This window comes from Anastrepha obliqua, chromosome 4 (genome assembly GCF_027943255.1).
Source record: "Anastrepha obliqua isolate idAnaObli1 chromosome 4, idAnaObli1_1.0, whole genome shotgun sequence".
NCBI lineage: Eukaryota > Metazoa > Arthropoda > Insecta > Diptera > Tephritidae > Anastrepha > Anastrepha obliqua.
This window is the reverse complement of record NC_072895.1, coordinates 90,343,630-90,487,808: the sequence shown is the minus strand read 5'-3', so window position 1 is coordinate 90,487,808 and position 144,179 is coordinate 90,343,630. Positions and strand designations below refer to the sequence as shown.

Here is a 144,179-nt window from a genome sequence, read left to right as displayed (position 1 = left end):
AAAAGCTTTTTGCACTGACTTAACTATTGAATGCAGAAACCACCAGTGCGTATGAGGAACTTTGAGCGCAGGCAGTAGACGCTGAATGGATATTAACAGAGTGGCTTTGTTATTTAGCAACTCAATAAAAGGTAATAAAAATAATCATAAAATAAAATTAAACACCAGAAGAAGTAAAAAGAAAAAATTATAAAAAATAAATAAGAAAAGATTAAAAACAAGCATAAAAATAAAAAACGATTTGGCAAAATAAGTAAATCTTAATCGCACCTGCAATCAAGCGAAAACGTGTGCCAATTACACGCAGAGTATGGAAAATGTGAAAGGGCTGGAGGAAACAATGTTAGGATATGACCCAAAAATGAAATCTGACTTGCACTCACGGCAGCTACATATTAGTTTTTGTGTATGTATGCAGACCGCGTCCGATAACTTTGTAAAGGGTATTTCAAAAGTGGCGCAGAGATGTCCGTAGTAAATATTTCGTGGACAATACTTTTTTGTATGCCATCTTTGACATTTATAAAGTAGGCAGATGTTAAATTCTACGCGATAAAACAACGCGTTGAAATTACTGAGTCTTATTATGAAAATGGACGATCTTTAAGAGCAAAATATCGTAAAATTACACCCAATTTTTTTTGTGCAAATAATCATCCGAATGAGTCAAAAAATTCAAGGCTGGTGAATAAATTAAAAAAAAAAAACCTGGTTCTGTCGAGGATAGAGAAAGAACTGGCACACCAAAAGCTGGACGTTCTGTTGAGAAGATTGCTGCTGTGGCGCAAAGTTTTGCTTAACAAACTTCAGCATCGATAGCTCGACGTTCTCAACAATTAGGTATTTATGAATCAACTGTTGGGCGGATTTTATCTGTAGACGTGCTGTGGAACTGGTGGGCATTTGAATGATGTTATTTTTCATATATAATTGTGAGGAGCCGCATGTTGAATAAAAATTCTGAAACTTGAATAAATTTAAAATTCAAAATGTTTTATTTTGCAGGAACTAAAAACTGACTGCTAAAAACTGAAATTAAACTGGAACTTGGGGAAAGCAGAATCCAAATATGATATCGAGAAATTAATATTTCTAGAAAAGTTGAAAATATAATAATTTTAGTGCAACGTAATATTTGTATAGAAAAGAAACTTTGCCATAGCAAAATCTGGGTTGTGTAGTCTATAGATACTATGTAACTCAGTAAGAGTCCTCGTAATAAGGGTACAATTTTAGTAGTATGATTTAACATGATATTCAAGAACTTTGAGACAATCAACACAACCACGAATAACATCAAAAATAAACGTCAAAGACTGAAGTGTACGTCTTATTAGCATGCACCGAGTCCTGCCGGGTGATAGTGAATCAGAGAAAGGAAGAGGTTGCAGAGTAAATCTAATAAAGTTTCGTTGTACTCTTTCAATTCTATTTGAATTATTGGATAAATTGGATTCCAAACCAAATACAGAAATATTTACCTACAAATTATGAAACCTTTTCGCAAGTACACTGAACAAAAATCACTACTAATTAAAGTGAAGTGAGTATGCAAACGTCAAACCTCAGCGATCGCCAGCTGCTTAGCGTATGGCGTTCTATTTCGAATGCAGTACCTCTCGCTTCTATAAACAAATCATTATAACTATAGCCGTTGTTCATATCTGATACCGAAATCAAGGATATCAAATCTCGGGACTGCTATGCCTCATTTCTCGTACTGATATTTCTGGCTTAAACCTCCTAAAATCTTATTAGACCCACTTTGCAAAGATTATTCGAGTATCCCACTTCAACAAGCATACGCAGTAAGCATCCACGAAAGTTTGAATTTTTTGGTGAGTAAAGGAACATTTGAGACCCCGAAAAATCTAGGCTTCCATCCAGACAATGCCATCCAATCCAATCCAATCTACCAAGGCAATCCAAATTTTGAAGTAGGACGAAGTGTCCCGAAATTTATGTTTAAGGAGAAAATATTTAATAACCTAAAAATTCCTTAAAAATCGAATAAATTCCGAAAAATTTCGAATATGATATTTAAACAGTTTTGCGCATTAAGCATCTATGACAACCCAAATGTTCAGGTAGGACGAAGTGAATCACAAATTCCGAAAATTTTTGGTACTTCGGGATTGTCATTTTTTAGACCCGAAATTTATGTTTCAGGGAAAATATTTAGGTTTTAATGCCATGGTTTATAAGTACTTTGCATTTGGTTTGGTAACTTAGAAATTTTTAGAACTTTGGGACTGTCATTTTTGAATCCCGAAATGTCTAGATCTTCAATAATTTTAAGGATTTAATGCCTGGAAATTCTTAACAAATTGTTATACATATTAAGCCTCTACGAGAACCCACATTTTCAGGTAGGACGAAGTAAATCACAAATTCCGAACATTTCGGGATTGTCATTTTTAAGTCCCGAAATTAATGTTTCAGGGAAAATATTTAGGATTTAATGCCATGGTCTATAAGCACTATGTATTTGGTTTGATAACTTAGAAAGTTTTAGAACTTTGGGACTTTGGAACTGTCATTTTTGAATCCCGAAATGTCTAGATCTTCAATAATTTTAAGGATTTAATGCCTGGAAATTCTTAAAAAATTGTTATACATATTAAGCCTCTATGAGAACCCAAATTTTCAGGTAGGACGAAGTGAATTACAAAATTTCCAAAAACTTTCGGCACTTCGGGATTGTTATTTTTCAGGCCCGAAATTTATGTTTCAGGAAAAAATATTTAGGGTTTAATGTTTTAGTCTATACGTATAATAGTATATATTGGGTTTGTTAACCATAAAATTTTTAGAAAATAGAATAAATCCCGAAAAATTTTGGATATGATATTTTATGTTATTACAGTTATGTACAACAAGCATCCAAAACAATCCAAATTTTCAGGTAAGACGAAGTGAACTGCAAATCCTGAAATTTTTCGGTACTTCGGGATTGTCATTTTTGAATCCCGAAATTTATTCATCTTTAAAATTCTTAAGGATTTAATGCCTTAGTCTAAAGGCAGTATTTATTTGGTTTGGTAACCCAGAACTCTTACAAAATAGAATCTGTCGATAAAGACTTCAAATGCGATAGAGTTGCGAAGACAGCTATGGACTTCACTGAAGTAATTAGTTGACCACTAATTTTATAATGGCCACATTCGATTACTCAAAAAGCAAACGTGGCTACAAATCCATAAAACTTCATTCAACCCAGCTGAATGACATGGCTTTGATTTAGAGTTGAGGACAAGAAAAACTTCATTAAGTGGCAGCAATCAATAGAATTCACTACAAAAGACAGCAAAATGAAAATTATTTAATGTAAAATTATTTCCATATCCACCGCAATTTACTTCAAATGCGGCATTTTATAATTCCTGTAGTTATTAATTTTAAGGCAGATGTATTTAAATAAATGCCAATTTGCGTTTGAAATATTTTCAATTTTTGGCTTTGATTTTGGGTCTCATTTCGCCCTATCAGCATTTTAAATCAAATTCGATTATATAATATAACTGGTAACTTACGCTTTGTGTTACAACAACACATCCTAATTAGATCCGCCAAATGCCACAACGTTTGGTTGTCTTCTAGTTATGCTGGCCTTTGCATTTGATAATCGTGCGTTTTTACGCTTAATTAAATTATTTGCATATGAAAAGTGAGTAATTAATCACAAATAAATCAGTGGTGAATACGAACAATGCCACAGATGGTTGCAATTAGTTAGATTAGCATATAAAATGGTTTTAATTATTGATGGAAAATATTTAGTTTGCTGCATTCTAGCTGATGGAGGATGGGATGCCCTAATGTGAGTGAAATAGTGCTGGTAAAAGTGCTGAAAGTTTAAATTTCCTAAATTGCAATGAATCAATTTATAAATTTAAAGACCATTAATTGCGCTTCCATTTTGCAATAAACGCATTTTTCACAAAAGGTGAAAGACGCACGGTGCCACTTCAGCAGATACGGAGAGTGATCGACATTTGTATGTGAAATTCGATTCTGATGCCAAGACAGGTCATAATCGTGCTTTAAAGGTTTGGTAGCGCGGTAAGTCACATGTTTCCTACACGTTTAGCTTTTTTTGGCAGTTTAGCGCTTGGTTTCTGCATCTTATTGAAAACAGTGAATTTGATCACTAGTGGCAAATTTTTTAAGCATTTTTTTCCTGTTTCGGCTCCTTCGAATAATGTATTCGGAGTATTTTTAGATACAAAGCTTCAAAGTGAGCTTTATGCAATGGTAGAGTTGAAGATATGGCAGCTGCTTCTTTTTCTTCTTCCTCTTATTTTTTTTGTCGGGGCCAACTAGCAAGTACAGCAAGCAGACAACATTCAGTGCATTGTACAGCACTTGGGTTCCCTTTTTTAGTAATTGTCTCTAAATCTACTCGTTCTCCGAAGAAATTTAAGTAGATCTTGTAGTGCCAAGGAGCCAAGGTAGTCGTTTCTTAGCCCATCAGTATCAAAAATTTCAAGCCTCATTTGAGCTAAGACGGGGCAGATGCACAGAAAGTGGTCCGTCATCTCATACTCCTCTCCATATGCTGGGCAGAGTGCACTCTCTGAGATGCCTACCTTTTCCACGTGCTTTGCCAATAGAAAGTGGCCCGTCATCAGCCCCTTCTGCTTAATGGCAGGAGGATCTGCGACATTCGGTTGGACATGACAGGTAACATCAGTTTTGTCCATTTGCAGCCGCTACCAGCCTGCAAAGCTCGCTTGTGAGTTGAAGTAACCTGTTTACTAACCGTCTCTTTTATGACTGCAGAAGAGAGTGGCAGAACGGGCTCCGGACTGAAGAAGAGCCCAGAGCTTCAGAGCCCATCCTAGATAAAGGGTCGGAGGTCTCATTGCCCGCGATATCCACGTGCCCCGAGACTCATGTTAGCATCAAAGATCAGGAGATCTCTCTGTTTAACCGCATTTCTGAGTGAGTATGGCAAGGTAGGATTAATAACTGAGTGGTACAGTGAAATCTTCCTTCCCCTTTCTAGAAAGCAGCTCTTCAGGTAATTGGCCCAATAAAAATAACAGCGGTTGCTCATATGGATTCTGTGAGCAATATCTGCAAAAATTTTGTTGTCTTGTCTTGTCATGTCAAAAAGTCACTGTTTGGTGTGCTCTATGGGCAGAGGGAATCATTGGTCCATATTTCTTTAAAAATGAAGCCGGCCATAATGTTACAGTCAATGGAGAGCGCTATAGAGCCATGATTAATGACTTTTTCGTGCCTGAATTGGACGATGTTGATGTGGACGACCTTTGGTTCCAACAAGACGGCGCTACATGCCATACAGCCAACGCAACAATCGATTTATTGAAGGAAACTTTTGGTGAGCGCATTATCTCGCGCCGTGGACCTGTGGCGTGGCCTCCAAGATCGTGCGATATAACACCGCTGGACTATTTCTTGTGGGGCTATGTGAAGTCGCTTGTCTACGCAGATAAGCCCGAGACGATTGACGTCTTGGAAGATAATATTCGGCGCGTTATTGCTGACATACGGCCCCAATTGCTGCAAAAAGTGGTCGAAAATTGGGCCTCTCGGCTGGAATTTATTCGAGCCAGCCGCGGCGGCCACTTGCCCGAAATCATTTTTAAAACATAATGGCAAACCCTTATCTTTATAATAAAGCTAAATTCTTGGCCATAACATTAAATTATATATTTTGTTTATTTCATCTTGAAAACCTAACCTCTTAAAAAAACACCCTTTACTTAAATTCTTTCACTATTTCAAAACCATAGAGATCTACAAAAATTGTGATAAAAAGTTGGAAATTTTGATGAGCATTTTATGAATTTTTCTGAATTTGGTACAAACTATGAAACCTTGTCTTATATGGCTCTTGTTACTGGATGAAGTATATTTTTATTGGTAATTAATCAAAATTAAGTTAAAAATTGAATGAAATAAGTAAAGGAAAGCTAAATTTGGGCATGCGACACCTCAAACCTTCAGCTTCTTTCCTTTTATCCAAGACAATATATCCACGTCTGGTACTTTCCAAGCAGTAAGGAAAAGTAAAAAAAATGTAAAAAATTAGAACAACAAAAATTTTCGCTTCAAATAAAACAATATATTGCAAGTATTTTGTAAAATATACTCCCACGCCTGCGTTCACAAGTCGAGTTAGAGTGCATCTGATGTCAATGCGCTTAATTCTGGTCAACAGTTTCAGTTATTACTTATGACCAGTTCAACTCTGCAGTGAGTCAAACTTCAAACTTCAACAGAAGAAATAATTTCTCAAGAGTCTCCTCAATTCTGCTTTTGCACGCAGTGCCAGTTAGTCCATTGTCAAAGCTCGCAGCTATTGTAAAGTAAATACCGTTTAATGTTGGATTTAGTGAAACGTAAATAAGCCGCTTTGCCGCAACAACAATACACAATTGAATCACAAACTTACAAATTCCAGCGCATTGGTCCATTAACCTAGACGAGACTTTGGCAGGTGCATAGCAGGGATATAAGTTCTCGATTACATTGCGTTGAAAGCAGCTGAACTCAAGTCAGACTAGTAATAACTAAAAAACTAAGAAAATAAAAATAAAAGGCAAGAGTTAAAAGGTGAAAAATGTGCGAAGAAAATATAATAACGAATATTGAAAATAAGATGCGTTGAAAAATATCAGCACGTAGTATATCTAACAAGATATAAAAGCGTGTAAAACGGAAACATTTTCTTTTTGTATCCAGTATTTTATTTTTTGATCCGTTGTTAAAAAATAAAAACTTTTTTTTGGCCGTACGAGGTTTGTTCAAAAAGTTGTGAGCCTTCAAAAAATGGTCTTCTTATGGACAATGGAAACAGATATAGCCGGTTTTACTGAACCGTATTTGATGAAATAAAATTTAAATGACGTAGAATTGATGTCGTGATCGTGTGAGCTACGATCATTCGGGAAAAAAGTTTTTAAGTATGATATTTTCTTTGGACCCTTAAAGTCAACAGAAAGGGTCTGAAGACGGTTTTTCATCTGTGAACGTCCGCCATTTTGTCAAATTTTCTTTTTTTTTTAAGATCGTAGCTCACACGATTTTTATCTTTGATTTCAGATACCTGTCACTCCCGGAATCCGTGTCGCCAGCATCATACCATTTTAGAATGACCATTTTTTGAAGGCTGACAACTTTTTGAACGAACCTCGTATGGCCAAAAAAAAAAATTTTAACAATGGATCAAAAATAAAATACTGAAAACAAAAATAAAAAAATCTTTTTCCGTCTCCGTTTTGCACGCTTTTAATGAAATACCCCAAAAAAACACCCTTTCAAATGAGGCGAAAGCCTTAACTACTATTGAAGCAAAGAAGCAACAAGTTAGAGGATACTCTCTTATTAGAATTTACTACCCTACAGGTGTCGCTGACATCAACATATTTTTAAAACTTCTCTTAGTAGTCCGTTTCAATTAATATTCAAAGCATTTATGGACCAAGTGAAAACAAAAACTTTTTCATAAAACAAAAAATGAATTTCTAGGTGGCGCTCGGAGCGGAAGATGAGGAATAAGCGAAAACAAGCTAAGCACAAAGAAGCATTATCATTCATACTTTTTTCTAAGAAAGTAGAAGAATAATAAATTCGATGAACCCTGGCAAAGTTCTATCGGCCAGCGACAAGCGAAACAATTCCAAACGCCTTACCGAAGAACTTCTGATAAGCTACTTTCACTCAGCAGGGTAGGAAAGTAGGTGAAATGGTAGAAGTGTCAGTCTGGCACTCCCCAAGTAGCACTGAAGCGCCGTTTTGATACCATTATGAGACCTCCAACAGGCAGATATCTACAGCCGACCAGAGCTGTTGATGTAATGGAGAAGGTTGATGAAATTTAGGTTGGTGCACTGTGACTTAACACCCAGCGACCTTAGTCATCCAGCTGCCAATCCCGGGCATTTAGAGGAATAGTGCTCCACAGTCTCCTTTTCTGAAAGTTTAGGGACTTCTTCAATGGGAATTAAAATGTAAATCTAGATTTTCTGCGTTTCTTTATTTATGCTCAAGATCTCGTCACAGATCAGGTTCCTGAGATCGAGGCCGAGAGAAGATCTTTGGGCTGCGCCAGACGCTACCGCTTTTATTTCCTGGCCATCTGGTGTATCGTACATCAATTCACGCTCACTCAGGTAGCTCTGGAGAATCCTTTGCAGATATTCGAAACCTATCTGGTAGTGCCTTTATATCTATCCGTCGTAAGCTGTTAAAGTGAAGCTGTGAAGTGTTGTGAATGCTGTGTGACGGCGATCGCACTGTAACTTGATAACCAGAGTGGGGCTGTTCCTGTTTCATCCTCGAACCCGGTTCCCTTGGCGATACGTCCATATTGCTCGCTGATGATGACGGCATCGAGCTAAATCGTTTGTTATACTTCTATGAATATTTGCCTGGAGTGCTCTCACCACTTCATAGCTAGAGGGCATCTCCTCGACTCTGGCAGGTGATCATTGCGGTCTCGTTTCGCGTCTACGCAGTGAATGCAATTGGTTACATTTGGTTTCCCGCACCTGATGCACGTATCCCTTCTATCAGTGCCCATGCAGTTTGCTTGTGTGTGCCCTATCCCTAGGCGGCGATAACATCTCTTAATCTGTTCGCATGCTCGCAACTTGACTCGGATCCAGCCGATTTCGAAATATTGATATTAAATGAAGAAAGAACATGAAGTCAAATTTAGTATCCCCATCCCATACTGACTGATCAGCGCACATCCTCGCTGGATTCATTTTCCATCTATATTCCCTCAATCGAAATGAGGAAGGCGTGCAGCATTTGAGACAAGTCAACGGATTGCTCATAGTTCACGGATTTCTCGTAGTTGAAGGGAAAGATTGGTGGAGGAGTATTTTGCGGGGAGCTCGCCATCAAGCTAACGAATCACTGTGCTGTTTTCCAAGCGGAAATAGCCACAATTCAAGAAGCAGTTATTTGGTTATTTACAGTCTGCGTCAGAAAAACGGAACCGCGATTATTCATGAAGTAATATTTAAATTTTTTTTTTGCAAAACTACGAGTCGCAATTACTCAATAAGCCGTGTAGTCTCTATCGTTGTCGAGTATAGCCTGGCATCTTCTCGGCACTCTTGGAACCAGCCTTTCTGCATAGCTCGTCGACAAAGAGGACCAGATTTTGCCCACTTAACGTACGAGTTGCTTTAAATCGTGGACTGGCTTTTCGGCAGGATGCGTTTTCATAATTCCCCACGCATTTTTAATGGGGTTGGCGTCTGGGAACTAGGAAGGCCAAGCCACTACTGTGACGCCATTTTCTTGTTTCCAAGACGCCTTACAGAGTCGACTTTGGTGATTTGGGTCATTATCCTCTTGCAAGACTCAATCACGGTTTCTTCCTGGATATAACTTTTTCGCCGGCTTCAAAAGTCCTCGATTGTAAATTTCGACCATATTTTCGGCATTCAAATTTTGGGTGAATAGTTCCAAACATCCGAAACCGCGCTCGGAAAAGCAACCCGAAGCATTCACATTCACCGGGTGTTTAACAGTGCGCTGTATGATTTTAGCATGGCTCGTGGGCCAAGCTCGCTTTAATGGAACCTTAGCCCAGAAAGTTGCTTCATCCGAGAAAACATCCTTACTCCAATCGCGTTCCCTGTTTTCGGTAACCCAAGCCTTGCTTTTCTCTAGGTTTTTTTCTGAGAGCAGTGGTTTTGATGATGTGGGACGGTAGGATATGTTCACCTCCTTCAGTCGGCGTTCGATAGTGTTGATACTCACATATATTCTCTTTTTAGCAAGAACTGTGCGTGCTTGACGAATTCGCAAAAAAGGGTCCCGCTTAAAAAGTTGGACGATCACGTAATTCTGCTTTTTTGTCGTCACTCGCTTCAAGCCGCGCTCGTAGAAGTCATCAACATTTATGTACACTTTATACCTCTGATTCCACATCACAACAAACTTTTTTGATTTTTTAATCTCTTTCGGAGCTGAAAGTACCGCCTCAAAAGGCTTCGCGTATTTCTCATTCATTTTTGTTTGGTTGCGTTTACGGGAAAAGTTTCGAACGACACTAACCTGAGTTAGCACTGTCGTCGTAGCCCTTGAGTAAGACTATTACGCAGCAAAAAACAGAACGAAATATATCTTGAAGTAACAAGAAAAGAACCGCTTATTTTCTTCTGGCACAGACTGTACTTGTTTAACTACTGTCAGAGAGGTAAACATTTACTCCAACAGCCCTCCGAGCTTCACTGTCTATGGCTCAGATGTTCAGAAAAATGTTCAAAACCTGAATAAATGTTGGGCGCACAACTGCAGAAGACACTGTACTTTTGTAGTAGCAATTAACCATTCTTAGTTTCTTATTTATGATGAACCAGCACAACGCTACGCCGCACCTGAGCATAAGTCTGGCCGCCACATCCTACAAAACTAACTAAAAAGTATTAAATTCTATTTTTTACTTTTTTTTTAGTTCGAAAAATGCACACAATTCTTTAAATCTCAGATGGAGGTTTGTAAAAATTGCGTATGAAGCAATAAACTCACAAGTTGCATCACTAAAACATGTGCGCCAAAATGCTTGTAGTAACTGCTGCTCGCTGTCAACACGCCACTCAGACATAAATAACCTGCCGACGTCTATTGCATCTTTTAGGCGCTTACTTTCTATACTGCGATTTTTGCGTATGATCAACTTTCAAATGCCTCTTTTTCAATTTCCTAGCTTTGTTTATATTTGCTAGCCGGTGTTTTATCAAATTTCTTTTGGCTCCACGCTTCGATGGAAGGGTAAAGGTAAATAAATAAACACGCCACGTTTCGCGCTTGGAATTTGCCGGCTTCAATGGAATTATTTTACATCAACTCAACACACTTTTTCAAAATTCACTATTCCACGCTTTCTGGCTTCCAGCAGAAGCGATTATTTTTCAATTCCAAAGAAAGAAAAGAATTTCTATGTTTTCACTAGTGATTTTTTGTTGCAAAAATTAGATTCTCTTTCAGTTGCGGTGTGTCTTCTGATGGCTTAGAACGTAAGTCTGGTGAAAGCGCGGAAAATTGCATGTGTGGAAAATAAAAAAAGAGAAAAACAGTTTAGAATTGAAAGTTTAAATTGTAAGGCACTAAAACGAGGATTGACGGAGAGTTAACGGAATTTAAGAAAACCACAAAAGTGCCTGAACGTTAAAGAAATTTAGAAGTTTATGAGTGAAAACTATTTAAGCTACATAAAATAACAATCAATAATGAAGACTACCACCGCCTTTACGAAATATGTTTAAAAACTATTTTTAGCTTTCGCAAGTAAAAATACAAAAATTTGCAAAAAAATTCAAGAAATAGAAAAACAAAGTACTTATTTGAAAATAAAAAATAATTCGTTGAAAATAGCAAAAAATTCATAGAAATATTTCTACATTTGCTAAATCGATTTTATTTCTTTGCTGACGCTTGCGTTACATAAGCCGCTGAAAATCTGTGAAAATGACCTGACCGATACGTCAATACATTGAGCAACACGTACTGCTATCGTGACAACTGCCATAAAGTGAGATAGCTAGTGAATGTGCAGAGAAAACTAAAAATAAATCTCAACAGTGAGTGAATTGATTGAAAGCTGTACTTATAAATATTTCAAATAGCAAAAGCAAACTATAGAGCAGGAAAATTAACGAGCAGAAAACTGCGCATGAAGCTGAGTAAATTCGCAAAGGTGCAAAAATAATAAAAAAAATAAAAATATTATGTTTTTATGAAAAAATTATAATGACACTTTATTGAAAAATAGTAAACAAAAAGTGTCGAAAATATGAAAAAAAAAATATTTAAGCAGACATCTCATACCACCCCAAAGGAGGCCTTTACGGATGAGGAATTTAGTTCGAAATGGTGTTTCACCAATCTAATGTGGAATCGACGTGTCTCGACATGGAAATGTTTTCTAAAAAAAAAAATATTGATGATGATGTAGGGAGCAAAGAAGAATGTAATAAGTTGTTTGTTTGTCTACTTGTAAGCGCTAATCACAGAAATGGTTGAGCAGACTTTGAAAAAACTTTGTCTTAGAAGTGGAGATACTTTTTAAGCCGGTTATAGGCTAACCCTTGTTCTTAAAATATTAATTTGGGGAAAATAATTCCATTATTTTTGCGTCAAATTTTTACGCAAGCGATTTAAGGTTACTTTATGGTCGATCTTTAGCTCCCGGGCGATGCTACGACTATTTAAATGCCGGTCAACTTCAATTATTTCTGTGATTTTATCGGCATTTCCGACGACGGGCCTGTCTGTGCACCTCGGCATCTTTAACATCAAAAATGCCCAACCGGAATCGAAGAAACTAAAATTGTTACAGTATAGGCACCATTAACTCCATTCACAATTTCAGCGGCCTGACTTGCATTTTCGCCTTTATCAAAGAAAAACTGTGAAAGGCACCGAGTTCTCTCTTAGTTGACTTTCATTCTTCTGTAACTCCTGTAACTCATAACTGAGTGGAACGAACAGAAAATAACAAAAGAATTTTTTTAGTGTGAAATGTCACCTTGGCAACGAGATCGATACTGTACGAGATATTGATCACTACAGCTGATATTAATAATAATAATTATTAATAATATTAATAATATTATTATTCTTTAGATGTCGCTGGCCTCTACATATTTCTAAAAATCCGCTTTATGATCACATTCGGCTCATATTCAAAAGAAATATTGTTTAGTGAAAAAAATACTTTACTTACATAAAGAAAATTGGCCTACTTTGTAGCGCCCGTTTCGAAATATTTTGAAAAATGCATTATAATGTATTTTGGTTCAAATTCAGGATGATATATAGAGTGCAACGTAACTTGAAACCATTGCTAAAAAATGTATGTCCCTTTGTAAACGTTAACCTCCGGAACGGTGAAACCGACTTCGACAAGACTTTCACCCATAGGTAGAGATATTTTCTCTGCAGGTTATAGGCTACTTTTCGTTCTAAAAATATTACCCGCTAGATGTCGCTGTCTCCTACATATAACTAAAAATCCTATATCTAGTCCGCTTCAGTTCATATTCAAAAATAAATTTTGGAAAGGTGAAAGGAAATATGTACTTTTAAGAAAAAATCCTATAGAGATATTTTCTCAACAGGATATAGGCTACTAATTGTTCCAAAAATAATGCTCTCCAGGTGACGCTGGTGTTAATTGATTTCCAAAAATCCCATCTATGGTCTCATTTAGGTTATATTCGAAGCAGTCGGTTAATATTCAATCCAGTTGAAGTCGATTAATTTTTGAAAGAAAAAATTGGCTCGCTAGGTGGCGCTTGCTTTAAGATATTCTAAAAAAATTTTGCTTAGTTAAAATCATTGTACTTTTGGTTTGGATTGGTTCAAGTACGAATGTATATTAAAGACCAAGACTTGATCACGGCATTCATTCCGATGACGCTCTGACCTCAGTAGTGGTCCTCATCGCATGATAGCTATTCCAAATTTGATTACATTTCGGACAAACAATCCCTCAAAATGGCTTTCCAGCATGATAATCAGCATAAATGGTCAGAACAATAATATAGAATTTGTAGAAGAAATAAGTTCTAGTCCAGTAGAACTTGCGGAGAACTTAAGAAAATGACGTTCAGAATCGTATAGAAAAAGCGTCCCTAGTCAGTGTGAATGCCTTTGCAAGAGTATCTACAATACTATGGGAAATTTTGATAATATGGGAACCAGGTGTAATAGGAAAAACTGTACACACTTTATTGCATGTCTGGCCGAATTCGTCTTCGAATTTTTAGTTATCTCTTGATGTTGTCTTTCACGTAGAGGCAGTTTTATCCTACTTCTGATCGGCAAATAGTTTTTATGCAAAAATTTTCATATCAGAAATATACTCAGAAGTTTGACAGGGCCTGCATAAGGTCGGCCCCTTAACAAAACGAAATTTGTTGTCTTTCCCGTAGAGGCACTTGCAGTTTTATCCTAGTTCTGATCGGCAGATAGTTTTTATGAGAAAATTCAAAAAACAAAAATCAGAAATACACTAAGAAGTTTGCCGAGGCCATAAGCATTTATCTAAACGATTGAACTGAGCATAATCGCGGAAATCAATGAAAGATGATCTCGGACTACTACCCTGCAGTTGGTCTTCAAAACGTTCTGTCCAAAACTGAATCTAAAAAGGACAAAATGTCTGCTTGGATTCAACATATCAACTTCCAGCGTCCTCGCAGGTGTTATAAAGGGTCACTGCACTATTGGCTCCTTAGCCAGTAGAATGGGTGTACCTCACAATGACTTCTGCAAGAGCTGCAGAGATGAAGAAGATATTAAGTCGGAACAAAACCTGCTCTGTGAATGTTGTGCACTTCAAAGAAGTAGTGCCAAATATCTTGGCGATTATTTCTTTGAGGACCTGGGAAGTTTGTAAAATGTCTCACTGGAGGGATTAGTTACCTTCTTAAAAAGGTCTAACTGGTTAAGGCAACTTACTTAGGCGAAGAAAAACCAATGCAGGTATCGCAATGGACCTTAGAGCCACCGAGTATTTTGTGTCAAACAAGCAAACTGTCTTACCTAACTTAACTTTGCCGACGCCTACAGAAAGCCGGTCGCTTGGCAAATAAATTTTTTTCTAGCAAGTATTTTTTCATACTATTGGTAGTCGGAATTAGTATTTGTCCAAAAAATTAGAAATATTATACGTCTTCCAAAGAGTGGTTTATTTAATTAAACAAAAATTAATTGATAAAAATTACTAAATATACAAATTTTCTTTTTAAAACATTACTTTTTGTATTTCCTTTAATAGTTAATACTATTATGGTCCTACTCATTATCTACTAACTAATAAAGTGAGTTTAACTAAGAGAACCGATAAATTATTCCTCACCTTCAAGTGCCAATAGTTGGTAATTTAATTGTCTCAGTTGCCTTGGAACGTTCAAAATTATTACAGTGTTTTCTGAGTAAGATATGCTCGACTACCTGCGCATTCGTAAGAAAAATTGCACATAAAAATTCATGATTTAGGTACTAATTTCTGTACATTTCAAATCATTTGCCTAGAAGTGTTAAAACAAATGTTACTTATACGCAGTGGGGAGCTAGACAAATTAGTCATTTATAATAGATAATGCAATGCTCTATAGTTGTCTGCCAGAGATGCACTTTTGTTTTTAATTTTTACGGTTCCCGAATTTTCGGGACTATTTTGCCACAATTTTTTCCCCATTATAAATTACAATCTGTTAATAACGGGTGATCAATCATGAGGTGCTTTTTTCAATAGTTAAAAAAAAACAAAAATGTAAATTATGCTCAAAACCTTTATTTATCATTTGAAAGGACATTCTTTGACATTTACTTTTTGAATATGACTTCATTCAAATGTTGGCCGCAACTACGCTTAAGGTGGTCCATTCTGAAGGTCCAATTTTCAATCACTCGTTCGAGCATTTCGACTGGTATGTCGTGAATAACACGCGTAATGTTGGCTTCCAGAGCTTCAATCGTAACTGGTTTATCAGCATAGACCTTGGATTTCACGAATCCCCAAAGAAAAAAGTCCAAAGGTGTGATATCACAAGATCTTGGTGGCCAACTCACAGGTCCTAAACGTGAAATCAGCTGCTCTCCGAAATGACTTCTCAATAAAGTCATTGTTTCACGAGCTGTATGGCAAGTGGCTCCGTCTTGTTGAAACCAAATGTCGTAGAGATCATTAGATTCAATTTCAGGTAGCAAAAAGTCCGATATCATGGTACGGTAGCGAGCACCATTCACAGTTTCGTTGCGGCCATCATCATTTTTGAAAAAATATGGACCGATGATTCCACCAGCCCTTAACCCACACCAGACCGTTGTTTTCTCTGGGTGTAAAGGTAGCTCTTGAACCTGTTCTGGTTGCTCTTCATCCCAAATACGGCAATTTTGCTTATTGACGTAACCATTGAGCCAGAAATGCGCCTCATCGCTGAACAAAATTTTGCTCGAAAACAGCGGATCTTCTTCAATCTTTTCAAGAGCCCAATCAGCAAAACGGTGACGTGCAGGAAGGTCATTTGGCTTTAGTTCTTGTACGAGCTGTATTTTGTATGCTTTTAAATGAAGATCCTTCCGTAAAATAGACAAAGTTGTTCCATACGACAGTCCAAGTTGCTGAGAACGGTGCCGAATCGATTCATCGCGGTTTTCACGTACACTCTCTGCCACTGCCGCTATATTCTCAATGCTTCTTGCTGGACGTGGTCTATTCGGTCGAGAATTATCCACCAATGAATATTCGGATTCAAATTTGTTGATGGTATGTCGAATAGTGTTTAAGGCAGGCCGATTATGTTGACCATAATGCGGTCTAAGCGCACGAAAAACATTTGTCACAGAACGCTGATTTTCATAATACAGTTGAACAATTTGTAGACGTTGTTGCGGTGTGAGTCTTTCCATGATGAAATGCCAAACGCTGTTCAACAAATCCACAATGACAGTTTGCCACAACTCGCGCGCGATCTGTAAAAAAAACACAAATGAAAAAAACTCCTCTTAATTGATCACCCGTTAATAACAATAAGTAATTGGTGTTAGGGTTTGGAATTAAAATGTCCCTTCCCTTTTATATTACATTACGAACAAGATCTGTGGGTGTTTTGCGCTCTAGCCTTCTGGTTGAAGTTCCATTTTCGGTATCAGAGTCATTTCATAGTTTTTGTGCTCTAATAGTCGCAAGATATGCCTACTGCTGCTTCTTTTTACTGTTTCAGTGAAAGTGTCTATGCCGATGACGCGATAAATATCATTATTTCTTATGTATCAATTTGCGTTGGTGATTGTCCTTAGCATCTTAGATGGACTTCTTTGTATGATTTGTAGGTATGATTTACTGGCAGTCCGCCAAGTTTCTAGTCCATGTCGTTCTAATTCTTGATTTGTATATCATTTATTTATTAAATAAGCTTAGGGTTGATTGTTTTCCTAGTAGTCAGTAGAGTTGTCGTAGTTTGTTTTTGATCTCGTCTCTCTGTTCAGTATGTGTTTTTTAACATGTGAGTTTTAACTCAATCGTTATGCCTAAATATTTTACACTTTAGTGTATTTTTATGTCTTCTCCAGTAATTTGGATTGGATGTCATGCAGATTTTCTCTACGCCCAATTTTTCAAACCATTGTGTTGTAGCTGATGGCGTATCTTTCAGTGTTTTTGTTCCTGCTTCTTCATTGTTATCAGCTGACATTAAAACTGCGTCGTCTGCAAATGTAGCTATCATTGATCCTCGAGTAGGTATCGCTGGTATATCTGATGTGTATGCTAAGTATAGTATGGAGCCCAGTACGCTTCCTTGAGGTACTCCAGCTGTCACCGTCAAGATTTCAGAGCACTCATCGTCGTATTTTATGAAGTGTCAGTCATCAGTCATGTAGCTTTTAAGGATATTAAATATGTTAAGTGGTATAATGTTTTTTAGCTTATATACAGGGTGGCCATATAGCGTTTGCTTTTTGAACCACCTATTTTTTTGAGAAAGGTAACACAAATGACATGTCAAATATGTTCATAATTTACTTAAAGGTTTAACATTTACGAAATGGGACGCTATACGCTTGAACAAAATTGGGAAATTTTGAAAAAGTATTTCCAAAGTGGTGAGTCTTCTTCTTCTTTTCTGATTTTCACATCGGTGGCTACGTCAATAAGCAAAATTGTCGGATTTGGGGCTCAGAAAATCCACGCGTTACTGTAAAGAAGCAAATACATCCACAACGAGTCACTGTTTGTTGCGGTTTTTGGTCTGGCGGCATCATCGGGCCATATTTTTTCGAAAATGAGCGAGAAGCCGCAGTTACAGTAAATGGTAAGCGTTACCGTGACATGCTAAACGAGTTGTTTCCAAAAATTGAAGAGGATGACATGGACGACATTTGATTTCAACAGGACGGTGCAACTTGTCACACTGCCAAAGTTACACTCGTACTTTTGGCTACCGTTTTTGAAAACCGAATAATCAGCCGAAATTCCGATATCAATTGGCCGCCTCGGAGCTGTGATTTAAACCCGTTGGACTATTTGTTGTGGGGAGCCGTTAAGGAAAAATGCTATGCGAACCATTCAGAGACGATTGATGCTTTAAAACACGAAATTGAAGTTGCCATTCATGAAATTGGACCCCAAACAATCGAAAATGTGCTTAAAAATTGGGTTTATCGAATGGCCTACTGTAAAGCCAGTCGTGGCAGTCATTTGAACGACATAATTTTTCATTCATAAATGACAATGTTCAATGTTCAAAATAAAAAAAAAAGTTTGAAAAAATATTGATTAGTTTTTTTTTTATAGCCGATTCAAAAAGCAAATTTTACATGGCCTACCCTGTAGAATTCCTTTGTGCCATACTCGGTCAAAAGCTTTCTCGATGTCCAAATACACTGCAATGCAATATTTGTTCTTGTCGAAGTCCTCTGTAATTTTGTTTACTACTCTATGAATCTGTTGCACGGTTGAATATTGTTTTCGGAAACCGAACTGGTGTGAGCGGATAGCAACAACTTAACTCACAAAAATAGCATCAATATTGATTAAGATGCTCTTCTACCATATAATTAATAATAAATAAATGGATGTTAGGTTAGGTTGAGTGGCTGTCATCCGACACACTTAGGCTTGAATAGTCATACCACCGAAACTCGTCCTTTACCCTCCTGGGTCTTCTTTGAACCAACTTGGGAATTTAATGAATTTCGTTTATTTCGGCAACTCTATTTGAGAGACCTCTTCAATGCAGTCAAGAAAGGGGAATCCGAGCGTGGAAAGTCTTTTTCTGTATAGAACAATGCATGTACTCTCGTGGGTTTCACGGTTTAGTCATTATGTGGTACCCCCAGTCTATTTGTATGCCTGTTAGTCCCCCATTGTACTTCTCATATCCTGTCTCCTTAGGCTCAGTAGCGGAATTGTACGGCCGTGGTTGTATTCTGGCCAAGTTTACCTGCTTATTTGGCAAAAAGGTGATTGCTCCAACGGGCATTAGCAGCGTTGATATAGAGTAGATGGATGTTAAATACACTTTTTTATTTAAAGGGATAATTCTTTCATTCGTAACTAAATAAGACAGCAGCTAAATTTACACGCACTGAAGAACACTTTATCGTGTACATATTGGATAAATAAATGTACGGTATGTCGAAAAAGATCGATGCAAGAAAACTTAAAATGTAAGGAAAAGTAAAAGAATATTCATAATCTGTGCAAATGGCATTGTATGCTAATCATATTTGATGAAGTAAAAGGGCTCGAGGGCTTTATTTTGACTTAATTTTATGCCATCCTCTGTTTCGTCAAATCTGCTGCGGTTTTTGTCATAACGGTATATGAAAATGTCGATTGAGGCCGCTGAGAGCTCCTTTAGAAACAATCTTAGATCTGAAACTTTAAAGTCGAAAACCATTTAAATCTGTATTTATTTGCAAAGTGCATTTCAAAACCGGAATTTGCAATAATTTAAGAGAGTATTTAATTTTTTTTTAATTTTTTTAACAGATTTGATTAACTTTAAACTTTTTTATATATAAAAAGAGACTTTCAAGTCTTACAGATGCAGCCTTATTTCTTAAATAAATAAAAGAAAAAATACGTCTAAGTTCTAAAGCTCTTCCTGCAACATTTTTATTTTATAACCTGTTTCTTCAAGCTAAGCACATTTTTAGAAAATAAAAAAATCTATCAATTGTTTAATGGCTGAATTCTACAGTGGTCACACCATCCATTTTTTTTTTCAATTGAATAACAGGCAAAGATTACACAAAATATTAAATTTATTCAAAACTTCCAAACTGTCACTAAACCTAAGTTTATTGTGCAGATAAGAACAAGGCATATTTTCTTTAAACAAAAAAATCAACGAGAATCTGAATCACTCACATCACATTACCCATTTATTTTACTTAATTCCTTATTCTTTTGGTTTCCGAAGGAAAATCTAAATGACTGCACTTAGCTTACAAATTGCATCCTTCCAAGGCACTTAGACTTCTTTAATGGCTCCATTTGGCATGTACGAGAATCTCCTTGAACAAAACAAAAAAAAAACAGAGCAACTACAACAAAAAACTAAAATCAAAAATTTAACCACTGAGCATACACAGCAGTCTTCAGCGCCTTGAAATATGCACTCGTGCATTGCGATTTTGTTAGGCGCAGTGAACACACAGTGAGGCGAAAATGCACACACATGCGCACGAATATGGCTAAACCAGTAAGTGTGTGGGATTGTGTGCGCGCACCATTTCAATGAAATTTTAATGACCCACTTACGAGCGTAAAAATACTATTTATTGGTTTGTGCTATTTTTTTATTTTATTTTTTATTTTATTTTATTTTTTTTTTGGTTTTAGTCTTTGTTGCCCAAAGACACAGACACTAGAACGTAAAGGAAAGAGTGAAAAACTCGAACGAAAAAGTAAGCACACTAAAGTACGTAAATGTATACATTTGTGTAAACTTGAGTAGTGTATGTGTGTATGTAAATGCTTAGTGTGTGCTTAAGACTGCAAACAGCGTGGCTGGCTTGGCGCACTACATTCGACGCTCATATGGCTTCCCAGCGGCGGCGCTGGAAATTAGCTAGAAAAATAAGACAAGGAAAAAGTGGCTATGCCACAAACAAACGCACATTTGCCTTTACACTTGCACGCATGTATAAGTGTGCAGCTATGTATGCACATACACATACATAAGCATGCAAATATTTGCATATAAGAGGCAACATTCAAGTTTGTATGCAGGCGAAAGTGAAAGTCGTTACCTTCTGCAAGGCAAAAGCAAACGAACACTGAGTGCAAGAGAAACAAGCGGGTAAATTTGATAGGAGGGCAATGTGTGTGAAATTACGATTTCCACTTCAGTAGCCGAAAAAATTGCATTGCAAGACAAGCAAGCCAAAGCACCAAACTTGAAAGTAAAAGTGGTAGCTAAAGACGCCAAAAACAATGTACGAGTAATGAAATTAGTAGAAGAAATGAGCAGAAACTAATTCAAGGCGAATTTCAAGGATGATGGCAGCAATAGCAGTGTGCGCCAAAACGAAGAATAGGCGGCGCACATCAATTGCTACAATTAGTGCAGTAGATGAAATACAAGATTTTGTTTGAACAAAATATTGATAAAATGTACACAATTAGAAAACAAACAAAAAATAAAAACAAAAAATATTTCAGTAATAACACGGTGCTACAGTGAATCAGAACTTTTGAAGTGACATGATGAGCACTGCAGATCTTGGGAACCGTGTTCAAAAAAATGTTAACACCCTCAATTTTTTTATTTAGCGATAAAACCCCAATTTTGGGTGTTTTCCGACACTTAAAAAATCGTAGCTCGTCTGCATTTTATCCGATTTCCAGTCTTGAAACAGTTTTGTTGAGGTAAATGTTAGTCCTTCTAACGTATGTCTGCTATTTTTCACGCTAACCAAAAATAAACACTGATTTTTCCACACAAAGCTTAAATTGTAGTCAATTTTTCCAATTTTTGCGAGATTAACGAGATGTTGTCGATAATATTGAAATGAAAGGTTTATATATTAGTAGAAAGTCTTATAGCTGTCTATTCCGAATGTAAAAAGCATTTAATTTCAAAAATCGATCAAAATGTGTCGAAGTAACGAATTTTTTTGTAAAATACAAAAATCAGTAAACTGAAAGTTTTGTTCACTACTTTCATATTTGCAAATTTAATGCGGTTCTCCGTTATTATTCGCGAAATACGTGTAAGTAAGTATATTTACTCATACTTGTGTCCATGCCGAATCTAGCAGGCATTATTTCATCAAAATTGATAAGAACTTTTTCGTGGTGAAGAATGTTTTTGTAGAAATAAAATAAAAGCAGAACATTCTCGAGTTGAACAGAGAGCGTAGAAGAATATTATAACGTCAAAAAAAAAAATAATGCAAAAAGTAACGCAATTTGCTAACTCTCTTCGGCAATTTTCTGACTTACCCGGAGGGGTGCCTTTTATATGTCGGGATTAGAGAACAAAAACAAATTTTAATCATAGAAAATCACTTTAATGTTTTTCAAAATATTCTCCATGAAGATCTATACACTTTTGCATGCGTTTGAACCAATTGTCGAAGCACTTTTGCCACTCTGAATGAGGTACCTCCAAAACATGCATTCTGAATGCCGCAACCGCTTCTTCAGGTGTCGAAAAACCTTGAGCTCTCAGTTTGTTTTTTACGTAGCGGAATAAAAAGAAGTCATTCGGTGTCAAGTCAGGACTATATGGCGGATGACCCATTAATTCGATGTTTTGGGTGCTCAAAAATGCAGTTGTTTGAGCCGATGTGTGAGAGCTCGTATTGTCCTGGTGAAGAGTGATCCGTCTTTGGCGATTGGTTTTCCTAATTTCTTGGAAGACAACTGGCAAACAAATGGTTGTGTACCCCTCAAAATTTACTGTTCTGCGTTGTTCTAGTGGTACTCGTACGGTTGCGACATGTCTAGTTATTCCGAAAAAACAGGCGACCATTTGCTTGGAAGTGCTTCGTGCGCGAACAACTTTTGTTGGATTTGGCTCATCTTGAAACACCCATACAGTCGACTGCTGTTTAGTTTCGGGCTCATACGCGTAAGTCCATGATTCATCACCTGTCACGATGTCATAGACGTGTTTTGAGCATTTCCTTCGACTAATAGACACGAGCCTTTTTTTGAGCGATTGTCAAATTGTGTGGGATCCAACGCGAACAAATTTTTTTGACAGTCAAATGTTTATGCAATATTGAATGTATGCTGGTCCCACTAATGCCTAAGATTGTCTTAATCTCACGATAGGTCACATGACGATCTTGCAATATCAGTTCGCGCACAGCATCAATGGTTTTCGGAACAACAACTGATTTTGCACGACCTTCACGAAATTCGTCTTGGAGTGAACTACGACCACGATTGAAATCACCATACCATCGATAAACACTGGTACTTGATGGAGCTTCATCGCCAAAAAATGAATTAAGTTCATCCATGCAATGTTGCTGAGTTAATCCACGTCGAAAGATGTAAAAAATAATCGCACGAAAATGTTCACGATTTAATTCCATTTTTCGACCGAGATGAATCTTTTAAGTTACTGTAAACAACACAAATAGCGCTGGTATTTCAAAACGTTCTGAGTACGTAAAAGCCAAAATATGTCAAACTTTGCGATACAGCTGTCAGTTGCCAGATTGCAACACCAGGGTTGCCAAATCCCGACATATAAAAGGCACCCCTCGTATTACCTAATTAAACCTCACCTAACCTAATGTTATCCAAATCAATCCAACAGTACACAATGTGAGACAATCGAACCCATCGTGCTGCTTTTCTGCATTGCAAAGGGAAGTCATTTTGATTAGTTTGCAATGCCAACCTATCCAAACTCGAAGTAACCTTGAATAACTTGTCCTAATCTCACTTCACTAAATAGAACCCTAAGTAACACAATTGAACCGATTGAATTGTACTTCTATGTGCACTCGATTCAGAACGTCTACAAATAAACGTAACGTATCTTTACCTAGCATAACACAAAATAACATAATCTTACAGGAAATTCGTAACTAAAACCAACCTAACCAAACTTCATTAACCTGAACGAATCAAACGCAACCTGAGCGGAGTTTTTTCCATGTACTACAAGAGTGGCTAATTTGAACATGAAATACTGTTAAAAAATTCTGATTTATGTTTACTTAATACACTTAGGTAAGGTTAGGTTAGGTTAGATGTACTTATGCTAAGATTTAATAGGTATTGATCATTCAAGAGGGATGATTTTTCACACTCTTTAAATTGTACAGCAAATTGCAAATGGCTCTGCTGTGTCATGCAAGCTTCCGTTGGTCAGCTTGGATTAGGTAAGCTTGGGTTCTAATGAGTTTTGATATGTTAGATGTATTCATAGTTATGTAAACTTATTGCTGTTTTTCAAAATTAGCCACAATGAGCAGGAAAGCACTATCGGTCATGCGGTATTCTCTTGCAGTCTCGGTTCAGCTGGATTTTGAAAAATGTGGAAAAAAAACTTTTTTTTTAATCGTAACTTTTACAGTTTTCAATGTATGAAGATCAAAAATAGCTTATTTCGAGCACATTTTATTGGAGTTTAAAAATATGTATATATTTGTAGTGCCCGTTGGAGAGTAGTGGCTAAAAAATTGCATCGCATTGAAAAAAAACGTGGAAAAATTCCACAAATCAGAGCTCATTATTGAAAATTTCTTTTGAACGTCAATCGTTCAATCATAGAATTATATACATTCATAAGGCACATACACTCCCCTTCCCAGGACCAAATTAAAATAAAAAATCGGTTGAAAAATGGGTTAGTTATGTATTTTTACTTCATTAAAAGCACCATAAATCGTTTTTTAACAATAAATAAAAAATTTGAGGGTGTTTTGAATTTTCTAAACACAGTTTTGTGTTGTACTGGTCTTGACCTAAAACGTGCACTATATCACTTGAAGAGTTCTTTCGATTTTTTTATTTTGTAGCACCGTGTAATTTGAGGAAAATGTTTTCAAATGAAACGGTAAGCTAAGAAAAACTTTAAAATAATATTTGTTTGGGGAAAAAGAAATCCATTATTTTTGCGTAAATTTTTTGCGCAAATGATTAAAACTCTTTGATGGTCGATCTTTAGCTCCTGGGTGATGCTACGACTACTAAAATGTTGGTCAACATCGATTATTTCTGTGATTTTATCGACATTATTGACCGTGATCCTACTTGGACGAGGTGCATCTTCAACATCATCCTATCAAAAGTTTTATAACTTTTTTGCAAATGGGAACTAATAACGAATCTATCTGAGTTGTACTTTAGTTGATGAATACATAATAAATAATTAATATAAAATAAATAGGCAGCTGCAGTATACAAGGAGACCAGCAATGCAGGGCGTAACGAGCAAATGAAAAGTTTCCATCACTCAGGATCCTTAATTTTTTTTATTTAGTAATCAAGGAAAACAAAACTGGATGATTAATTTGGGCCACTTTGTATGTAGATTTAAAAAATAAGAGAGTAAAATAAAAATCAAAAATTGAATAAAAAGAGAGCAAAATAAAAAAAAAATACCAGTCTAACGGTTAGACGCGATAAAAGGGAAACCTTCCGTAAAACAAACTGAGAGAGAATGAGACGAAAGCAGCATTAGGAGCGGGAAAATTATAGGTTCATTATAATATTGCTATAAAGTTCATATTTCATTTTATTATTATTCATCCTCAATGTTTTCAATTTCAACAAATGATACGAGTGGCTCATAATACTAAAATATGATACAAATGCTTTGGTTTCGATGTTGTCAACATATCTTTGAAATACCGCGTCAATTGTTGTTTTTGATCGTGTTGTCGATTCAGTGCGATTGTTACACATTTTTAAATTGAATGTTGTATTGAGAAAGTCAATTAAAGGAACCGCTGTGTCCAATGAAAAATTTACGTTAAAATCGCCACTTAAAATCTTTGGAACTTTATCGTAATCTTTTCTAAGTATCCGCGATACTTCTGGTGTATACTTTATTAAATTTTCGTGAATGAATTCCGTGATGCTATTTATTGATTGATTCGGTGAAATATAAATTGCCACAATTAAAACTGTTTTTCCATTGTTCAGCGTCATTTTTTAAATTATTAAAATTAATAAAAACAGTTCCCAATTTTGTTTTTTAATTTTTGTATGTAAAAGAAGTTAAATAAAAGGCCTAAAAAATTTAAATATCGTTTTTCATATTTTTTTATTGTAAAAAAGTCCTGAAAATACCATAAATGTTCGAGCTCAGATCACCGTGAAATATTTTATATGTACCACCTTGATCAAAAAGCTCCCGGAATATATTCAGAAAGTTCAAAATGCAAGTTTAATCCTCAAAAGTGATATTATCTGCGTAAAAGTACTCCCCATCAACTGCAACGTACCATCGTTTGATGCAGCTCTCGAAAAATTTCTACTCTATTTGCGGTATAGCCATCAGTGGCGTCTTCCATTTTTCCATTACTTCCGCTGGGCTGTTAAAACGCGTTCCCGGTAGTGGTTTTTTCACTCGATGAAAGAGAAAAAAATCGCAGGGAATTATTATTATTATGAATTCGATGGCTGCTGCGTGGTATTCGTTTTATTATTGGTAAAAAATTTACGAATACAAATGACCCGGTGCGACGGTGTGTGATTATGGTGCAAAACCCACGAGTTTTTTTCCCACAAATCCTTTATTTCTTGGCGAATTGCTTCACCCATATAATAGTCTTATTAACTGTCTGACCTTCTGACAAAACCTTGTGGTATGCAATATCGTTGTGGGCCATATAAACCATGAGCATCGCTTTCTTTTTTGACTGAAAAGGAAATGAAATTCATTTTTAAAACTCTAAAAAATCAAAAACACGTACAGTGAGTAAATCTTCAAGATGGCGTAACTTTTACAAATGTGAAGCAGTGACAATAAAATTTTGGCAGGAATGTTAATTATAGATGTGGCAACCTAACGAAAAAAAAACACAGAACTCAAATCAGTTCACTTATAGTGCCACCTGGCGGTTGCTCCGGAATATTTTTGCTCAAGGTGGCATATAAAATTTTGTTCTAGTCATATAAATATCATCTTTTTTTCAATTAATGCACAGCTTTAAGCGCTCAGCTAATAATTTAAATTTTTTAAGTCAAATTTGTAATGTTATTGATTTCCACGCTGCCACTATACAATTTTTTTTTTTTACTACTGGGTCCGTCACTCGAAGTGTAACCTATTAAAAAGGTCATTACTTTAGTTTGGAAAATTATTTTTATTCAATTCAAAGTAAAAAATGTGTGAAAATAATACAAAATCAAGAATCCATTTACTTTTGCTTTATATGACCACCTGACTATGGCCTTGAGACGGTCTAGAAACGAATCGTAAGCTGCCCGAATATGACTTGCAGGTAGTTTGGCCTACTCGCAAACAATGGCTTTTTTCAACGCCTCGAGAGTGGTGAATCTTTTAGTTCGGACTTTGCTCTCCAAAATGGCTCCTCAAGGGAAATAATTCATTGTGTGGACGTTATTAAGTTTGGAACGTTGTTGTTTATTTAGCCATTCTCGAGTTCACTCGAGCTTTGTGATACTGTGCCAAGACCTGTTGAAACGTCCATGGTCTGCCAACGATATGTTTACCTGCCCACGACTTCAAAGCAACTTCCAAACTACTTTCCTGATAATATTTCGCATTTACCTTGACGCCAGGCTCGATGAAAACGATTGGAGAGCGCCCATCGGCGGTTACAGCAACCTGTGGCGGTTGTCGCCTCCTGGTGGCCACTCGTGAGAACGGTCGCTTAAATAAACCCAGCTGATACCCGTGCATCAGCTACGCGTGCGGCTTGAAGTTGGTTACACTTCGAGTGCCGGACCCTGTAAATGATTGCTCACATTTTCTCGCTTATAATATTCAGTTTTAATAGTTGATGTGTACTGTATAAGTATATATGTATGCATGTGTGTACATATTTGGGTGCGACCCTAATTCATTTGAATATTTTTGCCTGTATCGAATAAAGAGTAGTGAATTTACCAAGTCCCCCCGACTATACGGAAATCAATTTTACGTGTGATTGCATTTGCACACAAAACATTTGTGAAATATTTACAAATAAACGTCTGCTATAAATATGCACAACAACAATAAATAAAAAAAAATACTAATCAGCAAGCCTACGTGCATACAAACAAATGTTTTTAACATGAATGTACGAGCTGCTCAGTGAACTGGCCTCATGAACAGTCATAAACGCTGGCTACATAATAGCTCACTTGGTATCACATTTCAAGGCTTCCACACATTCGTTCAATCATTTTCCGGGTCATTTGAAATGTGAGTATTCATATGCATTTTTATAAAATAAATAATATAAAATAGCATAAATTTCATAAATTTGTCGGCCATCATTGTCGCTAATTTATGGCAGCACAGTAAATCCGAGAATTGTATGAATTTGATGCAAATTTGACAAAATCCTTACAATAAAAATGGGAATAAATTGAGATATAACTAAATTATGCATTTTTATCATCGAATATATTTCTATTATTTTGCTGAAAAAATACTCTGTGAAATGTGCGTCAATTTGATAGTATGCAGCCATTTTTTGGGCGAACAAAATTATCAGGAATACGCGTTTTCAGAAATATGCCATATGCTAATATGTTAATTAAGTTCTGTATTAAACGCAATGCAGAAATTCACAAAATTTTCACCTCAAAAATTGTGCCAAAAAACGCCTAAAATATGCAATATGAGTTTGGCAATTTTCTATCAGCTGAAAGTATGCTAGTGCCTTACTGCAGATGTTGCATATTTTTAGGTACTTTGTTCGTGGCCAACGCAACTGGGTTTAAGGGTGCATAGCGTATTAGCTCTTGACTTGAAAATTCGATTCTAAAGAAAGTGTTTCATTTCATTCAATACTAGTCGCCCTTCGAAGAATAATTTTGTGAGCAGATAGTCACTCACTTTCTTTTTTAATTCTCATTCAGAAGGGATTAAGGAAAGTCGATTATTTTGTAGCTCACAACTACCAACCTGTATTCTCTGGAAGATAGCAACCAAACGAACCGGAGTGAGTGCACTCCGATATAATCGATTTATTCTACTAAAGCTCTAAAGCCCGGTTGTCTAAACTTTGCCCGACGAGAGCAAAGCAGCTGAGAAGAAGGTATTGACATGATTCCACCTGGTCCTTCAAGCAGCTTCCTCAGAGAGCACTTGAAGCAATCCCAAGTCTCACCGCATGGACACCTAACGGAAAATGTCCAGTAAGGATACCTACCAAATTCGAGAGGTGCGGCTTTGTTAGCCTTAGAAGTTGCATCAGGTATCAGCTGTCTGTTAGTTGACTATATGACAGTCCAGAGTATTGTTTAAACGCGAAAAAAGAAAATCAGTAATGGATTTCAAACGCAAGTGATTGCATTATATTTGGATGGAAAATCACAACCAGCGATTGTTCGTGAGCTCGAGTATTTTAAAGTAAAAAAAAATTTTGTTTATCGCACCATTACTCGTTACAATGATACTGGTAGCATCGCCAAACATCATGGAGGTGGTCATCAAAGGACTGCAACGTCACATGAAATGGTTCAAAAATAAAGAAACGACTTGAGCGAAATCCCCGACCCTCGACGAAGTGCCAATCAAATGGCGAAAGAACTGAAAATATCTGCTGATAGCATCCGCCGCATAATGAAAATGATCTCTAAGTCAAGCCTTACAAGATCCGAAACGCGTATGATCTCACACCAAAACAGCAAAAGCAGCAACAAGTCACACTTGAGAGAGCGAAGGAGTTGCTTTGGTTGGCCACAGGCGGTCAATTTCCGAACATTGTGTTTTCTGACGAGACAATTTTTCAAACTAAGCCATTCGTAAACTCCCAAAACGATATGGTTTATTTGACCGATCGTTCATACGAGAATTTGAGTCATCGATAGGCCACCAGAAGGCGCAACCGCCACAGGTAATGGCTTGGGCCGCTGTAATCGCCGATGGGCGCTCTCCAATCGTTTTCATCGAGCCTTGCGTCAAGGTAAATGCGAAATATTATCGGCAAAGTATTTTGGAGTTTGTTTTGAAACCGTGGGCCGACAAACATTTCGGTGGCAGACCATGAACGTTTTGAGCAGGACTCGGCACTATCTCACAAAGCTCGAGTGAACCAAGAATGGATAAACAACAACGCTCCAAACTTCATAACGTCCACACAATGGTTCTCCAATTCACCAGACGCGAATTCGATGGATTATTCTTTTTGGGCCATTTTGGAGAGCAAAGTTCCAACTAAAAGATTCACCAGTCTTGAGGCGCTGAAAAAAGCCATTCTTTGCGAGTGGGCCAAAATACCTGCAAGTCACATTCGGGCAGCTTGCGATTCGTTTCTGGACCGTTTCAAGGCCATAGTCTAGGCAAAAAAGGGTAATATCGTGCAAAAGGAAATTTATTCTTAATTTTGTATTATTTTCACACATTTTTTACTTTGAATTGAATAAAAGTAATTTTCCAACCTAAATTTATGGCCTTTTTAATTGATTACACTTCGAGTGCCGGGTCCTGTATATAATAAACTATGTTTTTATAAAAAATGAATGAAAAATATTGTGAAAATATAAAGCGGCTATAATTATATGGGTGCAAGTGTATAATAGAACGAATCAACTTAAGTACTTAAGTCTTCAGTTATTCAACGAAAATACTCAGCTTAGTAGCAACACTTCCCAAGTCACTCAAGCATCTAAACATTCATGAACATTGAAGCATTACTGTACAAAATCGCACCTTTCATAATCATATCCAATAAAATTTCCTCTTTTTTCTTGCTTACTCAATCATCCACCCAGCACGACAGCAGCCATCCTAACCTGACTCACGAGACCTGACTGTACACACTCATACACACACACACGCACTCACTCTCCTCCTCATGCATAATTCTTCATACGAGCTTCACTTAACGTTTATTTTATTCACAACGTGTCCAGTCAAATTCAATTTACTTTATCCTTTCGTCCATACAGATCGTCATACGAGCACTTAAGCGACATTCACGCATACAAATAAATTCATAAAGACGTGGTGAGAAACAGCCATCGGTGGAGGAGATAGTACAGCATGAGACGACATGAATGAGGCAGTGGAAAATAAACTCGTAAGCATATATTAATAACAGTTAAAAATACATACATACATTCGTATGTATGCCTATGCATTGTCGGAAAAAATAACAATTCATGCTACAAATACAACAATTGCCAAAAATAAAACATACAATTTTAACAACTCGGTCACTTGAATAATTCCAACGGTATCGAGTGGAGCACAAGAACTCAAAGTGTGCTCCAACAAAATTTCACTACCCACCACACTCTCCTGCCGCATTGCTGCCATCGCAGCTTTCCAGCCAACATGGATCTTCATAACTTTAACAATAACATACACAGCAACTTAACACTGCCATCTGCAACAACAACAACACCAGCAACATCTACATATTTTACATATAGCATACCGGGCATGGATATAACGCCGGGTCCTGTCGCCTTCACCTATGTCAGTGAATTTTTGTCGCTTATCACACCAGCGGAACTGCCACTAGGTAAGTGTGTGGGCGCATGGGTATACGCATGTGTGTGTGTGAGAGAGAAATAACAGAGGTACGAGTATATTGATGGTGAGAAAATGCGTGTAAAGGTGTTGGATGGGAAGTGAATAAGCACTATTATGTTGGGTTTAATGTGCGTGTAAATATGTATGTGCGTCTGTTTTTAAGTGAATGTAAATATATATGCAAAAATATTAAAAATATCAGTGAATGCGGAACCGTGAAATATATATTTTATGGCATGATGAATCCATTAGTGCTGAATAAAATTGATACAAATTCTTTGTGAGCATTAAGAATTTGTATAGCGTCGTCTAAATATAAAATTATTTCTTAATCAAAGATCGTTTTAATCCTGGAATTTTGCTCTTGCTGGAAAAATTAACTGTTAATCAATATTACACTTCAGTGGAGTGATGGGAGTTTTGAATGAAAAAATGAAGTAACCACTGATTTCGCTGTAAGCAAATCTCTTCGAAAATCTCACGAGACTGGTTTGCTTGCGAGTATTGTTCGCGGTCCCGTTTTTGTGTGCTGTATATTGGCGAGGATGTACCTGAAGTCAATCTTCGTCTTCAATAACTCAAAATCGATCCTAACTTGCTGAGAACTTTGCGCAAAAGCTTAGAGTTATTCGCTTGCAAGGCCCCATAAGAGACTAGACCGTCATCCAACGTTCGCCCACCAATTTTGCTTACATAATTCTTGCCAGAGTTAAGTCCTAAATACCTAATACCATTATTTGAGAAATAAAAGTAGTAAAACTGTGTTGAAAAAAAAACTCTACATAAAATAAATCAAAATTTTTAAGTGACAGGTCCCAAACGCCGCGCACAACCAGCTATCCTGAGATGATTCGCCTTCTCGCGTTGGCTCACTCCCGAAGGGGTGTTCGGAAGCTACCCAGAAGCCACTTGGGCTAATCCCGAAAGTTGTGAGCTGCTTGAACCATATGTAGAAGAATCATCCTGGCCACTTCCGGCGATCAGTAACTTTCCCCTCTTGCGTGTACTTCTACATATGAAACCATCCTCCTAACACTATCATACCGTCTAACGTATGACGCAGAAGCGTGGACGGTGACAACATCCGATGAAGCGACGCTTGAAGTGTTTGAGAGAAAGATTCTGCGCAAGATTTTTGGACCTTTGCACGTTGGCAATGGCGAATATCGCAAGCGATGGAACGATGAGCTGTATGAGCTTAACGGCGACATAGACATAGCGCAGCGAATAAAGATCCAGCGGTTACGTTGGCTGGGTCATGTCGTCTGAATGAATACAAACGCGCCGGCTCTGAAAGCATTCGATGCGGTACAAGCCGGTAGTAGCAGAGGAGAGGAAGGCCTCCTCTGCGTTGGAAAGATCAGGTGGAGAAGGACTTGGCTTCACTTGGTGTGTCCAATTGGCGCCGGTTAGCACGAGAAAGAAACGACTGGCACGCTTAAACTCGCTTAAACTCGGCCAAAATAACCCGTAAGCGGTTATCGCGCCAATTAAGAAGAAGAGAGAGCTAAAATAGAAACGACAGGAGCTTTGTTGTGATACCTTCAAGTTTATTTATTCAAATTACTCCTCTCTGGCCTCAATACGTTGTTTTGCGTGATGTAAAAGCTTTTCGAAAGAGTGTTTCAGATCATCCTTCAGGAAGTCGGTACAAGCCTTTTGGATGGCCTCTACCGGCGCGGACAAGAGAGAAAATTGCATTGCCCGTCGGCACGAACTCCTTGTGGACAATCCCCTTGGAATCGTAAAAACAAATAAGCATCGACTTGATTTGTGGATTTGGAAGGCTCGTCTGGGGCCTTCCATTCTGGACTTTGACGCTTAGTCAAAGTCCGAAATATTCAACTCCGATTTCGTGAATTTCAACTATGTTTTCGATTATTACTGATTTTGAATAAAATTCATTGACTTTATGACTAATCACAAAATCCATTTTTTTTATATATTCAAGGTTTTTTAGGTAAAAGTGGATATTTTTAGCAAATCTTTCATGTTTCTACTACATCTGTTGTCCTCTACTGTGAATATGACTTGATCAGTTCCTTTATTTTGCGATATCTATCTCAGTGATCGAGGAGCATCGTCGATGCCAACATTACCAGAATGGAATTTTTTCCACAGGATTATCAGAATAAACAGAATTTGCAAGAACAATAGAGATTGAAAGGTGCGATTTTTCAGATCCTCTAAAAATATCCCGCTTTGAGTAAAAGCAGGTTTCAGTATATGTAGGCAAACCAGTCAAAATTAAGAAACAAAGACAGATGAAAAGCGCGGGATGAAGTCAGGAACAGAAATACTGGATGTTTCGAAGAGGAAGCTCATGGTGGCACAATGGATCTAAACTTTTCACCACCTTAAAGCCCCTGCAGTTTTGTCCCTAAACGTCTTAATTTTTTTATAATGTATTGAAGTTTTCTAATTTGGTCCTCATTTAGGGTTACATACATCCAGCAGCGCCAAAAATGCGCTAAAAGAAAAACTCTTTGTAGAAGGGATAACAATAGAAATAAATATAAAAAAAATATATTATACATTGTTTATTAGTACTTAAACTTTATAAAAAAATTATTTCAATTTTTTCTTTACAAAAATTAGTATATAAAAAATCAAAGTACAATGAAAAAAGGGAGTCCACGGTCTGCATCGTTTCTGCTTGATCTGCAAAAAGTAAAAAAATTGTTGTAAAATAAAGTTGCAGTTATACTCTGTCGAACCTGATTTTTGAACTTCGAAAAATTTTGCAATTTACGACATTTAAAAAAAAGTATGCGTTTTACGTCATAAATGTCAAACTAAAACTTGAGACCAAATTGGCAAAGCTTCAATCTACCTTAAAAACAAAATTATGTCGTTTAGAAGCAAAACTGCAGGTACTCTACTATTCTGCAGTTTTACCACATTCATAGATGTTATATCGCAATCATATATATTATATACATATATATTTTTTTTGTTTTGTATTTTATCAAGCAGTGTTATAACTGTGAGTTGCCTATTTTAAGTCAATACAAAACATAAAACGAATTCGTGGCAAGAACTGGATTCGATTTCAGAAAATGCAGTTTTCACTATTCGCCTCTATGGGACCTCCTTTATCGTCATCTGCCATGCAATAATCCTGTAAGTTTTCCCATTCTTGGTAATCATCGGAAAAATATTGAAAATTATTATAAACCTCCTCACATTGCCAATTGCTAGCCCATTTCTTCTGGCGGAAGTTAAGCACAATGTACTCTCCCGAATTTTGCGACACTTTAGACATTTGAAATAAACAATATAAGTCAATATGAAGTCAAATCTTTGATCTCTTGATTTTCAAGTTATTTAATGAAACCACTTTTTTGAACTCACATTTGTTAAAATTTTAAAAATTTTAGTTCCCCGCAAAAATTTACTGAATTTTATTTGAAAAACCTCAAAGCTTAGTTACTTTTTTCCCGACCTGTTTTTCGAGTTGTGTTTTCGCTTTCCTTAGAAGAGAATTGATTTTGCGCGTACACCCTTTTTGGGTGTTTGGCCGAGCTCCTCCTCCTATTTGTGGCGTGCCCGTATTGATGTTGTTCCACAAATGGAGGGGCCTACAGTTTCAAGCCCACTCCGAATGGCAAATAGTTTTTATGATGAGGTTTTTCATGGCAGAAATGCACTCAAAGGTTTGTCATTGCCTGCTGAAGGGCAACCGCTATTAGAAAAATGTTTTTCTTAATTTTGGTGTTTCACCAAATTCGAGATTTGAACCAACGTTCACTCTTGACTCCGAATGGTAGTAACGCATCAACCCATTCGGCTACGGCGGCCGCCAAAATATGACCTTTTGTAAAACAAAAATGGTGCATTTCGATTCTTATACCAAGGTTTTGTTTAACCTTCATTCCACTATTTTTGATGTATGGGACTTGCTTTTCTACTATTAAGAAAACCAGACTATCTTCTCCCAATAAATGATTGACTATCGTATGCATGTCTCTAACATTTTATTCAGCTACTGAATTCTTTCTGTAGTTTAACCGCTTCACACTTCGGCGCAGTATATGAATTTCTTCTAGTGGAATCGTTCGCCATTAAATAAACGAAATCTAAGTAGTTCAAATAATAATCCAGCTTTGGAATCATAATATATTTTCATTTCAATTTCCTTGTGCAAACTGAAAGCCCAGTATTTTCAACATCAAATATTTTCCAAAACCACCTATAAACTAACACAAACAAAAAACTATTTGACACGAAAAGCGAATCATCAAATGTAGGTATACACGTTGCGTTTTACAAAACCGGTCAGTCAGCTGCCTGTAAATCACCCATCAGGCCATCAAAAACTTAAGTACACATACTGACATATAAATAGACATGCATAGTACTGATACTCGTATTCATGTTTCATGTTCAGCACCAACCGACAATGGCCACCCGCTAACGAGCTCACTGCCCAACAGACAATATTGCAAACACTCACACACAAACACGGCGCATACCTAGTCCACTTACATACACATATAAGTGCATACAAAGTGAATTAAGCCGCGTCTAAAATATATTATCCTAGACAGTCAATTGGACATTTTAACGGCACAGTCGTGTCTAATTTCAGAATTTAGTGACGCCAGTTAAGTGCACTCATACGCGGCTGCCATGTGTTAGGTGCTGAAACTTACTCGTATGTACATACATACACACTTATACATACATACGCTGGCTATCAATGATTCAATGGAAAGGAGGTGAGGCAGCATATAGAGCGAAAACGAGCTGTTGAATTTTCGACACGCAAGCCCAAATGGTGTGCAGTCGTGAATAGGTGATAGTAAAATATTTGCGGTAGTTAAGCGGCTAACTCTTACGTGTGTACGTCAATTTGTTTATTTATTTACGTATTTATATTTTCGATTTCCATGTCCACTTATATCCATTTGCTCACCCATTTGTGCTAGCCAATAAATTTTCGATGTACAGTTACGGCATTTTATTACCAAATTATGGACTTTGGGGAAGACCATTTATTGTTTCTGGGGCATGTGGTTGTGGCTATGTACGAAGAATATTACATACAGACCGCCATCAAAGTGTAACTGAAACGTATTGGTCATTGCACCCTTGAAGTAGAATTTAGTGCACTTTAAGGAATTTCCTGTGTTCATTTTTCATCAATCCCGCAACCGATCCCGATTATTCCGATATGATTTTTTCTTTTGGCGGGACAACTAGCAAGTACAGCACTCAGACAACATTAAGTCCAGTGTACAGCACTTGAGTTCCCTGAATAGATCTTGTGGTGCCAAGGAGCCAAGGTGATCGCTTCTTAACACATCAGTGCCAAAGACACTCTCTAAGATGTCTACTTTTCCCATGTACTTCGCCCACAGAAAGTGGCCCGTCATCAGTCCAACCAGCTGCATGCAGTTCTCTCTGCTTAATGACAAAAGGATCTGCGACAGTCGGTTGGACATGACAGGTAACATCAGTATTGACCATCTGCAGCCTCTCTCAGCCTACCAAGCTCACTTGTGGGATGAAGTAATGCGTTTGCTAACCGCTTTAATGGCTACAGAAAGGAGTGGCAGAACTGGCTCCGGACCAAAGAAGTTGGCGTCAGAGCCCTATCTAGCTAAAGAGTAAGAGGTGTCATTACAGCGATACCCACGTGTCCTGAGACCCATATTAGCATCAATATATTATGTCTACCCACATAGTTCAGCCTGGATTTAGAGGACTCAACTAGCCTTGAAGTTGTTGGAATGCTGTCTAAGGGCATGAGGACAGCTTTGCTGTCGCTGCAGACATATACAGATCTGCCTCTCCACCTTCTTTTCCACAACAGAGTTCATTGCTTCTTGAATAGCTTACACCTCTGCTTGAAACACAGATGCGTGCACTCCAAGAGCGAAGTGTAGTTTTGTCCCGATGGATGCCACGTAGACACCAGAGCTGGAGTCGTGCTCGGTCCTGGAGCCATCCGAGAAAATGTGAAAACTGTGTTTGCTGGGTACATTTTCAGATGTGAATTTCTTTGATCTCGTATATGGTACATATCTTCCGTAAAAGTCAAACCAAAAGCTCTTTCATAAAATCCGATCTTTTCGATTTTCTCGATTTCAATATGGCAACAATTTTGGTTTGTTGATACACACTTTCTGGGCTCGGTTTGCAGAAATTTCCTATGCTAATTTTTTATCAATTCCGAACCCACCCCGATACCGTTTTGATCGCTATCATTTGATGGGAATTTCTTATAGAATCCAATTTTATCGATTCATTCGATTTCAATGTGGCAACATTTTCGATTTGTTTGTCAGTTTTCCTATTCCCAGAGAGATATTTTGGATTTTAATGATAGTTTTCGATTTTATCCGTGTAATTATCGGATATAAATACTTATGCATATGTAAGCCTTAAAGCACTGATAGAAACATGAAATTTGATTAAATTGCAACCCAAAACTCGGCGTCATTAGTAGTACATATCACCTGTTTTTTTGTCGTTAAGCAATCATAAATATTTTTTGTCAAGAGAAGCACACATTCCAAATTTATTGTATACCCAACATAGCATAGGTATGGAGAAGACCACACTGCAGGAATGATTCGTTCACATTTTCTAAACTGAATTCTTTCACTATCATCCACTCCCATTAGGTTGGCCTTGGCTTCCTTTAAAAACAGAATCGAATGGTGTCTAACTTGATCCATTTTCGCACCATCTAATCTTTCAAAGCACATTCTCGATGTGAACAAGCCTTTTTCTTGCTAACCGATATGACATGGGGTTAGTCCTAAGGTCGCCATCGAATCAAATTGGGTACTGCAAAGCTTTTTAATTAATGGGCTGGGCTTCTCTTTCAATTTCGAAGTTAACGTAAATCTTTCGCTAAGGCATAAACGCGACATCGGCCTTAACAGCCACACTTTCTGCCTTTTCCAAACTGAATAAAGAAACAAAGCAAATGGGTCTGGTGGTGAACGAGGACAAAAGGAAGTATTATACCTCCTGCCTTCAAACAAACAGTCAGCGCACTCGCGTATCGGCACCCACGTGACTGTTGACAGTTATAATTTTGAGGTTGTAAAAGACTTCGTGTATTTGCGAACCAGCATTAAATCCAATAAAGAATCTCTCTTGCCAACAAGTGCTACTTTGGACTAAGTAGGCAACTGAGTAGTAAAGTCCTCTCTCGACGAACAAAACTAAGACTCTACAAGGTCGTCATCATGCCCGTCCCAACGTAAGTAGGTATACACCTTCCTTTCGGCAAGCAAAAAACACTTTTTACCAAAATGCACAGTTCCAAACTACCTGAAGCGCAGTAAACTTAGTTGTACTGAAAATATCGCGCTCTTGTCTTGTCTCCGAGTGCAGGTTGCAGGAAAGACCACCTCTGCGTCACATTCGCTCCACTTTCGCTATGCTTGGTCGCGCCGCTTGCTTGTTGCAGGCTCACAAGTTATGGACCAATTTGAGACTAAAATGAAGTGAGAAGAACGCTCAAGATTCCCAAAAAGATAAAGAATTGATGCATCTGCTATAGAGATATAGAATCTTTTTCCAAGACTTGTCATAAATAATAATAAATGATCAAAAGGAATAAAATCACATGGCATAGACGACCACCAGTTCCATGAGATTATTCGGACACCAAAAGTTTTCCCCAGTAAAGCAATAAAGTGATGAGTTTATGGGATGTATAATACTACTTATATAGGTTTTACCTTGCCATGCTATAGTCATTTAGCGGGCTTACTATTGGCAATTAAGTTGCAATAAAACATACAATCTTTATATAAAGATTTAGTGTTTCGCTGGCATGATATGATGACATGACATGATCTTGTGATATATTGCCATATGGAGAAGCGTGATGCTGATGTTGTAATAAAACTTGTGTTCCGAGATGCAATGTAATATGATAATATTAATGTAATAAGATGTATTAAATATCACTTGATACGAAATTATGTGATGTTCATGTAATTTTAAGGCAGTTGTAAGACATGACTAGTTGCGATTTGATACCTATTACGAAAGTATAGGATTGATGATATGCGATGTAACACAATTTGATAATGTGTTATATCATGTGATGTGATATGATATCACGTGATAACTTCTCATACGATATGATATCATATTAAAAGGTGTGATGACTATATGATGATGAAGCGTCTAGGTTGCGATGTGATTTGAGTAATTTAATAAATGTAGTCAGAAGATGTGTAATGTCTACACTTTTATGACTGATTTGTTATGTAAGTAATGTAGTTAAATGTATTAGTAAGACCCGATTTGTTGCGGTTTGATTCCTGCCATGAAAATAGAGGATTGATGTTTTTCGAGGTAACACAAATTGATATTGTTATAATATGTTATGTGATATGATATCACGTGATAACATGTCATGTAACATGATGTCATATTAAAAGGTGTGATGACTGATTAAATGTAGTCAGAGGATGTGTAATGTTCATCACTTTAGATGTACTTATATTGGTATTAGATAATACCTGATAGGATGATGTGTGATGATCATGCGATTTGATAATTGCTAAGTGATATGATTTGTTGTGACGTGATACCTAGCAAAAAACCACCTCTAGTTTGAGGTGATATGATTCTATATGATGTTGAGTATTGAGATGTCATGTGCTATACAACAATATGATGTGATAACATATCATGCGATAAGGTGTCGTATGAAATGGTCAGAGAGTAACGCAATTAGATGTGATAGATATTCTCTGAGAGGATGTCATATGATGATCGTTTGGTTTTATGAATGTAGTGTGATATGGTTTAATGTGGTGTAATATTAAGGCAAGCTCATTTAGTCACTCCTACCACAAAGTTTGTGTGATGTGATGATGAGTGAGCTATTCTTTGAATATCGTATCGGTAAATAGAGAGACTGCAATGAGTAATGAAAAGTAATATGATAAAATGTTTCATATATATATATAGAACATTAATATGTATATTATAAGTATACGAGCATGTGCACAAATGTTGAAAATTTAGAAGTTTTCATAGAAGACGTAGCTAGACTTAAGAGCTTGAAAAACATTATCGAAGATGTTGTACGATATGATTTTCTCGAACTTGCACTGGGTGAGACACTAATTATTTTGGTGATGTTTATTACGTGTGATGAGCCTAGTTTGCATATATATTTATATATGTTTTATTGATTAGACTATTTAAAGTACTTTGCACTTTTTCGCTGCTGATTAGCATTTATCTTTATATCTGTTCTCAGATTTGGTGCGTCAGTTTTTGCATTCGAACCTTACGCTTGTCGATTTTACAAAAGATGTAAGTACTAAAAATCACAAAATATTAAATCCATGTAAATAAGTGAGCACTGCATCGAAGAAAATTTAAGTTGAAAAATATTTTAAGTGTAAAAAAGTTATCCCTACACTCCATAGTAAGTAAATTTATCGCAAAAAATAGTATCCCCATTTGAAAAAAAATGCTTGCCTCTCTTATTGAAAACCTTTCCCAAAACATTTTTCATTGCGTCACATACATCTCAGTAGTTTCCAATAAATCAACCTTTTTTTCGCACACAACACTTTTCATTGCTCCACTCCTTTTGTTCGTTTGTCCCTTCTCAACTTCTGCCTACTACTCTATCTACCCTCTCCTCTTGCAGGCGATCAAAATCGAGTCCGGTTTCATAGTCATCATGAGCATCTTTGCCATACTGGCGCTTGTGCCGCTCATCTCTACCTGCGCTTGGTGTTGCGGACGACGCGCCGACCAGGATGAGGCCGAATTCATACGTAATGCACCTGTCAACATACACGACGAATCGCTGCAACAGGCGTTGAATTGTCGAAAGAGTGCGTCTGTAGTGTCACTTTGGATAACATTTATTCTCTTGGCGTGAGTATGCAGCGGTCATGGACTGTCAAATTGTTGTGACATTTTGAAACATATTCCAATTTTCTACTCACATTTCTTTTCCTTCTCGTTCTCATTGTTCAGGTTGAGTGATTTTTGCATATTTTATGCGAACAGCCGTCTAGCCACCAACGTTGAAATGACACCCGAAATGGTCAAGTCGACTGTGCACGACATGGAAGTATTTCTCAAAGACACACACCTACAAATCAAACATAAGTTGGATAATGGCTTTCATGTAGCTGTTGAAAAAGTTGTCAAAGATTTGGAAGGTCAGTATGCGTACGCGAGTAAGTGAGTCTGTGATTTCATTTGCCTACAAATGTGTGTATGTATGTAGGATGTACACACGTGTATTACATGCAATTTTTTTTTTTCTAACTTTACAGTCAAAGTTATAATTCATATTTTACCCATCCCGCTACGGTTTTTCCACTGCCTCTCTGTTCACTCATATAATTTATTTGATTTTTGTCCATTATGCTGCTGGCGGCCATTCGTCCGACCAAACCCACTAACTGTCTGGCCCATTGGACTTGATTGTACTTGGACAATCCTGCATTGCTGGCTTGCATGTTTTCTACTGTTCAGACGTCGATGTTCTCCTTGGGGAGCCAATCCAAGCGGAAATTTCAGCACACACTGGCATTGAGCTGGCATATGATTCATTGGCGACCATCAGCCTGGGTAAGGTGAAATTGTTGGAAAATCATGTTGGAAAGAATAATTTGTATATGTACAGTGGGGATGGTAAAGCACAACGCACAAGCAGTTAGTGTGGCATATAGTAGATGCTAGGATACGGAGTAGGCGGTGGATTTACAAAAATAGTCCTGTAGGGTAGTGAAAGTAAAGTAACCGAAACACATTAAAAACGCCTCGCTATATATATATTTTATACTCATTTTTACGAAAAACCTCCGAAGGTCATCAATCATCAGAAACCAAAGAAGCTCATGAGATGTTTATCAAATCCCTGGCACACAAAATTTTTTGTTTAAATGGGGCTTTTAAACTCTTATTGGGATTAATTTACTTTAAGAATAGATGATCTACACTTATAGAGTTCACTTGGCTGCCACAGAGTGATATTTTGATGCTCAAGAAAGTTTCCCAAATTAAGCCACTTTTTTTTTTGGTGAATTTGGTGGACCCTGCCACCGAGCTTGTACCTTCATTGTCTACATATTATGGAGTGCAAATTCTGGCCACAGAGAGAGTTGAAAAGATTTTACATCTTACTCGACTCTATAGAATAACGAGGAACTCCGCACAATGACTTGTGTAGAAGCTGTTCCGACGAATAAAAGCCAAAAACTGTCATGCATCTAGTAAGTGTGATCGCCGTTCACTAGGTGTGAAGTCCAAGCTGTGAGGTTTTTTAATGAACTTAGCAGGGAGGAAGAGTTGAAGATACGCTATCAATGGGATGGATTCAAAAGAGATATACAGGTGAGCCTGGGTGGCTCCCGAGGTCAACGAAAAAACAAAAATTATTGAGCAACACGCGATCATAGACAGTGTTTTTTGTACCGAATTGCCACGCAAGATGAGAAATGGTGCCTATACATCAATATGTAGCAAAGAAAGGAGTGGATGGCTCCAGGAGATACGCCAAAGCTGACAGTCAAATCGGATCTTCATCCAAAGAAGATCATGATATGTTTTTGTGGGACTGGGAGAGCATGGTGCACTGGGAAATGCTCGAAAAAAATGCCACAGTTAACAAGGAGCTCTACATTGCACAGCTACACCGCGTGAATGATCGTGAATAAAATGAAATGGTCAAGCCATACTCCTTCACGACAACGCCAGGCCCAATGTTACACAAATCGTCAAAGCCGCACTCCAAGAGTTCGAATGGAAGGTCCTTCAGCATCCGCTGCATTCTCCGGACCTTGCGCAAACCATTTACTATCTTTTCTGCGCCCTGTCAAAGCATATGAAGGGCGTTACCTTCGATAGCAAAGAGGTCCCCAAAAACTGGCTCAACAACTTCTTTGCAGACCAGGCGCTTTTTGACAGAACGGCATCAACAAATTGGTCGAGAGGTGGGAAGAGGTTGTAAACAAAAACCAGCAGCAACATTGATTAACTTATTGATATAATTATTGTTTTTTGTTTAAATGAAAGTCTTTGGTAAAAACGCTACGAACCTATTCCCCAACCGAATAGCTTTAAAAATATTACAGCCAAGCATTTATTATAAAAAGAAATCGTTTCATACCTGCTCTTAATTTACACACTTAGCCACTGAAATTATAATGATAAGCTGCCTAACGTCATCCACAACCACCAAAACATTTTCGCCAATTAATAAGCAGTTGTCACTCATTTCGCTTTTATTTCGATATAAACTTAACTGCTTGAATTGTTTATATCAAAAGCTTTCACTATTTCCACTTTAAAACGTCTATAAAACAATTTGTATGCAATTTCTAAAATTCTTTGCACGCACGAACATGATTGCTAACTGCTGTTAAACTGCATGTAATTTGAGCACGAGAAATGTTAACTGTGTTAAGGAACATGGGAATGTTAAAGAACATGGCAATGTTAACATAACAGTGAAATCTCTTGTTTTGAATATTTTCAATGTTAATACCACATTTTTGGCGAAATGTAACATTGATAATGCAGAAATGTTTATTTTATATATATAAAAGTTTTCTTTCTGTGTACGAATATTCGCTTTTTACACCACACAGCACCACATCAGTGACATCAACTACACATCTCTGCGAACTACGTAAATCTGTGCTACTTGTACTATTATAAATTTACAAGCACTCGAGAACACATTCCTATTATGTATTAAATTCTAAACTGGACATGATTTGTCATAATAAAAGGGATACTCCCAGTACAATAATGTGTGTACTACAAGTAACATAAACTAGAAAAATATTTATTTTAAAATCTTATCTGTATTTTTTGTGGCATTTTATTGCGCGCATTATAAGCTCGAACAAGTTATGACTTGTTCGAATACATTTTTTCAAACTAGCATTACCAGGGTATACTTGTATATGTGCAGTATTAATACTTACATATTATATATATGGGGCTTATTTTAACTTTTATTGTGACTCTCAGAAGTTTTCAGAGGCTAACTTTTTTCTTTTCTTCGTTCACAGCGAAAATTGTTCATTGCTTCTTCCTGTTTCTTGCTACTTTTATTCATACTTTTTCTTTCTACTTTTCTCTCTAGCCAACGCCGAATTGATATACCGTGTACTTATGCTGCAGGAGACAGTGGGGCGGGCGCTGAAAATCTCACAAGAAGCCGCCGCACGCATGGAGGAGCTACAAATACAATTGTCCGTGTTGCAGCGCCAGTGTACTTACCGCGACCGGCCGCTCTGCGACACGTTGCGGATACGAAGTTTTGAAGAGAATGGCATTATTGATGCACTCAAGACGGTTGGTTAGCCGAATGTTTTTGATTGTAGTTAGATATGTTGTTGCTTTTGTTGAATTTTTATTTGTATTTTTGTAGCATTACAAGCAGCAGCGACGTTTGACGTTTATTTGTGCGTTTTTTTTTTTACTTTAATATACATATGTACATACATATGTACAATATTTTTTTCTTTTGCTGCCTGGTTTAGTCTGCCGCGCAGCTGTGCAATGCTTTGAGTAGTGGCTCCGCTGGCATTTGGCATTTGACAAATGAAATTTTCATTTCACGTTTGCGCTTCACACTTTTGTATTTTTTTTCTTTTTATTTCACTTTATTTTGTAAAGTTATGAAAGCTATTTTGAGCTATGCTCTTGTATTTCACTTTCTTTACTTGTGTATGTATTTTCCTGATAACTCCTTTGCTTTATTCCCCGGTAATATGTCAGCTGCAAGAGGACCAGACAATCTTTCGTATGCGCTATTTGGGCGAAATTGAATTTGGTGCGACTGTCAAGAATTTGACATCTGAAGTTGGTGTGTCACGTTCAATTTTCAGTAATTTCCCGCAACAAGTTAAGCACGACACAGCTTATGAACGGAATTGTGAGTAGTGAATCATTTTTTTGCTCCATTTGATTGGTAAGTGCAGCTGTAGGCTTAAGAAACGATTACGCCGATACACGGGGGATAAACATTAATCGTTTATACAGGGATATATTTATATATATATATGTACATATGTATGTAAGTACATCAGCATGTCTGAATAAGAAAGCCGTACGTATGCGTATACAGGTACACTCCTTTTGCCTTCCGCTCAAAGCTCGCTTGCGTAGTGAGCAGCATAATAACAGATAAGCAAATTTAGAAAACAGAGAGCACACGTGAAGCATGCATGGAAATAGCTATTTTTCGAAAAAATATTTGTTTTATTTTATAGTAGAAAAATAGAATTGATGGATTTTATTAAGGAGGGACGCCACTGTGGGGGGTCAAAAAATAGTCGATTTTTGGGAATTTTTTTTGTAAGTAGGAATGATTATTCGAGGGTCGCACAAAAGGCAATTTATTATATATGTACTAAACTATGTTGATGTAAATTTTTATTACAAAATATTGAAAATTGACAAATTTATGTAAATAAACGTAACGAGTAAAAACAACACTGACGTATCTGGTGGCAGCGATACAGCAATGAATAATCATCTGGAATCAAAAATCCAAAAATTGTATTAATCTACACAATAGTGGCTATCGTTGTACGTAGCCGTTTTTTTTTTTTTTTTTTTTTGAAAAAATGGTGGTGATTTGAATTTCGATGCCTGTTTTTCACCATTTTTTTGATTTTCAACAGGCAAAAAAAAATAGTTATTTTCAAAATTTTGAAAGTCGGCCACGTCCCACGATAGCCAAGGCAAAAAAAATGTTTACCACATTTTCTTAAGTAAATAGTTATACTAACAATTTATGCAAAAAAAAACATCGATTTTTTTGAATGTTCACAGTGGCGTTCCCCCGTAATGCAGAGTGGTAGTGAAAACTTCAAAATCGTAAAGGAAGAAAATAATACTCAAACTCTTGAGTATTTTTGATTTATTGGAGTTTGAAAATTAATTTTATGATTTTTTATCCCTTTTACCCTCATAAAGACGCCCTTTTTGTAAACTTATGCAATTTATGTAAAGAAAAACATTACACGAGCGGCTAGTTTCGATATAAAGAGATCTTTACAAATCGAAGAATTCTGCGCAAAGTTATTATTATTATTATTATTATCAGAAACATATCGACTGATGCCGTCGCGCCAATGATATTATGGGTATGCTCCCACTAAAATAGGCCTCCCCTCTTCGGCTGAATTCCTCCCAATTTGGACTACATCGAGGGTGGTTATCAACTACAAAAGAAATCTGCGTCCAAGCTCTCTACCTATGACGTGTGGAGGTTATACGTCGCTGATAGTCTCGATTACTTTCGTTATGAAGCAGATGGAACTTCGAAAGTGTGCATTCCGTCGTCTTATCTGCGTACGCCTGAGTCGACCTCCTCTGGAAAACTGTGTTTCATGTTCAATTCAGCACTTGTCGCGGGTAGTTCGGTGTGATCAGATGCGGCCCTGGGCATTGATATTATTTTGCTCTGGCTGCCGCTACTGAAACAGCTCTATTGTTCGCCTTTCTTCGCCCTGCTTGCGTAGCGTACGCAATACTTGTTTGACAAACTTGCATGTAGCATCCCAGCAATGGCGCCAGTTAAATATGTCTCACTTGGCTGTCTTCCAAGGATCGTGGCTAATACCCCACGTTCTTTTGCGAATCTTGGACAGTAGAAGAGTACGTGTCGCGCATCATCGAACTTCTCTGTGCTGGTTGGACAGTAGTGAAGCCGAGAGACCAAACCTATGCAGATAATCCAAGAAGCAGCCGTGTCCGCTCAGCATGTGAGAGAGGAAGTAATCCTTTTCTCCGTGTCTTTGTCGTAACCACGTAGCAAAATTAGGGATAAGTTCGTATGTTCAACGGTCACTTTCGCTGCCATTCGTTAAGTGACGCAATTCGCTTTTCAAACTTTTGGTCCCTTGTTGGTTTTGCACCCTGGCTACGATAGAGACGGTTTAATTCACGAGCTCGGATATCCAGTGGGATTTTTCCGCAACCACGCAAATTGCGTGCTCCGAAAGTGTCCGCTAAGCATTGTCTACTCGCAAAGCACTCACCCTATAAACCTGCCTGGCCTCCCGTAGATGTGTTTCTCGGGCTTAGAACCAAATGGAAGCGGCATATATAAGAGGATGGACTCTGTCAGTAAAGCTTGTGACTTTATTTTAAAAGATATAGAGATATGTATATGAGTTTTTCAAGTTCGGCATAATCGATGGGTTATGGTCTAGGAGATTTGTATACCCGAGTACACTAGTTCAGAAAGGTATTATAACTTAGGAAGGTTTGCAAATTCGGAAGTTTGCTTAATTCTACTTAATGTGTCTGTGGTGGAAATATTTTGAACAACCATATTTATAGTGCGATTAGATTCATATTCGGAGCATATCCTAACTACTTAAAAGAAAATGCTTTGGACCTGCTTTATAGCGGTGGGGTTCAAATATTCCGGAAATTCGCGATAACACAAACGTTCTTCCCTTTCTGCGATTTTCCATTTACATCCAGCTTTATTATCGCATCTTCTGGAACCATAAAAGCTAACTCTTACCGTTGCTGGAAGTCCTTTGTCTGATAAGTTCTTCTCTGCTTCTTCTTAACGCAAGCGTAAGTGATTTACTACAAACGGAGATTTCCGCCTGTAGACTTTTTTCTTCCGCTTCCTCCATCAGATTTTAGTCTTTCTGCTAAGGCGGTAGATATTTCAGTGGGTATTCTTTATATTGTACTGATACATTTTTTCCAAGATGAAATAAATGCCATTCAGATCATTTCGGGCCAAAGACTATCCACTTTTTGATCGGTTATCGTGAGGTTAAATCAAAAGCTTTATTATATTAAATTAAGAATCTTCTGGCTCAGAGACTAGAGTAATGGCCTTTGAACTTTCAATAGCAATATTTTCTATAAACTCCATAAAGTCTTACAAACAATCTTACAAATTACCAGGCAGTGTACACAGCGTCACTGCCCAACAGGTCTTTCATTTAATGTAATTCATGAGCCTGTTGCGAATTTTAGCAGTAAGCGCATGAACCCCAAGCAACTATATTACCTAACATTTAATAGGGGTCTAGAGATCTTTCAGCTGATGAGCCTGCCGAGAAGTTGTTGGCTGATGTTAAGAACCAATTTAAAGCTTATAAGCACACTTTGTCTAGGCAGGGCCGTCGAGGTGATTACGGAAAGCATTTAAGATGCCTTTCGCAGTGGAGGTAGGCTCAAACTAATGATAGAGGGAAGTACATATATTTAAATTTACTATGTTCTGATTGAGAGTAGAGGGCGCTAATAGGCGCTAGTGCAACGATGAGTCGAGAGTGGAATATGAGAGCTGTGATGCTGAGATAGGCTCGCGGCGAAATAGCCCGAAAAAGATAACAGAGTGGCTTCGCTACAAAAAAAGAATATGTGTAAACGAATATGTATCAGGCGGGCAACTCATCTGCTTCGAGAACAAGGAAGACTCAGGCTTGTCTTCAAAACAAACTTACATATCACTGGTCACCTGATATCTTGCCACCTTCAAGTCCACACAGCAGTACACTTGATTATTACTTGTGGCGCATAATTGAAGCAAAGGTTAGCGCAAACGGTTCTAGACGGCATCACCACAAAAGTGGTGACTGTAATGGTCACAGAAGCGGCACAGATCCCAGCTAAAAAAAGTGATTACAGCTGACGGTGGTTTTATTAAATAATTTTCTTGTGAATGTCCATTATATTTACCAAGAAACGTGTAAAAAAATATATTAATTGAATTCTTAAATTCAATATTCGGAGTTTATTTCTACCCCCCTGTACATTATTTCGTATGATCACTGAGAATTTCACAATTTAATCGAAGTTACACAGCAGCTAGCGCTGGCGTAAGGCAAGGTTGTCCCCTGTCGCTCCTTCTCTTCACCATCGTCCTTGTTGACGTCATTAGCCAACTGACCCTGCACAAAAAAGGCATCATATGGAGTTTCACCAGACATCTTGAGGGACTTGGACGATGACATCTGCCTCCTCTCTCACAAACTCTCTGACATGCAAACGAAGGCAGACAAACTAGTCGCGCTGGCACGCACTGTCGGACTGGAGGTCAACATCGCCAAGACCAAGGCTATGAGAGTTAACCACAGTAACACAAGGCAGATATTAATTGACGGATGCCCAGTGGAATTCGTCGAAAGCTTCTGCTACCTAGGCTGCACTATCACGACGGTTGGTGGAGCAGATGAAGATGTCAACTGTAGGCGAAACAAAGCAAGGGCGGCGTTCGGGCTAAGGCATACAGTATGGGCGAGTTCGCAAATCTCCAGGCGCACTAAGCTACGAATATTCGGCTCATGCGTGAAGTCCGTATTGTTGTACGGAAGTGAAATATGGCTGGTCTCTAACACCATCACACAGAGGCTATAATCCTTCATCAACAAATGCCTCCGCATCATCTGCAGAATATTCTGGCCAAACAGCATCTGGCACGACGCACTGTAGACATTAAAGAGGAACCACCAGATAGCATCACAAGAATGGCACTGGATTGGAACCCACAAGGGAGCAGAGATCGCGGTCGACCTAAAAACACTTTGAGACGATCGATGCTCCGGGAACTAGCAGATGCCGACATCTCATGAGTCGGTGCAAAAACAACAGCTCAGAACAGTGTACGATGGAAGAGTCTTGTCGAGGCCCTAAGCTCCCGAGAGGAGTGAACAAGGAAAGAAAAAGCATCAGCCCTAAACTTGCTTATATTTTCTTCATTTGGTCTGAAGTGGTGGTATCGGTAGACCGATTTTTTTTTTTTTTTTGCTGCCTTTTCTTACCGCCGTGTACATCCGGATATCAGCATAAAATGGAATACCGAAAAGCCCTCGGCTTGCACTCGCACCATCGTCGTATGCTTCTAGCTCCAACTTTATATCGGTTACTTAGTTCGTCTTTTCCTTTTCTACTTTCTTTCGTCATGCCATTTCTAATGTACAAAACGTTGTTGTTGGTATAGTGCCATCACTTTTAATGAACGCGGCTTGGCCTGAAGCATAGCGAATTTTAGCTGTATTTGGTTTCAAGAAATAAAAAAAAATCTCAATAATTCAATATTTACTGATATTACGAAAATTCCACATTCCATGAACTCTCCACTTCTCATGACAGAGCATACATACAATTTAACCTCACTTAATTGGCAGCTGCAAGCGAATTTTATGCTTAATTTACGCTGACCAAGCAGTAAACAGCTGCCGAAATGGCTGATTAGGTACCTCGCATGTTTGTAAGCAATTTACGTTATCCAATAATTTACTATTCCGAGATATTCAGTCTCCAGCGACTTATGCAATCTACAAACACACATACACTACTACACGCATACTAACAACCATTTTCACTTTTTTTTACCTCCACAGACACCCTCGAACAGCTAGAAAGCATACGTCATCGCACCAAAGCCAACGCGCAAATGCTCACCTCAACTATAAATGCGCTGCTCGAACGCCTACAAGGCGTTTGGCCTGCACTCGAACCCAGCTATGCCGAATTGCAGAGTTGGTCAAACTCCTACTGGACAGCAGGTTGGGTGGCTGCTCTAGTCATCGTTTGGGTGCTGCTTTTCGGTCTCATGTCCTACTGTTGCTTCCTCTGCGAGTCGAACGTCAAGGCTGGTGTTGTGCTGCTAATGTCCGTACTGATTATCTGTTTGGGCAGTATTGGTATAACCTTCTATGGTGTCCTAACACTGGCCATTGGCGGGAATACGGAAGTTTTTCTTTGTCGTTCGCTATTTGATGAGGTGGCTGCTGGAAATGGCGGCACTATTGGTACTGCTGGTAATTGGGGTAACAGTGCAACGGATGTGACAGATACAGCCACCTATCATTTGCTGGGTAAGTTATTCGATAAACCTGGTTATGTGTACGCGCATGAACCGCAGACGGGCATCATCGGCGAACTGCTACGACCAGAGGGTGTGAATCGTTCCATTGTAAACGTTAGCCTCGCAACGGCGCTCAGGTATGAATAAGCGACAGACACTACTGAATATTGAAAAAATTTGGTGCTACTTTTTTCCGTACTCTAATGAAGCCATATCCGCTTACATAATATATACTTATATAAGTAGTTTTGTAGCGCCAGTGAACAATACTGCCTAGTTACTTCTTAACCTCCTACCCACCTTATTCCATTCCTTCCCTTATATTATCAGGTTTAGTTGTTATGCATACAACGTACACTTATCGCAGCTCGCCCAAACATGGCTCTAACTCGCCATTCGTATTGGTAAAGCTGGGAAAATACTGTTACGCAGCAATGCCATAAATCCAATTAGCTTGATACTGTACGTGCTTCTTTTTTATTCACCGATCTGCTGGCCTCACTCGTTTATATGTATGTAAATGTGTACCTATTCGATGCCAGCGTTCCACTTCGCACAGTAAAACGACGTAAATTTCAGCTCCTTCGTATGGAGGCTATTTTTTAATATTGCTATAAGAACCTGTGAAAGTATACTTATTTATTGATGAACGTAGTCTACTCCTTCTCCACTATGAGGCTCCGTATAACGCTGTAGCGGCTTGCGTAAGCGTTATGTTAATACCTGATTAGGCAAAATGAACTACTCGTAAACTAAGTTAGAAAATTATGTTATTCCCTGTGCACACCTATAGCGCTGCCCAGAAGCAAATTTGTTAAGGCCTCTTTAAGGTGTTACAGAACAGCTCCTAAGTAAATGCAATACACACTTCAACATCACTACACACAGAAAGCTCTCAGTGCTCCTTCACGAGAATTGAGTGGGCAATGGTTTAAGCAGAGAACGCAAGCTACATATAAAAAATAACTCTTTCTATGAGCTGTCCCCGTTTAAGAACATTATGCAGATGATGAGACCCTTCACATCCCAGAGAAGTGCTTCTGCGAATTCTTTTTACTGCTTCTTTTCCCACGGGGTCTTTGAGGAAAACTAGATCGACAAGGAGGAAAGAGGAAAAATATCAGAGAAAGAGATAGGAAAGAATAAAGAATAATAGTTAGTCCTGTGAGAATTTTCCACATTCTTTGGTGAATCTATAAATGCAGGGTTTGATTGAAAAGTAATGAGCCTTATTTTTTTTAAGCAGTTTTATTAAACCTTTTGGCTTATACAACTAACATTCTTCAAAATAGGGCACTTGAGCGTCAATACACCGCTGGTAGCGGTCCTTCCACTGCAGGAAACATTTTTTAAACTCATTTGCCGGAATCGCGTTCAATTCGGCTGTCACAACTTTTTGGATCGCCTCGACGGAGTCGAAACGCCTCCCCTTCAGCTTTCTTTTCAGACGCGGGAACAAGAAGAAGTCCGGAGGGGACAGGTCTAGGCTGTAGGGAGGGTGGGGAAGCACCAGAGCCCCCATCTTTGCCCCCGATTCACATCTTCGTCTGTTTGCGTCGTCGAAGGCCTTCCAGATCGCTGTTCGTCTTCGACGTCCTCCCGGTCTTCCTTGAACGACTTGTGTCACCGTTTTACCTGGGCACTGGACAGAGAGTGGTCCCCGTAAGCCTCCTTGAGTAGCCCAATGGTTTCGGTACTCGTTTTGTTTAGCTTTACACAAAATTTGATCGAGTAACGTTACTCCAAAAGTCGCTGCATTTTCGCCACTGCAAAATCCTAACACACTTTTAAAACACCTTTCACGCGCGGAGCGATATTGACTGAACCGCTGTTGCCAGCGAACTGGGACCGATTTTTAGAGAAAGGGGAAGGTCCAACGATCATTTTCACCCACTTGCCGATTCAGTTGAACGCTTGGCAGACGCTCCGCGCGGAAGGGCTCATTACTTTTCAATCAAACCCTGTATCCTCCAGTTTTAGAGAACGAATATTACTTATTCTCACGACATCGTAACCCAAAACTCGCAGTCTTGCTCTAGCAAAGACAGGACACTCACAGAGCAAGTGCTCAGTGCTATCCGCCTCCTCCAAGCAAGACAGGCACATTGGGTCCTCAATGATTCCAATGGTGGTCATATGCTGGCCCCATGGGTTGTGTCCTGTAATAATACCGACCATCAACCGAACGTCTTTCCTTCTACGTTTTAGTAAAAAGTTTGACACTTTTCTGTTCGGACTTGTCACAAAACACTTTGCAGTTCTGCAGCGTACGAGACCGGGCCATCGCTCTTTATGTAGATTGCCTGCATAATCGCTGATCCAATTCATGATTCGTGTGGAACTGATTCCGATTATAGGCTCTGGCCCTTGTGGGAGAACCGCTGATCCACGGTTGGCCAATTCATCGGCAATTTCGTTTCCTTAAACACTGGGGTGTCCTGGAATCCATATAAGTACAAGCCTGTTCTGTCTTGCAATATAATTAGGCTTCCTCTTTCATTCTTGAACAATCTTTGAGGTTTGCTTCGCGTTCTCCAGGGCCTTCAGTGCAGCCTGACTGTCGCTGTAAGCTCCAATCCATTTTCCGCTCCATCTCCTCTCGATTATCCATTCGGCTATTTTGAGAAGAGCAACATTTTCTGTTTGGAAAACAATTGCCATTTCCCCCACAGAATAATGATACTTATTACTATCCTTTAATGACCATCCGGCTTCAGACCCTTTTTCATTCTTGGACCCATCGGTAAAGAAAATATCGGTCTAATCTCCCTAAATGCATTTTAAAACCCTTAGGCAAAAGTGCGCGTGAGTATAAATATGTATAAGAAATCTACAACTATCAAACACGAACTTTAATTAGTTTAGCTAAACAAATATAGAAAGAACCTTTGTATAACCAAAGCATTGACTTTCTTCTCAACTTAAACTATTTTACCTATCCGACAGAAGTTTTTTATAATAACCTCAAGTCTAAGATGCCTACTTTGGCTGATATATAGCTGATGCAATGAGTTCTTCTGCAACAGATTGCTCTCAATTTGTCTCAAGTCTTGTCGGAGTTTCAAAATGTCTTTAATAGATTCCCATTTTGGAAAAGTTGTATCTCTTTTGCATATCAAATGACGACTTTGCACCTGAACCTACAAATACCGTTAATTCCTTTGTACTTCGTCATTCTATTGTCTTCCCATGCGCCTTCGCTTTCCTTGTCCATTCGTGCCAAAATTGGCCAAGCATCTCAGTTGTTGCAAGGTTTTCGAGTAGAACCCGAGCATCTCCCAATTGCCCACAGCTTCTAATTTTTATTCTTCTCGAAAAATTTTGCAAAAAACAAAAAATTAGCATCTTGCGACCCGTTTATATGGACAGATTTTAATATGGAGTACAGCGAAATGTTCCTGGGTGCTTCGAAGAAAAATAAGTCGCTGGAGTATTTCGAAAATATAACGACCTAGGACAGTAACAAAATCGACACATATCTGTTAAGTACAGAAATCTTTAAAATATTTTGAATGGTTTCAAGTAGAAAACTGAGAGATTTCGAAGATAAATCTGTAATGCTGTGACGTGGCTCATAACGAACTTCAACTTCCCAATAAAAATTGTTTTGGTTGCAAAAAAATTTGCACTTATTTTCTGCAAATAAACTCTTGGAGGCCTTTAAAATAAGAAACCAGAAACTACTGGATAATGTTGTAGAACCCTGCACGGAAAATAGAATGGACTCAGTATAAGAAATAACAGGAAGACCTTCCTTTCCCACATGCACAAATACAATTTATATCTGTAGACCTTTACACCAATTGCTAAGTTAATGTATTTTATTGCCTGCTGAGGAAGAGTAAGTTGGTCTGTACCAACCATTAATTTGGAGTTACAAAACTATAACCTTAATATGTTAAAACCAAAACTTGTTCATGAATTATACTGGCCCTTTCTTTTTTAATATCATTTAAGCGCTCAGTACGCCCCTTATCCAATGAAACTGTACATGCTCAAAATTTCGAAAACGGTTCTAATAGTTGATCTGACTTAATTCGGACCTTCTAAATTCAATGACGTTCCCCGTTTTGCCAGATCGGCTCCAATTTTCGAACTAATGGTACTTGATAAATTGCTCAAATTTGCCTAAGAGAATGGCCGAATATGAAAATTAAATGGTGCGATCTGATAATACAAAACAAAAATATTGTTGGAATAATTTTTTTTTTTATTATTGTATAATCTGGTGGATAAGTTCATGGCAATTTCGGCGATCTGGTGACTGGCATTCAGAGCGTACTTAAATTATGGGAGGGAATACTTTTCGAACCTGTTAAATAATGACAGCAGCGCATGTCACAGAGAATGTGAAGATTCCGATACCCCAATCGTTGACGACGGAACTAACATTCCGCTTTCCGACCACGACGAGATGAGAAAGCCACCGGAGGCAACGGACTGCCGCCTGAATTATTCAAACAGCGCGGCGAGGAGCTGGTAAGGTGCGAGTATCAGTTTCTAGTCAAAATGCGGTCGGATGAAAGCATACCTGCCGACTGGAAATTAGACGCGCTCTGTCCACTCCATAGAAAAGGTGATCCTGCAATCTGTGCCAATTATTGCAGGATTAGCCTGCTAAATATCGCCTATAAGGTTCTAGCGAGCGTACTGTGTGAAAGGTCGAAGCCCATCATCAACCAAAGTGGAAAATCTACAATCGATCAGATATTCACAACACGCCCCAAGTCTCTCTTATTTTAAACTCGGCCAAAATCGCGTAAGCGGGCATTGCGCCAATTAAGAAGAAGAAGAAGATTATTGCATGGCATTTATTTTTTGAGTATGATATCCGGCATATATCCGCCGTAGATAGGGGTTACATTGTCCATTCAATCAATCCAATTTTTGACTATTTTTCCAATAAATCTGGTCGTATGGCATCAATGGTGTCTTGAATATTGCAATAAATCGGTTTTTAAGCGCGTTATATGGCAAATTGCGCCATCTTGTTGAAACCTCCTTCCTCAATTCGAAAGAAATAAGGACCGATGATGCCGCTAGCGTGTAAACCACACGTCTGCCAATCTTTTGCCACGCTCTTGCAGAATCGGTGTGCACACCACTAGGTGCAGTCAATAATATAATTTCCTTAAAATACCTCTGAATCGCGGATTGTAGATGTGGAGACTAGACGAAATGCAAAATTAGCAGGACGTTTTGGCCCATCTACAGCCTCACGCAATCGTCAACATTGACAAAGATGAAACGATGGGACGCCTGGAGACTCACGGCGGTCATAACGGGCTTTTTTGGCCTGTCGGGGAACAAGCAACCAAACTAGGCATCCCCCACAACACATACTGTCACAGTTGTAAACAACCGCAGAAAAAGGAAACAATCTTCCATTTTCTCTGTGAATGTGCTGCCCTATGGAAAGATAGAATGTCAACCCTGGGCAAAGTGCGGTTCGAGAGTCTCGAACAACTGTCTGGCTTAGATGTCAACAACCTAATAAGGTTCCTGATCCGCACAGACTAGATATAGGCAAGCTGTAAATAACCACTTTAACCAACCTGCCATTCTCAGCTCTAAACCATAGTCATCGGCATCGGCAGTGCTATAAAGCAACTAAAACAACACACGGTTCTTTTTCGTTCTCGTCTAATTTCAGATATTAAAAAAATATTACCAGGCGTAAACTTCAGATCTGAAATAATCAAACAAATAATCAACAAAAAAGTCAAAATTTAAGCAAATTTTCAAGTACCATTATTTCGAAAACTGGAGCAAGGCTGATAAAACGGATGACGCCGTTGAATTTGGAAGGCCCGAATTAAGTCGGATCAACTATTAGCACCTGTGCCCAAGAAAAACATAGTTGAAAATCCGAGCACAGTTTAGAAGTAGTATGTGAACATGCATAAACAAAACATTCCACGTAGCCCCTTAATAACTTTAAGAGCTTCAATTGAAGTGTCCGACTACTTCTGGGCTTATGCGAAGCTCAATTGTCCCCTCTGCACGTTTTTCGTCAATAAATATTCACTTTTACCCTACTCCACCGCATAACCGCTGTTTAACCAGCCGCACAACACTCAAACCAAACTAGTGTACCCAGCCCTTGCTCAACACCCCATCCTCTGAATTGAAAAACTATGTACTCGATCATACAAGAGCAACAAAACGTTATACTATCAAATTTCTTTACCACTTATTGTCTATCTACGACCCTCCAATCACCTCCTTACGTCTCGCTTTACGACGGCAATACTCGAAATAATCTTTAAATCAACACGCCTCTATAACACACGCACTCACACAAACTCATCTTGGCCTTTCAATGCTGAGCCTAACACCATTCATTGGCTGTTTAACCTCAAATCACGTTCTTCATGGCAACGCATTCTTTTTGTGTAATGTGTGTTCGTCCTTCGGCGTTGTGGATGTGTGTGTGTTGTTAATTTATATGTGTGGCTACAATATATACACCCATACCCACACACACGCGCACAAAACCAACACTCGGGAGCAGAGGTTGTGAACAAAACCAAGCATCGTACAATGTCTTCCAACTGGATGCATTCGTTAATACCACACAAATTGCCGATTTAAAGCAATTCCCAAAAGTGACCACAGCTATTGATGCAATCACCGTATCCGAACGTACTATGCTCTCGCTGACGCAGACCATACAGAATATACTGGAGAATATGCTACACACTTCATCCTTCAATCTGACCACATACCGGGTGAGCATTGGTGCACCGACGCCCGAGAAGGATTTGGCTACGTTCATCGATCAAATGCAAAGGGTGGCACTGCAGGTAAGCAAAGTGGGCGGATGGAACTCCGGGCAATTCCGAGTATTCCGAGTGCATATTTGTACTGCATAGATTTTTTAATGCAATTCGAAAAGATTTAGGGAGTAGATGAACGTATTTACCGAAAAGTTCAAGCAATAAAAGTAGTTAGCTGTTGTATGTAGTTAATTAAGCTAACGAATAATTGAGTTTGGCTCTAAAGTGAGAGGGAGATGAAGAAGTGATCAAATTCGCCTTAACCCAATTTCTTGTAATCTATTATATAAATGTGATGACGTATGAGTTAAAGGAAAAAAAATTGGAATACATAACCTGGCGGCTGTAGTGTTTACTTTTTTTTTTTTTTTTTTTTTTTGAACTCGGTCCCACAACATAATAAAAGTGTTACACACATAAATACATACTTATAGAAATTATACGATATAAACTTTTTCGCAATCAGCTAATGTAAGAATTATCTAATGCAAGAATACGAAATGTAGACATTGCAGCACATAAAAGGGGCTTCAATTGGGACATAACAATTTTTAATCTATATGAAAGCGAGAATAAATGAGATACCGAGCTAAGATCCCTGCGCACCCATAATTAGCGCGTACATCCTTCTTGAGTATTTAGCTGAGCTCCTCCTCCATTTTGTGATGTGTGTCTTTATGTTGGGACTGGAGGGACTTACAGTTTTACACCGCCTCCGAACAGCGGATGGTTTTTTATGAGGAGATTTGGCAAAAATACACTCGGCCGCCTGCCATTACCAGCCGTTAGGCAACCACCATTAGAATAAATGTTATTGTGTTTCAAACACACAGTGTGCTTCGAACCCGGGCCCTATCAAATAGTAGCTACTCTTAAACCCTTTCGCATTCAGCGATCGACAGCGAGGTACCCATATACGTATAGAGTTCGTGCCGCTCAAACGGCGGTCACGAGCACGCGGTTAACAATGGCTTATTTGAAACCAAATTCTTATCACATTTCCACACATACAGGCCCAAATTATTATTTTTGAGTGCTTCTCGCGCTGTTGGCTGTCTAGCGTAAATCAATGATTAAATAGAACTCCACAAAAAAACTCACTTACTTACTCATGTGGCGCTACAACCGCGTGTCGGTTCGGCCGAATCCAAAATGGCGCGCCAGCTGTTTCTGTCCTGCGCTCATTGGTGCCAGTTGGAAATCTCGAGTGAAGACAGGTCCTGCAGCACTTGACCTTTACAACGGATATGTGGTCTTCCTCTTCCACGTCTTCCTTTTTGGGGTACCGTATGGTAAATTCGCCTTGCTGGAGCATCTTCTTTCATACGCGTGTCATGGCTAAGCCAAAGTAGCCGCCGTATTTTTACACGCTTAACTATGTCCATGTCCCTATATAGCTCATACAACTCGCTGTTTCACCGTACGCGGTACTTCTGACTAACGCGGAGGGGGCCAAAGATCTTACGTAGAATTTTTCTTTCGAAGGCTCATAAAACTTTTTCTTCCGCTGTTGACATCGTCCATGTTTCTGCGCCATATATTAGGACGGGAGTGATGAGCGTTTTGTAGAGTGTCAGTTTAGTCCTTCGAGAGAGAGCTCTATTTGTCAATTGCCTACTGAGTCCAAAGTAACATCTGTCGGCAAGAGTTATTCTCCGTTTGATCTCCAGGCTGACGTCATTTCTGTTGTTAATACTGGTCCCAAGATAGACAAAGACGTTCACAACTTCGAATTGTTGGTTTTCAACACTGACATATTGTCCCAGACGCGAAGACTCCCTGTGTGTTGACAGCAGGTTCTTTGTTTTACCCCCAATCACCGCAAGACCCACATTGCTTGCCCCTCTCTTTAAACTGGAGTATGCCAAGCATACAAAGCGCCAAAGATAGTACCAGTGCGGTTCAGCCCGGCAGCGCGAAAGATTTTTTCCAGCAAGAGGTTGAAAAAGTCACAAGATAGAGAGTCACCTTGTATGAAACCTCACTTGGTATCGAACATCTGGGAGAGGTTACTTCCAACTCTGACTACGCTTGTGGTAGCGCGCATCGACATCTTGCACCAGCCATATTAGTTTTGTGGGTATACCAAACTCAGATATAGCGGCATAGAGGTGATTTCTATCCGTGCTTTGAAATCGACGAAGAGGTGGTACATGTCAAGTTGTTTTAACGTCACCGACGTTAAATCTCACGAGCCAGGCGATCGTTCAAGCGGACTGTTTTTCGAGATTACATGATTCGCCCTCAATATATCCGTTGTTTGACTAGCTGTCTGGCATGTGGCTCCTTCTTGACCGTACAAAAAAGAGTACACCAATAAGGTCCATTAGCGCATTCCGTTCACCATAACACGACAATCTTTTCATCACATTGGAAATACAGAACAATTACACATTCAGCATCAAATCAACTCAACACGGTAACGTTTCATGGATGCGATGGACTATTTTAGAGCAAATGTGGGCGCTGTGTTATCTGCTCATTGACTAAGCGATTCCGCCAAAAATGAGCCACATAGCTGAAGATTAAATTTAGTTCACTTCAGTGTTTTCTTGGAACTTTCGCAGAACCCATTCACAGATTTTTCGGCGCTGCAAATAATCAAAATGTCCTTTACTTCTTGAGTTACTTTGATTTGATTTCGTAAAGGTATAAACCAAATTAATTCGCTAAATTCGCCACAAAATGGACTGAGAAACGTTAAATTCCTGTCAATGGCCCGAAACTGGCTTATTGACTCAGTGAAACACTTGCCGCTACGAGGCTAAAAAAATGTAGCAGCACTACTGCCATTTTACTTCATCGCTTGCGGCATGTAAAAATATGGAACCGAAATCCTACTCGATTGGTGGCATTCGGTAAACTCCGAGGGGAATTAAAGTCCTAACTATGAATTTCGCGCTGAGGTATTCTCTAACTCATGTAAATAACACCAGCATCATGAGCATCATTAGTAATTCTTCAACTTACCTCAAAAAATTTCTCTAATGCTGAAATCTGCTACTGCCATATGATACAATGTACTTATATATGTAGTAGTGAGTAATTCGAGTAATTCCAAGCTGATCCGACATTGAGAAGCGAAAATTTTTTTTTCCGCGGCTTTGTCCGAGGATCTCTTCCTCATATATAGAATGCATACTTTTCAAGTGGCTTCGATCTTCCTTTCATTGTGGTGTTGAAGCAAATAAACCAGCTATATAAAGGGTGATCAATTTAGAAGTATCAGATTTTAAATTGAAACAAAACAACGAAAATTCAAACTGATTGGCCATTCTTTATTATTTTTGTGTAGAACCATTCATGAGACTTAATTTTAAAAATAGTCCCTTTCAAGTGTTGGCCGTAACTCGGCCATCCGTAAACACTAGTCTTGAAGGACTCGCTGGAGGGCTTCGGTCGGTATCTCGTGAATAACTTTAGTAATGTTGGTTTCCAATTCCTCAATCGATCCACAAAGCATTTAGACTTTACATGTCTCCACAAATAAAAGTCCAAAGGTGTGATATCACACGATATGGATGGCCAATCTACTGGTACGAGACAAAAGATAAAGTGCTCACTGAAACGACGAGGCAGTAAATCCATTTTTTATGGGCTGTATTGCAAGTGGCGCGGTCTTGTTGGAACCTTGGAACCAAATATTGTAGAGATAACGGATCTCAATTTCCGGCATCAAAAAGTTGTTTATCATGGCACGATAGCGTTCGCCATTCACTGTTACATTGGTGCCAGCCTCGTCTTTGAAGAAATATGGGCCGATGATTCCTTCAGCCCATAGGCCGCGTGCATGCGATGAACACTTTTCACAGAGCGTCGATTTTCGTAATACAATTGTAAGATTTGTAAACGTTTTAAAGGCGCAAGACTTTCCATGATGAAATATCAATGAATACTGAAAAAAGTAATGTATTTGATTTGACAGTAGTAACGCGTGATCTGTCAAAAAGCCCCTATTGAAGAAGTACCTCCAATTTGATCATCTAAGTTGAAGTTTGATACCGATTACCTAAGGCGCTCGTCCACTGAACTGAATGACAGTACTTGGCGATGAAGCCTTTCTATCACCACAAATAATAAATTGAAAACGCGTTTTCTTTAGAGCATAAAATGAAAGTTCCAATGGGTTATTTCTTCTTATCCATCTCGTCACTCTTGAGGAGGTGATGTCTGCCTTAAAGTTGGAATAGTCTTAAAGGAGGATCCTTCATTAAAGATTCGGCAAGTTTAGGTGACGGGACTCAAATCACAATTATTTAATACTTTTTTATGGTATTCTAAGTGACCCAACTTAAGGTTCATCTCTGTAGAATCGCACATTACATAGCGAGCAACTCGTCCCAAAGCAAACACCTACTACAGCCTCAATTAGTAAAAGGTAGACTGCAAACTTGAGTGAGCCTTTGAAACGAAGAGCGCTGAAATAAATATTACTAAAAGCCTCAGCATTAACCCCACGAGCTCGTGAGTTTTGAAAAGCTTAAATAAAGTTTTTCTAATATAAGTTCACTCGTCGTCTTTTAGACTAAAACATTTAATAATATCAAGTTGTCATTGGTACTGTCTCTATCAAAAATATGTAAAAATTTCTTTGGAAAAAGTCTTGAACTAACTTTATGCAGAGCCCATAGGTCACCAATTTATATACTACTGCATCCGTCGTACACTCATTTCACTATTCTCCCAGATTCAAGATGTAGCCACTTCGTCGCGCATGACCACGCTCGGCAGTCGTTCGAAACGTTTACAGGCATCCATTCTACAGCCACTCGAACAGCTACAAAATGAAATACTCTACCATCTAACCGCTTTAGAATTGCAACGAGATCCCTGGGCCAAGCAGGTAAATCAGACACTCAATCACTTACGCAACGTGCAGGGTTATCTCGAGAAGACAGCGGGCGAAATTTGTAGCAATCAAACACGCGTCTATACGGAAAGGTCTGTGCAACATTGTAGCCTGTGTATAATAATTTTTAATCGAAACATGGATTCAATTGCAGATTGAAAGCCTACCTGACAAACAGCAAAGCCACAATGTCCTCGCAACTAGGCGACACCACTGCCAAATGCCGTCCATTCTTCGACATCTTCGACGCGAATCGTATTTTCCTCTGTCGAAACATTGTGGACTATATAAACGCGCTATGGTTCTTCATCTTCATTACGCTATTGCTCTGGTCGATTGGTACACCCATTGGACTTAATCTCATCACCATACAGCGTCGCTTGAATCGTTTGCGTCGTGCGCAAGTACGCGCTGCGGAGCGCTCGGACAGCCGCAGTCGGCGCAGAGAACGTACCACCAGTTCGGCTGCACGTGAGCAGCGTAGTACCAGTGGCGCTAGTCGACCGCCACTGTGAGTCTTCTTGAAAAAAAAGAGTTTAGTAAAAGGAATACTGTAAATCTTTTGTGCATATCTTCTTACAGCCGTCGCACAGCCACTGAGGAGACGTTGGACATAGCCACTGAAGAGTCACCACCACCGAGACGAGAGCAACGTGATATGCGCAGCCGCGATCGTGAGCGCGAAATAAGCAGACCACGTGATAGTGCAGCGACTAGCACACCTGCCCGTAGTCGGCAATTGTGAGTAATGATCTTATGCATTTGAATTGAATAAGAACCTCTATTGATCAATTATCCGTGAATGAAATTGTGTCAATGTCTGGAACCTCCCATATTTTTAGAGTTTTTATTACATTTAAAGAAAAGAAAGAGGCCAGTCTACAATCCAAACATACCGCTCCGTGCGCTAAGACCCTTTACTGGTCTGCGGCTTGGCCATTCAATTATAACCCATGAGGCCAATCTACGATCCAAACATACCGCTCCGTGCGCTAATACCCTTAACTCGTCTGCGGCTTGGGCATACAATTATAACACATGCCCACCCATCTATTAAAACGATCCTTTAGCAACACTTGTCCGTTCTGGGCGGAAACTGCAACGCCTAGACACATCCTATCTGCCCATCAATAGGGACACATCGACAAGAGATTTAGGAATACGTCAATCCCAATGAGATGCTAAGAAATCCCACCGTTTTTGTAAGAGATTGATCTGCTCAGACGAATTCGACACAATCGCTTAAAGCAATTCATAAATTTCTTCACATAAGTTGCAAAGCACAGTCGAAGGCCTCCACCGCCAGCGCTGCGAGTTGTATTGTATTTGTAGAATATTTCATTTATTGTATAAATAGATTTAAATAAATAATTAAATAATTCATTTTAGGCGCCGCACAGGCACAGATGCTGAAGATAACTGGGGTTCGTCTAGCGCAAGTCGAGCCACTTCCATGGAACGTGAAGCCAGTCAGCCTAGAATGTACACGGGGAGCAGTAGTGCACAGCAGCAACAACAACAACAACAGCGAGGAGCTAAGACGAGGCCCCAACTGTGAGTATGAATTTAGAAATGTAATGGAGACTAACCTTAGAATGGGAATACCGATAGCCTATGGGCAAATAGTCCAGTAGTTCATTACTATTCGCCTAAAAAGCAGCATATCCAGTGAGAGCCTATCAGTGAGTTCTCATTTCTCCGTTCATCAAGCGCTGCCCAAAGCAAACCCAAAAATATGCAGGTGTCCAACTTGCGAAAACAGGAAGCCTAGCGGGTATTATTTACCCGAACTTGATTCCACAGTCAAACACTTGATGGAAGAATTATGGAACGTAATGTCTTTTACCACCAACAAACAAGACACTGTATGCCAAGACAGTCATAAGGGTGATAATTAGATCTTCCACTATTTCCTGTTTTTTTTTTATTACTCTAGGATAGATAGTATAGAATACGAAAGATGGCGGTATCCGCTATCCTACTCTCAGTAAATTCGACATTAGTAGATATTTTGCTGATACCCTATGATCAAAAAGTACCGGGCTGACCGGGAAGACCGTTTCTTCGATTTCCAAGGCGTAGTGCACCATTAGTACCTTTCCATCGGGCCAGGTAGTCAATAAATAATATTATTTATCCGTTCTGAAGCGTTTGATAGATGTTGCACGTTGCAAATGACCGGAAATGTGGGCAAACAATTCTTGGATTTTGCATGATGATAACGCGCCATTGCACCGAGCCCAAATTGTGCTGTGACCAAACACCAAGTAAATACCATTGTGCAAGCACCGTATTCACCTGATATGGCTCCGTGCGACTTCTTTTTGTTTCCCAAGCTGAAGTTACCACTTTGTGAAAGGAGACTTCAGTCGATAGAGGAGATCAAAGGTAATACGACGAATGAACTGGAGGCCATCCCTTCGTCGGCCTACCAGGGGTGCATGGAGGACTGGGTTAAACGTTGGCACATGTGTGTTGCTTCAGACGGGTCATATTTTGAAGGAGATAAAATAAATTTGCCTGAAATTTAACTCTGTTTTGTTTTATTTAAACAGTCCCGGTACTTTCCGATCATAGGGTATATTAATTGAATATTTGTATTCATTTTATTGTTGTATTATTTTTCATTTTAATTGTTATTCTTGAGCGAATTTTCGCAATACCATTCTCCTTCTTGTCTATTAAATTGTTACGTCACAGCTTTCTCTACTCTCTCACGGATGTCGAGATCTTATAATTTATCATTCTCGAGGTCCTTCTAGTATAATCTAACTACGTCACAGCCAGGAATACTCTCACAGATGTCGTGATTTGTAATTTATCATTCTCGATTCCTTCTAGTATAAGCTAATTGTCTCTTTCTCTCTCCCTTCCTCTCTCTCTCGATACATTTGTGCTCTTCATGCACAGTCGCAAACAAGGCACAGAAGAATTTGATTTGGAAGCAGAGGACAATTGGCAACCAGCGCCGACAGCCAGCAGTAGTGTCGCTACACGTTCCGAGTCACGCGCTGGCGTACGACGCGAGCAGCGAGAGCAACCGGCGTACACACACAGTACCGGACGCAATAAACCGAAATTGTAAGTCGGTGAACTAAGTTGAACGTAAATTGGCAAAATATGTATCAGAAAAAATGATTGGACTACTTAAAAATAATAAAAATAACGGCTCATAAACATAATAGAAATAAAGTGCACTTGAGAATTGAGTGAAGACATAACTAAAGTCGACCTTATTTTCTCTATGATTATAAGCCAATTTATTTTAATTACCAACCACTAACTACTTACAACCTCTCTCGCTCTCCGAACGTGTAAGACGTCGCTCCGACCGTGAGAAATATGAACGCTCCTCTCGTCGCTCCATGACGCCCGTCTTGCAGGCCCATCCCGATGCACAGCAAGCCAGACCAATGCCACGTACACCGACGCGTCTGCGCCATCGCGTGACATTGACAACTCGCGCCGTCGCCAATTTAATGCGTGCCGGTAATTCGCGCCATAAGAGGCTGTGAGTAGCTGTTGTTGGTAATTTTAAAACTGCACGAAACAAGCAAACATGTTAGCCAGAAACAAACCTGTCAGCCTAAGAATGTCCAAATATATCAATTCCAAGTATATAATCGTATTTCTTATTTAGTAAAAAACTATTGGAGGACTACATGGAAAGAATGGTGGAAGCCACAAGCTCATCGAAATTACATTCTTAACCTTGTCGGTAGAAGAATATTATTATTTACGAGTATATGTACATGCATTTATTCTAGTGACTATTCGATTATGGCAAAAAAATTAGTGTTCCTGTTAATATTCACTAGAAAAAATAAGCCATACAACTTTCAGTTTTCTCAAAATTATTTCAAATGGACTTGTGCCATTCTTCTCCCGTGGTCTTCACTTGCGAACCTGCCCACCTTTGTCAATGCAATTTTTTACACACACACAGCACCGACAACACATCTCTCTCTCTCTCTCTCTCTTTCTACCTGCCCGCTGTTGACTCCCTTGATCGCTAAACAATTAGTGGGTTGCTATGAATTTTGTTAATAATTCTTTTTCTCAACGTTTTTTTATAGCCAACGCAGCGGTACCGAAGATTTTGAGATCGAAGAGAGCGAGACTTATGGTGCGCCGGCGCAAGACTCTGCCGCTGTGGCTGCGTAAGTATTAATTTTAGTTCATTTCTGACATTTACTAGAGATAAAATTTAAGAGTTTGACCTTCAGTTGACACATCCTCTTTACTTCAAATGTACTTTGGTGAAAGTTCCGGAGGTGAGTTTTAGGGTCAAGTTTTCGGTAAAAGCGAATTACGAATATTTCGGAGCTTTAAAGCAGTAGAGCACGAGTTTAACTCCCTCGTCTTATGGTAATAGTAATGAATGAATGTATCAATCAAAGCGGAGGCTTGCACTTCGACCTCAAGATCTTTTGAGTGCTCTACTTAGCACGATACCTCATCCAAGCCCAATTCCCTCAATAAAACTAGGAAGGAGCTCAGCTGGGTTGAGCTTAAGTGCCTCTTTTCTAACCATATCAGGCTAAGAAGTCTTCTGCTCCTCCTCGTTGTGGCACCGCGTTCAAAAAGCACGCGTATTGGAATTGCTAGAAATTGGTCGCCGACCTGTAAGAATGTGAATGCATTAATTCTCAGTTTGTTCTTAGGGAGGCTTTTAAAATGTTTAAATCTCTTTTGCTCATACCCTTCCAATAAAGACTTAGACTGGCATAGCCCATTAATTTGGTACCAGCTTGCATTTCGTAGCCTAAGATCTTCGCTTCTAAGCACTTCCTTGATGGTATGTTGGGCTCATGTCGAGACTGCAACCTCACTAGCCAATGCATCCACTGCTTCGTCGCCTGGGACCTGGAACCTATGTCAGCCGGATACGGATTATGCGCTCCTAAAAGGCTTTCTCTATGTATCATATTTCGTTCAAGGACCAGTAAGGACTCCACCTCAACGGATGACAAGTCTTTGAGTATAGCCTGACTGCCGTTCATTATATATTAGCATTTCGCTCTTCCCGGAGTTTCTTGCTAACTCTTCCAACATTGCTCTCACAATTCCTCAAGCGACTAATATTCAAGTCTTACAGCTTTTAAAGCGTAGTTAAAATATAAGGTTGGCCAAAAAGTCTTGCGGTATTTCCGCAAGCTTGTCTTTGCAAGCGCGTAGTTCTAGTTGTATTAGTCGCATCGGTTCAAGCTAGAGCTTTTTGGAAAGCTCTTTTCACGTACTAACACGTGTTTGATTAATTGTTGTTTGCTTTTAGTCGTTCGTGAGTTATAGCGTCGGAAAAATGAAGCAAAATAAAGAGAAAATACGGCATATTTTACAGTACTACTACGATAAAGGCAAAAATGCATCTCATGCTGCCAATAAAATGTGTGCAGTTTATGGACCCGATACAGTTTCCATTTCCACCGCACAACAATGGTTTCAACGTTTTCGTTCTGGTGCAGAGGTGATCGAAGATGCGCCACGGTCCGGAAGGCCTGTCGTCGAAAATTGCGATAAAATCGCTGAATTGATCGAAAGAGACCGGCATAGTAGCAGCCGTAGCATCGGCCAAGAGCTGGGCATGAGTCATCAAACCGTTATAAGCCATTTGAAGAAGCTTGGATTCAAAAAGAAGCTCGATGTATGGGTGCCACACGACTTGACGCAAAAAAACATTTTTGCCCGTATGGATGCATGCGAATCGCTTCTGAATCGCAACAAAATCGACCCGTTTTTGAAGCGGATGGTGACTGCGAGGAAAAGTGGGTCACTTACGACAACGTGAAGCGCAAACGGTCGTGGTCGAAAAGCGGTGAAGCTGCCCAGACGGTGGCCAAGCCTGGATTGACGGCCAGGAAGGTTCTTCTGTGTGTTTGGTGGGATTGGCAGGGAATCATCCACTATGAGCTGCTCCCCTATGGCCAAACGCTCAATTCGGACCTGTACTGCCAACAACTGGACCGCTTGAATGCAGCACTCATGCAGAAGAGGCCATCTTTGATCAACAGAGGCCGAATTGTCTTCCATCAGGACACCGCCAGGCCACACACATCTTTGGTGACGCGCCAGAAGCTCCGGGAGCTCGGATGGGAGGTTCTTTTGCATCCACCGTATAGTCCGGATCTCGCACCAAGTGATTACCACCTATTTCTGTCCATGGCGAACGAGCTTGGTAGTCGGAAGCTGTCCACAAGAGAGTCCTGTGAAAATTGGCTCTCCGAGTTTTTTGACAATAGGGAAGCGAGCTTCTATAAGAGGGGCATTATGAAGTTGGCATCTCGTTGGGAACTCGTCATCGAACAAAACGGCGCATATTTGACTTAAATCGCATTATTATAACCAATTTTATGAACAATTGAAAATTCAATAAAAATACCGCAAGACTTTTTTGACAACCTTATATGTCTGCATTTTTGTTTTGTGCGCGCAAACGTTAGTGAGCGCAGAGTTGTGATAGACGCTTAGAAATTATCCAAAATACTTGGATCACTTGACGTGGAATTCCTCTGTTCTGTATTTCAACGAGGGAGTTCAGTTGACAGTGAAACCCGAAACCAGAAATTCGAGCTTGCGGAATAAAGAAGAAACTAAGCGAACATTAACAAAGAGCATCTCTCACGAATCATGACGATTCGTTATCGACTGCATCTTGGCCTCTCACACTAGTTTATGGTGAAAATATTTGTGGCCAACGTCAGAGCGTTAACCGGTTATCAGCGAATTTGAACGAATCAGCTGATTGGCTGACGTCACGAGTGACATGACAGCTGCCGACCGGTGTGGCCAATGTCAGAGCGTTAACCGGTTATCAGCGAATTTGAAAGAATCAGCTGATTGTCTGACGTCACGAGTGACATGACAGCTGCCGATGACGTGGCATCCAACTTTGCTCTCACATTTTTGTCTTTCAGCCTAGCGAATGGCCAAATCTGATAATCTACATATAATCCTTGCCACTACGTCATAATATTTCAATAGGATATGCACCACTGTTTTCTAAAAACTCTCTAATTTACTACATATTTTTATGTGTTATTCATATTTAACATATTTTAAATGTGAAAATTTTAATTCACCTTCTTCTCATGACTCTTTCAGCGCGCGTCGTACACCGCCACGCACCGCTCCGCCACCACCACCACCACCCGGCATGATGAACAGGTTCAGGCCACGTTATTAAAGCAAATAAAATAAACTGAAACTAAATTAAACTTTTCTAAATATTTACACACTCATCTCTTTACCACATTCTATATTACATACATTGCCGCACGCCGCCAAAATGCTGTTCTCGCGCCAACAATAACTAAAACGAAAACAAAAACAAAAAAACATTCTCAATGAACTTTGAATTTTCCCCTTCTAACATCTCCTCTTCTAATAATCTTTCGCTCGTCTCCTTCAGGTACGGCAGCGTGCGCAGTGTTCGCTGGACTGCCGAAGAAGATATGGTATTCGAGGATGTTGATTCACCAAATCCAATCTATATGAATCATCAGCATTTGCGTTAAAGTTGGCGGCCCGGATTTCCGATCTGCTCCCCATTACAATTTATTTGCCGTCACTGTATGCACGATAATGCGTTCATTTTTAGTTCGCGCGTTTAATCGACGATTTTTTTCTATACAAACATGAATACATTTCGTAAACAAGTTTTTCGATTCAATTTTATAGTCATAAGAAAGAAATATTAAATATTTAGTAATAGGAAAAAATGGATTAAGTAAATTCGTAAAACTTTTAGAGCAAGTCGAAGTACAGATATGCAATAAATTGATTCCACTAAACGCCTAGGCTTTTAAATTTCAGATGAAATGTTTTTCCAATTCTTATAAATATTTTTTTGAATGGTTCACAGTTTCGGGATAAGTACGGGCAAGTAGCAAAAGTACGGACAGTAGCAAAAAAAATATTAGAAGTTTAAATTTTTATGTAGGATACATCGTATTCAATGAAGCTGAAAGTTAGTGAACATTTATACCACCCATAACGAAACCCAAAAGAACTGTATACAGGAAAAATTTTATAAAATTCGTTAAAATATTTCTTTTTATGGTAAGATACTCTTTTTGAGGCCGAAGAATTCATTTCTGATGTTTATTTTTACCTACCCAACAAACCCTATCGCCTTGCATTTTTCCAATTTTTTTAAGTTTGAAGTATTCTTTGTTCTTTTGACAGTGCCTCTTGCGTTTTTAAACACAAGTTTGAATGAATTGCTTATTAAGCTAATACCTATTTTTTGTGGGCACGCTGAGACTTTAACAATTTTACTGAAGGCTTTAATATTAGCTTGCGTTTTTAGTTTAAATAAATATTATGCATTTAGACATGTACCGGAAAAATTATAATTGATTAAGATATAATAAAATATTACAAAAAACGACCTACAAGTTTTATTTGGGTAATAATAAAAAAAGGTAAATTTTGGAATAAAATCAATTGGAGCAATTGAGCAGTTTTCGGAAATACTTTTAAAAGGTCCATTTTTTTCGAAATTTGGAATTTCAAAAAATTTGGAATTTTTAGTTGAAGTGGTTACGAGAACATTTTTATATCCTTGTTTTACATATTTCGAAACTATCAAAATATTCATCACCAACTATATTTAGAGACTATAAGACTTCGTAAATTTAGGAACCAGCATTAACACCGATAACAATGTCAGCCTTGAAATCCAACGTGGAATCTCTGTTGCCAACAAATGCTACTTTGGACTAAGTAGGCCACTGAGAAGTAAAGTCCTCTCCCGACGAACAAAACGAATACTCTACAAGGCTCTCATCATGCCCGTCCTAACGTATGGCGCAGAAGCTTGGACGATGACTACATCTGATAAAGCGACGCTTGGAGTGTTCGAGAGAAAGATTCTGCGTAAGATTTTTTGGCCTTTGCACGTTGGCAACGGCGAATATCGCAGACGATGGAACGATGAGCTGTATGAGCTTTACGACGGCATAGACATAGCGCAGCGAATAAAGATCCAGCGGCTACGTTGGTTGGGTCATGTCGTCCGAACGGATACAAAAGCTCCGGCTTTGAAAGAATTCAATGCGGCACCAGCTGGTGGTAGCAGAGGAAGAGGTGGTAGTAGAGGAGAAGGCCTCCTCTGCGCTGGAAAGATCAGGTGGAGAAGGACTTGGCTTTACTTGGTGTGTCCAACTGGCGCCGGTTAGCACGAGAAAGAAACGACTGGCGCGCTTTGTTAAACTCAGCCAAAATCGCGTAAGCGGTTATTCCGCCAATTAAGAAGAAGAATAACTATATTCATATTCAATACCATTGTCCAGCTTGCGCATATAACGATACCCGCTACTCGATTCTCGATGAATTTGGCAGAATCTGTTATTGAAAATACGTAATTTTAGAGATTTATGTATTTACATATTTTTATTTACAAACAACTGTTTTCTTTCTATTATATTTTCAATCTTCAGTTTTTATTGTTTACATTAAACTCAAAAACTTTCTCTTTCATCTCTCACTCAAAACACGATGTACAGAACGCAGAGGTGTGGTCAACATGAGATCCTTAACTGGCTCTCAGCGAGTTTGAAGGAATCAGCTGATTTGCTGATGCAACAGGGGATGTGATAACGGTTTGTTTACGACAGAGGTCGGCAAAAACTGAGATTGAATGGAAATATTAACATTCGTAAATACAATACATTTCTATTTTTTCTTTATTTCTTTACAGATTGGGATTAAAGTTTAGTATAGGATAGTAAAATTTAATTTAGTCTTTCTGGAAAAATTTTCCGAAGTAATCTTGGCTAGATTTATGTTGCGAAAAACATCTTCAAAGTTATTCGAGTCCTTAAAAATATTGAATTCTGTTTTGATATTAAAACTTTAGGAATGGCAATACTAATCGCGTTGTCAATTTGCATTTTTGTATTTCTTAAGTATGCGCCCAATAATGAAACACAGTAAAATAATAATGAAAATGGTTTTGTTGTTTTTCAAAATATTCTCCTTAGAAGTCAATATACTTGTGTTTTCCCTTGAACCAATTTTTAAAGTACTTTTGCCACTCAAAAATGCATACCTCCAAAACGAGCAATTTAAATGGTTCTACTGCTTCTTTAGACGTTAAAAAACGTTTTCCTCGCATTTTAATTTTGCTGTTCGGGAATAAAAATAAATCATTAGATGCCAAATCAGGGCTGTAAGGCGTTTAATTCGATCTTGCTAGTGCTCAAATACTCTCTTGTATGAGTCGATACGTAAGAGTTCGCATTGCCTTGGTGAAGGATGATTCGTCTTCGGCGGTTGGTTTTCCTTAATTCTCCGAAAGCTTGTAAACAAATGGTCGCTCACCACTTGGAATTGACTATTTTATGTTTCCCAAGTGGTGCAGTTGCAAGATGGCAAATGGGCCGAAAAAAACAGGCGAACATTTGTTGTGAGATGCTTCTTCTGCAAACAACTTTTTTTGGATTAAACTTAAAAACTTGGAGTTTTGCTTCCGGCGCTTATGCATAGATCCAAGATTCGTCCTCTGTTAAGAGATCATGGACGCACTGCGACTGAATTTCTTCAACATTTCTTTACACAAATCAACATAAGTGCCTTTTTGGGGTAAAAGCTTCCCCGAGAGTCCCGCGTAATCTTGGCACAATTACGTTCTGGATACTGTAGCAGGTTAAACTCCTACCTATCCAGAATCGACCCCGACATACTAAACATATGTCCAGCATGTGAAGGTACCCCGCACGACACTAACCACCTCTTCACATGCCCCATCAAACCCACTCATCTAACACCTCTCTCCCTCTGGACCCAACCCGCCGAAACTGCCAGTTTCCTGGGCCTACCGTTAGATGAGCTAGACGAAGACGACCGGTAATTACACTACACTGACTGGGCGAAGATACTGCTACAACAACAACAACAGTGCCGTTTTGGGAAATTGCCAAATTATGCTGCATCCAACGAGAACAGCTGTTCTTGCCGACCAAATGTTCATGCAATATTCAATGAATGCCAATTCCACTAATGCCCAAGAAACCCTCTTTCTTGCAATATGCCACATGATGAGCTTGCGTTATCAATTGACGCACAGCATCATTTGATTCTGGCACAACAGGCATTTTTAAACGCCCTTTTTAAAATTCATTACGCAAGAATCGACGGCTACGTTGGAACTCGCAGTAGCAGCGCTTCACGTTAGCTAAGTGTTGTGATTCAACGTCAAAAGCCGAAGTAAGTTGACCAATGCCCTCATGTCTCGATAATCCACGCCAAATATCGTAATAAATCATCGCACAAAAATTTTCACGAGCTAACTCCATCTTTTATATTTTTTTCCAAGTGCCACTTAAGTAATTCGGATATCACCGCTTCAGTCTTGGTGCATGGGAAAAAATCTCAAAACCTTCTAGTACACTAGGTGACCGACCATGTGAAAAGTTTTTGGCTGATCAAGCGCTACTATAGCTACGCTTAACAAAGATGGTTGCCGTTTAGACTACCAAATCTTCATCTGCTAAAATTAATTTTTGAAGAGTTATTGTACTGTTTTGCGTTAAACAGCTGTTCTTTTTTTAAATTCGACTCAAGAGTCGCTTATATTTTTTTTTTTTTTTTTTTATTGTATTTATAAAAATATTGTAACTGATTATACAAATAGACATATCTCTAATAGAATTACTTTAATCATGTGTCCAATTAGAAATAAAATACAAACACTTTATACAGTGAGTATTTAAAGAGTTTGCACGAACTATTTTTATAATTTGACAATACAATAGTTGTTGGTCTTTAAAAAATATTTAACAAAATTTTCAAAATAAAAATGTTAGTAATTGGAAACAAGATAATTTATTCTTTTGACATTCCAGTACAACAAATATACAGCTATGGACAGAAAAATAGCATAGTCGGTTGAAAAAATTTAAAAATTTCAAATTGTGTTAAAAGAAGCATTTTTCGAATATGTAGGGCCGATTATTTGCAATTCGCACATGCCATTAAAAGCGTTTACGTAAGTCGCTGCAGTTACCCACTATGCTGGTGGAGACGTCATCATCTAACTGGTCTGCCAAAACGTGCCCCCTATGAACGTTTGGCAAGTTTGGAAAAGATCACAAGCTACCAATTGGTTTTCACCTCTGATAAGCACACCAATCTCAGAATGATATCCCGCCGGGCAGCAAGTAACAAGCGGTATATAGACATTAATATTTCGAGCTCGACATTATCTGACCGGACAGACTTACACTTTGAAACATATTGAAACATAGAGAAAGTGATGATGCTTTGGTGAGCTCTGAGGAGCCCTGAGGGTTCCGATTGAGGTGTGTTACAGAAGCTCCGACGCATTGTGCGAAGTAAGGACCATAGCGGCTAAAGGCATCTGATGGCGAGAGCAGCATATAACTATGGGACCCATTCCTTTTGGATCTTAAAGTCTGAGCAGATATTAGAATGCCACCATTCGTTGCATTAATTACATCTAATAGAAGTTGAGAAACAGAAATAAACTTCGGGTCCAGGATTAAGATTATTGTGAGCCCTGAAAAGAAGTGTTGGGAGCAACCTTGTTACATAGAGCTGCTCCTGTGACGATAGACGAGGAATTAGGTTCAGAGCACTAGGCAGGGCAAATTTATTGCGACGGCAGCCCTAGGTAGGGGAAACCCACTTCGAACGTGATGCTTTTGATAATGTTGCCAGAATTTTACATCGAACGTGATACTTTCACAAGTCATGCAACACTGCGGTTGTGATTGAAGCTCGAACAAGCCCTGGTTTGGTCTTTAATTTAACTTGGGTGAGAGGTGAGGGTAATCAAGTGATGAGCTTACAAATGGGAAAAATTCTATAATCGGCTATTGTCTAATGTACATGTGTGTACATGATTTTATCGCATGCAAACTTTTTGCATATAAACAGATAAGTTCTATTATTATTTTAATAGATTTTTTATTTTTATTTTTTTTTTTTTTTGAATGCAACTTTTCTGTCCATTACTGTATATGTATATATTATATATACCTCATTTTACAATTTTCCACGTTAAACTTAATACAAACGATTTTATATACGAAGTTGTCATACAAAAAACAAATATGTATAAAAAGTCTAAAGCCTCGAAAAATTCAAGGTTGTATACGTATATAAATATCACTCATAAACTACAGTTAACAGTTTATTTTGTTGTTTTAACTTTTAAGCACTGTGGCCCAATCTGTGAGACACACAAACTAATTTTTTTCATAATAATTTGCTATAATTCGCAATTATATAAATTTTTAATTATAATTATGATTTTTTTTTAGAAATTTCTTACTAAAGTGTTATTTTATTGTATTGTTCTAACAACATATTAAAAACTTTCCAAGTTATTTGATATCATGTGTAAAATAAAGTAAACATTTTACAGCAAAAAAAATTGTTTTATCAGAAACAATTAAAAATTTCACACTGACCACAGTACTGGAGAGTTAAAATTAAATGCTGCGTTGTGGCAGTTTTATGTTTCTCACAACAAATGCGGGATTTAAAAATGTTAGAAAAACAAGCACATCATTTACCAATAGATATAAACTATTGCTTTTAAGTATTAATCAGAAATAATTTAATCTCATAATTTTTTTCAAGTTTCGGCTATCTCTTGTCAAAAACTAACACCTTTTTTTAATAGAGAATTGCACAAATAGAGAGCTAAGTAATTTTCTATTTGGCACCAAATCGTTGTCTTTTAACTTTACCTATAATATAAAGTTGGTAATTAAATGTTTAAATAATTGTTTGTAATACTTTAGCACTTATTAGCTAAATTTTTTTTTCTAACTTAATTTATGTAAAAATACATAGTTGTTAGTTTTGACATAATTTTTTCATTTGTTCTAGATTATCTTTTTTCGCTCTCTCTCCATACTGAAAATTCCTTCGATGGTATTTAGCTTAACAATTTTGATATAATAATTTTTTTTTTCCTATTTTATTCAGAATTCATTATATTTCCCTAAATAGCTTCCCTTTGTCTATTTTCACCCAATTCTACTTCACGACTTTATATTCTGATCAACACTTTCTTTCTTTGTTGCTCTCTCGCTTTCTTCTCTATCTCTCTCTCTCTCTACCCCTCTCTACCCCTCTCTTTCTGCTCTCTTCTCTCTCTCTTTCCCTACCTCTATCCAAATGCTCCCCTCTCTCAACAATCGCATCCAACGAGATCAAAGTGAAATATACAAAAATAGATTAAAAAGTATACAAGTCGGTAGCGAATCACTGCAGGCTCATACTCTAGCGTTCTTTTTCTGCCAGAGCCTTTTTTCGTACGTCCCTTTCGCATACGCATTCTCCTTTCGCCCGGTCAGGCAACAACATCTACACCACCCTCACCATATTCTGCTTCATCTATACTCAACTCTGTCTTGTACGCTACAGTCACAGGAAAGTTTTTAGCGAGTGGCGATGGCAGAGGTATTTCCTGTGGGATATTAAAATCGCGCAACGTCAATACATAGTAACCACCACCATTGTCAATGGTTTGAAATTGAGTAAACGATTCATTGGAAAAGAACTGTTGCGCTTCACTGCCATTGAATTTGATACACGATAGCAATTCGCGATGTGTGACGGGCCCACATTTCGTCTTCCAAACCGCATCGTCTGCATTGCTAATGGTTATATTAGAAATACCACCAACTGGTGTGACATCTGCTGCCGGACGTGTATCTTTACGTGGCAGCATTGAAACTTCTTCGAAAATACATTTGGGTGCACGAATATGACTCGCATCTACCGTTTCATCTTCTTCGCTGTCTGTTGAGTCGCTGTCCGCTGAGAAGAAGCGTAGATTATTCTTCTTCCGACGTGAGATTTCTCGCTCTTTCAGCGTATTGTTTAGCTTGTATGCTGCCATTTGCATGCTCCACCAGCACATTTGCTCGGCACAGCTGACCAGCACATGAGCGTTGGGTGAAAAACGCATATCTTTGATGCGACGGTGATGACCTCGCAGATCGTAGAGTGACTCAATGCAATTCGCGGCCAGCTGGCATTCGAAAACCTACGCAAAATATTAAAATATATGGCGCTTTATAAATAAACAACTTTTATGCATTTCAATTTACCTCAATTCGTACATCATTTTCGTCATTTTCGTCGCCTTCATAGCAAGCAACAGCAACTAGGCTGGCATCGCGCGACACAGCTATGCAGCTGACTTTTACCTTGGAAGAGACACTGGTACTGCCGAATCTCCTTATCTTCGGCTCCTTGGGTCCCAGAGACTTGGCAAGATCGAAAACCTGGAAAAAAATAAAATAAAATAAAATAAAAGTGAAGAATAAAACTTATTAAAATTTTAAGACTATAAAAAGTGTAAATAAAATATGTATGTAGAAGGAATATGTAAATTTGATTCCAAATAAGTAATGAGTACATTTAAGAATTTAAAAAATTAGTGTGCGTAACATTTGAACAACAAAAACAAATCGTAGACAGTGTGCGTGCTTCATTTATATAAAGTTGGGCGCATTGAAATGCCCGACAGGTGTGGGATTCAGTATGACATCCACTTTGTTTGCATATGTTAATACGTGTACATACATACATACGTGCGGATATGTGCAATTTGTTATTGTCGTTGATTTCATTTTCTTGGCAATTAGTGTAACGAAATTTATTAAAATTTAATTTATTGCGCAAAACATTTATTATTCGGGTGGAAAAGTGAGGTTCAGAATAAGACTGACCTGAGAGATTTTTTGAAAATCATGAAATATTCGAGTCTCTTAAGAAAACAACAATCTAAAAATAAAACGCATTTGTTGACAAGATTTTTGCAAAACAGCTGATGGCATTGTGTGGAAATTCATTGAAAACCTTGGCATTTAAATTGGCGCCATGAGTCAAAGACTTCACGATGCCGGTTTGAACGCACGACGTCTCGCCCAAAAGTCACTTCTGACTAAAAAACAAAGTGTGCCAAAATCACCAGCGAACAAATAATTGAATAACTTCTTCCGTGATAACCTTTCCGTGTTGGATACGTGGAAACATGAATTTCTTGGACCTACCATTAGAATGGAGTGCCATGACAACGCTTAACGGAACACTGATTCAAAGGCTGCCGCATTTTGCCACTAACGGCAAATATATGTAATGGTTTTGCAGATGGTTGAATTATTTAATAGAGTTACAGTTAAGCAGAATTTAGATACCACAGCGAAGTGTTAAAGTTTTATAGTCTTAAGTCTATACGTACATAACGTAGTACATACATACACCTGCGTTCAACATAATAGGAGCGCGATGAACTACCACATTTTAATTTTGTATGTATAATTTTTTTCTTTTATAAAAATAAAGTGCATTTTATAACAAAAACCAAAGGCGCAAACTTTTTTACAAAATTCACAAAAATTTAACAAATTCAAAAAACATGGTTATCAAAATTTTAAACTTTCTGTTTTAAATTTGTAGAAGAATTCTAAGAATTCTGGATATGCATTTTTATAGCCTCGTTGATTTTTGAGCATTGAGCATTTTCTTCTTCAAAAATTTGAAAATTTTGTTGGCATTTTTTTAAATTTGTAAAACTTTTGTACATTTTGTAAGACGTTTAGAGCTGTGAGTGATTTTTATTTTAGAATGCACTATACTTTTATAAAAAATTTAAAAAAATGGGTAAAACTTGGTAGTTCGTCGGGCTGCTATTATTTTGAGCACAGGTGTACATTAGGGTAGGGTGAAGATATTATGTTTTTGGCTTTGGCCGTTGGCAGACCTACGAGAAAATTGTCTTTTAAGCTCAGAAAAATAAAAAACTTATTTTCCTCATCGTGTATAAAGAAGACGCCCGACAATATTAAGTTATGAACAAACGGACAGAAAAAATGTGACAAATGACGAGCTGTCATATGTATATATAGGGTGGCGCAAAATTAATCATTTTCGCAAATCATATTTGACACTTGTGAATTAGACAGCTGTAGTACACAAAATAACAGGTAATGAAAGTTAAAAAAAAATCAGTTTTTTCACTTAGTAAAAAAAAAAATGATTAAAAACTAATTATTTAAAAAGCAATTATTAAAAAAAAAATTATTAAAAATGAAATTATAAAAAAAAAATTATTAGTAAAAAAATTATTAAAAACAAAAATTATTAGTAAAAGAATTATGAGTAAAAAAATTATTAAAAAAATAATAATTTAAAAAAATTATTAGTGATTTGACCAGTATGACGTTATTAAATATTCTCTTCGTTGTAACTTATTTGAGGAAAAAGTTGGTAGCTTTAAATGCTATTGTATAATCGCTATTGGCTGTGTCAATGTGACAGTTGTCATTCGTTTAATTGGAGTATAGACAGTTAAGTAACTATTACATTGGTTTGTGTGTCAGTATAATTTTTGAGCTCTTCTATTCGCCACTTCTCTGCTTAATTAATTTGACGAAAAATTTCCATGTGAAAGCAAAAACAAAGTTATCGAACAAGATTCGCCGCTAACGAATATGGTTATACCTCAATAAACTGGTATAACTCACTGTTTTACAAACAAATTTAATTTTAGGCAGCTCTATTACAGCGCTGCCCAGATATTTTTATTTATATCAGTTGCTTTATCTATTCGCCATTCCGTAACGCCTCTTATTTCAAATTTGCTGAGACTGGGGACTCCAGAAAGCTTACGTTTTTTTTTCTCTCTCTCTCTCTCTATCTCTCTCGTTGGTATAATGTGTTATACAGGGTACTCTCTCCTAACGGACACCTCTCTTAAACGGACTCCTCCCATAAGCGGACATTTTTTTAGAGACATCCTTAGGGATTTTTTAAAGTTTTCTCTTTTGAGTCTCCTAAACAGGACGCGAACACTTTTTTCCCGCACCAAAGATTTTTTAGTTCTATCATAGTTTAGTTAGTTTCATTAGTTTCATTAGTTCCATCATCATATCTGCCTTGGAGTTATCAAAGTCAATAAATTTGTTATGTGTTGTTTATTTCATTCAAAAAGCGTGGACTATTATGCCGAGGATGAGCTTCCACAATCGGCAGTTGCTCAGTTCACCAACATTATTAATCTAGTTCAGAAACCAATTCAAGTTGACGTCGAAACTATATTAATTTAGGTAATCAGTTCTTCATAAATGATGAAGAAACAAAAAATATCAATACTGAAGTGACAACACTCGCTGGTCAACTCTGATGAAATAGAAAATGAGACTGACAACTAATTTACTGCTTATAAAAAGGCTTATTTAGCAACGAGATGACAAAATACTCTTTCTTTATATCACAGCGACCGCAAAGGCGTTGAATTGCTTAATGATCTTCATATATACCACCAGGGTATTGAAATTAAAGGAAAAACTCGCGAAACTAAAATTTCTGACTTTTTTAAATGAATTTGAATGCCTGCATAACAAAATTTGTTTTACATTTGTCGACTGTTTACAAATTCTGTTTATTTTGACAAATATTTATGACTGGTTTTGGAAATAAAACTGATTAAATATTAAAGATCACTCACAAATTATTTTAACTTTTTTGAGACTTTTCTCATAAGCGGACAAATCCCAAAGAGACAAATTTTTCAGTCCTTAGGAGTCCGCTTAAAAGAAAGTACACTGTATTTTTGAAAGCCTTTAACGCAGCGCCATTTGATTAGTAACCAATTAGTATTAGTATAGTTTTGCGCAGGCCTTGTAAGTTTCACGTTTAATACCAAAGTTAGCGAGGCAGACAAAAACAGGTGCACATTTAACTTAAGTTTGTATATACGAGCGCATTGATTATATTATATTTTGATAAAAATAGATTTAAAAATCATACTGATCATCTAAAGCTGAGCATGCCATCGGCTTTAGAGAAAGTTAAAGAAGATAAACGCAGTAGAGTGAGCTACACAAAGCTTAAGACTTCGCCAAAGAATCCAACCGCTGAATACTGCGCCCAAGAATTTTACAACCAAAATTTTCACCAGTCATGCAACGAAACATAAAAAAAAATTCTGGAAAATAGACAGAAGATTAGAAAATTTTTTAAAATATGTACAAAATAAGTAGGTGGAACCAACTGCTCTAAAAAAATTTTTAAAGTAATTTATTTTACTTAGTGCCCTAAAAATTTAAGAAAGAAAATATTTTGTACATTTTGTAAAATCAAGAGCGTAAATAATTATTTCAAATGATATGGCAGTAAAAAGTGGATGTACCATTACGCTTAGTCAAAAAAAAAACAAATACCTATTATTCTTTCCACAAAGCCGTTTATTCCATTGTAGATAACTTAAGTGTGCTCCTACCGTTTTTGAGGCAGAGCTCGGCGATAAGAATTATATACCTGCAATAAATTCTGTTACAAGTTAAGTCCGTTATAGATATGAAATTATAATACTTTTTTAATGAAGCTAGTTTTATTTAATCATGTAAATATTAAAAAAAAATTCAAATTTCGAAATTGTCACCATTTGCCTTTATACAAGCCTTCAAACGATTAGGCCGTTCAGCTATTGCGGCACGCACGGCTTCCATGGATATTGACGTCGCTGATTGTTTAAGACTCTCCAAATTTCTGTGAGGTCTTCGACATGTCATGTTCTCCAATTCTGACCACAAACTGTAGTCCAATGGATTCAGATCTCGACTTCCAGACGGTCAATCTTCTGCAGCTATGAAGCCAGGAATATTGTTTTTAGGCACTGTTAGTTTTGCCTTATGGGCTGGAGCAGAATCTTACTAAAAGATTCAATGCTCTCCATTGAAGAGAGTACTGCTCAACTACTTTACCACGCCTTCTAAGACATTCTCCTGGTACATTTTTGGACCGATCTTAACAATTTTTTGCAGAAATGAAGAGATGTGACGCCTTTACAAGACACTCCCCACCAAACCTTACGGAGGCTGGGTGGTGACCACGCTGAACTCTTGGAACAACATTTTTTGCGTCTTTTGAAGTTTTAGTATAGATTTAGTCGCTTTGCTAATTAAGAACTTCTTCAACAATGAAAATTTGCTCATCTATGCAAAGAATATTTTCATGGAAGAACCATCGAGGAAGCTATTTGCATCTGTCAAGTCTAATCTTCTTCAAGCGCGTTGTCAAAAGATGGCCAGTTGAGCGACGGAAGGCTTTCATGTGGAGATCATCTCTAATTAGTCTAGACATGGATCCGGTCGATACTTTTATATCCTGGACAGGATTTTTTTCTCTCTAAGGGGATTTCTGCGAATTCTGCGAACGGCTACGCGCGAGGATGATCACTTCTTTTCCTGTCTGTCACTTCAGACGTTTGGGAAAAACGATTGATCGTGCGGGAAACAAACATTCTCGAAATATTTAGTTTTTTCAGCAATTCGTAAATGTCACTTGCACTTTAACCAACATTTTGTAAGGCAATCACCACAATGCGAATTTCCTTAGCTCCCCACTCCATTGTTAACAAGCGAGGTTTGCCACCAAACTGAGTATAATTTAAAAGTAGACAATGCATGCGAACACAAGCAAAAATAACGGAACTTTTTTCTTCGAATTTGTTCTCGCCATAGGTATTTTATAATTTGTCACAGAATTTATGGCAAAACTAAAATAATTCGGTTTTGTATTATCATTTTAAGTTCACAAGCTCTTTAAAGAACACCCGATGTAATTCAAATTTGAATTTTTCCGAAATTCTGTAATTGCAATTCAAGATTGGTTCATTTGACATTTAAAAAACGTAATCCTAGACGCAATCAATTACACAAATAATTCTTATCCCCCAGCTCTTTTCTGAGATGACGCAAATATGCGTCGAAATTTTTGTATGGCGTCCTTTTAAACTTCTCTTTGGCAAGTAACTATTACATATTTTTTTCCTTTAACTTCATTCTCTTTTATGCGTTTATAGTAGAATTTTGTTTGTTCATATGTCCCAGTTTTCACTCACCTCGATTCTATAGTTTTCCGTGACAACAAATAGTTGCTTATTTTGTAAATCACAGCCACCAATCGTAGTCTTGGTTATCGGCTCATATTTGTGTATTAAATGGGCGGACTCGTCTAAAATCTGTAAATACAAATTTTACAAAAATCCAATTTTCCACTTCTAAATGCATACTCCGCATACCCAAAATACACAGCTTTCAAAAACAATTACCATTCGCCCAGCCGCTAGGCGAAAGCACCGCTTAATTTTACCATATGTCAATACAAATTGGTTATATTGACCACAACCAAGATCTGTGTAAATCACTAACTCAAACTCACTTGCCGCAATCAGCGTGTCCTCATCGAGCAGCTGTAAGAAATCAATCGATTGATTCTTAAAGGCCGAAGTGTGAAGCTGTTCACGTGTACTCAAATCAAATAAATCGCCATTCGCTAAGCCCGTGATTGCCTTCTTACCGCACAAAGTAATGGCGGTGATGGTGTAGGGCCACTGCTTTAATACTTTATGACCGTCGGTATCGATTTTATGTAACTGTAAATTGATAGAAATTAAAATTGGATTGTATATCTTAAGCTATGCGCACACACCTGATTTTGCGAGTCCACTGCCAATAAGGTCGTCTCTTCATGCTCGTATTGCACTGCAAACAATTTGCCACCCTTCAACCAAACATCTGGCGCCATCTGAAAGTCTATCATATCGCGATATGCATCATATCCCCTCAGTTGTGTTGGTGCTGCACGATGTGACCAGCCGAGCAACGTGCCAGTGCCATCACTGACGCTTAATGCAAATAAATTCAAGAGCTTGCGCTTACGCGAACCGCAAGCCACCATATATTTGTACTTGGCATTATCCAGCGGATGTACATCAACGCAAATGATATCTTCGTTGACATTTGTTGTTAGCACTTTCTTGCCCATTTCAATATCAAAGATAATCAGACCACTGTTTGTGCCCAAAACGAGTTGTTTACGCCCTTTGATGTGCAACAACTTAGCACAATTGATTACCTTACACTGACCGTCAGCAATAAATTCGGTTTGTTGCAGCAGATACTCCACATGACCAACTTCGTTTATAGAACTGCTGGTGAAACGCACAATGCAACTGCGACAAACTAATAGTTGTTCGTTGCGCGATAGTTGGATAGATTCGATGAAATGGGTGAATGGTTCAAGACCGCGTTGTTGCGAATAGTCTCTGCCGTCGAAAATGCGTATTTCGCCCTTTGTGTTGCCAACTACATAGTATCGGCCAAAGACGAGGCGTACAATTGAAATGGTTTGCATTTCTGTCTTCAAAGCTGGAAATGATGCGGAATAGAATGTTTTACTATCGCTATTCCATTGGATATGACTGATTTCACCATTCTTATGTGCCAAATACAAATTGGGTTCTTTGCCCTTCTCACCACAAGACAGCTCGAAGGCATTAATAGGTTTGAAGAGGTAGGCACGCGCAGTGATGTTACTGCACTCGATTACTTTTTCCTGTGGACGCGAAAATGAATCAGACTGTAGGAAGAAATAAGAAAAGAATAAGGTAAATATCAATATGAGTACAGAGCGAAATATGTTTTAGATAGGATGAATTTAATAATACCATAAGTAAAAGCTTATCGCACTTTCCTCGCGAAATTAGAGAATTGGGATTCACTTGACTACCAGTGATCTGGGTGGAATTCTTGTCAACTCAGCAAGCTCTGGGCAAGTATCCCAACTTGCAAAGTCACCAGATGTTATGGTGAAAAGATTTTTATTGGTGTGGCCAATATCAGACCGTTAGCCGGTTCTCAGCAGATGGGCTGACGTAAAAGTTAAAAATGCGTTGGTGATACACAAACAAAAATTTACACAATATCACTTCGTTGCCGTCTGAACAACGGCAGAATGGACGAGTGCGCGAATACATGAATCACCCCCGTTATGTGGCAGCCGAAATTCCCCTCACAATTTGTTTTTTCATCATAGTAATCTATTATCGTTGATCAGATGTTGTTGTTGTTGTTGTAACATCTTCTATCTCATCTAACAGTAAGCCCCATAATCATGCTGTTTCGACGGGTTGAGTCAAAGGGAAGAGATGAGACTTGGTATTACTTCGAGCCTTTTTTGCAACAGCTGTCTGGAAGATGAAGTGGCATCATTTCAGCACCTTTTACTCAGCTGTCCTCCACCAGCGGGGCTAATATTTAGACATCTTAGCTCTAATTTTTTAGTACGCCTGTGGATATAGCAGATTTAGATACTGCACACCTAAAGAATTTCACAAATATCGCATATTTCACAGTACCGATCCAGTTGGTGTATATGACAGGCAGTTCTAAGCCACCGAAACGACCTGGATTTGCACGTTCCCACGACAGTCGGTTCTACGTAGCCGGACCGACTCAGTTTTATATACAGCCAAGAACTGTCAGCAGTATTCCTCGTATATGCATGTGGAATTTTTATGCTGCTACGACAACAACAACAACAACCTGGATTTACAGGTACGGTGCACTAGACAGGACTAGTTTACATCCAACATATGTCCAGCATGTGAAGGAACATCGCACGATACTAACCACCTTTTAACATGCCCCATCAAACATACTCACCCAACGCCCCTCTCCCTCTGGACCCAACCAGCAAGCTTCTTGGGTCTACCTAGACGAGGACGACCGGTAACTACATCGCACTGACAGGGTGTAGTATGCTACTACAACAACAACAAGAACAAGAACCTGGTTTACACGACGACAGGAATCATCGTTTGATTTTTTTTTTTCAAACACCCCTAGGAAGCGTGTGTGTCTTTCCTATTTTTCCCCCACATTTCCCCTTGTGATGGTTTCACAAGAGACTCTGTTACGGACAACCATATAACCTAACCTGAAAGTCTTATCGTAGCTATAAGAATACTTTATACACTCACCCTTCGCCGATCCATACTGCAGTCACCCGGTATACACCAAAATTTCATATCGCCGGTACTACACAAGGCCAGTAAAATGTCGTAGTTGTTCTCCCTAAAGAAACGAGCATCAACGACAGTCGTTTTAACTAGTACTGGATCCTTTAATTTGACGGAATAAGTATTCCATTTCAATGAAGTGTTGACCAATAAAATATTATTGCTTTCTTCCAATACAATCGTAGAGCGTTCATGATCGAGCAGTATAACTTTTTTGGGAGTACTGGGTAGCGAAATAATATTATGACGTTCATGGAAGCAGCCACTATGCAGGGAGAGTAAAATTAAAATGGTTTAAATTTTCAGTGGTAATTTCAAAATAGTTCGTATGGACAAAAATTGCTTACTACTGTTCAAACCACGTGTAATATGGAAATGCAGCCGCCTGTTTGCGCGCTTCATTGCCCACCGAGCCACCCTCCATGAGCGCGCATTGCAAGAGTGTAGCATCATTTGATTCTTGCAATGTCTTTTCGATGTTTGGTAAAAATTCACGTATGGCACGAAATACTTTACGACGCTCCGAATCTGGGGCTGTGAGTTAATTAATGCAGATGGTTTAATATTGTTAAAAAATGTAGTTTTTTCTATAAACTAGAAAGACAACACAAATTAACTATTTACCAATATAACGTCGAAAAGTTTCCAAGTCGACAATTGTGTTGAGCAGTTCAACGGTGCGCATTTTTTGCTCTAGGAAACCATAATCCAAATAGATTTGTTTGAAATAGTGGGTCAGTCCAGATTTTTCAAGATGATAGCCGATGCAAAGGAAAAAATAGAAATCATGTATGTCACGTTGGAAGGGCAAAACTTCTTTGCGCGCCTCCAAATCCTCGACGAAGCTACAGTTACAAAAAAAAATAAAAGATATTGATTTATAAAATAAATGGATGAAATTACATTTGGCTATTCGACTCACTGATAATATGTAAGCAACTTTTTGTGCATATGCGCCATATCTTCGTCGGTCACTTCATCTCTTTCTTTAATTTTGCCATATATAAAGGGTAGCTTATAGACGATATCACCAACTTCTGAGGTGGACTTTTCCAAAAAACCGTGACGATGTAACTTTTCCAAATCTTTTTCACACTTATGACCAGGCCAAATCGCCGCGATTACCTAAAGCGGGGCGAAAACACAGTACATTATTAAAAATTATGTTTTTATAAAATTTGTACTGTAATAGGAAATATTTCTTACCCTTTTTGGCACAAAAATTGCATGCGGAAAACACTTAAATATCTTCAAGAATGCTCTTCTTAATTCCGGTTCTAAGCTGTCAAGACTTTTTTCAATGGCTGCACTGAATTTCTCGTCAACAAGACTGCAAAGGAAAATCAAATGAATCAAGGTTAAGTAGATGAAAATTCAATGTGTAAGTGGAGTGAACTGTAGAAAAACAGATACAATTGAGATATTGTTGTTGGTGTAGCAGCATAAACTGTCCCCATACTTGTGTGAGGGATGCTACTGGTGTGACAGTCCTTAGCCGGATATATGTACATCCGGGACGTTAAGGAAAAGTACAACCGAATATTCCGGGAGCGAACATATTTGTTTTTTTTTGTTCCACTGTTGGGCAAGCACCTTGACGTGTTGCAGAAAGTTAGTGGAAATTGAAAACAGATCGAAGCGCTGAATGGAACTATCGCTCAATAGAATCAGCAAAACAAACCACAACAAAAGAAAACAACAACAAGGGATCCGATAGTAGATTCGGAAAATACCACATCGCTGGCCTCCCGGAAGAGTATGTGTCGCTGTTTATTCGGCATGCTTCGAGGATGATGATCCAGTGATCTTGTTGTTGTTGTTGTGACAGTTTATCAAGCCCTGCCGGTACGGTGTAGTCGTCGGTCGTCAGTCGTCATCGTCTATCTCATCTAACGATAGGCCCAAAACTCATGCTGTTTCGATGGGGTGAGTCAAACAGGGCTAGGGTTAGGTGAGTGGTTTTAAAACGACACGGCGGTTAGGTAATTAGTGTCGTTCATAGTGCCTTCACATCTCGGACATATATTGAGTATGTCGAGGTTGAGCCACTACTGGTTCATCACTTAAAGAAAAGAAAGTGACACAACTGCCATCAGCAATCGAGCAAACCACTGATCGATCAATTCGAACTCATGATGTGCCTCCAGATCGCCATCGTAACATGCTAGGTGCCGTAAATCGTCGAAAAAATGCATCTGATACTCGTCGGAATAGTCACTAATCAGACAGAATTCCATTCCCGGTAGCGAGCACGGTCTCTAACACTCGTAGAGCGAGGAGTCTTCCTACTCCGACAAAGGGAAGAGTAGACGGAGGAGCGGCAAACCCCCAACTTTGCCACTACCTGGACATCCCAACAGCTTATTCTAGAGCTGGGCTGAACGATGCGTGAATAAAATGGTACCTGCGCTACATAGACGAGGGCGCAACTCCTGAAATAGCTCCCTCACTGGCAGGACAATGGCTCTGAAGTACCCAGAACGAAAGCAAAGACACAGTCAGCCTGTAACCGCATCTGTAGCCGAGCAGGAATACAAACATGCAGGACAGAGCTTGCGACCGCATCTAAGCGAAAAACCGGGAAATATTCTCCAGCAAATCATCATCAAAAAGCGGAGAAGCGGGCAGATTACATCGCCGGCAACCATCACTTCTTATAACGCAAACCCATTGTTCGATAAAATTTTCGTCCCAAACAAAGAGATGAACATGACGAAGGGAAGATGTGCTGGGGTAGGTGTTAAAATAAACCTCTCAAATACGGCGATCATCATCTTAAATCGAAATCAACAGCGAAGCTAAACTGGAAACGGCACGCTGAGACAACCTTGTCCAAAGCAGTAAAGTCGCTGATGATGTGCAAACGTCTAGCAGGAAAATTCTGGGGATGTAGCCCAATAATCATAAGATGGATGTACACCTTGACAATCAGTAATAACGAAATTGTGGAACTCAGTTAATGCGACATGTATACAAACATGTGTACAGTGAGTAATTGACTGTCTACCAGTTCACATCTTCTTACTGTGTCTCTATACTAGCAAAGCGATCAAATTTTGTGTTGTTGTATAGTGCTATTCTAATTTTCATTCGTTTAATTTTACACCCAACACGTGAAACTTAACTATATAAGTAAACGCAGTGTGAATAAAAAAAGTATCCACCATGTCCTCAGAGCGAGGAGGGAGGGATCATAATTACTTTGCAATTCTCGGGGAAGAGCCCCCACCTAAACGTAAAAACCTTAACCTTAACAATACACGTGACTTTCCTTACCTCAAGAAAAACAACAAACCATTAAACGTCAACCCAACAATTTGCCCAAAATTTATTATTGTGAAAAACAAAGACAACACGAAACCACTAAAAACATTTAATATATTTTTACTACAAAAGGCCCTAGAGTCAATCACTACAGAGCAGCCAAACTCAATTTCATTTACTAGAGATGGAGATCTCCTCATATTAACAAAAAATAATCAACAAACCACAAAATTTCTTAAAGCTACCAAATTATCAAATTTATGTGATATTTCAGTGAGCCTTCACCCCACACTCAATACTATAAAAGGTGTGATTTACTCTACTTTTCTATCCACCTTAACAGAAAATGAAATCGTTGAAGGTCTACAAAACCAAGGAGCCACAGAATGCAAAAAAATTACTAAATTTAAAGACGGTAAAGTCATAAATACTCCCTTGCATATTATTACTTTTAACGCATACGAACTTCCTGTCGAAGTCAATGTAGCTTGGCTGAAAGTAAAGGTGGAGCCCTATATCCCATCCCCAATGCAATGCAAAAATTGCTATACTTTAGGTCATACATTAAAATATTGTAAATCTGAAAATAAATGCAACGTGTGTTCCTCTACATTTCACGACCCCTCACCATGTACAAAAGTTGAGTGCATTAATTGTAAGCAACAGCATAGATCCAACAACATCAAATGTCCAACATTACAAAAGAGGAAAGATATACTTACCTACAAAACATTAAACAAGTGCTCTTTTCGCGAAGCCACTGAAGCAGTTAATCATAATCAAAAAGAATATATTTCCCCACGGGAAAATCTAGAAGAAGCAATTCAAAAAAAGGTAACAAAACCAAAAGAACAGAAAACATATACTCAAAACAACAACAACAATAACCTGCCGACTATACCCAACATACCAAATCCCTCCCATACTACTGAAAGCACAGAAACCACTCAAAGAGCCACTTTTAATCCATCCACTACTCAACAAGAAAACTCTATAATAGAAACACAGAATACAGTTAACCAAGATAACTCACCAAATCATTGTCCTTTACCCAACAATACTATTCCTCTCTCTAACAACTCAAACTACACAAATACTATAGAAAACCATTTAACTACTCAAAACCACATGCTTAGTTCACCCACAAGCCAACAAACAATAAACTCAACAATAAATAGCAACTCTATGAACCTCTCTTTATCAGACAGCAACAATCTCACTATTCCCAATGTACAAACATTTTTGTCTCAAATAATTAATAGCACGCCACAACTACACAATACTGATAACATAACGCTTCCCAATAATTACTCATATTCCTCTCTAACTCCCAATCACTATGGCTCTAATTCACCTGCCGACATGGAACAATAAAAAGAACTCTTACTACCGAAAACCAGTTTTTCGCTAGTAGAGATTCTAAACTTCACTCAGTTTGCTTATCATGGTACTTAAGATTCTGCAATGGAATCTTAATGGTTATCTGAATAATTATAATGAGCTCACTTTACTCATAAAAGAAAATAAATACGATATAATCGCTCTGCAAGAAACCCACCTTCACTCAAACCCACCATCAAACAGAATACCGAAAAATTTCTCTATCTACACAAACAACGATATAGAACCAAACTCTGTAGCAAAAAGAGGAGTTGCTCTGCTTATAAATAACACATTAGAACACACTGTAATAAACACGAACACCAATATTTTATCGATCTCAGTTAAAATTAAATCTAATATCCATTTCACAGTAATTAGTACTTACATATCGCCGACAGATAGCCTCACAGAAATTGATTTACAGCATCTTTTTCCAAACTCAAATACCCCATCCTTGCTTTTGGGCGATTTAAACGCCTGGAGTCCGCTTTGGGGCTCCCCGAACTTTAACAAAAAAGGCAGAATAATAACTAACTTCATTCAAAACAGTAATTTGATTTTACTTAACGACAAATCCCCAACACATTTTTCAACAAGATCCACACACACCCACATAGACCTTAGCATCTGCAATCCTCCCCTCAACATCGCTGCTACATGGAAAATCTTTGATGAGCCTTACGGCAGCGACCACTACCCAATTTCACTGAACTTATTTAATCACAACACTCTGCCACACACAGATAATACCAAACGCTACAACTTAGAGCTAGCAGATTGGACCACCTACCAGACCCTCATAGATTATCACTTTGACAATCTTACACTAAACAGAAACAACAGCAACCAATCAACAGCAATCCTAACAAGGAAAATTAAACTTTGCGCGAACGCATCAATTCCCACTCGTACACCAAACTATCACAGTCGGGTTACTTACTGGTGGAATGAAAATTTATCCTCTCTCAGACGCGAAAAAGTTTATCTCTGGAAAACTGCAAAGCGCAACCCCACAAAAGAAAATATTTTAGAATACAAAAAGGCAAATGCCAAATTCAAAAGAGAAGCCAAAATTTCGAAAAGGGAACGCTTCGTAGAATTTACCAGAGATATAAATCACCAAACCCCATCAAGTACTCTTTGGAAGAAGGTTAATATCCTACACGGTAACTTCCCTTCGAACAGAATACATGTCATACAAACATCCGAAAACTCCTCCGCATCCTCTAATGAAGAAATCGGACGTTTCTTCGTCAAAATGTGGTCAGAACTTTCTAAAAACCGAACTTTCTCCAACGAATTTGTCCACAAAAAAAATCTTTATACCAACCCCGTCAACACTGGCTATATAGCTGATAAGATAGCAATGCAATTAGAAGCCCCTTTTTCTCCACTGGAACTCAATGCTTGCATTTCGACACTTAAAGACAAAACCCCAGGCTTAGATAACATCTCTTACCCTCTCATCAAAAACTTACCGCTTATAGGAAAATCTAAACTATGCAGCCTTTACAATATAATTTTCACAACGAGCATAATCCCTCAACAATGGAAAACCAGTTTAATTATTCCAATCTCTAAGCCTAACAAGCCAAAAAATACCATTGAGGGATACCGCCCCATATCACTTATACCTTGTTTATCAAAAGTCATGGAGAAAATGATAGCACGAAGACTAATGTGGTTTGCAACAACAAAAAAACTATTTTCAAACCATCAAACCGCCTTCAAACCAGGATGTGGCACAATAGATGCTTTACTAGCACTCGACGAACAGATATCTAACTCCATCTCCTGCAAGAATCATTTTTCAATACTTTCGTTAGATATGGAAAAGGCCTTCGATCGTGTTAGCTTACATACAATAATAGAACAGCTAATAAACTGGAAAGTCGGCCCAAAAATTATTAACTATATACGCCACTACTTACAAAATCGAAAAATTTGTGTCAAAGTCGGCAATAAGATATCTGAGCAGTGGCCAATCGAAAATGGCATCCCCCAGGGGTCACCCCTTTCTGTAGTCCTATTTCTCATAGCATTCGACCGACTAAGCTGTCTTATAAAAGAACACAAGTTTTTCAACCACGTTATTTACGCGGATGACCTTTACGTATTTGCTACTGTTCGGAATATCGATAATTTCTTATTCCAAACAAACACTTTACTCCAAAAAATTTCTAATTGGTGTAATGCCAGCGGAACAATTATATCTGCTAATAAATCTAAACATCTACACATTTGCTACAAACAAAATTGTCAAGAAATAAACATATGTATAAATAATAACAATATTACTAATGTAAATAGTCTTAAAATACTAGGCTTAGTGTTTAATAATAAGTACACCTGGAATGGTCACATCACATATCTGCACAACTCACTTCAAAGCAGATTGAATGTAATAAAATCTTTAAGCAATATAAAATTGGAGAGCAATTCCAACACACTTGTGCGAATTATAAAAGCGACAATATTAGCTAAAATAGATTACGGCCTTCCAATATTTTCCCTAACATCAAAAAGAAATTTATCAAAATTATCATCAATCTACCATACAGCAGCAAGACTGGCCATTGGAGCATTTCGTACCACCCCCATCATAAATATATTAACAGAAGCTGGACTCCCAACACTAAAGGGTCGGATAGTTTACATCAATACAGGGATGATCTTTAAGTTGGCATATAACGAAGGATCCCCAGTTCAAGCTATTTTGAAAAAAAGATTAAAAAGAAAACGTAATACGAGGAGAACTTCTACTCTGCAGAAACTTATAGAATTGGTAAAAGAGGAAGATATATCAATTACTCCATTACCAACACTCCCACTTCGTGCACCTCCTTGGACTCTGGAAAAAACTCTATCATGCTCGACCTAACGAAATACAAAAAAGAAACTACACCTATATCAGTATATTTACAATCCTTTCTAAATATACGCAACTCACATGTAAACTGGAGAGCCCTATATACAGACGGATCCAAAAACAGTAATATCATTGGGTGTAGCGTAGTGGACGATACCTCAACAATTCTATCTGCAGTACTACCATGGTACTCATCAGTCTTTTCAGCAGAAGCAACAGCAATCCTCTTTGCCTGCCGATATGCCGCAAAACATAAACACCGATACCTTATATGCAGCGACTCCTTAGGAGCAATCGAAGCAATCTTAAATGCTAATTTTGCCGACCCAACAATATCACAGATAAGAGACATTCTTATTAAATACACCGAAAAAATCAAGCTATTATGGGTTCCAGGCCACATCGGAATACAAGGCAATACACTTGCCGACTCTGCTGCCAAATTAGCTACGAAATCCCCAGTTAAACTCATCAATACCATCAACAAAAAGGACATTAAAAAACTGGCTTACAAAAACTGCCTAAGAAATGAAATTACCCAATGGTCTGAATATACTCATTACTACAAGCAGATAAACCCAACTCGTCAGCCAACAACACTACCAACAAATATAACAAGAAGGCAACAGATTATTTACACCCGCTTCCGTCTAGGACACACCAGGCTAACCCAACAACATCTCTTCCAAAACGTCCAACCACCACTCTGCTATTTTTGCTACGATGCGAACTTAACAATACCACATATAATCGAAGGATGCCTAGCGCTTGAAACAATACGCTAATCTATGGCCAACCCCAATATAAGGGAATTGCTCTCAAATGTAACACACACCAACATAAAAGAATTTATAAGATTTATAACTAAACTAAACATTTATTTTGAAGTGTGATATATATATACATAAGTCTTATTTGTACACATAGTAGAAATAAATTAATTTTAAGAAGCTGATGGCCTTAGTTGCTAACGCTTTCTCTAGATTGTTAAGGCATAATTATATTATCCTTTTTCAATAATAATAATAATAATAATAATCAGTAATAACTTACGAAAGCGGTTGAATGAGAGTCGAGAACCGTCCTAGCGACAGTATGGTTAGGTTTAGGCACTTAGTTAGGTTTTAGCGCATTATCCCACAGCTAGGATGTAGGTGCTGCTCGAGCTGATACCGATGCATATAATTATTCAGCAGTCAGCCAAGGCATACCGTATTAAGCATAGCTAGGGACAGTTTTGGCAAATGAAAAATGGTATCATGATTACCATCCTTTGAGGTTAAGTTGTTGTTGTAGTTGTGGCAGCATAAACATTCCCCATACTTACATACGGGGAATGCTGCTGAGGTTAAGTCTTCACTGGTCCTTGAGACTTAAGCTGTCGCCAAACTAAGTGGCGAGGGGAGGATATAATAAAAAGTGATTTAAACATCCCATAAAACCCTCGAAGCACAAACTAAGAATGCTTACTGGCATTTTCACTGGTCATGGCAGAAATCTGCACAGGCTCGGGTTATAGTCCAATGACTCGTGTCAATTCTGCCACTTATGTCCAGAATCACTACACCGGCTTTTCTAATACGATACCATCGTAAGAAGAAGTAAACATCGCGGCCTTGAGGCAAATTTGCTCAACCCAACCCAGCGCCATTCTAGGTTCATTGAAGGAACTGGTTCTTGATGAGTTATTGGGAAAAATAAAGGGCACCAAAGATCCGAACGTCGAAGTGCAAACCTCTTTTTTATTCAAATCAATTCAGGGTCTTGTGTTTATTATTGAATCTGATGTGCCTGCTGTTGTTGTTGTTTTTTGTTATTGTAACGGCATACAGCAATCTTCAAAATGTTTGGTAAAAGTTTCTTAAAGTGATTAAAGTATTTGGCCAATCATACCAGCTACCGGGCATTGATTCGTTCCGGACATCGAACTGCACTCTTTTATAACAAACTTTTTGTAGTCAGAGGTTTGTCATTGCTTATCCAGTAGAAGAGTTGCATCTATTTAATGTCCACAGTGGGAATCCATATATGATACGCGCAAGCAAATTTGGATTCGGCAACAGTCAAATTCTCATTTACCGTCAGTACCAGTCATAAAATTATTGAACTAAGAAATTTGTTTGTTAAAATATCCCCTTTTTCTACTCACTCCGATTCGCGCAACTTATCGATCCAACTCTGCCAATTATTCATGTTTTGACTCAAACTCTGCGCAATTAAACTTAATAGATATGGATGTCCATTGCTGTGAGCAAATATTAATTCTACATCTTCTTCTTTAAAATCTTGGTCCTTCAAATACTTTTCGAAGAGTATGTAGAGTTCCTCACGCGTAAGACCACTATTTAAACGCACCGTTATGCTACGTTTCCTTGCAAATGAGTCGCTAACCTTTTTACTACGCGTAATAACCAGTAATTTGCATGGCAAATCAAATGCCTTCAACGCATGCGTATTCTGTACATTTACCAAGACGACAAGACACTGCCTATTCAATTGCTTTTTCAATTCCACGCTCACTTCAGCTATAGAATTTTTGTATACGTGCGTATTTTCAGCGTGATCCAATGAACCATAACTAGCTGGTGACGGAGAACGCACCGATTCAGTTACCAATAATTTCAAATAACGTAGCATGCGTAAATCTTCTAGTAAACTCGTACATTGACTCATATCGACCCAATAAATTTGGAAATCCATAGCTTTTGCAACATCATAATCGGTGCACGCATCAATTGCCAACCACTTCTTGCCACAACCAAAATCACTAGCTAATACTACACGACCGACAGGCGGCATAGTTAGTAGTGCATTGCGTAATTTTCTAAACTAAAGAACGAATATTAATTAGTTGAAATATTTACTTTTTTTAATCACACAAAATATTCTTACCGGCATTGAGCGATGTACATTGTAGTCATCATATTTAAGGTGAACTTTAGAGTGCAGAGAGTATACTAAATCGACATAACGGCTATAGCCGACTTTGTTCACATTGCCGACTTCGTTCACATTGCCGAAATTATTCACCAGCCAATTATAGTCAAGGAGCAAAGCATCCATAAATTTGCATATTTTTGAGGGTTCCTTGTGTCGTAGCACGGCAAATAGGCGGGAAACCTGTTCCTCCCGATAAATCGCCAGGATCTCATTTTGCGAAATCTGTTCATCGCGATAAATACCCTACAGTAAAAAATGTATTAAAGAATTGTGCAAAATAAATGTGTTTTGGTCACTCACAGCGTTTATATATTTTTGCTCATATTTGTTGAATATGTCATGAATGTGTACGTCCCTCAAATCGAAATCTCTTATAAAATGTCCCTTGACAATATCTAAGGCATGATGGCTGCTAAGTTCTTCCACTTCGGTCGAGTCGCTGGTTGGCGAGTTCATAGTAGCTGAAATTATTAAATTGTATTTGAAATAAAATATTGTAAATAGTTCTACTTTTTAATATTATTATTTTTTTTTCAAAGAAATTATATTCCACCAAACTCGATTATTTAATATGAAAATATAAAATAAATAAGTGTAAAAAGTTGCAATACAAAAGTTAATAAGTATACTCGTACTCGTATTTGTTTCCAAATTTAAATTATTTAGCTAAAAGTGGATTGTAACATACAGTAAATTTAAGTTAATGGTTTTGTATTTATTAGACAAAACTAAAAAATAGTGCCTACAAGTTTGTCTGTCCGCTCTTCGTGTTGAGACGTTGTTGCTGTTGTTTTCCAATGACAATGAATTCGAACGCAGCAACGGCACACCATCCGCCATCCTTGAATTATTGGATTGTGATTCATTTGGCTCGTCCGTTGGTTGAAATATATTTGGTATCATCTCAAAACAGTGTATCATACTCGGCCACATTTTCAAATAATTCTATACAAATTAGTGCTATGTGAATTAGTGATTTGTTTATAAGAATTTGTGTACATACATACAGTGGTGGTCACGATTTTAGCACACTATAATGCAGTAACATTCATTTTGCGTTTATTGCTTATATTCAAATAATCTAGCGGCAATATTTATCCCTGGCGGGTCTTTGTAGAAAGGAGAAAGAGAGGCCTTATAATCAGAACCTTGTTTTTTTCTCCTTACTTATTAAAACTGGTTTAAATACAAGCACCCTATAATAATGGAGGACACGAATTTAGCACACATATTGATATTTCTCATTTATTTTCAAAGAACAACACATTAGTGAAAGAAAAACTTAATATTTAGTTGGATATCCACCACTCTTGAGAACAACATCGCATCGGCGTGGTAGACTTTCCACTAGGGCAGCACATCTCGTCTGGGGTATTCCATACCAACCAGTCTTAATCTCCGACCACAAATCGTTCAAATTCCTCGGTTTCACGGCTCGAATATGCTTCTCGACATCATTCCATAAATTCTCAATCGGATTGAGATCCGGTGATTGAGCTGGCCACTTCAAAACACTAATTTTGTGATCCTCTAAGCAACTCTTCACCAATCGTGAAGTGTGCTTAGGATCATTGTGATGCATGAAACGCAATATTAAGGGCATATTTTCTTCCGCATAAGGAATCATGACATCAGTTAGTATGTTTTTGTAAACATATTGATCCATACGCGAATCTATTTTGTGTATGGGTCCAACACCTCGCCAGGAAAATGATGCCCAAACCATGACGCTTCCACCACCATGCTTCACCGTTTTTAATGTGTAGCGAGGATCATGTTCCTTATTTTGCGGTCTCCAAACATGTTGTTTCCCATCAGATCCGAGACGACAGAACTTCGATTCATCGCTCCAGAAAATATTTTTCCAGAAATTTATTGGTTTAGGGATATGTTCACTTGCAAAGTTCAGCCTGGCCTCGAAATTTTTTTTTTTGACACCAAAGGTTTGTGTTGAGCTATGCACCCACGCAACCCGTTTTCATTTAAACGCCTTCTAATGGTTTTGGAAGAAACATTTATTCCATATTCCGATAAAACTTGCGATTTTATGGCATTAGAACTCTTAAAAGGGTTTGTTCGCGAGGCTTTGTATATTAGTAAATCCTCCCTAGCTGTTGTCTTTCGGCGTCGTGAGCGTTGTTTTACCTTCTTAAATGTCTTATGGCGCTTAATATGAGCAAGAGCATTATAAATCATTTTGCGTGAACACCTTAGAAGTCGGGATATCTCAGACACAGAGCTCCCAAAAGAATTCATACGTTGAATTACTTCCCGCTGCGCTTCGGAGCACCAAGAACCTTTCGCCATGTCTAACATATTTTTTTTTCACATTAATTACAATCAACATAACAGCTAAAATATAAAAACTTACCATAATGTTCAAATACTTAAAAAAAATTTAGTGGGAGGAATTATTTATTGATATGTGCTAACTTCGTGTCCAGCTCAAACAAGCAGCTCTTGCACTCAACTGAATTTTAAGAAAAAAATTGCAAAACAAATGCTACGGATTATAACGGTTCTTGTTATTTTAATTGTAAACAACACCCAGTGTTGCAGGCAAAAGCAACAATGGCTCAAAATACGAGGCTTCCGAAATTATAACAAACAACACTTTAAGTTCACTGTATTTTATTTCTTGTTCATGAAATATTTTATAAGTATTTTATAAGTATATGTATTTAATGTTTATGAAATTAACAAAGTTTAACAAATTGCGTGAAAATAGAAGTGAGGTTTTTATATATTGTCGCGCCTCGTACGCGTCTGAATTTCCGTAAGCAACTGGACTTTTAAAGCACGCTTCGGTCAATTCAACGGCGTTTACAGTTAAGGCATAGTTGCATTTTTTGGTAAAATATTACAAAAGAATTTTTTAGTTTTAAGCGATAATTCAGGTTTAGTACATAAATATTTGAATACAGTTTTCGTCTAATTAGTACAAAAAAACAATTTTAATATGGGATTGTATTATTAATCGGTAACACCCAGAGAAAAATATTCGTAGTGAATTAGTCGAAAAACAAAGAGGAAAGTGGGACGGTGTCAAGGTTGTGTATAGTGTGCTAAAATCGTGACCACCACTGTATGTATGTATAAGTGTGTAGAGTGTATGAATGTATGAGGTTTTAGAGGTGTCCATTTGAGTATTTGTTTTATAAAAGCGTATAAGTGTAAGAGTGTATGTGTTTAGTGACATAAACATGACAATAATTGTAACAACAAATGTTACTAACTGTTAGTAACAACAAAATACCCCAGACACACTCCAATTCATATAACCGTCCGCCTTGAGAATGTAGTTCGTTATTACCAGCTTTCAGATTAGTGAACTCTACTAGTGTTTCTTTTCTCAACACTGTATTCGAAATATTTACTTTTCTAAGCAGATACTTTGTTGTTTGTATTTTGTAGGCACTTCGAATTTGGTAAAGAATGCAAAACAGGTAATTTAAGCTTTTGCTAATAAATAACTAAATAAACGTTAATGGTGCATTGGCAAGACGCATGAAGTGGCGAGGCATCATGCTCATAGTAAATGACGCATGCAAATTAATTCAGAAAACACAACAAAACCGCTTTTTTGCCGGGTAGTGGTTGTGAAATGGAATATGTAATACACGTGAAATTATTAAGTTGAAGGACCTTCGACAGGTTGACCAAATGACGAAATACCAAGTGACAGTGATAAATGAGCAATCCTATATTTGTGTGGGTGCATATCAGCATTCGCTATGAATTTTCTATTTTGTTAATCTATTTGCAGTGTTAACAAGGAGGTGGTTTCCCTCCATTTTGGCAATATACTAGGCATGCAAAATGTAAGTGAATAAATGAGACAAAATTAAATTGTGTTAATGCGAACACAGCAGGCGCACAAAACAATAACAGAAAATAATTAAAAATCAAATAAAAACAACAGGTGCTAGTGTGCTTACGCATTTTCCCACTTTTTCCAAGGAGCTTTCAGCTCGTTTGGCGCACAATTTTTACTACAATCACAATTAACTACTTAATAATAGGCAATTAATCATCAAACTCAAAACGAACTTTTATGTTTCTTTATCCTTCGAACGCACTAAATATTTCCTTTGTTCCAATGATCGGAGGCACCGTCAAGGCTCAGACTTGAATTCACAGCACAATTTTTGTCCACAGCACTTGCAATTACTTTACATTGCACCTTTATTGCACTGAATATAATATATATATGCGTGAATATACGTGAATAATAATTTCTACCATTCGATACTAGGTATTTATTTATTTAGTCAGAGTTTTTGCAGGAAATAATTGAAAAATACAAACGAATCGATGCGAGCCTTAACCAATTTAATTTCATAATGATAGTCATCTTAACTAATTTTGATTGTTATAAGTAAGGCGAATCTATGAATCAAGGCGAACTCAAACAAGGTGCTTTCGGTTGAGCAACAACAAACATTTACATGTATATTGTTTTTACAATTTGAGTGTCATAATTTCATTGAGAATATAAACAAATACTATACACTAACAAAGAGCAAGACAATTTGAAATTCTAATCAACAAATCGCCAAAAAAACAATGCTCCTATAATTTGTTCACCGTCTATTGATTCGCCTTACTAACAATAACGTGTTAACATGAAGGGATTTTACCAAGGCGCATTCATTAAAAGGCGAAAGAAAAAAAAACAAATGAGCTGATTTACCAACAACACCTTTAATAGATTCGCCTTGGATTTTACACACCTTATACAAGATACTAAAGGTGGCGTCTTCCGAAAACCGGTACTATATTTTTCGCGATTTTGATAGCCAGCTGACGTCAGCTGAGTTATAAAAATACAAAACAAACAAAAGCAGGAGAAACTATGTTTGTCCAAGGTTTTAAAAATTCCATGAATGGTTAGTTAATATTGCAATTTGAAGATTTGTGACTTTTAAAGTAAACAAACTAATGAAAACGACTTTAGTACTTTTAAATCATCTTTGGCTACCGCTTATACCGGGGTTATACGCAGTTATGAAGCAAATAAAAGACGGGTTGTCAAGGATTTATCCTGAAGAAACTTCAGAATATTTTAATTTGAAAATTTTTGGCGGTTATAAAAGCATCCTTCAAGAACGTAACAAAATTTTTTATTTATGAAAATGTTGATTATAGAGCGCGCTGCAGGCGATTTCTGGAACCTCCTTTAAAAAAAGACGATTTACGGTGTACATCGTAACTCAGGATTGGATTATCTGAAATCAAAAAACTAAACAAATTTTGTTAATATATTAGATTATCTAGTAATTAATCATTCGGCTAATCAAAATAGTGAATTTTCACAAAATGGCAGCTTTTAAAAGAAATGATTTCGATTTTTACGTTAAAATTTGGCCGTAAATTGATTATAAAATGGAAAATAAGTATCAGATTTACAAAAGGAACGATTAATTACTAGAAAATGTATCTTTAAAGATTGAGTTAAAACGGTTGACCGATCAAACAAGCCGTTTTCGAGATATCGTGTACACCGACTTGAAAAATGCCGTTTTGAAAAAAAACACGTTTAAAGTTTCAATACCTACCTTAAAACGTGCCGAGCCATCTCTACATATTTAGGTATAACTCCGAAAGTATTGCTTAGATCTACTTCAAATTTCGTGCGTATGCTTTTGAATATATGTACATTACAAAAATGCAATAAAAAAAATCGATTTTTTTGAAAGTCATAACTGCGTATAACCCCTTAATCTTCCTCTTCACAAATAGGTAATTCCCCTTTCATTTTGTTTATTTATTCATGAATTTAATGACACAGCGATTTCGGAAGGTGCCATCTGTCACTCTATCATTCTTGCTGGCGATTAATGTTTTCAACTAAAAGTTCCCCGTAAAATCGCTTCACGTAAACACCCTACAAACTTTTAAAAATTGGGGTGCCAGAATCTAATTAAAAATTCTATAAAGATTCTAGTCTTTGTAAAACTGCTTATGAAAATTGAAAGTAGTCCCCTGATTTATATTTGCATATTGATTTAAATGTAATCATTTATATTGATTTTATATTACATAAGAAACGTATTTCAAATTAATTTATTCCCAAATTATTGCACAATACATGCGCACAAGAATAATAATTTTTCCCAGTACGATCATACGGCAGTAGTTTTAATTCACAATAGTTTAACAATGTCATTAAACCGCATTTTCGCTTTTGGAGCAGCTAGAAATTTGGTGTTTTCACTTCAACGTCCAGCCCAGCATTTGAGGATGTCTTCACTTGAGGAAATTATAGCGAACAACAAACGTAATGGGGAGATCATTTCTTCCATTGCTTCTGAAGTAAGTATTTCACTGTAATGGGAAATATTTATATCGTCAAATACTATTTATACAAACTTACAGTTGGCGGTGATGCGCAGAGAATTACTTGCACAAAAAAAACAACAATTACGTGAAGAAAACGTTGTGTTAAAGCAACAAGTTGAAACGGCCAAGCAGCAGCTCATAGCGCTGGAGCTAAGTCATAGTAAAAAGCAAATCCCATTGCCCAATTCACGCGGGCTTTGCACGGAGGTCGATGCTAATCTAAACGCTGAGCCGAAAGTCAAAATCCCTAAGGATAAATGTCCGGAAACTAGCCGCGTAGACCAAAAGCAAACAGCGGCAAAGGAGAAAAAACCAAAAAAAGAAAAGCCCGTTGCCAGTGCAAATGTCGCCACCGAACTTCCGGTAGATGCTGGTAGGCTTGATATGAGGGTTGGCAGAATTATTGAAATAGGTCGTCATCCGGATGCAGATAGTTTATATTTGGAAAAAATTGACTGTGGAGAAGCGCAGCCACGTACAGTTGTCTCTGGTTTGGTTAAGTTTGTGCCTTTAGAAGAAATGCAAAACCGTTTAGTCATTGTCCTGTGCAATCTTAAACCGGCAAAAATGCGTGGGGTAACTTCTGAAGCCATGGTTATGTGTGCTTCAACAGCGGATAAAGTTGAAGTACTTAGCCCACCCGCAGGGGCAGTGCCTGGTGACCTTGTACATTGCGAAGGCTACCCGCGCCAACCAGACGCACAACTTAATCCAAAAAAGAAAGTATTCGAAACATGTGCGCCAGATTTGAGAACCAATGATCAGCTGGTTGCTTGTTATAAAGGCGCTGCACTTCACGTGCCTGGCAAAGGAAATATTGTCGCACAAACTCTGAAAAATGTAAATGTGAAATAAATGCGCATCACTAGAATTATTCTTTTAATAATTAATAAAAACGGCATTTGTTAACATAATACAAGTTACATATAAGAAAATTTTATTTACTCAAACTCTGTTTTTACATTTGAAAGGATATGGAAATAAATAGATGTAAAGAACAATCAATAAAAACATCGATAACACCTCAAACAAAAAAACCAAACCCTATGGAATTAACAAAATTGAGGATGTTGTTCATTGTTGCGGAGGTGGGCGTCGTAGTACAGGATTTGGATTTGACTCCACTACTATCGTCTTGGTGACTATATCATAGGCCGTACGATTATTTTTGAAGAAAATAATAATAAAGCACATTGGGAAAAATAGGGTCATTATCAAGTTCTTCGATACGGCACGCAAGAAAGCGCGTTGGAATGTTGGCACTTCAGCTGGGAAAAGCAGTGCAGTAACTGGCACACGTTGAGCTTGGAAACCTTGAAATCGGCGTGCTAATGGCGGAAGCTGTGCCTGTACATCCACTGGTGGTTGCAAAGGATAAACTGCTTCCACGTACTGTATGCTTAAATTCATTGCCGCTTTTCCTGGTGTAGCGCCATTATAAGCCGCTGTCCATATGGCCTCATAGAAACAAACTATTATTTTCGTTAACAGTTCAAGCATTAGAAGGTCTGAAGAAAATGCTAGAAAATCCATAGATACCCCCAGAAAGCTGGCGTAATCATCATCTTCAAGGGCTTTTCGCAGTACTTCCTTATCAATATCGAAACCCAAGTCCAAATCAAATAAATTCATTATAGTAAATGTGATCACGATTTTCAGCACCAGCAATATCAACATATCGATTATCTCTGCAACTACACGCTTCCAGAAGGGTGCAATAACATACTCATAACCGCCTGTGCGTTGAATGAGCTCAGCTTGCATTTGATCGCTCATTATACGATACTGAAATATAACTCTTCCACGTCCTCCAAGTCCATTGGCGTCGGCTGCGTTCAAATTGCCTACACCACTACCGGGCATTTGCGCATTTACAGGTGGTATGGCGCTACCAAGACCGCCGTATGGTATACCTTGTTGATTTTGGAATATTTGCGGATAGCTATTAATTAAATACCAAGGGAAAAGCGCCATTGCATTCTGTGAGATATTAGCATGTTTCACCTGAAAGGAAAATGATAAGAAATATGGTACATCAACAACGATAAATCAATAAGTGATAGCAACAGATAGAATAACTAACCCATTCGTTGAGACTGGCAAAATATGCTTCCTTGGTAGTTAGTTCCCGCTCATTGCCCTTTTCTGTTGCTGATTCGGTAGGCACATGCTTCTCTTTCTCAGCATCCAGCTGCTGAGTTGCACCCAGTAAGTGCTTTGAGGCCGCATCCTCCGGTTCGGAATTTACATCTTTTCCGTCCTTTAACTTGTTTACTACAGACATTGTGTTAAATAATTTCTAGTAAATTGTTATCTGTTCTTTGTCGTACACTAAATTCGGCATTAACGCAAAATAATGCTTTTAAGACTTTTTATTTTTGCGATATGTATTTTTGTTTTTCTTTGTATTTGCACATTAAATATGGACACGACATTACTTTCAATTACTTAACAAATATTGCGTAGTGCTGTTATTTGTGTGTTCGCATCAGCTGTCTATATTGACCAGTTCACAATGGTATTTAATTCCAGTTGTGTATGGATGAAAGTAAATAGAGCTGAGCGCATAAAATGTCACTTGCGAATTAAAAATATGAGAGTTATCAAAATTGATATGCTTTAGAGAAATTATGGTTTAAGACTTTATGTGGGTAAATATTTTGCGGCTAGAAAAGCTACAAATCTTCTTCGAAACTACAGCCATTGCTCGTACAATATACGATGTACAGCCATTTGTATTCTGTAAATTAATCGACAAAATTTCTTTGTTTATTTAAACTGCATACATAGCACCAAACAATTTGCTCAGGCTCACAATTTAATAAATTAATCGGAAGTACTAAGCAATTTAAAAGCGAAGGTTGAATTACTTTATTTGTATTTCACAAGCAAATAACCCTGAAAACACACAGCTGATTTTGACGTGATGCCTACACCAAAGGCCACAACAAATACATGTATGTTTTACGTAGTATATGTGGTTGCCCACACCTGTAATAAATTCGCCTTGGCATCAGCTGTCTATATTGACCAGTTCACAATGGTATCTAATTCCATTTGTGTATGTATATGTATTTATTATAGGTGACAGCAACCACATATAAGTAAAACCCTACATGTAATTGTTGTTGCGTTTGGTCCAAGCATCACGTCAAAATCAGTAATCAAATGTAAACATACGAATGTATGTTCAGTTATTTTAATAAAAATTTAAACTTTTCTAAGTATATTTTGCGAATGATTTCGAAATGTACTGTTTGGCAACACTGTGTGGCGAGAGAGCAATCAGCTGCCACGATTATATGGAAATTTCCAAAATCCTACGATAAAATATTTGATACTACGGAATGGAAGGGTGGTAATTTTTTATTGACATGGGGCTCTCATTGGTTTGATCGTAACAGCTGACAGGGGCCTGCGTTTACGTCGATGAGTGCTGGCACGATTAAAAATAGGAAAGTTATCAAAATTAATATGCTTTAAAGAAATTATGGTTTACAATTTTATGTGGGTAAATATTTTGCGGCTAGAAAAGCTACAAAACTTCTTCGAAACTAGAGCCATTGCTCGTACAATGCACGTCATACAGCCAATTGTATTCTGTAAATTAATTGAACAATTTTTTTTTGTTTATTTTAACAACTCTACATAAAATATTGCAACGCCTCAATATACTATAAATAATAATAATAAAACCATTTACAATTTTTTTTAAGTTTTATTTATTGATATCCATAGGTTCAATTAAACTTCGTAATAAAACTACAATTATGGTTGTGTATTTAAAGAAATATGAAAAATTAAATTTTAATAATTAGTGTCCTTTAACATTTGATGCTCATGTGTTTAAATTTAAATTTTACTTTGGAAGGAATTATTTCCTACTCCATTCACATTGATTCTCAGCTTTAATCGACATATTTATATTAATTTTTATTTATGTTGTCTGTTTTTATTTTATTTTTATTACGATTTACATAAATAATACAGCTTATTGTGGATTGTAAACAGTAACACATTTGCCAGCCGTATGAATCTGTGTTCAAAACCTCCCCTTTTCTTTTATGTATTGACCATTTCGGTGCGTAAAAATATGATAACTGTATATTGCATTGTAATTTTTTTTTTAGTGCTAAATGAATTGTCCCCACTCATTGATTTATCAACTTTTTCATTTTAACATGAATTTCGACCGCCAGACATGGGACTTTATGTTATATAGACAAATACTTTTGGTATGTTTAGTATAACATTATTATACACTGAAATTTTTACATGTTGATGAAAAACAAAAACACATACAATAAATCATGTGAACATGTTTGCAAATAAACTAAGAATCGCTAACCGCGACAAGCCGCAGTTTTCGAAATATCTAACAAACGAGATCTTATCTAACCGCAAAACTTGCCTATTTCACCTTAATCGCTCACAGTACATTCTTCAACAAAGTAAACCGGCAAAAATCTTATGTCTATTAAGAGGATTCATCCCTGCTTTGGATGAATCTATACATATACATGCATATATGTTTTTCTATTATATTATTAACCAAGAAAAAATATAAACGTCGCTAAAGTACAAATAATAGTAATGAATGCATATATTATTTATCGCTACTGATTCCAGCCAACATATATATGTAAATGACGCGTTGCATCCTTCCAACGTAACCCAAATTGGCGGCGTTTTCGTTTCGTTCGTGATATAATTTTGCGTCAGTAAGGAAAAAATGCTGTGCTTTTGGAATTAAAAGGAAATTAAGCACACGATCTAGTGGTGAAATTTCAAATATGCTTTTCTAAATACTAATATTGATTATTTTTTAAAGAAGCATAAAGGAACAATAAATATGCTTTTATCATTTGAAAATATTAAGCTTCTTTTTTATTTCAATATTCACGTAAAACGAAAACGCAGCGTTGAGGTCGCTTACGTCGACGACGCATTGAACAAGGCAAGTTGAGTTCTGACGGCATCTGATGCAGGCGCTACTCTTCACTAACCCGCAGTTCGTCATCTGCTCACTGCCACACATTACCGATATTTAAGTTGCTGAATTGCTGGTTTAGGCCATGTGTATTAGTGGATGCAGCACCGGCCGCTGCTGTGGGTACCGCTTGAAACGCGGCTGACATAGGCATACTACCCATTGGTATACTCATGCCCATTGGTGGCTGCTGCACCATGGTTGTTGACGTTGCACCCACTCCCATCATTGGCAATCCACTTAACAGACTCTGGTTTGTTTGCATAAGATTTAAATTACCCGTTGGGTGTCCACTATTAGCAAGCATATTGCCCAGACCTGCCATATGTTGTTGTGTATAGATGCCGGTACTGGTCGTGCCCGGAAACTGTGCACCGAAACCACCAGTAGCACCCGCAACACCCATATGCATACCTGGTGTGCTAAACGCAGTGGGCGCAGTCATGACGGGCGCATTATACATACTCGTGGAATTTGGCGGCGTCATGAACTGGGGCTGCTGTGGATGTGGCACCCCTCCTGCGCCCATGTAGCCGGGAGCCATGCCGCCCGAGTAAGCGCCAGTAGCAGCAAACATCGGTTGAGGTTGACCAAAAGGCATTTGGGCGCCATGCGGATTGTGTGAGGCAACAGTACTGGTTGGAGCAGTGCCGTATAATGCTAATATGCTATCCTTAGTTAGCTTCCCTGACTTGTCTTTGTCACCGCCAGTAAGCGATCCCTGATTAAAGAAATCCTCTTCGTCCTTAGCGAGCGAGTTTTGCGTAGAACTTTGCCCATTGGATTCTGCGGATCTACTGTGTTCAGTAGTTTGCGTTGCAGTAGTTGGAGTTGCACTAAGAAAACTAGTGAAGCTATCATTTTGCAAATCTTGTGCTGCGCTATTACCCACACTATTCTGCACTGGCTTAGTCGGCGAAGAAAGGCCGAGCAAATCACTACTCTGATTGCATTCGCCACTCGTGGAATTCGTCGAAATGCGTTGAGTTTTCGGACTGCAACTGCCAGCTTGTCCAGCCTTCGGTTTCGGCAACGGCGCGGGCAGTGGCGTAGATTTCGAGACTGAAGTAGATGATGTAATGCTCTTTTTGTCACCCCCCGCACCAACAGCGCTCATCACACTTAGCCCCATTGAAGTACAAGCCTGTGCTGCTTTTTTCTTGCGTTTCTGCCGTTCTAACTCTTCATCAATTTCCTTTGCCCAGTCTACTTTTGGCGGTGATGGTGGTACCCATTCTCGTGCCAAATACTTTTTATGCTCATATTTAGCTCGAATAAATGACTCTAATGCAGTATCGGTCTGCGGTCGGCGGAAACCATCTGGCAATTGTGCTTCGTAAACGGCACGCGCACGTGAATTTCCCATCTGTTGCAATGAAATTACCTGCTCTGGCGTCCAGGTGTCTAAATTGACCGATTTGACGCGTGATATGTGTACGCCAAGATTACGATGAATGCCTGCACATCGTATACACAAGAACACTCCAAGATTCCAAGACGCCCAGCGCGGTCCTGCAGAACAAGGAATTAATTAAAAAAATATGTACATACATACATTCATATGTATATTGAATATAACAATCTTGTTTGTAAACACATGTTGCTTATCATTTATCAATGTGACACTGCCTGGCAACAACAAATTGCTTGCGTGGTTAGAGCAGCATTTTTTTTTTGTTTTTTATTTTATCAGAGATATGATATTCTCTCGCTCTCGCTAACTTGTGATCTTCACTTTGTAAAACCGCAATTTAACTAGTGACTCAACAATATTTTTAAAAATTGTTTCGGTACGATTTGCGAAAAAGGGAAGGAATAATGGTAGAAATTTCCCCAAAGATGTAAATTTTAAAAGTCCTTTGTTCGTAACACATATCAACATCACATTCAAGCATGTGTTTGCCTTTAGCTCTCAAATCTATGGCTTACCATGGTGCCTGCTTTTCTGTGTCTATTGATTTTTAACAATTATCTAAGTTAAATATAGTAAGTTATAGAGAAGTAAAAGTTGTGAAGCCGCACAGAAACATTGCTCAAAAACACCGAAATTACTATCCACAAGCAACAGGCAACGTCGTATCAAAGAAAACTCTGATAATAAATTAATGACAGACAAAAATAAATAAATCAAATATGTATGAAGGGAATCCATAGACACGTATCTTGAAAGCGTTGATCCAGAAACGCAATAAATATCAGTGACAGTTGCCTAAATATGTGTGTTAGACGGTGTGAGAAGTTAAATATTGCAACTATTTGGTACGCGTATGTACATGTAGCGTTGGATTATTCAATCACAATGTAAATTCCGCCCAGAGTTTGACGATCACGTATATCATTTTAAGATAATTTTTGTTTTTATTATACAACTATTTACTGTGGTAGGGACCTTTGACGATAAAATATTGCTTCAACTGTTCGACGATCAGCTTTTGGTGGAGGGAACACCACACATCAAGAATTTTACAAATGCATATTTTGGAACTACCATCAAGTCCCCATTCTCGGTGCTGATGTTTCCAGTTGAATATAATCCGTTACCCCTTTATTCTTTCAAATACGCTCAAGGAGCAAGCATTGAATTGCGAATCTGGGGGTTTGGTGGTTTTGCGTGTTTATTACTCGTTACATTTTCATTTTTTTTTTTTTGCCTCAGCCCATTTTAAGATTTTTACACTTTCTTTTTTACCTTTTGCATCACAATCAACGCAATATTTGTTGTCCTCATCGCGAAGCATCTGAGTCAGCAGAGTTTGGCATTTTTCCTGTATCAATTTGGTCCTTTCCGTTTCTTTGCGGCTAGCAGTTGAACTCATTTTTCCTCTTCTCTACTGTACGCACACTTGGAAAGACTTTACTGCTTGTATATGGTTGGCAAAATTGTTCTATATTTTGACTTTTACTGCACTTAACACTTTAATTTCACTACTAGGCTTTTTGCATTTGTAAAGCAGTTGTAAAATATTCAACAAAATAGTAATTTTGAGTAGGTTTCGAAAAAGCTGCTGCAGAAATCACTATTGTATCAACCAAAAAATTAAAAAGCTTCACAACTGACATGGCCGAACGAAAAATGTCGAATGTCGGCGAAAATAAACGATAAATTGGTTGTCAAAATGTTACGGCAAATTTAAAACTGTCAAAACACTTAACTTCCACATTAATACAAGGCTGTGTATTCACAATGGATTCAATATTAAATTTTAAGCAAAAAAAAAAAAATATGGGTATTCATCTAAACGCTTAAATGCCGCAAAACGCAAAATTTATATGGGTTGTGGTTTGCACAAATTGGGTATGTTTAAGCGACGATTTAAGTGATTAAATTTAAACGAAGGCGAAAACCATCACTAACAAAAAGTTTGGTAAAATTACAATATACAGTTAAGTTGAGAAAAACATAGTTTATATAATGGACAGCAACAAATCCAATCTTCGACTTTCTAATTGTTTAATAAAAAGTAGAAGGAAGTGGTGAAAGTGGTCATATATGGTGAAAGGAAATTCTGGAAGGATAGAATAGCCTTAAGGAATACACTTTGCACTTGTTCAATTCTGGCTATAGAGGATTGGTAGTAAAGCCAAAACGGTTCGCTACATACAATTCAAAATATTGTAAGATATGGAGATATCCGCAACAAGCAAATGGAATAAAGTGTCTACAAGATGCCAAGCTTCTATCAAAACTATATTGATGAGAGCAATGTACACATGCCCCACTGTTGCGATGGAGGTAAAACAGCTGAATCTTTCAAAACAAAGGAAAACTATCGCAGGGGTGCTTGCAAATAGCGGACGGATTTAAAAAAAATCAATAATTAAGTTCAATCACATCTTTGGTGATAAAGAAATTTATTTTATATTGGGGAGTGCATTTTGAATCGAACACAAACTGTGTACATCACTGATATAATGCATAATATTAGAGTTAGGACATATACTTACCGATGTAGCGACATTTATTACATAGAAACTTTTCAAACATTCATGCCGAGCTATTATTTTACTTAAAACGTTCTAAGGAGGAAATTGATGGAAATAAACAACACAAATTTTCTGGTTAACTATTTTCTGCTTAACTATCTGATGTCAGCTAAGTTCGCAAAAGAAAAAAAAAACGAACAGAACAAACAAAAGTAGCAAAAATAATGTGTTTGTGAAAATTCAGTGAATAGCTTTGTAGTTTTGTGATTTGGAAGATTTAAACAAATCAAACATATGAGAACGAAGTGCCGTGTGTTGAGGGGTCCCATTGGTCTAGAGCTCGAAAATTTAGGGTATTTTCAGGAATATTTTTACTTTTTAGGCTTTTTGTTTAATTTATTTTACATACAAAAAAATTTTTTTTTCAAATTTTAATAATTTTAAAACTGGCGCTGAAGTTGACCCATCCGAAAGATTGGACTTATGTTGTCCATTTTAACTCCTCTATTTATCTGACACCCGAAACCCAAAAAAAAAGATTAATCAGTATGAATGTAGCTATGTCCCGTACTAAAATAAAAAAATGACAAAATGGCGCGGTTTTGAATTTGACACCCTAAAAATCGAATTTTTTATCTTTTTAATCAAAAAAATACGAAATAATTGAAATAATAATATGATTATAGTATGGGCGAGATAATTGAGTTTATATTTTTGAGAGTGGCCCCGTGACGAATCTCACTCTACCTGCTAAAACGGCTGTAGAATCGAAAATACTGGGAATATCCTTCCAAAAATTTTACAGTATATTCTTAAAAACCTATACTTTCGAAATATCAAAAAAAATCGTTTATTTTTAAAAGACCACCGGGACTCCTTAAATTATGAAAGCACAAATTAATATAAAGACTCAAAATGCAGTTTTTTTTTGCGTTTTTATGCGGAAGATGCTGTGGCAGGAAAGTAAAATTTTTTTTGTTTGGTTGTTTTTTTTTCGTACAAACTAAAGTATGTTTACATGCTAAAGTATGAATGTGAAATTGTAGTTGTTTACGATTTGTATTAATGTAATATGTAATTGAATTAATATTATAAAGCTTTTTGAATGCTACGAGCATTCGAATGTTACCAATTTCCTGTTAAACTAAAATTCGCATTTTGTAAACAAAATAAGCAGTTTTTTTCGCATACAACTTGTCATCAATAAAACGCCTATGTGAACAGTCCTTTACAACGATTGTTGGTTTGTGAAGCTTCGTTTTAAAAAGAAGAAGAATGAACTCAGTTTAAAAATTTAAACAGAACGTTGTGCAAAAATTTAGTTTCGGAAACAAAATTTGGTTTTTTACATCTGATCTGTGAAACAAGCAAAATGGCAACGAGTGGAGTGCAGGTGCTTAAATCCCAACTTTCAAGATGCCGTAAAGTAATAGCTCTAGGATGTAGGGACACGAATTACCGCATTGATTGGTTAAATGTAAGAAGAACTCAAATTGGTTTATTTAATACAGTTATAGTGGTTTTTAGAATTTTTGTGGTGATTTTTACGAATTCGCCAACCGTCTGCACAAGTATATCACGGACGAAGTTGACGAACTGGAAGGAAATGAAAATGTTGACACTACTTTTCTGTGTCTGACACAAGTCTGCTTGTGCACAAAATATTTGGAACGCGTTATACGTGCAGAGGAAACAGCTTGCAAACCAATTCTGGTACGTATGAAGTTATCAAAATTTTGTTGTACATTAATGACATCTTCATGCCACACAGTCTTCCCGTAAGCACTTCATAGATCGGATTATATGGTGCTTGGATAGATTGGAAATCGCCGTAAGTAATTTGAGAGTAGCTGCCATTTATAAAACATCCGAACAAGCGTTGTCGGGCTATGGTTTTATAGCCTTATTAGAAATGGCAATGGATCAAGTGAGTTCGTTCAGTACATACCAAGATGATCCTGAGTTCGATCCGCACTCACTGGACGAACTTAAATATGTAAGTGAAAGACTAAATTAAAATACATAAAAAGCAAACTAAATCTGCAAAATAATGCATTACTATTGTGTTTGTGAATTTTTTAGGCACTTGATTCCAGCAATGAAATACATCGTGTGGTACGCTCGATGGTCGCTCATACACTTGCTTTGGCTAACGTGGCGTTTTTCGAGGATAAAACAGCGCTGAGTGCATTGTGCCAAAAGGTAAAGTTTTCCATTCTTTTCGTAGCTTTTAAAACATTCACGACGCTTTTTCAGGCACTACGTGACAGTACTACATTTCAGCAGGAATGTTGTGTAAATTTACAACAAGCACGATCCAACCAATGTAATCGTAGGCTGAAGGCTATCGCACTGGGAGATTCGTTGAACCAATTGCACCAGTACGTTGATGAAACAATTTTGCGTTTAATTTTTATTTGCTTCGCGGATTTAGAAAAGTTTTCGTTAGATAAACTACGCGCGAAGATGCGACAATGTGGTAGTGATGATGTTGAGCTAGATGAGTTTATAGCGGATTTTGATGTAAACTTGGATCGATTGGCGCAAATAGGTCTCTTTGCTGCCAATGAATCGCCTACACCCAAATGTAATGTACTTTTGTTATATCAACATTTAATATTTCAATATGTAATTTTATCATCTTCACATTTCAGTAAAGACATTGGTGCGTAGTTGTATGGCCTCCTTAGAGGCACTCGACGCATGCATTATACCATCATTGCAAGCTAGCAATGGTGCCGATATGCATTCTGAAATCTTAGAGCAGCACTTTTACGAAGAAATGACCAAATTGAAATCTGTTATTTATGAAATTATAGATGCACAGCCAATCACCAGAAGCTTTTACGAAATGCTTAACGCTTGCATTGCTCAAACAGAGAAACAATTCAACAAACCTAAACTAGAAGATATGGTGCAAATGGGTGAATTTCTACTGCAATATTTTCAGTATCCCACAAACAAAATAGAACTTCAACAAACAAATTGTAAACGGCTAGAATACTTTCAAAAATTCACTATGATGTTGCACGAATGCCGCGCAATTTTGGTATGCGCCGATCAAGTGGACACTAGACGCATATTGAAACGTTTCAAGATTTTGCGTGCTATCATGCGCAAGTTCGTAGATGCGCTCGAGAAGACATCAAATCAAGCAAGAAAGAAATCGGAGGAAAACCTTAATAAGCTAACTGTGACCGAAACGCAAGCAATCGATTTAAATGAGCCGCAGCTTATACTCGAGACCATAGAGCCAAGTGTTTGTAGCATATTGTATCGCAATGAATCCGAAATATGCACCCCGCGTAGACGTGCTGTAAGCGACTCAATGCGTGGCAATTACTCAAAACTACTGAATGAAGGTGAGGGAAATCGAAGGTTGAATACAGTGTCTGGCAGTGATTGGCAACAGGCGCTGAAACAGAGGCACAGAGGCAGTAGTGTGCGTCGAAGTGAGTAAAAGTTTACTAAAATCTTTCTTACAAAAAAATGTGTTTAAATAAATATTTATTTATTAATTTGCTTGCAGATGAGAGTTTGCGCACAGTGATGTTTAAGCGTCAAAAATCTGCGGAAACACAGAAAGCGTGCGATTTTTATTTGCATAATTCGGCTAGTTTACAAATCTCCGGTAAGTAATGAAGAAATTTCATGCGGTGTTTATTAAATTAGCATTTTTTGTCACCACAGAAATTATTGATCAGTTGAAGCAAGTATCTGCGAATGACTCAGGTGCAGCAGGGAATAATTGCTAAACGCAACTGGGATTAATTAATTCGAGATTGTTAATGTATAATATTCTGATTATTAGCAAGCATGCAATCTACTGTACGTCTATCCAACTCTAATTTATACAAATAGTGGGAAATTTTCATTATTCAGTAATTTTGTACTCAATTTTTGCTGCTTGTCGTTTAAATGATTTAAATTATTTTTTAAAAGTATTATTTTGAAACTATTATTGAAAAGTATTTTTTTTTTTCGTAAATACTTTAAACAGCAATATCTCTTATATTGTGATCTATTTTCTTTGCCATTTACTATTTTTTAAACAATCATTGATTTGTACGAAAGTTAAAAGACTTGCATTAGTAATAAGTGCAAATATTGTATATTCGTATGCATCGTTTCATAAAATTTGATTTATTGAATTTCTTATCCGATATTCACATAATTAAAGAAATTAAATATAACTTGTTTGTGACAGTGTTTTTGTTGTTATTGTAGTAGTACGTGGGTTTCACTAGACAGGACTAGTAGTACGTGGAATACAGCTATGCTGTGAGTGCTTGATAAAATATAATTTCGGTGTTCCAGTTTAGTATACCCACGGATGTAGCGAACAGAACTCACCAGCGCACAGTCAACTCACCAGGACATAGTGTTGTTAGGAAAAAAAAATATGCACTCACACTGTTAGGAAATAGGAACCCAATACGGACAGTCTTCAATTAATCGGACATTGTTTCTAAATATGAAATTTATTGAGCGATATACAGTCAGCATCATTTGTAGAACCCAATTGAAGACTCTTTATCTGAAGTTTTTACAGTTAGAAAAAAGCGCATGTAGCGTAGTACACATAACAGAATTGAAACTTTCCAGGCAGACAAAGAAAGAGGGAGAGACCCGAGAGAGAATGAGAGAGAGAGAGAGAGAGAAAAAAATATATATAAATAAATTCACAACGTTTGCAGAGAATACAAATAGACAAAATTTACAAAAAACGGAGAAGGGTCGGCCGGTGTAGGTAAGCGCCGGACACAAGCCGTGGCAACAATGCACACTACTCCAGGACCGTAGCAACGGTACAAATTACCGCAAGGCAATACCAATAAATCCGACGCCGGAGTGGATAGTACTTTATAGTGGATAGTACTATATATGCACAAGCACTAGCCAGGAAACGGAAATAAACGCCAAAAAAGTAGGCACCAAAAAATTAGGACCAAAAAACGCCCCAAGCAGTAGGAACTTTGAAATTTTACTCTCCATTCTCGCTCGTCCATCGACGCCTAAGAAGTTTTACTTCAAAAAGTTTTTTACACTAATCAGCAAAAAAAAAAATAAATAAATAATTGACGCGTACACTAATAGGGCCAAACTCCTACTCGTATTTGTGATATGCGTCCTGATGTTGTTCCACAAATGGAGGGACCTACAGTTTTAAGCCGACTCCGAACGGCAAATGGTTTTCATGAGTAGCTTTTTCATAGCAGAAATACACTCGGAGCTTTGTCGTTGCCTGCCGAGGGGCGACCGCTCTTAGAAAAAAATATTTCTATTAGATCTGTTCATGAAGCAAATATGTAGTTTGTAACTATTGTTAGAAATTATCACGATTTGGTTTTCATGTACCCAAAAAACACTTGCAAAGTAGGGGCAAGTGAGAGAACAAAATGACATTTAATTTTGAGGGGAAGCTACAAGTTTTGACTGGAAAATTTTTACTTGTAAGTATTCGCAAGTGAGAAAAACAGCTGACTGCAAAGGAAAAATAAGCACGAATTAACCCTTAACGGCCAAAAGGTCCCGCTACGGTAACATAGTACTTATGCCATAGAAAACGAAAGGCCCCAATATGGGGGCATAAAAAGAATTCAGTTTTCATTTCATTTATTTACCATCGCTGCAGTTTTCTTTAACAAATAGTGCAACTTTGTACATCCCTGGTTCGTTGATCATATAAAATTATAAATCAAGTAAATATATTGAATTCATATCTAAATAAATCAGTTTAAATGTTCAGTTTCAAGTTTTCATCCTCAAAGACGTTTTACCTAATTTTCCGTCGTCTCATGGGCGAGTATTACAAAAAAATCTCTCGGCCGTTAAGGGTTAACACTTGCTAATTGCAATTGCTAATGGATGTTCTTCATCTGACAGCGATGATGAAATGGATCAAATTATTGCCGACCAAACAAATTCATGTTATGCCAAAGCTCGTTATTTTGCATTTTATTTGCTTAATTTTTTATTTTAATACGAAGTAGCTCAACTGAAATTTTTTTTTAATTTTTGCGATTTGTCCTGCCAGCAATTTAATCAGCTGTTTGTAAAACTTGCAAGTTGTTACTTGTTTTGCCTTCATGTACTTTTTTTAAGGGGTTATACACAGTTAGAAGGCCGAACGAAAGGGGATTTTCCAGAATTTTTCTGAGAAAACCCTTAAATTTATTTATCTAAAAATTTGTACACATATTATGTTATCTTTTAACTGTATTTTAAGACTAAGTATAAGTAAAAACATTTATTTGGAAAGGAGCTACAGCTGATGTTCGGGAGCTCCTCTCAAAAAAGACGTTTTGCGGCGACCCCTATATCTCTGAACTGAATCCTCTGAATTTAAAAAACTAAACAAATTTCGTTGAAGTAATGTTAAATCTAGTAATTAATCGAAGGAATAAGCAAAATAAATTTTTTTGACAAAACAAAAATCGATTTTTTATAAAAAAAAATATTTATATATGGGTGAGAAAAAATCTTCGATTAATTACCAAAAAATATATTTAAGAAGCTCGTGTTAAAATTTGAGACTAATCGGTTCAGCCGTTTTCGATTTTGGTCACAGACTTTTAAAACACCATTTTGAGAAAAACGCGCTTCCGCTCCGGCCTTGTACATTCAAGCACTCTGAAACGCCTTTTTAAATTTGCGTGTAACTATAAATTTTTTTTGTGTATTCTTAAAAATACATACGACCATTAAGAAAAAAAATTTTTTTTTTCGATTTTTTGAACATTTTAACTGTATATTATAGGACTATGAATAAGTTCGTGCGGTTTTACAACAGATGGCGTAACTTGATTATTATTCCATCGATCCACATTTCCAAACATTCATTGGAGAGCTACTGTCGTAAGGCACAAACGTCAGTATAAGTTTTTTATTTGAAGCGTAAACAACAATATTTTTACCACACTTGAAAATGTCGAATTTCGTGCCAAATAATGTGTTTTTGCGGGGAATTCTTCTTCATTATTTTAATATGAAGAAAAAAGCAGCCGAAAGTCATCGTATCTTGGTGGAAGTTTATGGTGAGCATGCTCTAGCTGAGCGAACGTGCCAGAAGTGGTTTGCACGCTTTAAAAGTGGTGATTTTGGCTTGGAAGACGAAGAACGCGAGGGTGCGCCGCCAAAGTTCATGGATACCGAATTGGAGGAATTGCTCGATCAAGATCCGGCTCAAACGCAAGAAGAGGTTGCAAAAACTTTGGGAGTTGATCAATCAACCATTTCCAAACGTTTAAAAGCCATGGGAATGATCCGAAAGGTAGGCCATTGGGTGCCGTATGAATTGAAGCCAAGAGACGTTGAACGCCGTTTTATGGCATGCGAACAACTGCTTCAACGGCACAAAAGAAAGGGGTTTTTGCATCGAATTGTGACTGGCGGTGAAAAGTGGGTCCATTACGACAATCCAAAACGTCGGGCAACGTATGGATACCCTGGCCATGCTTCAACATCGACGTCGGCGCAGAATATTCATGGCCTGAAGGTTATGCTGTGTATCTGGTGGGACCAGCTGGGTGTTGTGTATTATGAGCTACTGAAACCGAATGAAACGATTACGGGGGATGTCTACCGACGACAATTGATGCGTTTGAGCCGAGCACTGCGAGAAAAACGGCCGCAATACGCCGATAGACACGACAAAGTTATTTTGCAACATGACAATGCTCGGCCACATGTTGCACAAGTGGTCAAAACATACTTAGAAACGCTCAAATGGGATGTCCCGCCGTATAGTCCAGACCTTGCGCCATCCGATTACTATCTCTTCCGATCGATGCAACATGGCCTGGCTGACCAGCACTTCCGTAATTACGATGAAGTCAAAAAATGGATCGATTCGTGGATTGCGGCAAAACCGACCGAATTTTTCACAAAGGGAATCCATGAATTGCCAGAAAGATGGGAAAAAGTAGTAGTAAGCGATGGACAATACTTTGAATATTAAATTTGTAACCATTTTACGTCAATAAAGTTTCAAATTTCGAAAAAAACCGCACGAACTTATTCATAGTATTCTTGGGAATTAAGTTACAGGATAATTTTTACATGAACAAACCTCTTATTTGATGTTCATGCACGTAGATTCGAGCCTACGCACTCCCGAACAGTAGTCACGCACCAACTTATTCAGCTCCGTCGGAGGCAAAATTAACCCTTTTAATCACAAATAGTTTTAGCATAAAGTGTATTTTATTGCTTAAGAAAAAATACTTTAGAAACACTTATCAAAAGTGGAATGCCAAGTCCAAAACGCACTACATTCATATTTACATACGAAGGTAACCTATGACTAGAATGAGAAGCATTGTGTTCATAAATAAAAAGCGTAGTTAAAATTATGTATTCTAATGTTAGTGTAGTACCCGGAGCACCTATGCACTACGCCTCGACACCTTCCGAGTATGCAACTTCTCTGTCTGAATTTTGTGTTGCGGTTGTATCTCATAGAGCGCCAAGCCGAACTCGCGCACAAATGATAGAAGCAGGTCACTGACATAGTCATAGCTTAATTTGGAATGTAAAGACGCCGAAGGACTATGCCACGCGCTCGAACGTGGCAGCGCTTCTGTCGACAAATGCGGGTAGAAAACGCGCACTAATTGCGGACGCATATACGTATTTGCGCCAACCAGCTTCAATTCCGCAGCCATATGATCACTCAAAGCGGTGGGCAATGCCAAATATAAACGATATTTCTGCTGCTTTGTGGTATACTTCATTTCGCATTGTGTAAATATGAGCTTGACTTTGTCCAGAAGCTGTGGCATATTGAGGCCTCCATATTCGTATATGTAGAAATCTTTGTGACGCCGATAGCGTTGTCCAGTTTCGCGCATCATATGCAACACTTGTGAGTTGGGCACATTTACAAAAGTCAGCGGCACGCTGTAAACGTGCGAAGTAATGAGATGTATATGCTGAGCGGGCGACTTCGTTTGCATTACGCCCTCGAAATGTTGCGTTAGTGGAAATACGCCTGCTTGGTGGATGAATCCAAAGAAGATGGTAAGTCCAATGTTGCACATGTACCAGGTTTTCATCAACGGTTTGGTCGACACTTGTGTAGATAGAACTGTATGATAGATTTTACGTAGCAAAGGATGTTCTTTTTTGAAAGGGTAGGTTGGACAAAGCCCATGATACAGTTTAGGTGCATGCAGTAGAACAATTGGAAAAAGCAGCGGTAGAAGAAAGCGTGCCTCCTGGTGATTGATAAGCGATAAAAAGAAGAGTGGCACAAATATAGCGCTGGACATTAAGCTGATAATACTTTGCGCGCGCGGTAAACCTTGATATTCGGCGCGAAAGAAACGAATTAATAGATGCGCGAAAGATACAAGCGCCACTACACCAAGCACATTGTAAAGCATCGGTATGTTGACCAAAACGTGTATGTATTTCGGATGTAAACCATGCTGGGCAGTATTTTTCGAATCCAAATTATACTTAATGAAATTCCAAGGTGTGCTGACAAAGTTATTAATGCTCAACTGCAACATTTGTAGCTCCCCAACAGTTAGGTATTTGTAATAAAAAGAATCGCAAACTATGAAAAGGATGAACGCTGGTAAGGCGCTCATACAGAACAGTAACATACGTAGATTGAAGTCCCGGAACGTAATGGTTTTCGTGCCCATACCGCGCAACATCCAATAGAATACCGCTGGCGCTCCATAGAACAGAAATGTTGGTCTGTTAAAAACACCTGCTACGCAAATGCTGGCCACAAGCAGAGTATGAGTGTAGTTATGCGCTGGCAAAGCTTTGCATAAGCGCCACATCTTGACGCGTTCGCTTATAGATTTCGCCTTATCATAACGGTCTTCCAGTATTTCTTTTTTATAGACAATAGTATTCGTTTTGATCATACATTCGGCGACAAGTGTGAGCAGCAAGGAACATAAAGCCAATTCAATCGTATTGGAAAATGTGCGTGTACCAAAAACTAACATTACCCAAGAGCTGCTGAGGGCTAAAAGTCGAATTTCATAGTGAAGGCTGTACAAACGACATATACGATACATGCCCCAATCGTTGATAAAGGATAATGCACACATTATGAGGCGCGGAAATACCAAATAAGTATAGCTTTGCAATAGTTCTATGCCCAAATAGTGGCGCATGTACATAGCAACAAATTCTAAGAAACTCCATGGAACACGTAGTAGAAAAAATTGCAGTGCTATGCTGCGCACCGGCATTGTGTTGTTGAACTCCCAGGTGCGTACATGCTCCAGCCGAAAATGATCGCCTAATAAATATGTAGATGTTAGCCAAAAAGTGGGTGAAATGTTTTATAACTCACCAGTCATCACTTCCACTGATTGAAAAAACTCATCGGGATGTATATAGCCCTGCTGCGGAATGAAGACAAACACAACGCGAAGTACCACAAAAAACAAGTACATATACCAATTTTCATCGGTGTCTCGGTGGCGCTGCCACAATTGATTAATATAACGTGTCAATTTCATTCCCTTTAATTAAAATAGATTTTGCTATTTGCATGAATATGCCCATGAAAGCTGGTGCCATTTGTTTTGGAATACGATAGTAACAAGAGGGTGTTAAAACAGCTGAGCAAACCACCCTCTAAAATTTAATGTTTATGAACCATTCACAATTTTAAAAGAGAAAAAAGTTTTGGATGGTGTAGAATTACATTATTATAATACGTTCACAATCACGTTAATCACCTATAAATCCACCAAATTAATCTGCCCGTTCACATATGGTAGATTACCTGCAAAATTGATAATCAGCTGTCAATACTGCTTTGAGAGGTTTTTCTTCATAGAAATTATTTATAATAAACAGTTAGAGGAAATCCGTATGCGACGTTTACTGAGGTTGCAAAAAATTATAGCTGCATTCGCATGGGGTATTCTATATTACATGTTATAATAAGTAATAAGAGGACAAAACGTTTGTCGACACACGCTTTTTTCTATAAAATGAATCCATAATTAATAATATTTAACAAAAAAATTTATTAGAATTATGTTTACAGCCCTGTTTTCTTTGCCGGCATACATTTCATTTAGTTTTTATTTTGATGTTTCTCCTTACATTCGTAATAATATAATCGATAACTCAAAAAACACAGGGTTGTATGTCAAAAGTATCGTTATTATCTTAGATTAATTACGGATTTTGAGTTAAGCGCAAAAAAGTAGATCATCTACTTATATGTGAACGTATTATAAATGTAATTTAAGTAAAACGTGTAATTTGTAGAATGCACGCAAAAGTTCAGAAAAGTGAGTCCAGACTTAATTTGCGTAACTAAACGTAACTTAGTATTTTTGGAAAACCTGTTTTATCGAGCTGTGCTAAGGGTTAGTTAAAATTTAATAACCCAATTTAAGGGACTTAGACCCAGAATTACAACTTCTATTAAAGTTGTGAGCATCGGCAACTTAAATTCTTCTTATTTACAAGCTGGTAATTAGCTACAAAGCAAATTGTGAAGAACGAAGTAAGTACAATTAGAGAAAAATAAATAAATTCGCCATCAAGAGATGGTGTAGCTACGAATGCAGGGACCGGAGTATGTATATTGCGAAAAATATAGGTGATACACAACCAACCATCGACAAAGTCAACGAAATGGTGTTGGAAAATCATCATTTAAGTTTGAGGGAGGTAGCTCGTGACCTTAGCGTATCTCCTGAATCAATTCGCAACATTTTACAGGTTCAATTGGCCATGAAACGCGCGGCTGATCGACTCGTTCCAAGAGAGTTGAATTTCTTCAAATTCATCGGAAGAAGGTGGCTGAAGACATGCTTGAGCAATTGAGTTCGGACCCACCGTTTATCCAGCGCATCATAGCAAATGATGAGTCGTGGGTATATGAGTTTGACATGCAAACCAGTCAACAGGCGGCTGAACGGGGATATCCATATGATGCAAGTCATGCTACTCGTTTTCTTTGATTATCATGGTGTTGTGCACTCGGAATTCGTTCCAAATGGTTCTACGGTAAATAAAGAATAGTATTAGCAAGTTGTGCAACGTTTGAGAGAGAATGTGCGTCGGAAGCGGCCCAATTTGTGGAAAGAAAACTAATGGACTTTGCACCATGATAACACTCCGTTTCACAAGGCTCATATTGTGCACACTTTTTTTACCCAAAACTCGACAAATATCATCGAACAACTACCGTATTCACCGGATTTGGCCCCCTGTGACTTTTGCCTTTTCCCAAAACTTAAATTGCTACGCCGCGGACGCCGCTTTGAGTCGATAGAGGCCATTAAGGAGAATTCGCTGAAGAAACTGAAGAATATTTCTTCAAACGCGTTTAAGGGGCGGGTAAGGGATAAAAATCGATTTTTTTTTTTTGCATGTTATTGTAGTAAAACATTTCAAAAATATCGTGTTAAAATTTTAAGTCAATCCGAGCAAAACTTTTTAAGTTATTGAGCATAAAGCCGAGCCGCCTCAAACATCTGCCGAGACGCAGCAGTTGCGCGCGTAGTCCGTTACAAACTTTAAACGCGGTTTTCTCGAACCTTTTTTTTTTAAGTGCGTAGTCATTGGCATTTGAAAACTACTGAACCGATCCTTTTGAAATTTTGCACACATATTTTACATATAAAAAGCCTCCTCCCAACGTTTTTTTTTTCGCCATTTTTTTTTTATATTAAGGTGGTTTTACACCTACAAAATGGCGGCATTTTTTCGTCAAAAATCACTTTTTACTTCAAACGACTACCAAATGGCTGAAAATGAAAATAAATCGTCAAAATAAACGTTGGGAGGAAGTTTAACTCATACTTTAACTAAATTTTTCGATTTTTTTGATTTCAGATGATTCTACGCTGAGATATGCTGACTACTGCAAAATGTATTTTTGAAAAGACGTCTACGTAAATGTGCTCTCATTCGCTCATTTTGCAATATTTTTACATGAAAATTTTATCAAATATCCTTGAAATGTTACTTTATAATATGCAACAACTTTTAATAAACTGACTTGAACCGTTTCGCTACAATAAATTCATGAAAAAAGTGTTTTTTTAGCGTTTTTGAAATGAATAATTTTTACCAATGTCTAAAATTATATCAAATTATGATAAGTTATGCTGAGTCAAGGCCAACTGAGTTTTAAAGCTTTCATAACTTTAATTCGGGCTCCATCATATTTATCTAATATTGAAATAAAATTACTTTGCATGGACATCAATAAATTAATTTTGACTAAAATTTGTCTCGAAAAATCAAATTGGAAACATTTTAAAACAGTTGGCTATTCTGGCTCAAAATTGTCATTGCAAACGTATGTATTAGCTATTTCTTTCTAACATTCATATTTCAGACTATAATGGGCATTCTATTAAATTGCTTAGCTGTTTTCCTTTTCTGCGAGCAAAACAAAATGCCAAATACATAAAAAGGCTGAAATTAATGAAAATTGCTGTCAAAGGCAAAAGTTTCTAGGGTGTGTATCGTTTCAATTTTTATTCACGTTGATATCATTCATTAAAAAGAAGGAAGTCATATTATTTTCCACAAAGGCGCTGGTAAACTACTAACCTATATTAATATATTTTAACTGTTTCTGTATAGCTTCTAGCATTTACCGTGTTGTGAAATAGTGTATAAAAAAATGAGCGCATGATTTTTGTATTTGCGAACAGCGAAAATTTTGGAATACATAGTTCGGCAATGGTAGCACAAGAAAAAATCATTAGATGTCCATTTGTATTAAAAATTGTAATAAACGCCTTTTTTTTGCAATAAATAGGCACGCTAATTTGGAATTCATTATGGAATTGGTGATTTTCTTATCCTTGCTATTGACCTCTACCGTCATGGATGCTACGCCCCCTTTCTAAGGGTAACATGCTTAAAAATTAATGATTAATCGATTTAATCAAAGGAGAGTAAACAGCATGTTTTTTTACTGGTGGCAATGGTCTATGATTGCAACATTACTAAGTTCTTAATTTTCAAAGATGTTAACAAAAATAATATAACTAATTAATTTTATATATTAATTAAGTGCTCTTTCTTAAACGTTCTATGTATTTGCATATTTTATATGCATGACTTGTATAATTGTACATTATATTTAATTTCGTTGGCATTTCCGGCAGAAGATAATCTGATTTTCTTATACCGGGTGCAGTGAATCCTGCTGCCGCATGCTAGTGATAGTTGCGCGCCTAACTAAAAGTGAAATTCAAACAGTGCACCATGTATGGAAATAAGTTCTCGCTGTGGTTACCATAACATGCTTGAAGAAACGAAATTAAAATTCCATTCAAACAATTTCTTTGTTTAAAAAGCTTATGCGCTCATTTTAAAGTACTGATTGTCTAGATATACTAACTTAAAAGTATGAACACTAACTTATGTATACATTTGAACGACTAAATTTGTATGAAAAAAAAATTATTCATATTGCATTCATTGTAAATAAAACTTAGGCTGAGCAAAACTCGAACTTATGTACAACATTAAACCTGGCAACATACACGCGAACACAATTATTAATTTTTGGTTTAAAATTGCATGATTAAGAGTGATAAAGCTGGATTTTTAATAGATTCTTTTTGCACATTTGGTTATTCAGCGTTCACAAAAAAGTTAAAAAAAATACCAAATGCCGCCGCAGTGAGAGTAAGATCATACAGGTATATCGTACCACGGCTGCCCCTCCAACACGATTACCTAAAACATACATATGTACATGTGTATGTACGCACGCATACAAAAAAATCTGTTAAAATTCCGGCAAATCACTATTAGTGCGAATGTAATTTAAAAATGTTTTACTTACTAACAGTGACATACATACATAGACAAATATTTCTCTCGTATACTTCCTTTGAATTAATATGATTCCTTCATATGTAAAGGGTGATCAATCATGAGGTGCTTTTTTCAATAGTTAAAAAAAAAAAAAATTTTTAAAACCTTTATTTATCATTTGAAAGGACATTCTTTGACATTTACTTTTTGAATATGACTTCATTCAAATGTTGGCCGCAACTACGCTTAAGGTGGTCCATTCTGAAGGTCCAATTTTCAATCACTCGTTCGAGGATTTCGACTGGTATGTCGTGAATAACACGCGTAATGTTGGCTTCCAGAGCTTCAATCGTAGCTGGTTTATCAGCATAGACCTTGGACTTCACGAATCCCCAAAGAAAATAGTCCAAAGGTGTGATATCACAAGATCTTGGTGGCCAACTCACAGGTCCTAAACGTGAAATCAGCTGCTCTCCGAAATGACTTCTCAATAAAGTCATTGTTTCACGAGCTGTATGGCAAGTGGCTCCGTCTTGTTGAAACCAAATGTCGTAGAGATCATTAGATTCAATTTCAGGTAGCAAAAAGTCCGATATCATGGTACGGTAGCGAGCACCATTCACAGTTACGTTGCGGCCATTATCATTTTTGAAAAAATATGGACCGATGATTCCACCAGCCCATAAACCACACCAGACCGTTGTTTTCTCTAGGTGTAAAGGTAGCTCTTGAACCTGTTCTGGTTGCTCTTCATCCCAAATACGGCAATTTTGCTTATTGACGTAACCATTGAGCCAGAAATGCGCCTCATCGCTGAACAAAATTTTGCTCGAAAACAGCGGATCTTCTTCAATCTTTTCAAGAGCCCAGGAAGGTGCAGGAAGGTCATTTGGCTTTAGTTCTTGTACGAGCTGTATTTTGTATGCTTTTAAATGAAGATCCTTCCGTAAAATTGACAAAGTTGTTCCATACGACAGTTCAAGTTGCTGAGAACGGTGCCGAATCGATTCATCGCGGTTTTCACGTACACTCTCTGCTACTGCCGCTATATTCTCAATGCTTCTTGCTGGACGTGGTCTATTCGGTCGAGAATTATCCACCAATGAATATTCGGATTCAAATTTGTTGATGGTATGTCGAATAGTGTTTAAGGCAGGCCGATTATGTTGACCATAATGCGGTCTAAGCGCCCGAAAAACATTTGTCACAGAACGCTGATTTTCATAATACAGTTGAACAATTTGTAGACGTTGTTGCGGTGTGAGTCTTTCCATGATGAAATGCCAAACGCTGTTCAACAAATCCACGATGACAGTTTGCCACAACTCGCGCGCGATCTGTAAAAAAAACGCAAATGAAAAAAACTCCTCTTAATTGATCACCCGTTACTTAAAAATGTTTTTATCTGTGTATACTGACAACTGTTTTGCAAGTGTGTCTGTACCTTCCGTCTAAAACAATTTGCTTCTCGTAATATTCCCGCCTCTTTCTATGTAAAGCTGTCTGAATTGTGCATTAAATGTTACTACTAAAAAACTCTAAAAAATTAAACAAATATGAAAAAAAAAAAATATTTCGTCATTGCGTATCTACAAATGTATTTTGCATTTTTTCTTTCTTTTGAACATATTTGCAGCAGCTTTTCAAGAAAAATTAACAACTCTCCACATCCAAATCTAAAACTTAAAATAATAAAATTAAATTTTAGTTAGTCCTCCATATTGCCACCAACACAACCATTACCATCTATATCACCATTCAACAACACCTTCACACATTCAACAAGCCCTTTATGCACTTGCAAAACGTTAACGTTTAAAATTTGCAATACTTACTCGTATACCCACCTAGCAACCTAGAAAAAATTGCAATTTCTTTACCAACGGCATCTATTGTGCAAATTTTCAACCATAGGCCTATCCGAGACAGCCGTTATGGACGTAATGTCATCCTCACTGCAACAACAACGTATTGTCGTCGATCAGTTGCGCCGCGAGGCGGCCATCGTTCGTCAACCCGTCTCCGAGTCCTGTGCTCAGATGATCAAATACATCACAGAGCACGAGCAGGAGGATTACCTATTGACTGGTTTCTCCAGCCAAAAGGTTAATCCTTTCCGTGAGAAGTCCTCCTGCACCGTACTTTAAACTGTTTACAACAACAACTAACATGCACACCTAAAAAGCCAGTCGTCGTTGCCAATATTGAGGTGCGAGTAGTGTGCAAAAGCAGAGGAAATTTGGCGAGTTTGGAGTTTTCTTTTGGCAGTTTAATGGTTACAGTTTCGTAAGTGTGTATGGATGTGTATGCAGTGGAAATCCGGCTAGCAGACAAAAAAAGATACCAAACTAACTGCGATTGTGAGCAGGGATTTTGCGAAATGGTGAACGATGGGGTAACGAACGCGTACGATTTGAATTTGAACAATATCTCAAGTACTGTGGGACAATTAAGTGCACATATTAAAATGCAAACGAAATAGTTAAAGCAAATAAATACATACATATATATCTACTTATACACTCTCAGATATGATATGCACGTTAGCATTTGATGATGAATTATATACAACACATCCGTACATATTATATACAGACATATATATTTACCTACTATTTGGAAACAAAAACTGAATATGATGATGCGTTCGAACCAAGTGTGGCAGTAAAAAAAACCTATAGACTAGCGAATTAAAGACCACCACTTAACAAAACCACCATAATAAGTTATAATAAAACCATGTAACGAACTCATAGATTTCCAAAAACCGTATTACGCCAAAGTGACTCACTACTTTCCTGTATTAAACACATCTACACAAGAAGACAGACTTGTGGCGAAAAAATGCCATTCGTGCATATTTACAAAAACTAAAAACAAAAACACAATTACACTTTATATACATATATAATACATAGCTATGTAAATCACATAATTTATAAAATACTGCATAAATAATACTTATACTTTTTTGAACGAAATTATTCCAAATAAAGAAAACCTCCTTATTGGCAAAACCACTACCAACAAAACAAATTTAAAATATTTATTTCAACTCCAAAAATTAATAATTGTTGTAATTGATGATCAAGAAAATACTTTAGTAAACCCTCCAAAAGGAATTAAAAGACGGTTAGTCAGGGTGCGCTCACATACACGCACATATAGTGTGAACGGTAGTTTAAGCGCGTGAGGATTACGATGAGTGAGATGACCGATACTCGAAACGAAGAAGTTGGGTGAACAAAAGAAATATTTTATTACAACTTTAACTAAAAGAAGATAAGCAAAACTTAAAATCACGGAGGCACTTAGCAACAAATAGTATATAAATATACGAAAGTTAGACAAAGTGGGAAATACAAATATGAACAAATTTTTTTAGTTCAAGTTAAAAATTGTAGTTGCGCTCTTTGTAGTTGCGTACTATAAATTAAAGCAATTTATTATCGATATATAGCGATTAGTTATCGATTAAAAAACAACTCAACCAAAAAGCGAATATCCAAGCAAATAAATAATTTACGACAAAAGGCGAGCTAAACAGAATATTAGCACACCTATGTAGCTACATACATATAAATCCGTATTATGCACGCAAACTAAATGAAGAAAGTAATCGGAAAAGCATTGCAATAATAAATACAGTTATGATATTTAAACAACAAATAAATAGTATTCCAGCGTATATATTATTGCATTATTAGCAAAATGTTTAACAAGCTTAACCGTTAGCGGATGCTTTATTCAAACTTATCTATTGTTAAGTATATTATAAAAACAAATATCAAAGCATTTTATTAAACAAATTAATTAAACATTATATACAATAATAAATATTACACGAAAAACGAATATTAGTGCATAATGCGAACGGCAAAACGTAGTTAGGGCGCTTTTGAAGCGGATTTCCGATGTATACTTGTGGCCGTATGAAGTAGCATGAGCTGAAACCGTTTTAGAATGGATGGCAGTGTATAGTGGGATGGCGAGTAAATTGAAGAATTGACAGTGCTGTGCCTAATTCGCGCAAGGTGAAATATAACAAGTGGAAATAAATATATTAAACAGCAGGGGTAGTCTTTTGCAGTAATCGATTTTTTTTTTTAAATAAGTTTGTCATGCGAGCATTGATGTGTCTGTTATAGACCTGTTGAAGGTACAGATTTTAGTTGAGGCTTTATATAGAATATATTAATAATAAAGATGCGCTTAAAGATATTCAACACCAAATTCCATAAGTGTATAATTGATAATATGGGTTAAAAATTTAAGCTAAAATTCGCATAAATAAATTTCCTTGCCCTTTCTTGTCTTAGATTTGTAAGGATTTCCGGTAAGGCTTTGTTTCTAATTTATACTTCTTCCATTTAAACACGTATAGTTATTCAACATATATGTAACGGTTAACTGGTGTTGCGAAAATCGTATCCCTCCAAGAATACCATCCTTAGGCTTTTTATTTTCATGTCATCGCATAGTTAAGTAGGAGGAGAATACGCGCAATTGTGATATTTTTTAGGCAATGAAACATTAAGTTAACAAAAAACAAAACGAAAAATTGATATATATATATTTTTATAACATTATGTGTTGTAAATATAATCGTTTGTGTATGTGTTTAGTGACTCCCTTATTTTGTTGCCAACCATGCAAATATTTCTTCCATATAAAATGCTTATAATCAAAAAATAAAATTTTGCCGCGCAGCTGGAAACTCTGCCGATACGTAACCTCAAATTGGCGATTAATTTCAGCCAAACTATCTTTAAAGCTAGATACACACGAGGCAACCCCTGAAGCAACGTGTTGCCTTTGTTTAAGAAACACGTTGCGACCGTTGCTTCAATCTCAGTATTGTGTATAATTGTGGTGCAGGAAAGGTAGAAGCGGAAGATAATTTTACGTTTTTTAAATGATCGACGAAATACGTAAAATTACTTTTCTTATTATAATTGACGAACTTTTGTACGAAAATGAGGAAGAAGAGATGCAACAAAAGAAGAGAAAGAAAATTTGGTCCAAAAATTGGCTTTTAAAAAAATCGAATTTTCGAACGAGAGCCTGCTGAAAGAACTGAAGGAAAATGAGCCAGCGGACTATAAAAATTACATGAGGATGGACGAAGCCCTGTTTAGAAAATTGTTGGACTTCGTAAAGGCCAAAATAACAAAACAAGATACCGTAATGAGAGAGGCAATATCAGCAGAAATTAGACTGGCAATAACTTTGCGGTATCTTGCAACAGGAAACGCTTTTGCGGACTTGAAATTTTTATCAATTTTATTGTATTAATTTTTTAATTGTTCGAATGCTTTTTTTTCTAAAATTTTTATTTTTATATTTTTCACTACTTATATCACACAGCTCTCTCAAATTTTTATATTCGTTAATAAAATTAACATAATTTTATTATTTTCAATTGCCATTTTTTCCTTTTTCACTTTATTTTACTCCGCACGAACCTTCTTCTTCGCTTGTTTTCAACGAACTGAACGAGTAAAAGCAGTAAAAAATGATACACACGAAGCAACGATTGCAGCAACCTATCCCAAAAATCAAATTTATTTGATATTTTAGGCAACGGTTGCAGCAACACGAAAATCAATTGGCAACACAGCTACACACGAGGCAACGGTTGCTTCAACATGGCCGTGTTGCTGCAACGGTTGCCTGGTGTGTATTTAGCTTAACAGTTTCCATTACTTAGATATGTCCCTTGCGAAATTAATGACACGATCGATATTTGTCAATCGATAACAATGGGGTGAGTTTGTATATGATTAGATGAACAATTTTTCGAAAGCAACGAAATGACTAATATTAATACACATATTTTTTTTGCGATTTATACTGGAAAAGTCTTCTACTCAACAAAAAAGTTGTGGAAAATGTGTCAAAATTTTTTTTTACATGAAGTCATGCAAAATGTGACAAAAATTACTATTATAGGTAGATATTTTAATTTTATTTTCTATAGTTGTAAACCTACAAAAATACCGTGTGTCTTTGGTTATTCGCTTGGAACTATTTGTTCTAATTGAACGGTAAAAACTGTTATGGTGAGTTTTTTAAATCATACAAAATGAATGAAAAGGCAAGTAAAAAAAGTTATAGCTCGTACTCAGAAAATACATAGTAAAGTTATTGTCAAAGGAGGCAAGCATTATCGAAAGTATCGGCTTTGGTGGCATCTGTCAAACTGCAGTGACATTTGTTGCCATGGATCAGAACAATACAAGGAAATCCCTTTAAACGTCATTAATGTCGTTCGTTTTAAAAGAAAATTCAAAATATATATTATATATCTTAGAGTTAAAACTTTATCAAAATACTTACAATATGAATTGATGCGTATAAAACTATAAATATTAAAAAAATATTTTATTTTAACTTACAAATATTTATAAGATGACCAAAGGATATATAAAAAATATATTGTGGGGTGAAAAACCCATTTATGCGTTACATAAAATACAAAAGTGATAATTCTTTCTAGTATCACTTGTTTGAAAACTTAAAATGAATGAACGAAACAAAAATGAAAACAAACAATTTGTAATAGCTGAAAAATGGCATACAAAAAATTAAATACTTTAAAAGATAAAAATACCACCAAAAATATAACTACTACTAACAAATTTATTTAAAATTAAATTAAATGTAGAGCACATTCTTTCGCACTACACAAACAAAAATAATAATATAAATAATATGCGACATAATTCTACACATATATATGAAACTTATGCATGTATACATACAATTGAATGTATGTTTAAATAATTTAAATTTCAGCTTCTTCTTAAAAAGAGTACAATTACATTTTTTCTTCGAATTGTTTTTTCCCGGAAAAGCAAAATCAAACATATAAAAATTATTAACGCAATATTTATTCGAACAACAAATTAAACCAAAAACAAACACTTTCTTGTAATTGCTTAATATTGAACCGTTGAACATGATGGAATTCGTAACATAACTAAATGAAGTTCCAATAGCAACAAGAACAACACCACATTCACTACAAACAACAATGAATAATAGTTTGCTTGGATTCAAATAAAATTTAGATGTGTTACATAGAGGAACCCATAAAAAAGGAATTTCTTATTTTTTATGGTAGGGCGAAGAGTTTTTTATGGGGAAAAACTATAAAGAAGTGTTAAATAAAAGGCAGAGAGGCCTTTAAGGTAATAAGTATAAAAGTTAGTTAATTTTGACATTTGTTTTTCTTTGTCGCTCTGAAAAAATTTAAATAATTTATTAGTTAAGTTCTCGAGAAAGAGAGCAAAATAATTGTAATTAATGCCCAATTAAAGCAAATTACACAAGGCGAATTGCATAATTCTTACTATTCATGGTGAATCGAATACTGAAGGTGGGGTCTTTCACAAACAGTTACTTTATTTTTCGCGATTTTGAGAAGTCTGACGTCAGCCCACTTTCCAAAACAAATAAAAAGAGGAGAAATTACATGTTTGTAAAAAAATCAGTGAATGGCTTGGCTTGGCTTGATTTGTGTTATTTAAACTAAACAAACTTATGAAAACGAAGTGCCGCATGTTAAATTGTGAAAGCACAAATGGATGACACCGTGGCGCGAATGTATGTGTGTTTGTATAATTTCTTATGTGTGGTTGTTGTTATTGTTTTACCAGTACCTTTGCCCTGTCAGTGTAGCGTAATCACCGGTCGTCTTCGTCTAGCTCATCTAACGGTAGGCCCAGGAAACTACCTGTTTCGACGGGTTAAGTCCAGAGGGAGAGGAGTGTGAGATGAGTGGGTTTAATAAGGCATATGAAAAGGTGGTTAGTGTCGTGCGGGGTACCTTTACATGCTGGACATACTTACGTTTAGTATGTCGGGGTCGATTCTGGATAAGTAGGAGTTTAACCAGCTACAGTATCCAGAAAGTAATTGTGCCAAGGTTATGCGAGACTCTCGGGGAAGTTGGAGCTCTTCGTCTGCGATTGGTGGTGGTTGGACTCCGATAACGGCATTCGGGTGTCGGGAGCTTAAGAAGGTGGTGAGAGTCTCCCGATGAATGTCGTTTATGGCATGTCTGTACACTGTTCGATCGAGTAACTCTCTGTTTTTTTTTTGTCTGAGATCTCGTCCGCGTTGTTGAGGAAATGCCTCCTGATGTGTCTGGGAGGTGGCTCAGGCTCGAGCAGGTGTCTGCATGGGTGAGGCTTGCGGTAACAACCTAGCAGAAACTGCTTACTGAGCAATTTGTTATGCTCCTTAACAGGCAGCATTTGGGCCTCATTATGTAGATGTTGTATAGGTGACATCAGAAGACATCCTGTCACGGTCCTTAAAATAGTGTTTTGGCAGGTCTGAAGCTTCGTCCGCTGCGAATCACTGGTTCCAGGCGACCAGACAGGCGCAGCATAGTTTAGAACCGGTCGGCCTATTGCTTTAAAAGTCGGCAGCAACATCTTATGAGTGGTAGTTTCTATTGCTTTCGCCTACTCTTCCTCTTCACAAACAAGTAATTCCTCTTCCTTTTGTTTGTTTATTCATGGAGCCTGACGACACAGTGAATTCGGAAGGTGCAACCTTGTACTCTATCATCCCTACAATATATATGTATATATAATTGTCGCGTACACCTTTTTTGGGTATTTGACCGAGCTACTCCTCCTATTTGTGGTGTGCGTCTTGATGTTGTTCCACAAAATGGAGGGATCTACAGTTTTAAGCCGACTCCGAACGGCAGATATTTTTTTATGAGGAGCTCTTTCATGACCGAAATACACTCGGAGATTTGCCATTGCCTGCCAAGGGGCGACCGCTATTAGAAACAACTTTTTCTCGGCTCACTTGAAATTGGCATGTGAAGGCAACAACAAAGTTATCAAGGAAGATTCGCGGACAACGAGTATGGTTATACCTCATAAAACTGGTATAAATCACTATTTTACAAACAAATGTACTTTTAGGTAGCGCTGCCAAGATATGTTTATTTATAAAGGGGTTTCCAATAACAGGTGTTATTTTGGAATTGGTTGTGCTATCGAGAGCTGATTAACGATTTTTTATGGCCGGAATTGGATGGTATTGCTCTGGTCAACCTTTATTTTCAACAAGACGGCGCTATGTGCCACACAAGCAACGAAACCATTGATCTTATAGGGGAAAAGTTTCCGGACCGTGTTATCTCTCGAAGAGGTGATCACAATCGACCACCGAGATCTTGTGATTTAACCCCTTGTGACTTTTTTCTTTGGGGCCACGTGAAAGAGAAGGTCTACGCCAACAGCCCAGGGTCGATTCAAGACCTCAAAGATGGAATTCGTGAGGCTATCGAGGACATAAGGCAGCCATTTTGCAATTCGGTTATGGAAAAGGATATTGTCCTGTAAGCGTGGTCGTGGTGGTTATTCGCCTGATGTTATTTTCCACTATTAACGGCATACCTTCCCCTTTATAATGAAATCACCATCCGATCATTTATCAAAATAACATCTCTTTTTAAAAAATCCCTTTACCAGTTGCTTCATCTATTCGCCACACGCAAACGCTTGGCGAACAGAAGAGGCCTATAGACAAACTGTTTGATCAAAATGCGATACAGTGTTGTGAAATCAGATACAACTCTACATTGAAAAGGAACCCCTCATAGAGCCCTCGCACACTGCAGAATTTATCGTCGGTCTCTCTTGAATCACTCGAAGTGCCAACTATTATCGTACGTTGCCGTATATGTTTGAGCGCTCCCGACGGCGAATTTACCTCGTCTATGCTGGGTGAAATATTGATGGATCGATATTCATACCTAAATATTTTGAAATTAATAGGAGTCGTGATCCCAATAAATATTGAATGTATAGCAGGCACCATATTATATCGCAATGGTTTGTATTGAGCAAATATTGCAAATTATTCTACATTAACTGTTTGAGTGAACTTTAAAACGAAAATAAATGCACTCAACGAGAGTAATCGATTCAGACGACTATCGATTATTAATTATGCTATCACTTTCAATAGCGGAACTCGCTTTGAAAATTAAACTGCTATAATATTAAGGAAACCGGTAATTATTGTAAAGTAAAAATATCTGGTAAGTATAAGGGAAACCCAAAATTTATTAGTTAAAAAAATATATGCGCTAATAAAGCTATGTAATATCCTTGAGGCATTGCAAGGTCCATGAAAGTGCACGTTAATGCAACAACTTGCAAAGCTGCTTTGCGTCAAAAAATTAGTTCAGGAAGGATCCATTACACTTTTTTCACTGTCACATGAAACCGAGCATTGCAGTTTGTAGATAAATATCTTTAGGCACCACGAGGATATGTGTCTGGAACATATCACCCGAATATTTTTGAAGTGGATTACACTGCATTTCAAATATTGTTTCAACTTAATACTTGGCGTTTTGAAGTGAAAACTTCTTTAGAATCGTTGGGAGTGATTTGAGACTCGATGAAACGAAAAAGCGACACCAAAAAGAAGAAGAAAAAAGATATACGTATATATATGTATGTATAGAAAATGCTTCATTACCAGGCACACAGAAGGATGGCATAAGCAAATTTAAATTTGTGAATTTATATATGTATGTATATATGCGGATATATGTATATATGTTGTGTGTATGTACATATGTGCCTCGCCACAGCAAAACATACGGTAAAATTTCTCAAGAAATCCAGCGCGCATTCATAGGCACAGCGCACATTCCTAGGCACAGCATTGCATGTACAGTAGGGCGGGTCGATTTAAAAATCGCTCATTGCTCTATGAAAATCGTATTCTAGGGATCAAAATAAGAAACTTTGCCGAAGGAACCATACCTCTAAAACGAATTCTGATGTCCCCCAATTTCAAAATATCACCATTTTTGGCCTTTACATGAAAAAATCACCTAAATGGCTATGTTTTTGAAGTGAAAACTTCTTTAGAATCGTTGGGAGGGATTTGAGAAAAAGTGAAACGAAAAAAGCGACACTCTTGGCTACGAATATTACATATAAACGTAGCGACGAACTAAATAACTTTTAGCCAGCGCCGACAGCATGGCACGATAGCCGAGCGGCTAACAATGTGAGCTTCCGATCCAAAATTCTTGGTTCGAATTACAAGAAAAAAAAATTTTTTATACAGTTATTTTATTTTATTTTATGATATGTTTATGAGGAGCTTTTTTTCATGGCAGAAATACCCCTGCTGAGGGGTGAGCGCTATTAGAAAAATAGTTTTCCTTAATTTTGGTGTTTTCACCGAGATTCGAACTGACGTTCTCTCTGTGAATTCTGAATAGTAGTCACGCACCAACCCATTCGGCTACGGCGTTTGTTTAATTTTACTGATGCAAAAATGAGGGAAAATATATGAATAAAGTTTGCTTACTGTTTACACATTTTCCAAAGGTGACGGAGAACCAAAAAAAAAGTCGATTTTCGAACAAATACGAGTGCATATGTGTAATTGTGTTAGAGTTTCGGTCACGCCCCAGCAAAACCTGCGTGCATATGTGTTTGTAACATTCAAAAAAATGTAATTGTGTTAGAGTTTCGGTCACGCAGGTTTTGCTGGGGACGCTCATAATAGCAACCGCGTGTGTATTTTTATATTCGTAAATATTTTCATTTTTAAATATTTACCGCAATTATGCCGAAAAATAATACAGAAAAGTGTCGTGAGTATCGACAGAAAAAAAAATCAATAAATAGCATCACGGAATTCATTCACGAAAATTTAATAAAGTATACACCAGAAGTATCGCGGATACTTAGAAAAGATTGCGATAAAGTTCCAATGATTTTAAGTGGCGATTTTAACGTAAATTTTGCATTGGACACAGCGGTTCCTTTAATTGACGTTCTCAATACAACATTCAATTTAAAAATGTGTAACAATCGCACTGAATCGACAACACGATCAAAAACAACCATTGACGCGGTATTTCAAAGATATGTTGACAACATCGAAACCAAAGCATTTGTATCATATTTTAGCTATCATAAGCCACTCGTATCATTTGTTGAAATTGAAAACATTGAGGATGAATAATAATAAAATGAAGAAAATAAAATATGAACTTTATAGCAATATTATAATGAACCTATAATTATCCCGCTCCTAATGCTGCTTTCGTCTCATTCTCTCTCAGTTTGTTTTACGGAAGGTTTCACTTCTATCGCGTCTAACCGTTAGACTGGTATTTTTTTTTTTATTATTAAAACTAAATTATTTAATTTTTTCTGTATTAGTTTATTATGTAGTCTCAAGTTGTTGCAAACTTTGAAACTAATTTTCGTTCGTTTCTACGTTTCACAACGTTGATTTATAGTGTTTAAGAAAGTACAGTTAAAAATTTTAATTAGAATGCGAAACTTCGTTTTTGTTTTGCCCAGAAAGTTGTAAACGTAATTTCCAATGTGAGTAAGTAGCAGATAACTTAGTAAATTACTTTTTAATATGAGAAATGGTAATACATAAGAAATTAATGCAAATATACTCCAGCATCGCTGCCTTCGCTTACAATCTAACTTTCGTCATCGCTGCCCGCATTTTGCCTTGGCTTTGGTCCACCAGCACGCTTTGCCATAATAATTTGATCGACTTTCAGAATTGTTGTGGCCGCACCTACAGCGTATTTCAATCCCCAATATTTTGCTTGGAATAGATCGTAGATTTGCGATTTTGCTACATCGATGGTATCAGCTTTCTCAGTCTCAATATTGAAACCAATATTCTTTCCACTCGATTTTTTGTGTGCTAGATACAGGGCATTCACAACATCAGTACCATTAACGCCAGAGTTTTCTGCTAAAGCCTTAGGGAATACTTCCAAAGCAGTGGCGAATTTACGTACAGCATACTGTTCCAAACCGGGTAAGGTATCGGCGTAGACAGCCAGTTCGGAAGCCAACTCGATTTCGGTGGCACCAGCACCGGGCACATAACGACCGTCACGTGTCAAGCATTTGAAGTTATTTACACCATCGTCCACAGCACGCTCAATGTCATCCATGAAGTTGTCTGTGGCACCACGTATGACAATGGTAGAAATACGCGCATCTTTGCTCTCGTTCCTAAAAAATGCATTAAAGCTATATTGTTGCAAGTTTTTAAATATTTTCTATTTAATATTTGCTTACCTAAAAACCACAACAGTTGTGCCACCTAACTCTTCAACACACACCTTATCGCAGTAGCCCAACTCTTCGTTGGTAGGTGTTGTGATGCGAGGTAACACAGTGGCGTTGACTGTGCGACTCAGACGACGGATATCGAATTTGGAGTTCAAACGCACAGCCATCAAATTGTATTTATTGAGAAAATGCAAGGCCATGTCACCTACTTTACCTCCACATACGACTACCTTAATACCAGCATCGGCAAGGGCTTTAATTTGAGACTCAAGTAAATTCTCTTCGCCAGCAGAAAAGTTCATTAACTCATCAGCAGACTTGATCAATACTGTGCCTTTGGTTTCTGTCTGTATGATATCAATAGGGCATGAGAACACAGCTACCTTGGCTTTCTCTGCAAATGTGACATCACCTTCAACAAATCGTTTGAACACCATGCCATGCACGACTTCGGATCTGTTTAGACCACTGCCCAGAATTTTGCAAACACGAATGTTATCCACATTAAAGGTACCTTGGTCGGGAAGTATAGCAACACAGGCGCGCGCTACTAATTCGGTTAGAAATTCTTCCTGTCCATATTGTTTTGACATAATTGTTGCTTTAAGGCATTCTGAGACTTTGCCCACATCGCGATAGTCTTTAATTTCATGACAAACCAGTTTGGGAAGAATTTCTAAGGCTTTTTCCAAAGCTTTCTCATAACCATCGGCAATTTCAGATGTTGTGATGCCTAGGCGTAGCAACTCCTCGGCAGCTTCGAGTAGTGCGCCCGCAAAGATAACTACGAAATTGGTACCGTCACCCACCTCGGCGTCCTGCATTTGGCTGCCCATAACCATCAGTTTAGCAGCAGGATGCTCCACATCCAATTCCTGCATGATAGTTCCAGCATCACTTGTTACAAATTGTTTGTCAATGTGATTAATGACCATCTTATTCATGCCATTAGGGCCGTAAGCGGAACGCATCGTCTGCGCAAATTCTTTACAGGCAGTGATGTTTCGGTAGACAGCTTCCTCCAGACCACTGTACATCTATTTAAATTATAAAAATACGTTAGAAAATTGTTGTGCTATAAAATATTGCGATTCATTCAATAATATGGGCAAATTGATCACACGCTATGGTGACTAATAATTAGGCGCAGCTGTGTTAAAGAAGCCGCACGCTGCTTTTTCAAGCAATCCGTTTTAAAGCTATGGAATTGAATGAAATTGTATATTTATGTGAAATTTTTTATTACCCGGGCGCCCTCCTTCATCATTTGCGCAACTCCTGGAGCTTTTGGTACAGATAAAGCCATTTTTGTTCACAGATTTTTCGGAATCACAACGCTGAGAAATAAACCAAATGAAAGAACTTGCCGATTTTAACCTCACACACGCCTGCAAATGACGGATGACTACAAACGTTCATTCTCAATAGGTAAATAGACAATTGTGAATAGAATGACAGAAAATTCTCGATGGTAATAAGAATGCCAGATCATTCAGAGGAAATAATACAAATTAAAATAAGACTAAATCTAATATTAGCTTCAACAAAAAACAAATCCGTTATTTTTGCGTAAAAATAGTTAAAAATATTTGCGCGAATGATTTAAAACTGTTTTCTTTTCGATCTTTGCGTTTGAGCGATGCTACAACTACTAAGATGCCGGTCCACTTCATGTATTTCTGTGACAATATCAACATTTCCTTCTTAAAGTATAATATCTCAAAAATAGTGTGTGAAAATTTGAAGTGAATTCGAGAAACACTTTTCGAATTATTCAATAATTAACAAGGGCGCTCGGGCGCTCGAGAGCAAGTAGTAAAACTTTAAATGCGTTTTTCTCAAAACGATGTTTTTTGAACTGGTGATCACTGTAACTTAAAAACCGCTTGGTAAATTTCAATAAAATTTATACCGCTTTTGAAAAACATATAACTGGTGCCTGATCGAAGGATATTTTTTTCAAAAATTTCGATTTTTTTTAAACTTCGATTTTTTTTTTCAAAAAATCCGATTTTTTTTAACAATCAATTCTCGGTTTTTTACTCGAAAATCTGAAAAATATTTCCTGAGACCGCCATATTGTTAATTTTGAAAAAAGCTTCGATCAGGCACAAGATTATGTATTAATAAAACTATTAATAACTAACTCTTGTCCGATTGATTTTAAATGAATCTCCAAGGACTTGTGATGATCAGCGCAAGGGACTTTTGGAGAAACGGGATCCTCACAAACAGCGATAACTTTTACATTTATAAAGTTTTTTGTTGAAATTTTGCTAAAGTCAAGTCGAAACATGATGTGTTTATGCTACGTTTTTATTTTCGTAAAATAAAGCAACTGACTAGCAAAAAAAAATTATTGCAAATCATAATTTTTTCGGGCCTCTGACTACCCCTAACACCTTAACATCAAAAATGCTTGAACGGAAATGAATGAAACCAAAATTGCACGCACTTGGCTGTTACGAAGGTGAATTAAGTACTTTCTGTAACATTCTTGGGCTTTTGTAGTCTCGACACCATTCTCAATTTCAGCGGCCGAGCTCAAGAATGATAGAGAGAAGGGTACTTAATTCGTTGTTGTTGTTGTTATAGCTGCATAAACATTCCCCATACATACATATATGGATAATGCTGCTGAAATGACAGTCCTTGGTCGGATATAAATCCGGGTCGGTCCGGTAACGTAGAACCGACTGTCGTGGGAACTCAATTCGTCTTGGGTTTGTCTTGCACTTACGCCTTTATCAAAGGAAAACTGTAAATTTACCGAATTTTCTCTTTGTTAACTTCCATTGTTAACACCCTGTTACTCACAACTGAATGGAACAAACAAAAACAGTAAAATAATTTTTTTAGTGTGAAATGTTACCTTGACAACGAACATAAACTTTATATTGCTTGATCGATATTTTAAGAGAGAAAATAATGAACTTCTTTTTTCCCAAAATAATTTAATAAAATTAAAACATATTAAATAATAGTCTAACCTAACCATAAATAAAATCGTATTTTCTTGTTATTGTTTCCACTTGTTTTACAGATACTCATGTATACATTATTATTTATATCCTAAATATAAACTTTGTTGTACTATTAAAATTCAGTTCATGATATTATTCTACTAATATCTTGCTAAATAAAAAATAGATTGAAAAATAAAATAAATTAAATTAGAATGTTATAAAAAATAATATAAACAAATATGTATTAAAACAGAAACAAAAGAGATAAAATAAAATGGAAAGCGTAAATGAAAAGAAACTTAGCTACGTTATAGAAAATTGAACATTCTTGCAGCACCATCTACCTTCGAATAGTATTACGTTATATCGATTTTTCTTTTACGAATTTCTTATCTGCGAGCATAACTAAACCAGCAGTCAAGAGCTTCAAATTTCAGTGTAATATTGTGCTCGTGAGTTAACTGTAAAAAATGCACAGAGTGTTAATTAATAAACTATACAAACTTTATTTTCAGATAAAATGTCAAATTAGTGCCAAATCTACATATCAGTGCCGAAAAGTGTAGCATACTCTACGGCTGTAAAACCCATTAACCTGCCACCCCAACTCCCAAGCCAAGAGCAGTTGTTGCTTTACATAGGTGACAAATAGTCAAGCCAACGTGCACGTACACACACATAGCCTACATCTATATCCCTTGCCTTACACACGCTCTCCGCTCTACAAGTGATTTTCGAACACATACACACGTGCACACACATTTTCAAGCGCTTCAACTCACTTTCCCCTTAGCATCAGCAACATAGGGCTCGCAGAGACTGCCGTACTGGATATTATGGCTGCTAATCTACAACAGCAGCGCAGCATTAACGAACAGCTGCGACGCGAAGCGGATGTACCGCGTATACAGGTGTCACAGGCCTGTCAGCTGATGATTAAGTATGTGCTGGAGCACGGGAGCGATGATTGTCTGCTGAATGGGTTTGTTAGCCAAAAGGTGAATCCATTTCGAGAGAAGAACTCGTGTAGTATTTTGTAAGTGGAGACATTTTTGAATGCAAGCCAAAATTTGGAATATTTCTGCGCATATGTTTTAGAAGGCAGAGTCTTAAAAAAAATAAAAAAAAAAAATAAAACTATATACATACATATATACGTGCATTGTTCCTG

General features: G+C 37.5%; 10 protein-coding genes across 15 annotated transcripts in view; 5 read left to right on the top strand and 5 right to left on the bottom strand.

Annotated features, from left to right (window-relative positions):
* Positions 1–10,991: 10,991 nt before the first annotated feature.
* LOC129245260 (prominin-2) lies at positions 10,992–70,928 on the top strand. Of its 3 annotated transcripts, XM_054883326.1 has the most exons (20): positions 10,992–11,009; positions 11,442–11,689; positions 30,557–31,134; positions 40,390–40,445; positions 40,789–41,021; positions 41,124–41,311; positions 41,631–41,726; positions 44,251–44,462; positions 44,889–45,045; positions 50,495–51,098; positions 57,476–57,767; positions 62,428–62,681; positions 62,744–63,100; positions 63,172–63,330; positions 63,979–64,143; positions 65,500–65,670; positions 65,909–66,100; positions 66,666–66,749; positions 69,691–69,753; positions 69,998–70,928. In XM_054883326.1, exons 3-20 carry the CDS (start codon positions 30,945–30,947, stop codon positions 70,101–70,103), a joined length of 3,579 nt encoding a protein of 1,192 aa, XP_054739301.1. In that variant the 5' UTR covers positions 10,992–11,009; positions 11,442–11,689; positions 30,557–30,944; the 3' UTR covers positions 70,104–70,928. The 3 variants fall into 3 exon arrangements, with proteins under 3 accessions (XP_054739301.1, XP_054739302.1, XP_054739304.1); XM_054883327.1 differs by having other exon boundaries at positions 10,997–11,573; XM_054883329.1 differs by lacking the exon at positions 65,909–66,100 and having other exon boundaries at positions 10,997–11,689.
* A 4,313-nt stretch (positions 70,929–75,241) lies between these two features.
* LOC129246466 (uncharacterized) lies at positions 75,242–101,218 on the bottom strand. Its single transcript, XM_054885320.1, has 15 exons — positions 100,947–101,218; positions 97,643–97,841; positions 97,197–97,357; positions 96,849–97,139; positions 96,106–96,785; positions 87,647–87,770; positions 87,363–87,565; positions 87,065–87,285; positions 86,788–86,974; positions 86,402–86,705; positions 84,070–84,999; positions 83,660–84,013; positions 83,480–83,599; positions 77,679–77,855; positions 75,242–77,614 (listed from the first exon to the last, which is right to left on the bottom strand). The coding sequence occupies exons 2-15, from the start codon at positions 97,827–97,829 to the stop codon at positions 76,916–76,918; spliced, it is 4,638 nt and encodes a 1,545-aa protein (XP_054741295.1). The 5' UTR covers positions 97,830–97,841; positions 100,947–101,218; the 3' UTR covers positions 75,242–76,915.
* Positions 101,219–103,056: 1,838 nt separating this feature from the next.
* LOC129246465 (aminoacyl tRNA synthase complex-interacting multifunctional protein 1) lies at positions 103,057–104,188 on the top strand. Its single transcript, XM_054885319.1, has 2 exons — positions 103,057–103,211; positions 103,275–104,188. The coding sequence occupies exons 1-2, from the start codon at positions 103,059–103,061 to the stop codon at positions 104,091–104,093; spliced, it is 972 nt and encodes a 323-aa protein (XP_054741294.1). The 5' UTR covers positions 103,057–103,058; the 3' UTR covers positions 104,094–104,188.
* LOC129246464 (protein FAM8A1) lies at positions 104,140–105,725 on the bottom strand. The gene is made up of 2 exons (XM_054885318.1): positions 105,322–105,725; positions 104,140–105,242 (listed from the first exon to the last, which is right to left on the bottom strand). The coding sequence occupies exons 1-2, from the start codon at positions 105,520–105,522 to the stop codon at positions 104,313–104,315; spliced, it is 1,131 nt and encodes a 376-aa protein (XP_054741293.1). The 5' UTR covers positions 105,523–105,725; the 3' UTR covers positions 104,140–104,312.
* A 1,281-nt stretch (positions 105,726–107,006) lies between these two features.
* Positions 107,007–111,319, bottom strand: LOC129244640 (stromal membrane-associated protein 1). Its single transcript, XM_054882384.1, has 2 exons — positions 110,918–111,319; positions 107,007–109,740 (listed from the first exon to the last, which is right to left on the bottom strand). The coding sequence occupies exons 1-2, from the start codon at positions 111,042–111,044 to the stop codon at positions 108,263–108,265; spliced, it is 1,605 nt and encodes a 534-aa protein (XP_054738359.1). The 5' UTR covers positions 111,045–111,319; the 3' UTR covers positions 107,007–108,262.
* Positions 111,320–113,408: 2,089 nt separating this feature from the next.
* LOC129244600 (serendipity locus protein alpha) lies at positions 113,409–116,056 on the top strand. The gene is made up of 8 exons (XM_054882320.1): positions 113,409–113,629; positions 113,680–113,865; positions 113,924–114,148; positions 114,235–114,354; positions 114,409–114,739; positions 114,807–115,604; positions 115,682–115,783; positions 115,843–116,056. Exons 1-8 carry the CDS (start codon positions 113,525–113,527, stop codon positions 115,905–115,907), a joined length of 1,932 nt encoding a protein of 643 aa, XP_054738295.1. The 5' UTR covers positions 113,409–113,524; the 3' UTR covers positions 115,908–116,056.
* A 4,279-nt stretch (positions 116,057–120,335) lies between these two features.
* On the bottom strand, positions 120,336–122,752 carry LOC129245897 (GPI mannosyltransferase 4). Its single transcript, XM_054884333.1, has 2 exons — positions 122,474–122,752; positions 120,336–122,419 (listed from the first exon to the last, which is right to left on the bottom strand). Exons 1-2 carry the CDS (start codon positions 122,640–122,642, stop codon positions 120,540–120,542), a joined length of 2,049 nt encoding a protein of 682 aa, XP_054740308.1. The 5' UTR covers positions 122,643–122,752; the 3' UTR covers positions 120,336–120,539.
* Positions 122,753–125,527: 2,775 nt separating this feature from the next.
* Positions 125,528–131,036, top strand: LOC129243705 (guanine nucleotide-binding protein subunit gamma-1). 4 transcript variants are annotated; one of them, XM_054880917.1, is made up of 2 exons: positions 125,528–125,614; positions 128,845–131,036. In XM_054880917.1, exon 2 carries the CDS (start codon positions 128,865–128,867, stop codon positions 129,075–129,077), a length of 213 nt encoding a protein of 70 aa, XP_054736892.1. In that variant the 5' UTR covers positions 125,528–125,614; positions 128,845–128,864; the 3' UTR covers positions 129,078–131,036. The 4 variants fall into 4 exon arrangements, with proteins under 4 accessions (XP_054736892.1, XP_054736889.1, XP_054736890.1 ...); XM_054880914.1 differs by having other exon boundaries at positions 125,564–125,696; XM_054880915.1 differs by having other exon boundaries at positions 125,575–125,696; positions 128,567–131,036.
* Positions 131,037–139,317: 8,281 nt separating this feature from the next.
* LOC129245281 (T-complex protein 1 subunit theta) lies at positions 139,318–141,457 on the bottom strand. The gene is made up of 3 exons (XM_054883360.1): positions 141,289–141,457; positions 140,049–141,079; positions 139,318–139,982 (listed from the first exon to the last, which is right to left on the bottom strand). The coding sequence occupies exons 1-3, from the start codon at positions 141,346–141,348 to the stop codon at positions 139,433–139,435; spliced, it is 1,641 nt and encodes a 546-aa protein (XP_054739335.1). The 5' UTR covers positions 141,349–141,457; the 3' UTR covers positions 139,318–139,432.
* A 1,916-nt stretch (positions 141,458–143,373) lies between these two features.
* The window catches only part of LOC129245175 (guanine nucleotide-binding protein subunit gamma-1), a 974-nt gene continuing 168 nt past the window's right edge, over positions 143,374–144,179 (top strand). Inside the window, exons 1-2 of the mRNA XM_054883197.1 lie at positions 143,374–143,460; positions 143,524–144,179. The exon at positions 143,524–144,179 is cut by the window's right edge and continues 168 nt beyond it. Of these exons, the coding sequence (XP_054739172.1) occupies positions 143,845–144,048 (204 nt within the window). The 5' untranslated portion in view covers positions 143,374–143,460; positions 143,524–143,844 and the 3' untranslated portion in view covers positions 144,049–144,179. The remainder of the gene's footprint in view (positions 143,461–143,523) is intronic.

Excerpts from the sequence above, each read along its gene's own strand:
- LOC129245897 (XM_054884333.1), bottom strand. The coding sequence starts at position 122,642 with ATGAAATTGACACGTTATATTAATCAATTGTGGCAGCGCCACCGAGAC. Across the intron at positions 122,420-122,473 it reads ATCAGTGGAAGTGATGACTG|GCGATCATTTTCGGCTGGAG; the intron begins GTGAGTTATAAA and ends CATATTTATTAG.
- LOC129243705 (XM_054880917.1), top strand. The coding sequence starts at position 128,865 with ATGGACGTAATGTCATCCTCACTGCAACAACAACGTATTGTCGTCGAT.
- LOC129245260 (XM_054883326.1), top strand. The coding sequence starts at position 30,945 with ATGGATCTTCATAACTTTAACAATAACATACACAGCAACTTAACACTG. Across the intron at positions 66,101-66,665 it reads AATTCGCGCCATAAGAGGCT|CCAACGCAGCGGTACCGAAG; the intron begins GTGAGTAGCTGT and ends GTTTTTTTATAG. Across the intron at positions 66,750-69,690 it reads GACTCTGCCGCTGTGGCTGC|CGCGCGTCGTACACCGCCAC; the intron begins GTAAGTATTAAT and ends TGACTCTTTCAG.
- LOC129246464 (XM_054885318.1), bottom strand. The coding sequence starts at position 105,522 with ATGTCTGTAGTAAACAAGTTAAAGGACGGAAAAGATGTAAATTCCGAA. Across the intron at positions 105,243-105,321 it reads TTGCCAGTCTCAACGAATGG|GTGAAACATGCTAATATCTC; the intron begins GTTAGTTATTCT and ends TTTTCCTTTCAG.
- LOC129245281 (XM_054883360.1), bottom strand. The coding sequence starts at position 141,348 with ATGGCTTTATCTGTACCAAAAGCTCCAGGAGTTGCGCAAATGATGAAG. Across the intron at positions 141,080-141,288 it reads TGATGAAGGAGGGCGCCCGG|ATGTACAGTGGTCTGGAGGA; the intron begins GTAATAAAAAAT and ends TAATTTAAATAG. Across the intron at positions 139,983-140,048 it reads ACAACTGTTGTGGTTTTTAG|GAACGAGAGCAAAGATGCGC; the intron begins GTAAGCAAATAT and ends TGCATTTTTTAG.
- LOC129244640 (XM_054882384.1), bottom strand. The coding sequence starts at position 111,044 with ATGAGTTCAACTGCTAGCCGCAAAGAAACGGAAAGGACCAAATTGATA. Across the intron at positions 109,741-110,917 it reads CGTTGATTGTGATGCAAAAG|GACCGCGCTGGGCGTCTTGG; the intron begins GTAAAAAAGAAA and ends CTTGTTCTGCAG.
- LOC129244600 (XM_054882320.1), top strand. The coding sequence starts at position 113,525 with ATGGCAACGAGTGGAGTGCAGGTGCTTAAATCCCAACTTTCAAGATGC. Across the intron at positions 113,866-113,923 it reads CAGCTTGCAAACCAATTCTG|TCTTCCCGTAAGCACTTCAT; the intron begins GTACGTATGAAG and ends CATGCCACACAG. Across the intron at positions 115,784-115,842 it reads GGCTAGTTTACAAATCTCCG|AAATTATTGATCAGTTGAAG; the intron begins GTAAGTAATGAA and ends TTGTCACCACAG.
- LOC129246466 (XM_054885320.1), bottom strand. The coding sequence starts at position 97,829 with ATGTGGCCGAGTATGATACACTGTTTTGAGATGATACCAAATATATTT. Across the intron at positions 77,856-83,479 it reads CGGAAAACTATAGAATCGAG|GTTTTCGATCTTGCCAAGTC; the intron begins GTGAGTGAAAAC and ends ATTTTTTTCCAG. Across the intron at positions 77,615-77,678 it reads AAAATGATGTACGAATTGAG|GTTTTCGAATGCCAGCTGGC; the intron begins GTAAATTGAAAT and ends TATTTTGCGTAG.
- LOC129246465 (XM_054885319.1), top strand. The coding sequence starts at position 103,059 with ATGTCATTAAACCGCATTTTCGCTTTTGGAGCAGCTAGAAATTTGGTG. Across the intron at positions 103,212-103,274 it reads TTTCTTCCATTGCTTCTGAA|TTGGCGGTGATGCGCAGAGA; the intron begins GTAAGTATTTCA and ends ACAAACTTACAG.